This window comes from Molossus molossus, unplaced genomic scaffold (assembly GCF_014108415.1).
Source record: "Molossus molossus isolate mMolMol1 unplaced genomic scaffold, mMolMol1.p scaffold_m16_p_21, whole genome shotgun sequence".
Taxonomy (NCBI): Eukaryota; Metazoa; Chordata; class Mammalia; order Chiroptera; family Molossidae; genus Molossus; species Molossus molossus.
Window position 1 is genome coordinate 15,480,175 of NW_023425357.1, and position 136,100 is coordinate 15,616,274.

The 136,100-nt window shown below is 50.9% G+C and overlaps 8 protein-coding genes, 1 long non-coding RNA gene and 1 pseudogene across 11 annotated transcripts; 5 read left to right on the forward strand and 5 right to left on the reverse strand.

Moving 5' to 3' along the window:
* Positions 1 to 470: 470 nt before the first annotated feature.
* RBM42 (RNA binding motif protein 42) lies at positions 471 to 8,654 on the reverse strand. Of its 2 annotated transcripts, XM_036274683.1 has the most exons (10): positions 8,426 to 8,654; positions 8,057 to 8,192; positions 6,425 to 6,509; positions 6,235 to 6,309; positions 4,370 to 4,435; positions 4,117 to 4,292; positions 3,058 to 3,390; positions 2,663 to 2,780; positions 804 to 998; positions 471 to 716 (listed from the first exon to the last, which is right to left on the reverse strand). In XM_036274683.1, the coding sequence occupies exons 1-10, from the start codon at positions 8,542 to 8,544 to the stop codon at positions 604 to 606; spliced, it is 1,416 nt and encodes a 471-aa protein (XP_036130576.1). In that variant the 5' UTR covers positions 8,545 to 8,654; the 3' UTR covers positions 471 to 603. The 2 variants fall into 2 exon arrangements, with proteins under 2 accessions (XP_036130576.1, XP_036130577.1); XM_036274684.1 differs by lacking the exon at positions 4,370 to 4,435 and having other exon boundaries at positions 4,117 to 4,271.
* A 6,488-nt stretch (positions 8,655 to 15,142) lies between these two features.
* HAUS5 (HAUS augmin like complex subunit 5) lies at positions 15,143 to 24,097 on the reverse strand. Of its 2 annotated transcripts, none has more exons than XM_036274645.1 (19): positions 23,972 to 24,097; positions 23,217 to 23,279; positions 23,091 to 23,123; positions 22,943 to 22,967; positions 22,225 to 22,330; positions 21,987 to 22,146; positions 20,577 to 20,646; positions 20,403 to 20,485; positions 19,833 to 19,890; positions 19,554 to 19,678; positions 19,288 to 19,351; positions 19,047 to 19,177; positions 18,670 to 18,832; positions 18,372 to 18,452; positions 18,127 to 18,272; positions 17,747 to 17,858; positions 17,537 to 17,669; positions 16,556 to 16,688; positions 15,143 to 16,399 (listed from the first exon to the last, which is right to left on the reverse strand). In XM_036274645.1, exons 1-19 carry the CDS (start codon positions 24,067 to 24,069, stop codon positions 16,282 to 16,284), a joined length of 1,902 nt encoding a protein of 633 aa, XP_036130538.1. In that variant the 5' UTR covers positions 24,070 to 24,097; the 3' UTR covers positions 15,143 to 16,281. The 2 variants fall into 2 exon arrangements, with proteins under 2 accessions (XP_036130538.1, XP_036130537.1); XM_036274644.1 differs by having other exon boundaries at positions 19,521 to 19,678.
* Positions 24,098 to 27,312: 3,215 nt separating this feature from the next.
* Positions 27,313 to 28,154, reverse strand: LOC118638958 (annotated as a pseudogene).
* A 25,297-nt stretch (positions 28,155 to 53,451) lies between these two features.
* Positions 53,452 to 67,065, forward strand: ATP4A (ATPase H+/K+ transporting subunit alpha). The gene is made up of 22 exons (XM_036274620.1): positions 53,452 to 53,463; positions 53,564 to 53,704; positions 53,790 to 53,849; positions 54,257 to 54,460; positions 56,226 to 56,339; positions 56,579 to 56,831; positions 57,058 to 57,326; positions 57,916 to 58,114; positions 58,489 to 58,598; positions 58,676 to 58,810; positions 59,214 to 59,406; positions 60,061 to 60,236; positions 61,559 to 61,695; positions 61,783 to 61,933; positions 62,026 to 62,194; positions 62,286 to 62,440; positions 63,643 to 63,766; positions 64,106 to 64,251; positions 65,767 to 65,900; positions 66,289 to 66,390; positions 66,482 to 66,573; positions 66,740 to 67,065. Exons 1-22 carry the CDS (start codon positions 53,452 to 53,454, stop codon positions 66,766 to 66,768), a joined length of 3,105 nt encoding a protein of 1,034 aa, XP_036130513.1. The 3' UTR covers positions 66,769 to 67,065.
* Positions 67,066 to 69,942: 2,877 nt separating this feature from the next.
* TMEM147 (transmembrane protein 147) lies at positions 69,943 to 71,698 on the reverse strand. The gene is made up of 7 exons (XM_036274714.1): positions 71,539 to 71,698; positions 71,401 to 71,470; positions 70,894 to 70,953; positions 70,671 to 70,807; positions 70,449 to 70,533; positions 70,236 to 70,357; positions 69,943 to 70,152 (listed from the first exon to the last, which is right to left on the reverse strand). Exons 1-7 carry the CDS (start codon positions 71,613 to 71,615, stop codon positions 70,029 to 70,031), a joined length of 675 nt encoding a protein of 224 aa, XP_036130607.1. The 5' UTR covers positions 71,616 to 71,698; the 3' UTR covers positions 69,943 to 70,028.
* A 147-nt stretch (positions 71,699 to 71,845) lies between these two features.
* LOC118638678 lies at positions 71,846 to 77,951 on the forward strand. Its single transcript, XR_004961123.1, has 6 exons — positions 71,846 to 71,993; positions 72,211 to 72,326; positions 74,931 to 75,004; positions 76,653 to 76,766; positions 77,119 to 77,238; positions 77,507 to 77,951. It is a non-coding gene; the product is annotated as an uncharacterized LOC118638678 (long non-coding RNA).
* GAPDHS (glyceraldehyde-3-phosphate dehydrogenase, spermatogenic) lies at positions 72,046 to 81,550 on the reverse strand. The gene is made up of 11 exons (XM_036274693.1): positions 81,484 to 81,550; positions 78,655 to 78,829; positions 77,783 to 77,879; positions 77,532 to 77,638; positions 74,386 to 74,476; positions 74,171 to 74,289; positions 73,697 to 73,778; positions 73,234 to 73,385; positions 72,909 to 73,071; positions 72,208 to 72,305; positions 72,046 to 72,118 (listed from the first exon to the last, which is right to left on the reverse strand). Exons 1-11 carry the CDS (start codon positions 81,548 to 81,550, stop codon positions 72,046 to 72,048), a joined length of 1,224 nt encoding a protein of 407 aa, XP_036130586.1.
* A 4,874-nt stretch (positions 81,551 to 86,424) lies between these two features.
* On the forward strand, positions 86,425 to 90,762 carry SBSN (suprabasin). The gene is made up of 5 exons (XM_036274660.1): positions 86,425 to 87,206; positions 87,369 to 88,296; positions 89,642 to 89,707; positions 89,816 to 89,860; positions 90,739 to 90,762. The coding sequence occupies exons 1-5, from the start codon at positions 86,488 to 86,490 to the stop codon at positions 90,760 to 90,762; spliced, it is 1,782 nt and encodes a 593-aa protein (XP_036130553.1). The 5' UTR covers positions 86,425 to 86,487.
* Positions 90,763 to 99,165: 8,403 nt separating this feature from the next.
* On the forward strand, positions 99,166 to 112,179 carry DMKN (dermokine). Its single transcript, XM_036275095.1, has 18 exons — positions 99,166 to 99,567; positions 99,827 to 100,009; positions 100,116 to 100,175; positions 100,442 to 100,492; positions 100,637 to 100,837; positions 101,934 to 102,074; positions 102,306 to 102,356; positions 103,917 to 103,952; positions 104,597 to 104,650; positions 105,503 to 105,553; positions 105,674 to 105,721; positions 105,925 to 105,972; positions 108,333 to 108,389; positions 108,733 to 108,780; positions 110,333 to 110,383; positions 110,856 to 110,927; positions 112,003 to 112,026; positions 112,132 to 112,179. The coding sequence occupies exons 1-18, from the start codon at positions 99,166 to 99,168 to the stop codon at positions 112,177 to 112,179; spliced, it is 1,626 nt and encodes a 541-aa protein (XP_036130988.1).
* An 8,113-nt stretch (positions 112,180 to 120,292) lies between these two features.
* Positions 120,293 to 123,333, forward strand: LOC118638665 (keratinocyte differentiation associated protein). Its single transcript, XM_036274753.1, has 5 exons — positions 120,293 to 120,379; positions 121,765 to 121,803; positions 122,335 to 122,379; positions 122,993 to 123,040; positions 123,295 to 123,333. Exons 1-5 carry the CDS (start codon positions 120,293 to 120,295, stop codon positions 123,331 to 123,333), a joined length of 258 nt encoding a protein of 85 aa, XP_036130646.1.
* The last annotated feature ends 12,767 nt before the right edge of the window (positions 123,334 to 136,100 follow it).

Sequence of the window (136,100 nt, forward strand, 5' to 3'; positions counted from 1 at the left end):
TTACACTCCGAGCCACCCCATCCCAACCCCGACCACTGAGTCATCACTGACCGGCAGTGGGCCTATCTTCTGCCACTGGACCAGGAGCTGACTGTTTCAGTCACCAGTGTGCCTCCAGCACTGCAGGCCCTAGGTGTTTGCTGAGAGGCTAGAAGGCTGTGAGCTCCGGAAGGGCAGGGCCCAGAAGACTCCCTACCATGTGCTGAGAACACTGGCTGGTCAGGAGAGCGTGGGTCTGAGCCTTAGCTTGGCTTCAGCCCTGCCATGAGCCTCAGCTTCCTCTTCTGTGGAACAGGCTGCACTGTGTGCACTTAAGAGGTTTCCAGAAGGTGCCATGGGCACTCAGGAGGAACTGAAAAATCCCCGTCTGCATTTCTGTCTGGGTCAACTTTCAAGGCTCCCCACTATTCCCAGGTGGGGGGGATGCCAAGCTCTGCACCCCAAAGAGTGCTTCAAAGCCCAGCCAGGAATGGAAATGAACAAAAATTTATTGACACTGGTTTTGAGGAGAATGGGTGAGTGGACAGCGGAGGGTTTTCCAAAGAGAACTGCGGGGAGGAGCCAGCGCCCGGCTTGGTGGGAGCGGGTGCCCAGCCACAGACCCTATCTCAGGCCCAGCTTCTTCTTCTCTTTCTGCTTCTTGCGCACCACGTCCAGGTTCCGGTCCTTCCACATGCTCTTGCGCAGCTTGATGGGGCGCGAGCCCACGTACTTCCCTGCGGAGATGGAGGGTTCAAGGTCAGCTTTGGAGTCGGGTTTAGATGCCTGTCACACCCACTGTCCCTAGGAGAGGCCTCACCCACCATTCATCTCACGCATGGCGCGCACATAGTCGCTGGGGTCCTTAAAGCTAACGAAGCCGTAGCCCTTGGTTTTGCCTGTGCGCTTGTCGCGGATCACCTTAGCCTTAAGGAAGGATGGGAAGCGGCTGAAGGCGCGGGCCAAGATGTCATCGTTCACCTCATTGCCCAGATCTCCACAGAAGATCCGGAAGTCATCTGGGGTTGGGAGAGAGAGGTCAGAGGATGCAGATGCCTGACCCAGTGTCTGCCTTATTTAAAGAGCCCCACCTTCTCTGGAGGCACCCACCCCCAGCCATCCTCCCTCAGCATCTCCAGCAGTCTCTGCCCACGGTCCCCTTAGTAATAACAGCCAATACCTGTATGGTATTTATCCCGTATTAAGCTCTGTGCTAAGCACTCACGAGGTTTTAACACACCTGGCACTCCCAACAACCCTTTAACACTGAGGCACAGGGAGGTCAAGTCACCTGCCCAAAGTTACTCAACCAGGAAGTGGCAGAGCTGGGACAAGAACTCAGGCATCTGGCTCTAGAGCTCTTACTTTTAATGAACTGCACTCCTCTTCCTCACCCTACGGCCATCTTACCCATTCCCACAACGAAGCTCCTAATTCTGTCCTGCCTGAGTCCCTGAAACCTGAACACATCGCCCGATCCTTCTCCAAGGCTGACCTGAGAAGCCATTTCCGGGCATATCCCCTGGGCTGGGCCTGAGCCTCAGCTGAGCATACTACACCCAAAAAATCCTTTCCCCACAAAGCACACACTAGTATTATCTTCCCCACAAAGCACACACTAGTATTATCTCCCTGTTGGAGATGAGGGAAATGAGATTGGAAAGGCTAAGTGACTCGCCCAATGTGATAAAACTAGGGTCTACATCCTGTACTGGCCACATCTGGACCCATGATGCCACGGCCCTGGCCTGGGTGGTCGATGCTCCCAGGAGAAGAGGCAGAAATCATGGACTGGGATGGGAGGCAGGTACCTCTCCTCAGCTACAACTGGGGTTGCCCCATGGTTCTTGTGGTAATTAAGGACACTCTGAGGACAAGTTAGGCCAACTTAGGAGAAAATAATCTGACAAACTCAGAGGGTGAGACATTCTACAAGACAACTGGGCACTTCATATAACTATTATACACAAGATAAGGCAGTGGGAGGGAGACCATTATCATTAAAATATAATCTAGAGGCATAAAGCTGCATGTATCCTGATTTGGGGGGAAATGGCTCTAACAGATAGTTTAGGGGAGAACTGAGTAAATGTGAATATAAATGGAACATGAGATACCACAGAATTATTGTTAATTTTCTTAGATGTGTTAATGGTGTTATGACGTGAAAGAGAATGTTGCTTTTCTTAGATGAATACTGAGGTATTTAGGAGCAAAGTGATAATTTATGACTTGTTTCAAATGACTAAGCAACCCCACCCCGAAAACACACACACACACACACACACACACACACACACTCACAGATAAATATAGCAAAATATTAATTGCTAAATCTAGATGGTGGATATATGGCTGTTCACTGTGCAATTCAGTGTTTAACATTTTTCAAAAGAAGTTGGGAGAAAAAAGACTGTTCTTTTACCTTTAGCAAGCCAGGCCCCTCATGAATAAAACAGAGGCCAGAAGGTCCTAGGTGCCAATCACCTCCGCCAAGTTCTGTTCAGTGGCTGGGGAGCCACAGCCTAGTCCTCCATGAGCTGTGCTAACAACAGTGCCTGCCCTACAGAGAGGAGGCAGTTGTGGAGTTACCTGGTTCTCCTTCTGTGTTTCTGCCCCAAGGAACAGAGCCTGGCTTGCCTTTGGCTGAGCAATGCCTGACCTTGGACTTTGGCCCACCTACCTGCATCCCACTCCAGCAGGCTGGGGTCTTCCCAGCTGCTCCCAGCTGCTGTGCGAATGCAGCGTTTCAATTTCTCTGGCTTTCCTTTCTTTTTGTCCTCACCCAGTGGCTCTGGAACCTGCAGAAGAAAGGGGAGCAAAGGCTTGGAGTTGGAGTCTTTTGGACCCATCTGCCCCCCTCCTACCTCTTTTCCCCCAGGTCCTCCTGCCTCCATAATTAAAAGACTAGATGTGCTCGTGGGTGTGGGGTAGTATGTGTGTATGCCACCCTCTCCCCCATGTCTTCCCAGCCCCTCTCACCTCCATCGATAGAGGACTACATGTGTTTCTGTGTGTGGGGGTGCATGTCGGCCCTCCCAGTCCTTTGTATCCCCCACTGGAGTGCTCCTTGCTTACCTCAAGAGCCATGAGGCCAGGGGGTGGCTCCGGCCGTGGGGGCCGGGGTCGTGGACGCAAGGACAGGAGCTCAGGAATGCGTAGTGGGGGCAGCAGGCCTCGTACAACTTCCAGAGGGAGGGGCAGGGGCTCTGGCTCAGGCAAAGGCATGGCCAGGGCCAGCGGTAGGCTGGGCCCAATGACAGCAGGGCCAGCTGGGGCGCCTCCTGCCCCCACAGCTACAGCTGTGCTGGCATCCTCCAGCCCGGCCGCTGCCGCCACCACTGCCTCCTCCTTCTCTTTCAGGCCCAAGCCCAGGCCTAGGCCCAGCTCTCGAGGTGTTGCTGGTTCTTCCTGTGGGAAAAGGGGGGGGGATGAGGGGGTCAGCTCAAGGTTCAGATCCATTCCAATCCTGTAGAACAAAGCAAGGACCTGGGGGCCAGAGAGCAGGCAAGAGATCTCTAGACAGAGAAAGGAATCTCTAGGCAGAGGCAGAGATAGACACAGGGACAGAGAAACACAGTCAGAGACACAGACACAAGGACAAAGAAAGACATCAAGAAAAGAAAAACAGCCCAGCCGGTGTGGCTCAGTGGTTGAGCGTTGACCCATGCACCAAGAGGTCGCTGGTTCAATTCCCGGTCGGAGCACATGCCCAGGTTGTGGGCCCGATTCCCAGTGGGGGGCATGCAGGAGGCCCGATTCCCAGTGGGGGGCATGCAGGAGGCGGCCAATAGATGTTCTCTCTCATTGATGTTTCTCTCTCTCTCCCTCCCCCTTCCTCTCTCTCTAAAATCAATAAAGAAAAAATTATAAAAAAAAGAAAAAAACAGAGAGGGACGACTGAAGGAAAAATGGAGATATAGAGACAGAAATACACTCACGGCCTATGTTTCTCTCTAAACTTTTCTCAAAAAAGGAAGAAAAACAGAGATTTGACCATCGAAACATGAGGAGAGACAGAGAAGGTAGAGACATGAAAAGCCAGGAAAAAGGCAGACTTAAACACAGTCTATCAGGCCGGGATCAAGGATCTCCCCACACACTGCACCTCTGACCATCCGCTCCCTGTCCACTCACCAGGGGAGGCCTCAGAGCAGCCATGGAGCCCAGGGGGGGCCCTGGGGCCCGAGCCATTGGTGGTAGCATCATAGGTGGTCCAGGGGGCCCAGGCAGAGGGGGGCCCACGAGGGCTTGGTGAGGGGGCCGCAGGGCCATAGGGCGAGGACCTCCTGCTGCAGAAGAAAGAGCAGAATCTGTCAGGGTGTTAGTGGGGGAGTTAGAGGGCTTGGGGGGTGTTTATCTGGCAGAGATGACGACCCTTGCCCCTCACCTGCTCTCTGAAGCACATGGGGGACGAAGGCCGGACGCAGGATAGGGGCCCTCTGGGGGGCCACAGCTGTGGGAGAGAGAGATGGGGGTGTGTGTCATGGGGGACCAGGGCACTTGGGGCAAGGTGTGTGTGTGGGTAGGGTATTCTCAGCATCCAAAAAATCCCGGAGAAGAGTGTGGGGGGCCTTCTGGGAGATGCAGGGGTCTTTCCATTTGTTCATTCAGCAGAAACTTATCACTGAGGATCTCCTCTGTGCCTGTCCCTGACCTGGGCGATGGCAGGGACACACCAACAGACCAAGGGCTCTTAGGGAGCTCCTGGTTCAGAGTAGCAGGGAATAAACCCATTACCAGAGAGTGACAGCCCAGAATGATTAGGGCCAGGACGGGGGAAAGTCCGGGCAGGTGATTGGGGCTATGAAGGGGAAGCCCAGAGGAGCCCTCTGACCTATCCAGGGGGACGAGAGGTTTCCTGAAGAAAGGGACCTGGGAGCTGAAACCCAAAGGATAATGAAGAGTGAGGCAAAAGACGAGTGGGAAAAGTACTGGCAAAGGAGAACCTTTTAAAACAAAATCTTTCCCCCTTTTCAGTTTCATATAATTGTAATAGAAGAAGTCGGGGTTGGAGAACATGGAGAGGTCAGAAGGCATCCAATCGCCTTATTGGCTGAGCCATGAATGTCCTCCTGAGGGCACCAAGGAGTCACAGAAGGGTTGGAAGTTGGGCAGGGTCACTAGGTCTAATTTGCATTTTAATCAAAACAATACTAAAGCCCTGGCCAGTTTGGCTCAGCGGTTAGAGCTTCGGCCTGCGGTCCGGAGAGACCCGGGTTCGGTTCCCGCTAAGGGCACGTACTTCGGTTGCAGTTTGTCCCCGGCCCTGGTTGGTCGTGCGGGTGGCAGCCACTCGATGTGTCCCTTCACGTCGATGTTTCTCTCTCTCTTCCCTTCCTCTCTCTCCTTCCCACTCTATCTGTACAAAAAATGGAAAAATATCCTCGGGTGAGGATAAAAAAATAAAAAAAAACAAAACAAAAAAAAACAATACTAAAGAGTAAGAAATGTTAAAATTTCTCAGATACCAGATAAAAAAAGTACAACAGGATTTAAGTAACACGTCTGATCTAATAGAAATTGTACCAGAACTTTAGAGAACACATATCCTTTTCATACACATAAGTAATACCACAAAAACTGACTATGTGTATAATGTTCACCTCAACAACAAAAAGAAAGAATGGTCAGTGAAAAGGAGAGATTTGGTTGACTTTCGTTAGTTTCATTTTGGTTTAGTTGATAGGTTTTAGAAGGTTACAGTTGGGCGTCAGTGAGCAGGGGAGAGAACTTCAACATGAGCATCGCAGGCACATCTCAGCAATATTTAAGGCTTCAGGGGATGAAGTGGGGATGTCTTCCTGCAAGGGGCCAGGAAATGTAGGGTTCTGACTGCCAGGTGAACAGCTTGGTGCTTGTTTGATGGTTTGTTCATCTTATCAACAGATAGCATGTAATGCTTACTATGTGGCAGACACCAAGACTTCTGTCCCTCACAGAGCTTATATTTTAGAGGAAGCAAAAGATAATAAGTAAATTGTACAGGTTGTTATAAGGTGTTATGTGCTATGAAGAAACACAGCAAAGGGTAAGAATTAGGAGTGACAGGAGGTTGGTTTGCAATGATCAAATTAAGCCTTATTAAGGCCAAAATGACTTGAAACACAGAATCAGGTTTGTGTTTTAGGAAGATGACAACATCAAGGTGAGGGTGAAATGAACAGGGTGAGATAAGAGGAATGAATCAGGCAAGAGGCTGAAGTAGCTGGAATAGTGCTTGGTTAAATGTGGGTTTCCTGGCCCCAGACCTACCTGCTCGCCGTAAAAACATGGCTTCTCGAGCCTCTGGACTGTCCAGGTGACTCCGATCACCAGGGCCAAAGCCAACTGTTGCGAGAGAGAGAGAGAGAGAGAAAAGGATGGTAGGAGAAGAGTCCTGGGCATCTTTTCTTACCACCCTGCTTAATCCCTTGGCTCCCTCACCCCATCACTCCTTACTTACCTGGGCCCACAAAAGGAGGGCCACCCACCATGGGAGAAACCACTGTAGCTGCAGCAGCTGCCCGGGCCTCCAGAGTCTGTTGGACCTGTTGGGAAGGAGATTGGGGTAAGGGGCCTGACTCAGTGCTCCCAAACTGCACTGGCTGGCTCAGCCTGAATGCTAAGGGTTTCATTCTTTGCACTGTGTGTGGGGTTGGTTGTCTCTCAACCTTTAGGGCTTAGTTAAAAGGGCACTTTTAACTTAGGGCACTTTTCAGGGAGGTTTTGGGATCACACTAGCTAAAGCTCTCCTTAGCTCATCTTTAGCAGCAACTTTTCTCACTATCATGCTGCTTTATCTGCCCCATAGCACTTAGCACTATCTAAAATTATGTCCAGCCTGTCTTAACCATCTCCAATGTCACCACCCCAGTCCAAGCCACTGCTGTCTCTTGCCTTGATCACTACAGTAGCCTCTTCCTCAGTCTCCTTGATTCTGGTCTTGCCCTACAGTCTGTTCTCCAAACACAGCCAGAGCAACCTGGTTAACATCTAAGTTGGACCATATCACCCCTCTGCTCAAAATCCCTCAGTGGTCCCATCTCAGAGTGAAAAATAAGGACCTTATGGTGGCCCACAAAGCACTACCAAATCTGGTGTCTCTGTCCTCATCTCCTCCTACCCTCTCCAGTGCTCACTCCACTCCAGCCACACTGTTCTCCCTGCTGTTCCTTGAACATGTCAGGTACGCACCTGCTTCACGGCCTTTGCACCAGCAGTTCTCTCTACTGTAAATGCTCTTCCTCCATATATCTGCATGGTTCCCTCCATTATGTCCTTTATATCTTTGCTTAAATGTCACCTCCTCAGCTAGGCCTTCCCTGACTGCACCGATAATCCTCTGTCCTTCTAACTGTACTTTGACTTGTCTCTCCCAAGTAAAATGTAAACTCCAAAAAGGTAGTGATTGTTGTTCTATATTATTCTCTGCTATATATGTCTAATTCCTAGCACAGTGCCTAGCACCCAATAATTATTTGTTGACAGAAAGAAGAAGTTTCATTTAGTTTTCCTTTTTTCATTAATCCTTACCCGAGGATATTTTTCCAATTTTTAGAGACAGTGGGAGGGAGGGAAGGTGAAAGGAAGCTAGAAACACTGATGTGAAAGAGACACATTGATTGGTTGCCTCCAGCACAATCCCAACAAGGGCCAAGATGGAACCTGCAACCCAGGTACCTACCCTTGACTGGGAATCAAACCCGATACACTTCGATCAGCAGGCCAACGCTCTAACCGCGGAGCCAAACTGGCTCAGGCTAATTGTTTTCTTTTTACTTGTCTCTCCAGTAGACACATATTGCTAGCTATTAAGCACTTAAATATGACTAATGAGATTGGGGCACTATTTAACTCATATTTTAAATAGATACATTTCCATCATTGCAAGAAGTTCTATTAAACAATAATGCTCTAGAATATACACTCTCAAAGGGCAGAAATATTGTCTGCCTTAGTCATTACTGTTTCCCTAGTGCCTGGCACATAAAATATTTGTCATGCAAATTAATCAACAAGCAAACATGTCTTTAGTTCTCTGTATACAAACACAGGCATTGTGTTCTCTGGCTTAGATGCCATAGTTCAGACGTACCTGCTGGTATGTGTTGGTCGCGATAATTGGGCGGATCACAGGAGCTGCTGGGACCTGCATCGTTTCTACCGTGGGCACTGCAGGCATTGCAGTTGGGATTCCTGTTACTGGAGCCCCCAGAACTTCCTGCTCAAACCTGGGGGAGCATGACACCACAGCTCAGGACTTTGCATCAATTCTGGAATGCTAGCTATATCAAGACAGCGCCTTCAACCCTACCAACCTCTCCTTACTCTTGCCCCCACAATCCCGAAGGCCCCATTTCCCCATGATAGAACCATATATCGGGTCTATCGTAGCCTGGAGGCTCCAGGGTTCGGCGGCCCTGGCTCTGGGGCAGCTTTTATCCCGCCGTGTCTCGGGCCTTACAGGGCCATCTCCGCCTCCATCTCCTTCAGACGTTCTTCGCCGCTCTTGCCCGGAATGCCGGCGCCAGCGCCCGGGACCACTGCACCCGGGAGTCCCGGGGCCGGCCCCGCCCCAGCCATCGCTGCTGCCTTCGCTGTCGCCGCTACTACCGCTTGGCCTCCACCGGTTTCGCTGTCTACTCTCTGGCGTCGTCAATGTCGGCGCCCGCGGATGACGTGTAAGCGAAAGCAACACGCGCTGGTGCATGACGTCATACGCCAGTCTTTAGAGCGAGGGCCAGTGAGAATCTGGCTACACCCGGAAGACCCAGCCAAGGAAGAGTATGGGCCAATCAGAGTGCTGGGAAACGAGCCAATGGAAGAATCTGAGTATGTGAGAGTGCAGCTAAGAGGGGCGGTGGGGCCTTCCCGGGGACACAGGCAAATGAGATCGCTCGAAAGTGAGTTGGTCTGTCCCTAAAGTGCAAACTGGACTTTTGAGAACTTGGGAAAGTTCGGAGGCCCCTCCGGGGCCGCTGCGAGACCCGTTCCGGAAGTTTTAAAACACTTAAACCCGCATCAGCCTGGGACTGGGCGAGGCTGGAGGCAGCTGGGGACCGTGAGCTCCTAATCTGGGGTAGACAGACAAGGTACCAGACAGTGATTCCCAGAAAGACGAGGGACGTTATGTGGGAAGCTCAGAGGAGACGCTTCCTGGAGGATATGCCAGCTGAAGGCTTTTGCTAGATGAAAACGGGAAGAGATGTTCTGGGTAGGACGAATAGTGCATGTAAAGGCCTAGACGGTAGTCAAGAGCGTCAACTCAGAAGGTCACGTGTGTAAGTTTGGTCTGTGTCCTTCTGACACAGCTGACCCCTCCATTTTTGGTAGCCCTCAAAATGTTTTATTATAAATATTTTAAACAATTTGTAACAGAATAATATAACTTCCCCTACTTCTCCACAATTACTACTATTCCACCTTTCTTGTTTCATTTATATTTCTCTTATTAAAAAAAATTTTTTTTTTGCTGAAGTACATTAAATCAGCCATCTGCCAATTCATGCTTCATGATATTTCGCTAACAGATAAAGACTATTGAAAAAAAATCCAAACCCAAGAAAATTAATTTCTCCCAGACTGTGTTCAATTTTCTCTGCCTCAAAATGTCTTTATACAATAGTATTGTAAAATCAGGATCCAAATAAGACACACACATTGCATTTGGTTGGTTGGTTGGCTGGTCTTTTTTGTTGTTGTTGTTAAAACAATTTTATTGGCTACCTGGTTTCTTGAAGTTTTCAGTCTTGAGTCAGCACAAATAAATGCTTTGTTAAAATACTGGCTTTTGTTTCTGTGCTAGGGATGTGGTAAGAATAGGAAGCCTTTTTAAAACATTGTTATTAGCGAGAGTTCATACTTTATTCATATTTCCTTAGTGTTTACCTAATCTCTCTTTTCTGTTGGAGCATTCTAAACAGGATACCACCTTACATTTAGTTATGTTTTAGTCAGTTTCTCTGCTCTGCACAATTTGTTTTTCATGACTTCAGTAGTTTTGAGGAGTACTGGTTAGGTATTTTGTAGAATCTCCCTCATTTGAGATCTTTCTGACGTTTTTCTCATCATTAGGCTGGGTTTATGTTTTGTTGTTGTTTTGGAAAAGACCATAGAAGTAAAGTGCAATTCTCACCATATCATATCAAGGATACATACTATCAACATGACTGACCACTGTTCATGTTAACTTTGATCTCTTGGCTAAGGTAGCATTCGTCAGGTTTCTTCACTATAATGTTACTTAAAACATAAACAAAAACCCAACTCCCTTTACATGCTCTTTGGAACGAAGTCATTATTCATTCCCAGCCCACACTTAAGGGGTGGGGAGTGGAATATCTGCATAAATTATTTGGGATTCTTCTGTACATGGGATTTGCCTATTCTCTGCCTTTTACTTTTTAAATCATATCAGTATGGACTTATGGATCTATTATATTTTGGGTTGTAATTCAACACTACTTAATTTTGTTGCTCAAATTGTTCCAGCTCTTAAAGTCTTGTCGTTTAAAATCTATACATTTCCTCTCTCCTGCCTTTCCCCCCTCTTTCTCCTCCCCCCTCAATCCCCCGTCTCACTTTTGGCCTTCTATTTGTTAAAGAAATCGAATCAGTTGTCCTACAGGATGTTTCATAATTTGAATTTAACTAATTACAGTACATTGTTTCACTTGTTCTTCAGTGCTCCCTCCCTTTCCCTATAGTAACAGCTAGAAGCTTGATTTGTTAGGTTTAATTTGGTGAAATACTTCTTAGGTAATGCTGTTGCAGTGTATCCCATCAGCACATGTCTGGTTGTCCTTTTTTTGGTGATGCGAAGATTGATTAGCAGTGTCATTCTGTGGCATCTGTTTTATGAAGCCCAATCAACTTTTCCACTAATAGTTTTAGCAACCCTTGACCATCATTATCTATATCTATTACTTCATTAATGTAATGAAAATAGTGGTTCTTGAATTTTATCTTCTCTTTGCAATTATTAGTGATTCTTTCACATAATTTCAAATAAATTTCCTACTCATCAGGAATTTGGTTACTTGTTCATAAAAGAGAACATGCTTGACTCTTTCCCTATTTTATGAAAAAACAAATTCCAAACGAGTTGGTTCCCAGCACATTTCAAAGGTGACCAATGAATGTGTGTATGTGTCCATTTAAACTTACATTTTCAAACATATTTGATGTGCTTCAAATCATTGCAGTCATTCTTATTGCTGCTTAATATCTTTGGCAAGTGGCAGCCCCTTCGGATTGCCTCCTGAGTTCTTTTGACTCAATTCCAGTAGTCTTGGAGGTCTTCCTTGCTTTCTGGAACAGACACCCCATACTTATTTTGTACATTTCCTGGAAATCAGCTATTTCTCCAAGGAACCGGGCTTCCTTCTAGTCAGAAATAGTGTTTAGAGACCAGTCTGGGAACTAGGGTTGCTCACTGTTACTGGGTTGTTATTATATTTAGACCTTTTCTGTGGATTTAGCTAGGAAATATATATATTTCTAGAAAGACTCATGAATGTTCAATCTGATATTTGCAATTCAAATGAAAGATTATGAGGTATTCACTTCTTTGATTTTATATATGTATCTCTTTATTTACATTAAAAATCTTGGTTTCCAGTAACATTAGCAAAGCTACTTATTTGCTTTAGTCTAAATATATAATTTACTTATTTATTTTTAATTTTATTGATTTTAGAAAAAGGAGGGGAGAGAGAGATAGCTGTTTGTTGTTCCACTTATTTGTGTATCCATTGGTTGATTCTTGTATATGCCTTGACCGTGGGTTGGGGGGATTGAACCTGCAATCTCAGTGTATTGGGATGATGCTCTAAACCAAATGAGCTACACGGCCAGCGCTATATAATTTCAAAATAAGATAATGTAGAGTCTAAAAATTTTAAGCCATATATTTTTTCAAAGTAAAAACACCAGTATTATTATGAACAATAAAGGCTATTAAATTTAGTTTTAAATTTCATTGACGTTCTTTTTCTGTTAGGATCTATGTACCACTGGAGGCATCAATTAAAACTACTGTGTTTTAACATCACCTGACAGAATTCTTGTCTGAAACAATTGTGTTACCAACTTGATACAGAATTAGGATCATTTATTTCAGGTTGTTTTGAATTTTTAGGGATTTCTTTCTTTTTCCTTTTTCTCACTTTTTAAAATTATCATACGTTTCCACAGTCAAGTATCAAACAGATGCATTTGAGATCTTGCTTCCTGGCAATTAGCAGTTTTGGGTCAAATACTCTCAAAAAAATTCAAAAGAAAAAAGTATGAAACAAGGTACATTTAGAGATGTTTGGCTTCCATCCATCTCCTTTCTACCTTATTTTCTTCCGGCCTGAATTATTTGAAATAAATTGCACCCAGCCAGTGTGGCTCAGTGGTTGAGTATTGACCCGTGCACCAAGAGGTTGCCAGTTCAATTCCCAGTCAGGACACATGCCCAGGTTGTGGGCCCAATCCCCAGTAGGGGGCATGCAGGAGGCAGCCAATCAATGTTCTCTCTCATTGATGTTTCTCTCTCCCTCTCCCTTCCTCTCTTTCTAAAATCAATAAAGAAAAAAAAGAAAGTTGCAGATAACACCTTTAATACTTTACACACATCCTCTAAGAACATTCTCCCACATAACCACAATACCATTATCTCACCAAAGAAATTTTTGTTTTAAATCCTCACTTGAGCCCTGGCCGGTTTGGCTCAGCGGTTAGAGCGTCGGCCTGCGGTCCTGAGACCCAGGTTCGGTTCCCGCTAAGGGCACGTACCTCGGTTGCAGTTTGTCCCCGGCCCTGGTTGGGTTGTGTGGGTGGCAGCCACTCGATGTGTCCCTTTCACGTCGATGTTTCTCTCTCTCTCTCTCTCTCTCTCTCTCTCTCTCTCTCTGTTTCTCTCTCTCCCTCCCACTCTACCTGAACAAAAAATGGAAAAATGTCCTCGGGTGAGGATAAAAGAATAATAATTAAAAAAAAAAAATCCTCACTTGAGGATATGTTCCTATTGATTCCTAGAGAGAAAGGAAGGGAGGGAGAGAGAGAAAAACATTGATCGGCTGCTTCCCATACACGCCCCAACCTGGGGTTGAACCCACAACTTAGGTATGTGTCCTGACTGGGAAACAAACCCACAACCTTTTGGTGTACAGGACAACGCTCCAACTGAGCATACAAAGAAATTTAACCAAGATACAATATTCTCCAATATACAGATTTCCCCAGTTGTCCCCAAAATGTACTTCAAAACGCTTTTTAAAAATCCATGATTCAGTCAAGATCCCACATTGTTTGGCTATCAATCTGAACCAGTCCCTAGCTTATCTGCAGTGACCTTCTGAAGAATACAGTCTAGCCCTGGCCGGTTTTGCTCAGTGGTTAGAGCGTCGGCCTGTGGTCCAGAGAGACCTGGGTTCGGTTCCCGCTAAGGGCACGTACCTCGGTTGCAGTTTGTCCCCGGCCCTGGTTGGTTGTGTGGGTGGCAGCCACTCGATGTGTCCCTTTCACGTCGATGTTTCTCTCTCTCTCTTCTTCTCTCTCCCTCCCACTCTATCTGAACAAAAAAAAGAATACAGTCTAGTTGTTTAGTGCAAGGTTCCACAACTTGTTTCACATAGAATAGACTTTTTTTTTTTAAATCCTCACCCCAGGATATTTTTCCATTTATCTTCAGATAGAGGGAGAGAGAAACATTGATACGAGACACATAGATTGGTTGCCACCCACATGACTGAACTGCAACAGAGGTATGTGCCCTTGACCAGAATCTAACCCGCGACTCTGGTCCATGGGCCGACTCTCTAACCACTGAGCCAAATGGCCAGGGCCCAGGATAGATTTGTAACAGCAGGACTGTTTGGTCAAAAGAGTGAATTCATATATATATATATTAATCCTCACCGAGGATATTTTTCTATTTCTCTTCAGATAGAGTGGGAGGGAGAGAAAAAGGAGAAACATTGACGTGAAAGGGATACATCGACTGGTTGCTTCCCGCAGGACCCTGACCAGGGCTGGGGATGAACCAGAACCGAGATATGTGCCCTTGGCTGGAATCAAACCTGTGATTCATTGGTCCTCAGGCTGATGCTCTACTGCTGAACCAAACTGGCCAGGGCTCATATTTTGTTTTGGTGGAGATTTTCTCTTAGGTGACTTTACATGATGTATGCCCACCCGTGTATTGGAGTGCAGTTTTCCCATAGTCTTGCGAACAGAGTGAGCTGCCAAAATTTTGGGTTTCCTTTTTCCCAGTCTGAGAGATGGGAAATGTATCAAAGTGTGGTTTCAATTTGTTTTCTGTTATGATTTTGAGCATATTTTCTGAAAATAGTCCATTCATATATTTTCCCCATGGACTTGGAATTTTTCAATTTAGCTTTGATATTACACACACGTGTGCATGCACGCACACACCTCTTTAGGGCAAAGGTTGTACAGTTTATTCCTAGTTTGTCATTTTTTTTTGCCATGCAAGTTTGTTTTTGTTGATATTTCCCTTTATTGCATCTGGGTTTTGAATCATATTTCAGAAAGTTTGCCCAATGAAAGATAAAGTAAAACACAGCTTGTTAGAAGATGTGATATGCTATGGAGAAAAATTAAGCAGGGGGTGGGGAAGGACCCCACATTCAGTAGGACGGTGGGGTTTGGGAGCCCAGATAAAGAAAGGGAGGAGGGGCACATAGGAAAGCAAATGTATCAAGACTGAAGAAGAGTAGTAAGGGATAGGAGATTTGAGAGAGTAGAGTACTCTGGAGGCCAAGAGAGGAGTTGTGAGAAGGAGATGGAAAGCCAGGTTCAAGATCACAAAGATGTCAGATCTGCCTGATTCATAAACTTACTGCAACCCCAATAAACCTCCCATCTGTGTTTGTATTTCTTCTGAAGCCAAGCAAGTTGGGTATAAAGTTCATTTCATTGGGAGTTTCTCTCTCCCCCTCTAAAATCAATAAAGAAAATAAATAAAACACCATGGGGGTGGCACACACAAGTCGGACGGGGGGCTTGGAGAGAACCCAGATACAACCCAATTACTCATGGAAATTTAGTGTCTGAAAGGTGGCATCTCAAATCACAAGTTTTACTTTATAAAGTTTAGGTGGGTAAAGTTTTACTTTATAGATTGAAGAATAATTCACACAGTGAAATGCACAAACCTAAAAAGTACAGCTTGATGAGTTCTGACAAATCTAAACACCTGTGTAACCTTAACCACTCATAAACAGTTGACCTTAGTAAACACAGGTTTGAAAAAATAAGTGGGTCCAATTACATGCAGATTTTTAAAAATAAATACAGTACTATAAATGTATTTTCTCCTATGATTTTCTTAAAACATTCTTTTTTCTAGCACACTTTATTCTTAGAATATAGTATATAACACATAAAACATACAAAATATGAATTGACTGTAAGGCTTCTAGTCAAGAGCAGGCTATTAGTAATTTTGGGGGAGTCTAAAGTAAAAGTTATATGTGGGTTTTCAATTACGCCAGGTGGTTGGCACCCCCAACCCCAGGGTTATTCAAGGGTTAACTAATACATTTCCAACTGCAGAAAGTTCCCTTGTCTCCTGCTTTGTTAATCCCTGCCACCTACCACTCCTTCAGAAGCAACCACTGCTCTATTTTAATAAGTGCTACTGGGATCTATGTAAAGTAAGACAAATATGGGTCCATTTGCATAAATTCCAAATGGCTCAGAGACTTAAATGTAAAAAAAGAAACTGTATAAAAACTAGAAGACAGTCTCATCTCTTAACTCTCCTCGCCCCGGAAGCTGCCTGTCTCCTTGGCAGTTACACTGACCGGTCTGCAGTCAGGTCTCTGCGTGCCTCTCACAACATTTACCATGTGACCTTTGCTGTGTAGCCCTGTATTTAAAACTTCACCTCCCACAGCCTGCTTTATTTTTCTCCATGGCACTTATCTTCCAATATACTCCATATTTATGTTGCCAGTGGTCTGTTTCCTTGTCCTAGAACAACTCCCTGAAAGTGGGGACTTTTGTCCATTTTGTTTAGCGCTGGACCCTCAGTGTTAGAGCAGGTGCTCAGTTACTCTTTGCCAAGGGTGAAAGTGATGAAGGGTTTCAGGGGGACCTGGGGTGGGGTCCAGAGCACCCCATTCTCTTGGCTTTGGTGGGATGAAAGGACAGGGGTAAGGCCGTTGAGAGAAAACAGAACAGCCTGTGAGGGGGAGGGCAGGTGTGGGTAGAGACAATGGGCGACACACCCAGGTGATGCTTTTTTCCATATTGAGAGAGGTGAGGTGAACAAATGCACAGTTCTTGACTCCTGTTGGAGTCCCCTCTTCATCTGCACAGATGCTGCAGGGTTCCCTGGGCCTGGACCCAGCGCAGCCGCCACTGGGGCAGGGACAGGCCCTGGCAGAGTTCCCCTGAGAGGGCGACTTGACCTGGCTGATCCCACCTGGGGAAGGGGATGGTGTCAGAGGCAAGGCCTGGGTCTCCAGCCTCACTGGTTTCCCCACACCATGCCCTGCTGGTCACCAGTCTCCCTGCCCCCACAGTCCTCACCCCCCAGCTCAGCCCTACCCCCCTTACCAGCCCCCACAACCCCTCTCACCAGTCCCCCACAACTCCCTGCAGCTTGGGGATCCGCTCCAGGGCTTGCTCCAGCAGGTTCTCCAGTTGCTTCAGGGCCTGCCCCAGGCTCTCCTTCTGCTCCTTCTCCTGGGATTCACAAGTCTGCAGCAACTCTGCAGATTAAAAGCCCGGGAGACAGCACTGAGTCCTCTGCTTCCTGGTGCCTTGCAGCCAGTGGGTCACCAAGTAAATTTCAGTCACCTAGTCTTGACCTCAGCATCTCTCCCACATCTTTCCCTCCTCCCAGGTCCTTAGCTCCACTGAGGAGGAAACTGAGGCACAGGGAGATCACACAACAAAACATAGTGCTGAGAAGAGAATCCAGGTAGTTTAACTCCACAGCCCAGCTTTTTTTTTTTTTTTTAAATCCTCACCGAGGACATTTTTGCATTTATCTTCAGATAGAGCAGGAGGGAGAGAGGGAGAAAGAAAGAGAAAGAAACATTGATGTGAGAGAGACACATCAAGTGGTTGCCACCCGCACAACCCCAACCGGGGCCGGGGACAAACTGCAACTGAGGTACGTGCCCTTAGCGGGAACTGAACCCAGGACTCAGTGGTCTGTGGGCTGGCGCTCTAACCGCTGAGGCAAACCAGCCAGGGCCCACAGCCCAGCTTTTAACTATTGGATGGTGACAAATGAGTACTTGGCAATTAGATGGGCAGTGTTTCCTAGTGGTTAGGAGCACAGACCCATCAGAAGTCAGACTGCCTGGATTCAAATCCTAGTTCTGCCGTCTGGGCAGCTACCAAGGCCTCTGCATCCAAGTCCCTCCTCTGTAAAAGGGAGAATGGCACTAACCCCCTGGGGCTGCTGTGCAGATGAAACTACTGAACGTGCTTAAAGCACTGTGAGTTCAAAAGGCTCTGTCAGCCATGGGTGTTGTCTGTGATCAGTTCTGGAGGCGGATGGTCCTGGGAATGGGCAGAGATGCTGGCTATAGAAGCAGGGCAGGCCTACTCTGGGTGGATGGTCCTGGCGGTAGGCTGGTCTTCATGTGGAGCAGATGCCGGCACCGGAGGCTCCACTGGTCCTGGAAGAACAGAAGGTCCTGGCGAAGAGAGGCGGCCTTTGGGAGGAGCAGCTCTGGAGCCTAGAAGGAGGGGGAAGGGACAATCACTTCGGGTGGGGGTAGGGTCGGAAAGATAGTCCTAGGGGCCAGGCACTCACCTTCCCTGTGGGCAGCCCCAGCATGTGGCTAAGCACTATGAGGCTAGAGCCCCCTGAGGACGCAGGATGCAGCTGGTGGATTGATGGCAGGACTGTGGGCAGGGGCCTCAATCTGGGGGGAAGTCCAGGTTGGGTGAGGCACTGACAGGGAGGCTTGGGTTGCAGAGGCTCTGGGGGCTGAGAGGTGGGCTTGGGGGGTCCAGGAACTTGGAGGTGGGTCTGGGGACTAGAATTCCAGAGTGAGGCTGAGGATCTGAGGGTGAGGTCTGACAGCCTGGGAACACTGGGGTCTGGGATTGTTTTTTTGGAGTGGGCAGACTATATTTTTGGAGGGGGACAGTCAACCAAGGGAGGGGATTTAAGGGGTGGCCTAGTCTCACTCTCCAGGGCTGTGCCGCAGCAGGGTGCCCAGCAGAAGGTGGGGCAGATGCTGGGCCTCCTTCTCTAGACAGCGAAGTAGCTCCTGGCTCTGTGGCGCCACCGCCTCAGATGTGGGGATCACTTTTCGCTGAATCAGAGCTAGCACCTTTAGGGAAGGAAAGGGATGGGGAGCAGCCTGAGGTCACCCAGCCTCATCCCTAGGAGACCTGGCCCTACCCAGACCTCACTCCACATCCCAACTCACCTCTCCCGGGCTCCGACACAGGCGCGTCTTGCTGGCTGAGTTGCTCTTGATGAGCAGGCGGACCTGTTCTTGTGTTTCCCCCTGGACAACCAGGAGGCCACCAAGACAGGCTGCTTTTCCTTCCCAACTCCCAGTCTCCTGCCCTGCCCTCCCCTTTCCACAGGTCCTGCTTCCTCTTGGGAGACTCACTGTGGGCCTCTCCCCTGACCAAGAGGCCCAGTTTTGGACCCTAAGCCTCCCAGCCCCACTCTGACCCTCCACCGGGCCCAGCCATTTCCCCTGGAATCCTGCTTCTCACCACCAGCTGGCGCCAGTGCAGGATCCGCTGCTGTTTGGCTAGTAGCTCCTGCAGTAGAAGCTGCCGCCGTCCAGCTGCCTCCTCCAGCTCCTGGCTCTGGGCACACAGGGCCTTGAGCTCTGCCAACAGGCCACAGCCCCGAAGCCCCAGCACCAATGCCCGCCTGGAGAACAAGCAGAAGTGAGCGATGGAGAGGGATGTGACTAAGACTCACAGTGGAGGAGGGGAGATAAGATCTGCAAGGATGCACAAGGGGCCACAAACGCAAGGAGAGAAGGGAGGCAGAAATGAGAGCCACAGGGGCAGAAAAAGTCTAATGTCCTGAGACCCCAGGGAGAGAGATGTCCGAGAGGCCTTTGCCCAGGAAGCCCCCTCACCTCTCGCTGGATCCCAGGGTACATTTCTCCACCTCCTTCATCAAGCTCTGCAGGCGCCAGGTCAGGGTTTGATGTTCCTTCAGGAGGGGGCCCCGCTGGCTGACCAGCACACTCACAGCTTGCCAGCCCTCCTGGGGCAGGGGGATAAAGTCAGGGTGGGCATCATCCCCGGGGGTGAGAGGACTGAGTGGGTCTTGGGATGGGAAGGGGACAGAGTCTGGGAAGGGTGGTTAGGGGTCACCTGGATGAGATGCATCACAGACGGCAGGGCCTGGCTGGAGTTTGACTGGTCTGGGACCTGGGACCTGGGGATGGGGAGAAACTGCTGAGGGAGGAGCCCTGTCTCCTTGCTTGGACTCTTGAGGGTAGCCACTGTCAAGCCACTTGAGTTTAGTTTCCAGATTTCAGTTCTGCCCCCATCGGCAGATCACTGTGCCCGATCTCGGCCCTGTCCCAGCTCACCCAGCCACCCACCATGCCTGACGATGGAAGCACTCTCCGGCACACCTGGCTGTCTCTGTATCTTGGAGCTTGTCCGGACTGCACAGGGACCGAATCTCTGCCTCCCGTTCTGCAGCCAGGTGTTCCAAGGCAGCCAAGACGTGGCTGGGAGGGTGGTTTGTCAGCAGTGTCTGGTGTGGAGAGGGGTGAAGTCAGGGCAGGATGGGGGCAGGGCTGTGAGCTGGGACCACATGGGGACGGGGCAGGGATGAAGAATCAGGTCCTGGTACCCTGAGGTTTGATCATGGGGCAGTGGGTGTGGCCTTTCCTGAGAACCCCGCTCACCTCCACTGAGCTAAGCCACTGCTGATAGGAAGTTCCAAAATGGTCATCTTGAGGGTTTCTGTGGGGTTGAGTAGGGGACAGAGAATGTTACAAGACATATCAATTTTTCTTCTAATGATCACCACCATCCTATAAAGTGGGAGCTGTCCCTGTGCCCAGTTTACAGATGAGGAAACCAAGTTCATCCATGCTTGCCAGACTTGACTTCCCCTCTTATACCAACTTGCTGCCCATGGGCCCGTTCACATGTGCTGCTTGCTTGGAGCACCCTCTTGGCCTTTTACCTTTGCTGTCTCCTCACCAGAGAACTGTCCTCCCTGCTTCCTTCGCTGGGTGTCTCCTCTCGGCACTCAGAGCCTATTTGGCTTCCCCACCTCCCAACAGTTCTAACCGCCTGGCTTGTCACTGTCTGCGATGGGTCTGTCTCTACCTCTTCCCAGCCTGGGAGCCCTGTCAGGGCAGGCCCTGGGGCTGACACAGCCCAGAGGTTCAGTGTCTGAGGAATTAACAAGTAACTCTTCCCAAAGCCCAGGTTTTTTGTAGGGTTTCTGGGGGCTGGGTGACACTTACGGAATGCTGCCTCCTTTGGCCTGAGGAATCAGGAGGTTCTGCAGGAACTGGGCTCGGAGGGTGCAGGCTGTTCGGACATCACCCTGGGAACAAGAGGATGCAACATACAGGGGACCCAGGGGTCCATCTGACACCAGACTCCCCACTCCTGCCCCCATGGCCCAGGACTCTTACCAGGACCACAGGCTCCAGGCCCAGGGCTGCTGATGTCAAGGACCCAGAGGTTATATCCACTTTAGCCTTCCTGGAAAGAGGAATGCAGTGGGGGCTGGGGTCCCTGGAAGGAGGGACTTGGGAGAACAGGTGTCTGTGTCCCCTTCTGCTGCCAGCAAAGCTAGTCACAGGGATCACTGAGTCTGAATCTCAGGCCACCTCCAAAATTAGGCCACTGCCATCTCCTGGCTGGATGGCTCCATTAGCCTCCTCTTCCTTACTTTTGCTCTCTGTGGTCTGTTTTCCACCCAGCAGTTAAGTGATCCTATTAAAACCTCAGACAGATCATGTCGCTGTTCTGCTCAAAACCCTTGTAAACAATGTGATGTGTCCTTATCACCTTCAGAATAACAATGTGTAACAGAAATTCTTCTAAGCACTTTGTATGATTTAACTCAATTACCATACCTACTATGTAAAGTAGGTAATATTATCTGCATTCTATAGATCTTAGAAACTGAGGCACAGCCCTGGCCTGTTTGGCTCAGCAGTTAGAGCATCAGCCTGCGGACCAGAGAGTCCCAGGTTTGGTCCCTGCTAAGTGCATGTACCTCAGTTGCAGTTCGCTCTGGTGCCTGTTGGGGTCATGTGGGTGGCAACCAGTTGATGTGTCTCTCTCACATCGATGTTTCTCTCTCTCTCTCTTCCTCCTGCTCTATCTGAAGATAAATGAAAAAAGGTCCTCGAGAGAGGATTAAAAAAAAAAAGAAATTGAGGCACAAACTTCACCCAAGGTCACACAGCTGTAAGTGACCAAGCCAGGGCATGAACTCAGCCTCAGAGAATTCCAGTGCCTTCATGGTACTATGTCCATTTCTCCAACCTCACCTCCTCATGCTGTCCCTCTTGCCTGTGAAACTTAGGCTGAACTGCCCTCCTGGCTGTTCTTTCCCACATGCCAAGAGCAGGGCCTCCGCTCCTGCTGTCCCTCTTCATGGAAATTCCTTCCCCAACGCAAATATTACCTCCTCAGAGATGCCTTCTTGGACCATCCTACCTAGAATAGCATCTCCTTCTCCCCTTCTATCACATCACCTTTCTTCATAGCACTTATCTCTACTTGCAATTACAGGGTTTGTTTGCTTCCTAGTTTACCATCTGTCTCCTCTACATCAGACTATAATCTCTAATGAGGGCAGGGTTGTTCCTTGTTTACTGTTCTTTCCCATCAGCGGTGTTCTAGATATACAGGTGGTACCATTCTAGGCACAATTACAGGTGGCTGAGATGACAAAACTTCCTGGTCTCATGGACTTGAAATCCAGGATTCTGGAACTCAAGAAGGGGTCAGGGCAAGTGTACTGGGGTCTCTAAGGGAAATGTCTCTCCACCCAGCCTGCTGAAGGCTGGTCCCTGGCACCTGAGGCCCACCTCTCTATGTCCTGCAGGCGCCTGAGCTGATTCTGTACCCATTGCAAGGGATGTTGGAGTCCACGCTGCTGTCTTCGCATGGCCCCGGCTTGGGCCCGGAGGAGGAGAGCATGTCGTTGGGTGTCTTGCATGCTCTGCAGTGCCTGCTCCATAGCGATGTCTGTGGGAGGAACAGGGTGGTCATCAGTAGCTCCCTAATACCTGTTCTGCTGCCCATCTGTCCAGCCCCATGAGTCACCCTGAGCCTCAGTCTCTTGATCCATCAGCTCCAAGCTCTGGTCTAACTCCTGGATCTCTGCCCGTAGGTGGGCAACAGCAGCTTCCAGCTCCAACTTCCGACAGGCCTGGTGGGATCAGGTACAGGGTCATATACACGACCTGGCCGCGGTTCAGCCTGGCCTGACTGTCCTTTGTGGAACACCAGTCTCTTCACCTGCCCAGGAGGGTGGCAGAGGGTTTTTCCTAGGCAGTTACTATGTCTGAACCTCTAGAACCAGAGGAACACTAAGGTTCCTGGTCCCCCTCCTTCCTCCTGAAATCATATCACCCTCCCAACTTGTTTCCTGTCTCTGCATTGATGGCAGCATGTTTCCGCCCCAGTCCTCATCTCCTCGTGAGCCCCTCATCTAGGAGTCCGGAGGTCTCCTGGAAGCATCCACCTAACTCACTTGGACCACTGCACATACTGAGTCCCACACTGGCCTGAGCATCTCTCCCAAGCTAGTCCATTTTCCCATCTACCCTCATCAGCTTTGATACCTCATATCTATGTGTTCCCCTTTCCCCTAGCTCATGCCTGTCTCCCCTTGGACTGTAAACCCTATGAGTGCTTGGATCAAGGCTGTTTGGTGATCCAGTGTCCCCATTATCACCCAATATAAGGGTGGGCCTAGAGCAGATGATCTACAAGTCCTCTTTTTTTAACGAAAGAAAATCTTGTAGCACGTGCTTCTCACCTCTGGACTGTACTGGTGGCCATACCTGAGGAAATGAGGCCAGAGTTAGGGGATCACAGGGGCTTCTAGGAGGCGTTAGGCTGTGGGTGGGGACAGGGCTGGATGGGACTGGGGAAAATAGAAAGGGATAGCTTTAAGGACCAGTTACCAGAGGAGGTTTCCCCGGATCTTCTTGACATTCCTACAGTGGAGAGGTAGGAGGAAAGGGAGTTAGTGTGGGACTTGCCTGTGTCCTCCTCCCCTGCCACAGCCTCCCTCATGCAGCCAGGCTTACCTCTGGTTGTGCACATGCCGCAAGACATAGGCCCAGATGTCAGCCCCCTGGCCCAAACACAGCCTGTGGGGACAGCATGTAAGGGTATGCCTGGGACATCACACAGGGTGGAGGATCCTCATTCCCAGGGTGGTGGTGGTGAGGTCTTTACTAGGGAATTCTCACTTCTCAAGGGAAGGGAGGATTTATATTTTGGGGGCTAAGATACTCCTTCCTGGGTGGGTCACTGAGAGGATAGGCCTCTCACTGGGTGTGGGGGTAGTCTTATTCCCTCCCTGGTGGGGTGTTTCCATACTCCTGGGAAAGGGTTACTTCCAGACACTTGCAGAGGTGGGAGTGGGGGATATACTGCCAGGAAGTGCTCTGTCATTACTGGATACGGGCCATCACTCCCATAGATTTAATCTTCCGTGGGATGGTCTTTGCTGACTCGCGTGTCCTCACTGGCTGGCTGGGTGGTGGGTGGCTGAGGTGCTGCAGGGACAGCCTCCCTTACCCAGGGGATCCTCTTTACACACGGGAAGAAGGGCTTCACTAATTCATGGAGGACCCTCACTGGTGCCAAGGAGCCCTGGGCGGCCTCACGGGGTGGGGGTGCAGTGTGAGGGTTACCGCCTGGACGTCCTCACTCAGATCCAGGGTCCTCTTCCCGGATCTACTCAGCGGGTGGGGGACGCGCCCTTAGAGGTTCGGCGCGGAGGAGGAGGAAGGCATCCTCAGTCAAGATGGGGTTCTCACTCCCGAGCGGCCCTCACCTGCGCAGCGTCGCCTCCGGGGCCCGGGCTACCTCGGGCGCCTCCATCTCTTCGGCCGCCCAGCAAACCAGTTTCCGCGCTTCCTGCGCTAACTCCATGACAGCGCCCCGCCGCCGCCTCCCGCGCCCGCTTCAAGAGTGGCGCCCGCCTCTGACGTCACGAGCGCGCCGACGGCGACGGACCACCTTCCGGGCGGAGCGGCCTCCCGCTTTGCAGGGTCCCGCGAAGGTTCGCATCTCTCGCTCCCCCAGGATGGGTCCCGCCGCGTGAAGACGGCAGGGGCGTGGGAAACGGCGGGGCCCGCTGGCTTTCTGCGTCCTCCCTCTCACTATTAGCTGTTCCCTAGCAGGCAAAAGGTCCCTAATGCCTCACTCGATTTTCTTGACAAAATGGGACTTTCATCCTAGGAGGATGAGAGCTAGGCAAGGAGATGCCAAACTTACTGCTCTTTGATTTCAGAAACGGGGTATGTCGGGACTGAGTGAGGGGTAGAGGGCGGATAGCATGGCCCTAATATGGTCCTCGCGTGGTTTCTTCCAGACTCGTGTGCCCTTACCATTCCATAACGTGCATGAGCTTACCCTGTGCTGGGGACACCGCGGTGGCCGAGGCAGCCCCAGTGTCCATGCGACAGAGCTCACAGTTTAGTTGAGGAATAGACGCATCACCAGGTAGGGATGGTAGAAAATAAGCAGCAGGGATGGGTCAGTTTGGAATACGGGGAGTGTCAGAGGTATGTGGGGTGCCCCAGAAAGCACTGGATACTAGGGCTGGAGTTCTGGAAAGCCCACTCAGCCTCAAACAGAGCTCCGAAAAAATGGAAACATTCAGGGACCTTTCATTCAACGTGCTTGCCTAGGTCACCACTCTGTAATTGTTGGGGGCAAAAAAGGGTAGTGGTGGTGGCGGGGGAGGTGGGGTGATACTAAAGCTGGGAACCCAGGGAGGAGGATGGAGCAGATGATGAGTGGGGGCAAGGACAGTGCTGGTGCCCAGTAGGGCCGTGGAGCAGAGAGGAGACTAAGTGGATAGAGTTGATTGGCTGTGGGGGCTGGGGGCATTCAGCATGAGGTCCAGGGCTCTGGGCTGGGGGTAAGGTGGAGCAGACCTTGAAATGGGGATGTGAAAGAAGGGAAGTGCTGATAACAATGTGGGACTCTATCCATATGAGGAGCCAAGGGGAAACCTCTAAGGGCTGGCTGAGTCTGGCCCAGGGACAAGGGGGCCATGGGATCACCATTGAAAAAGCAGATTTTGGGGAGAAGCGTCAAATGCTTCATAAGGACTGAGAAGCAGAAGAGGGTGCTAGGGGCTGATGTAATCCAGGTGGGCTTCCTGGAAGAAAGATTAGCAGCTGCTACTTCATGATGCCTGATTTCTCAACAGTTGTCATTTCTCTCAGATATCTCCACCCTTCTGCCCTTTGTGGAGGGTTTTTCTGTTAAAAAAAAAAAATCAATAGACAGCATGTTTGCCATGGGTTTATGAGCCTTTAAAAAAGTATTGATTGTTAAGAGAATTAAAAGACAAGTATGTATTGGAGGAAAAGTTAAAGCCAGATAAGAGATAAATACTAGTGGTTACCCACCCCCCAACTCTAAAAAGAAAGCCACCCAGTTGTTATTAGACACATCCTGTAAGATACCTAAGAGAGAGCAGAGCTGGTCATGTGACCATCTCCCCAATAGCCACTCACCATCTCACTGCTCTCCTCCAGTCTCTGCGTGGTGGCTTTGTAATCTGTCAGCTTGACTAGGCTGAATGAACTACATCCTGGAGTTGCCCTCTCTGTATGTATCAAATTAGGATGGGCCAAAATATTCTTGGCCAAGATTTGGAGGTCAGAAGTGAAGCAGCTGCCATTTTGTAGATCACACAGGTTGCATTCTACATTTTTGCATAGGGCAGCAGCCAGGCCAGCAATTATTCCTCCTCCTGGATCTTCCTGCAACTTCTCCAATTCCTGGTCCAGGCGTGTGTTTAGCTCCATGATGAAGAATGCCGGCTTCTCCTGTAGGTGTTCATACCACCAAGGGCAGAGGCAAGTCTGTTCTAGCTTGTCCTAGCTTTTCCTCACTGTACACCTGTCTTCTCTTCCTAACTGCCTGCCCTGTGCACTTTGAGGGTGAATATTAGACACTAAGACAATCTTAGGGACTGCTTAACAACTCCACTAATTGCACAGGGTCAAATCCCTGTTATCTTTACGTATGTATGTATGTATGTATGTATGTATGTATATATGTATGTATGTATCATCTATCTGGCTATCATCTATCTGTCATCTAATATATCTCCCCTAGTGGTTCTGCCTCTCTGCCTCTCTGATTGAAACCTGATACACTCTGTAAGCAGAGACTTTTGATGTCTGAGAAGTCACTGTTACATCAAGCTCTTGTTCGTGGACAAGTTGCAGTGGCTTTGCTCCTCCTCTCTCCCATAAGAGGAGGGGTATTCTTCACTCCCCCAAAAAAATCTGATGCAAAAAGGTGAGATTAACATCTTACTCTCAGGACAAAAAACATAAGTAATATTTGTACCTTCTCTGTATTCAGTTTGTTCAATATACTTGGCAAAATGATTTTTGTCTCCAAACTGAGAAGGTGCTCAAGGCCAGCATCTCCAGCATGCCAGGGGGACTTGTTAAAAATGCAGAATCCCTTGCCCCCTAACCTCTGAATTTACTGAATCAAAACTTGAATTTTGACAAAATCTGTTAGTGATTCATGTGCATATTGATGTTTAAGGAGTGCAGTCCGTAGCACACTACTTTTGGGGGATGAAACTTTTTTTATTACCATTAATTGCCAGACATGATCTTATCATTTGTTTCTTGGATATACAGTTTTAAAACATGTGATCAATATCTGGCACCTCTTAGACCATCCTATCTTTAATTTCCTCGTAACAATTGACATTTATATGATCATGTGAATCGACATCAGCTGAGCCAACTGAGAGACCCAGAGTGTGTGGCCTGGAAGATGAAGAGCTGGACGGATTTTGCAGAAGTCACTAAGGACTACTGCACACCCAGAACAGCAACTCTGCTTCATCAAGTGTACCTACACATATTGAGTAAAAGTGCAAAATACACATAGGAGTGATTCACAACAACCTGAGTTCAGTGCTTTCTCCAGGGATGGAGGGAGGGAAGAAGGGAACAGTGGAGAGGGGCCGGGGCTTAATCTGTGTCTATAATATTGTATTTCTAAAGAGAAGAGATCTGATGCAAATACAGGAAAATGTTTACATCTATCAAATCTGGATGTTACATGGTCATCTGTTAGACTCTTTCTGTACAGTCTGTAAGATTTGAAAGCTTTAAAAAAAAAACAGGCTTAATTTATTTTTCTTGTATAAAATTGTGTGATGGCCGCAGCTGGAGTCTGGCTCCTCTGCATAAAAACTCCGATGTGGGTCTTTACAAGATGGTCAGAGAATTCCTGACAGGGACATTTGGTGAACATAGTCTCTTTTGAGAGGTCAGGGGTGAGACAGCTGGAGATCTTGGAGATGGCATCAAAGGTAGCCCAGGGTGGCGGGGCAGCCCCTGGCCAAGGTGTAGCAGTCATCAGTACCGGCCATCAGTAGCAGCTTCTTGGGCACGGGGGCTGAGATGATGTCTGTGCCCATGGTGGCGGGGATGAGGTATACCAGCACAGAGCCACAGCAGCTGGTCACCTTGCAAGGGACAGTGTGGGGCTTGTCAGTCTTGTTCTTCCAGGAGCCTTGCTGCACAGGTCCACTAGAGAACTTGGCCAGGATGGTGGCCCACATGGATGGCAATGGCTACTTCCTTAGAGTACTTGAACCGGGTCCTCTGGCCAACACAGGTCTACTTTTGCACAGGCATCATCTTCAAAACCTCCTCCTTTGGGGATACCCCCAGAAAAATGTCAGTGATCTCAGATTCCTTGATGGGTAGGGAGAAGAGAGACACATCTTTTCCAGAGATGTGGTCTTTATGTCCTTGACCAGGTGGCCCAGCTTGGTGACAGGGATCTACTCCTTGTCCTCAGCCTTGCCTCTGCCAGCTACATGGCCTCAGCCCAGCCTTGACCCCAGCCATGACCTTGGCCCTGGATGCTACTGCCAAATCCTCCATGGAAGCTGCCACAGCCTCCCATTCCAGTGCGCCTAGAACTCCAGGCCTTCCTGCGGCACTGGCATCGTCTGTCATTTGGTGTTTCCTTGGAGAAGAAGCAGATTTATCTAAATAAATTTTAAAAATTAGTTTTTTAAATTGTTGACGATAGTACACATGTCCCTCATGCCCCCTCCCACTTTTTGCCCCTCTCTACCCAACCCCTGCCCCACCCTAGGCCTTCATCACTATTGTCTGTGTCCATGGGCTATGCATATGTTATTTGGTTAATATCTTCCCATCTCTCACCACCTCCATCCCTTCTGAGATCTGTCCATCTGTTCCATGTATCCATGTCTCTGGACTTATTTTGATCCTCAGTTTATTTTGTTAATTAGATTCCACGTATAAGTGAGATCATGTGATATTTGTCTTTCTCTGACTGGTTAATTTTCCTTATAATAATCTCCAGGTTCATCCATGCTATCACAAAAGGTAAGAGATCCATTTTTTTTTTCACAGCCGCACAGTATTCCATTGTGTAAATGTACCACAGCCTTTTTAAAAAAAAAAAAAAAAAAAATGTTTTTATTGATTTTTTGGGGGGGAGAGAGAGAGAGAGACATTGACGTGAGAAACATTAATTGGCTGCTTCCTGCATGCCCTGTACTGGGGATCGAGCCCACAACTTGGGCATGTGCACTGATAGGTAATTGAACCAGGACCTCTCAGTCCATGGGATGATGCTCAATCCACTGAGCCACACCAGCTAGGCTACCGCAGCTTTTAAAAATTGTTATTCCTCACCCGAGGATACTTTTTCGTTTATCATCAGATAGAATGGGAGGGAGGGAGAAAGAGAGAGACAGAGAGAAACATTGATGTGATAGAGCCACATCGCCCTGGCCAGTTTGGCTCAGCGGTTAGAGCGTCAGCCTGTGGTCCAGAGAGACCCGGGTTCGGTTCCCGCTAAGGGCACGTACTTCGGTTGCAGTTTGTCCCCGGCCCTGGTTGGTCGTGTGGGTGGCAGCCACTCGATGTGTCCCTTTCATGTCGATGTTTCTCTCTCTCTCTCTCTCTTCCTCTCTCTCCCTCCCACTCTATCTGTACAAAAATTGGAAAAATGTCCTCGGGTGAGGATTAAAACAAACAAACAAACAGATAGAGCCACATCGACAGGTTGCCTCCCACACAACCCGGGAAGTTTTTTTTTTCCTTCCTTGATCTCATCGGTAACCCATTCATTATTTAATAACATGCTATTTAGCCCCCATGTGTGTCAATGTTTTTGAGTGTTTTTATTGTAGTTGATTTCTAATTTCATGCCATTGTGAATGGAGAAGATGCTTGATATGCTTTTAAAATTCTTGAATTTGTTAAAACTTCTTTTGTGTCCTGTGGTCTTGCTTTGAGAATGTTCCATGGGCACTTGAGAAGAATGTATATTTTGCTGCTTTGGGATGAAATTTTCTATAAATATGAATTAAATTCACTTGATCTAGTGTGTCATTTGAGGTTGCTGTTTTCTTCTTGATTTGTTTTGGGGGGTCTGGAATATCTATCCAGTGATGATAGTGGGGTGTTAAATTCCCCTACTGCGACTGTTACTGTCAATCTCTCCCTTACAGTCCTCCAAGAGTTTTTATTTATTTTTTATTTTTAAAAATCCTCACCTGGGAATATTTTTCATTTATTTTCAGATAGAATGGGAGGGAGGCGGGGAGGGAGAGAAAGAGAAACATGGATGTGAGAGAGACACATTGATTGGCTGGACCCTGACCAGGGCCAGGGACTGAACTACAACTGAGGTACGTGCCCTTGACTAGAATCGAACCTGAGACTCTTTGGTCCATGGGCCGATGCTCTAACCACTGAGAAAACTTGCCAGGGCCTCCAAGAGTTTTAAAAATATATATATTTAGGTGCCCCTATATTGGGTGCATATATGTTTACCAAGGTTATATCCTCTTGTTGGGTTGATCCTTTTAGTATTGTGTAGTGACTGTCTTTGTCTCTTGTTACGGCCTTTGTTTTAAAGTCTGTTTTGTCAGATATAAGTATTGCTACCCCAGCTTTGTCTCTGTATCTTCAAGTAGCCTTTCCTCTGTGCCTTCATAGTCAATCATCTCTTTTCTTGAGGGATATCGCTTGTTTGTACATAGGTAACTCTATTGTCCCATCCTGTAGAATCCCAGAAGTTTTGATAGCCTTCTTGCATTCTGTTCCCCCCACCCCCTTTTTTTTAATTTAAAGGTTTTAAAAGGTGGGAACGAACATTCTGGTTGTTCTGTGGAGGGTAAATAACAGGAGGAGACTGAGGCTTGGGCAGGGAACCAGAGAAAGGGATGACAGGTTGAAGCATAGCAGGGGGCAGGTGGGAGGGATACCAGGGGTCGAGTGGAGGAAACTTATCCCCAGTTTAAGTGGATAATGAAAGAATGCAAGTGTGCATTCTTCCTCACTCTCTCTTTTTCTGACTGGATTCTGAGCTCTTAGGAGATGGTATAATCACTAAGTGGAAGGAGCCTGGATCCCTGACTTAATGTATGGATCACCAGAAATGCCCATATTGGTAGGTTCTGTAAGCGAGAAATAAACTATTTTGTGAGCCACTGATTTGAAGTTTGTTACAGCTGCTAGCAAGACCCTAAACAAAATACCCTGTAGATCTCATTGCTCCCTCTCAGTGCATCTCTAACTATTGTGGTTGTGGCGTAGGACTCATTTCTGTTTATCCTCACCTGAGGACATTTTTGCATTTATCTTCAGATAGAGCAGGAGGGAGAGAAGGAGGAAGAGAGAGAGAGAAACATTGATGTGAGAGAGACACATCGATTGGTTGTCACCCACATGACCACAACTGGGGCCGGGGACAAACTGCAACCAAGGTACATGCCCTTAGTGGGAACTGAACCCAGGACTCTCTGGTCTGTGGGCTGACGCTCTAACTGCTGAGCCAAACCGGCCAGGGCAGGACTCATTTTTTGATACCTCCAATATGTCATGGACTGATTCTTTGGTCTATACCCTATTTGACGAGACAAGTCTCTTGATCATATACTTGGATGCAATGGCAATGTCAAAATACTGGCAATTTCTGCACTTATCTTGTTGCAGACCATTAACAGTGGTGGGCCAGTACTGGCGCTGCCCTTGCTTATGTCCCTTTTTTTTTCTTTCTCTATAGCATTTTCCATTCTCCGCAATTTTCCTGCTTATTTAGAGGTCTATTTGTTTGTAGTTTTCTTCCCCACTAGAATGTAGGCTCCTTCAGAAAGGTGTCTTATTGCCCGGCCAGTGTGGCTCAGTGGTTGAACGTCGACCCATGCACCAAGAGGTCACCGGTGTGATTCCCGGTCAGGGCACATGCCCAGGTTGTGGGCCTGATCCCCAGTGGGGGGCGTGCAGGAGGCCGCCAATAGATATTCTTTCTCATCGATGTTTGTATCTCTCTCTCTAATCAATAAAGAAAAAAAAAATTAAAAAAAAAAGAAAGGTGTCTTATTTATTTTTCTCTGTTGTGTTTCTAGTTCCTAGTGCAGTGCCTGGCACCTTGTTGGTGTTCAGAAAGCATTTGTTGAATGATGAATAAATCACAAACTTGATGGCTGGGGTGGTGGCAGGGGGAGAGGAGGCAATCTATGCCTGTCATAGAAGCTCTCTACAATCAGAACATGAGCCCTGGCCGGTTTGGCTCAGCGGTTGGAGTGTCGGCCTGCGGTACAGAGAGACCCGGGTTCGGTTCCCGCTAAGGGCACGTACCTCAGTTGCAGTTTGTCCCCGGCCCTGGTTGGTCGTGCGGGTGGCAGCCACTCGATGTGTCCCTTCACATCGATGTTTCTCTCTCTCTCTCTTCCTCTCTCTCCCTCCCGCTCTATCTGAACAAAAAATGGAAAAATGTCCTCAGGTGAGGATAAAAAAAAAAAAAAGAACATGAGCCGAATTCTAACCAGTTCCCTGACAGCTGCTTGACTTCCTGGTTTGTCGGTTTGTACCCCCGATTAGGTCTGGCCTTTGCAAACCACCTCCCTTAGTTTCCCCCATTAGAGATTAGATTGCTCTGAACTGTCACTGTCTGGTGATATGTTTATCTTCCACCCTGGTCTACAAGTTCTGTGGGGGTGAGATTGGAGCTTAAGTGATGACGGCTGTGTCCCCAGAGTCAGGCAGCACAGTCAAGGCCCCTGGTTGACATGAATACACTTGTGGTGTGAACGCATGGATGTCGGCAGGAGGGGAGGCTGCCCTGGGGAAACAGTGCCCTACCCTGTCTCCCATGGCCCCTGTCCCAGGGTTGGTCTTGAGCTCTGGTCCACTGGGCTGCCTGAGCTGCCACTTCCTTCCCGTCAACCACCTCAAACTGCAGGCTCAGACTGGCAACAGTTGGCTCTCCAGACATGGAGGAGCAGGAGTCCCATCTGGCCCAACTAATACTTAGAGCCAAGGTCAGTAACACAGTTGTATATATTTGTTACTTCATGAACTTGAAGAGGATGTTACCGAGTAAATAAGTCCATCATAAGTAAAATCAAGATGACGAGTGTGATGAGGCTTCCCATAACAATCCCCAAGACTGCAATGTAGAAGGCTTGGTGGGAGGTGTCAGCTGCCAAGGCTCGTTCATTCCACCTGTTGCTGTGCTTTGTCTGATTTGAGGGGAGAGATAGAACAGGAATAGATGGGCTTAAAAGGATTATTGTATAGGGGTAAACCATGGAACTGTATGGATGTAGGGTGGGGACCTGAACCCACGGGAGAGAAACGGGGAAGAATTTGAGTCAGGTGCTGACCAGGAGGAAGAGGGAGGGAGGGCGAGGATGGTATGACTCAGATTCCCACCTGGAGAGAGAAGATCAAGGCTATGATGCCTATGGGAAAACAGAAGAGGAGGGCACAAATGGACAGGCACAGGTAATCTTCCGGGGGCTCGTCATGCAAAATTTCAAATGTCTGGGGACAGAGAGTGGGTTATGGCTTAGTATCTGTTCTGGACTCTTCCATCCCCTCTGACCTCATCCCTTTTCACACTAACATCTTTCCTTGGCTCCTGTAAATTCCTCATTTAAAACTCTCACTGACTCTATCTAACTCCCACCATATCGTCTCTAACCTTTCCCTTTTCTCTTTTATATCTCCCTGTCCCCTAGAACTCCAAGCACCCACCGGCCCCCACTCCCTAATTGCTCTCTATTCCTTGCAACCCTTTCTGTGTCTCCTATAACCTCCTCCCTGTCTTCATTAAGTTCTTTTCAGACCTCTACAGCATGTCTTTCTTGGCCCCATCCTGTCTGCCCAAATCTCTTTCTGACTGATGACTCTCACTTGTTCTCCCCGAAACCTCAACTAATCCACTGTCACACTTTGTTCTATAACTGCCTCATTGTCCCCCAAGCAGCTGTGTCTTTGCCCCTATAAAACACCCTACTAAGAAGACCCTCACTCAGCACTTTTTTTTAAAATCCTTACTCGAGGACATTTTTGCATTTACCTTCAGGTAGAGCGGGAGGGAGAGAGGGAGGAAGAAGGAAGAGAGAGAAACATCGATGTGAGAGAGACACATCGAGTGGTTGCCACCCACACGACCCCAACTGAGGCCGGGGACAAACCACAACCGAGGTACGTGCCCTTAGCGGGGACCGAACCCGGGACCTCCGGCCGACGCTCTAACCGCTGAGCCAAACCGGCCAGTGCCTCACTCAACACTTTTAACAGTCTCACTTTATCTGTAAAACCTTCGTTGTCCCTTATAAAAACTCTCACCCTGTAAAACTTCAAATGTCATAATAGCTCTCTGCTTGTCCCATTTATAATATTCCTCACTTTGTTCCTATAAATCGGTCTGGTCCAGCTATGATCCATAAACTCTCACTAGGCTCCTCTAAGACCTTCTTTGAGCACCTATGAACTCAGAATCCTTTTCATGCCACTCACAGCCTTTCTCTGCCCCTTTATAGAGGCCTGCCCTTCCTCCCTCTGAGACTTCTACCTTTCCAACTGGCTTTCTGACCTTTGAGCTCCTTCTGCGTCCACTTATTACGGCCTCCCTACTCTCTTAAACCTGTGCTCTCTCTAAATACTTTTAACACCCTCTTTGCCCGCTTATGAAGCCCTCCTTATCTCCTCATTCCCCTCTAACTCGATCTCATCTGTCCCCCCATAAATTCCCTCTCCGCCCCCCTCAAGTACCCCTATTTGGGCATCTGAATCTGGCCACATGCAGCCTCTCCCTCATTCCAACCCGCTGGGGATTGCCATAGAGACCATGCAGGCCCCGCCCCCTGCTTTCTACTGCTATTGGCTGATTGGAGGTTGTCTGTGATACGGGGAAGACAGTAATACTTGCCTGGCTGCTGATTGGTCTGATGGAGCGCGGGTCCTTCCTACTTTCTTGTGTGATTGATTAATCCAGGGAGTTGTTTTTATTACAGGTTAGTTTTGAGGGTCATTTATATATTTTGGATACAGTCCTTTTGTCAGATATGTGGTTTGCAAATATTTTATCTTGGTCTCTATCTTATCTTTTCATTTTCTAACAGTTATTTGCAGAGCAAAAGCCTTTACTATTTTTGGAATCTAAATTATTATTTTTTCTTATAGGGATGTACATTTGGTGTTATGTCTAAGAACTCGTTGCTTAACCCAGGGTCAGGAAGATTTTCTTCTAATTTTTGATAGCTTACTTTGTATATTTATATCTATAATTCACATTGAGTTAATATTTGTATAAAATGTGAGGTTTTAGTAGAGATTTTTTTCTTTTATTGGTATTAGAGAGAGAGGGAGAGGGAGAGAGAGATAGAAACCTTGATGAGAAAGAACATTAACTGGCTGCCTCCTGCATGCCCCCTACTGGGGATTGGACCCACAACCTGGACATGTGCCCTGACCAGGAATCGAACCAGCGACCTCTTGGTGCATGGGTTGACACTCAGCCACTGAGCCACAATGGCTGGGCGAGATTCATTTTTTCATATGGCTTTTCACCAAATTTAACACCATTACAGAAAAAAAATTTTTTTCCCCATAAATTGCTTTTGGACTTCTTTTAAAAATAAATTGGCCATATTTATGCGGGTTTCTTGTTCTTCTGTTCTGTTGGTAAAAGTGTATATCTGTTTGCCAACAACACACTTATTAAAACTTTTTTTTCTTTATTGATTTTAGAGAGAGAGGAAGGGAGAGGGAGAGAGAGAAACATCGATGAGAGAGAACATCAATTGGCCTCTTCCTGCATGCCCCCCACTGGGGATTGGGCCCACAACCTGGGTATGTATGTGCCCTGATTAGGAATCGATCCGGTGACCTACTGGTGCATGGGTCCATGCTCAACCAATGAGCCACATCGCCCAGGTTCATCATTAACTTTTTTTTTTTTTTTTATCCTCACCCGAGGACATTTTTCCATTTTTTGCACAGATAGAGTGGGAGGGAGAGAGAGGAAGAGAGAGAGAGAGAGAGAGAAACATCGACGTGAAAGGGACACATCGAGTGGCTGCCACCCGCACGACCAACCAGGGCTGGGGACAAACTGCAACCGAGGTACATGCCCTTAGCGGGAACCGAACCCGGGTCTCTCCGGACCGCAGGCCGATGCTCTAACCGCTGAGCCAAACCGGCCAGGGCCATCATTAACTTTTGAGGGCTTTAATGTAATGTGCCTTGGAGACTGTTGTTTTTTATCGAGATAATCAGGTGTCTGTTAGTTTCTTGGATCCGAGGGTCTAGCTCTTTCCATAGGTTGGTAAGTTCTCTTGATTATTTGTTCAGATAGGCTCTTCTGTTCCCTTCTGCTCTTCTACTTTTGGTATACCCATTGTTCTTTAGAAAAAAATTTTTTTCTTTACTGATTTTTAGAGAGAGAGGAAGGGAGAGGGAGAGAGAAATAGAAACATCGATGAGAGAGAACATCGATTGGCTACCTCTCGCATGCCCCCCACTGGGGACTGGGCCTGTGTCCTGACTGGGAATCAAACCAGCGACCTCTTGGTGCATGGGTTGACGCTCAGCCACTGAGCCACACCAGCTGGGCCCATTGTTCTTTTTTAAAAATATGTTTTTATTGATTTTTTTAGAGAGAGAGGAAGGGAGAGATAGAAATATTGATGTGAGAGAGATACATCCATCAGCTGCCTCCTGCACGCCCCCTATTGGGGATCAAGTCTTCAATCTGGGCATGGGCCAGACTGGGAATCTAACCAGGCCTTCTCAGTCCATGGGGTGATGCTCAATCCACTGAGCCAAACTGGCATGGCGAAAAAAAGTTTTTTTTTTTGGCAAAAGCAGTCAATTTGTTTTACTTAATTTTTCATTTCATGACACATTTAGGTAAGATCCATCTTCACTATAGCTGCACATGGTAAAATGAACAGGGCCTACTGGAAACGACACACTGGTTGCCAGCCCAGCTCTGCTCTTTCCCGGAGGAGGGTCTTCAAAGGTCACTGAACCTTCCCTAAGCAGCAGTTTCCTTATTGGAATGTTCTCCATGTTTCCATAGTGTTTCAGGCAGGCGGCCAATGACTCTGTGAATAAAATTCTTCTCACACCACTCATCCTGTAGCGCAGACTTGCTCTCTGGCCTTGTTGGAAGGACTGATTTCCAGTCCCAGCTGTAGCTCCAGGTTGATGGAAGGTGACATAGGGGTTCCAAGAGTGGAGCCTGGCTCGGGATGGTCACCGAACTGTGGAGAAGGGGCAACTGTGCCTTCATCTTTCCTGTTTTTTTGGTACTAAAGTGGTGACGTACACGTCTGGTGCTCAATCCATATCCTTGAGTGATGAATTCGTGTTCTCCACTGGGTCCCTCAAATCCCTTTTTGAAGCAGTCTCGATGCGGCTTCTTCTTTAATTTTGTAGTTGTAGGACTTCCATTCAGCTTGATTTCAGGCGGCGTTGAATGATGGTTGTTCTGTCGTTTAGTTGTAACTTTGATGTGGTTGTGGGAGGACACGATACCTCGGTTACCTACGCAGCCATCTCTACCGGAAGTCCAGAAAAAAGCTTTTTTAAAAAAAGTACTGTCTCATAAAGGTTTAGCAGGTGGGTAAGTAGATGTCTTTCTTTTGTTTTCCAGTAGGTGGTAGTATAGCTCAAGTTTTGTTTTGTCTTACCTGCACTACTGGGACTTCGGCCATCTCTGTGGGGTGTTGTCGCCTCAGCTGTGGCAATTGTCCTGTATTGCCTGAGGAGGTGGGCATCCTCTCTACAACTGGACCCGTTGTCTTGATTTTAGGGCACCATCCCTGTGTTGCAATGTGGCGGGCTATAGGTCTCCTGGCCTATTTGTTCTTAGCACCACATTCCTGCAGCCAGAAGCTGCCAGCCACACTGCTCCATCTGAGGTCCCGGTTGCCTTTGCCAGGCTCCTTGGAGAATGGTGGGGTAGGAGTGGATGTAGCTCTGTTCTCTTCAGTGGGTTCAGTTGCAGTGGGTACAGAGCACTCAGTCTAGAAAGTTGCTTCTGCCCCTTATGATCTGCCCAGCAAGAATTGCAATACCAGGTGGGCCACAGGAGGATGGGGCGGATTCCTGTGTATTTGCTTTTTTTTGCCTGGTGATGGTGTTTTGTGGGTTGCTGCCACTCTTTGCACTACTTCTCTGTCCCTGTCCCTGTCCCTGGGCTCAGCCTAGCCTCAGCGTGTGCTGGCCACTCAGGCTGGATTGCTGCATCAGCCCCTCTGGTGTGCTTAGCAGGAATTGCACCTCAACTCCTCACTGCTATCCCATCTGCTGGGACCATCACCAGCCCCAGACTGCATCTGTGAGCTCTCATCTCTGTCCTTTTCCCATCCCACCTCCTCTGTTTGCTTAGATATGCCTACCTTCATGTGTCTCAATGTGCGTATCTCTCAGACATGTTTGTGTGAATGATAGCTGTCCAACTTGTAACTTCAAGGGGAGAGACCTGGAGGTCTCTCACTACCATGATGCTGATGTCACACTGAGACAGTTCTTATTATTTTTTTCTTTTCTTTTTTTTTTTTTATCATCCTCACCCGAGGACATTTTTCCATTTTTTGTTCAGGTAGAGTGGGAGGGAGAGAGAGGAAGAGAGAGAGAGAGAAACATCGATGTGAAAGGGACACATTGAGTGGTTGCCACCCGCACAACCAACCAGGGCCGGGGACAAACTGCAACCGAGGTACGTGTCCTTAGCGGGAACTGAACCCGAGTCTCTCTGGACTGCAGGCCGATGCTCTAACCGCTGAGCCAAACCGGCCAGGGCTTATTTTTTAATATAAGCATTTGAGATTGTTTCCTTCAAAAGACTGAGTTAGCTACATCCCAAATTTTAGTATACTATATACTTCATTTCTGATCAGTTAAAAACATTTTCTGATTTCCCCAAACCATACATTTGTTTGACTTGTATGGTTTAATTCCCAAGTGTTTGGAGATTTTCCTGTTATCTTTCTGTTACTGATTCATAGTTTTCATTTGTTATGTTCAGCACATTAGTTTTCTATATAAGAAATCACCACACATGCCTGGCCAGTGTGGCTCAGTAGTTGAGCATCGACCCATGCACCAAGAGGTCGCTAGTTTGGTTCCCAGTCAGGGTACATGTCCAGGTTGTGGGCCCAATCCCCAGTGGGGGGCATGCTGGAGGCGGCCAATTGATGTTCTCTCTCATCGATGTTTCTATTTCTCTCTCCCTCTCCCTTCCTCTCTCTCTCTCTAATCAATAAAAAGAAATAAAAGAAAGAAATGACCACACAATTAGTGGGCTAAAACAATAGCCATGTATTAGCTCACAATTCTGTGGGTGAGAAGTCCAGGAAGAGGGTGTCTGTGTCTGAGTTCTCTGCTCAGGTTCTCATGAGGCTGAAATCAATGGGTTTATGAAAATGTGTTCTCACGTGGAGCCCTGAATACTCTTCTATACTCACGGTTGTGGTAGAATTAATTTCCTGGTGGTTATGGACTGAGGCCATATTCTCTTTTTCTTGCTGGCTAGCAGCCATGGTCTTTCAGTTCCTAAATTTAAGTCCACCTTCAAAGCCATCAATAGTGAATCTCCCTCGATCAAAATCACTCTCACACTTTGAGTCCCTGCCTTCCTCTGTTTCTGATCTATAGACCTAGATAGGTTAGATCCACCCAGGTAATCTCTCTTTATGAAAGCTAACTACCTAACCTAATCATTGGAGTGATAGCCCATCATATTAATCATCTCAGAGATTACATAGGACTGCACACCATGGAATACAACTTTGGGGGGCGGGCATATTAGAATTCGGCATATCACAGTCAGATAATATGACTTTGTATGATTTGCTTAGCATGATTTTAACTTTTTAACACTTGTTAACGTTTGTTTTATGACCAAGGATATTTTCTATCTTGATGTGCACTTGAAAAGAATGTAAATTTGTTTTTGTTGGATAGAGTGTTCTATAAGTAGCAATTAGATCCAGTGGTTGATGGCATTCAGTTTTTTTTATATCCTTGCTTATTTTCTGTCTACTTGTCAAATTGGATATTGAGAGAGGAATGTTATAGTCTCCAACTATAATTGTGGATTTGTCCATTTCCTTTTTTTGTTTATCAGGTTTTGATTCATGTATTTTGAAGCTCTGTGCTAGGTACTCATATATTTAGAATAGTTATGTCTTCCTGTTGAGTCGTTCCTTTTATCATTATTTAATGGCCCTCTTTATCTGTTAATTATCCTTTCTTGACAGTTACTTTGTCTGATGTTAATATAACCTCCATCTTTGTTTTGTTAGTGATTGTATTGCATATTGTTTTCCCCCAATTCTTTGTTTTTTAATCCTCACCCGAGGACATTTTTTTCTATTTATCTTTAGACAGATTAGGAGGGAGGGAGAGAGAGAGAAACATCAATGTGAGAAAGACACATCGACTGGTTGCCTCCTGTGCGACCCCGACCAGGGCCAGGGACGAATTGTAACCGAGGTACGTGCCCTTGGCTAGAATTGAACCTGGGTTTCATTGATCCGTGGACCGATGCTCTAACCTCTGAGCCACACTGGCCAGAGCCCCAAGTCTCAATTTTAACTCTACATACACCAGTATATTTAACATTGGTTTCTTGTTGACACTATATAGTTGGATCTTACTTTTCTTTTTTCTTTTCTTTTTTTTTTTTTTTTATCCTCACTCAAGGACATTTTTCCATTTTTTTGTACAGACAGAGTGGGAGGGAGAGAGAGGAAGAGAGAGAGAGGGAAACATCGATGTGAAAGGGACACATCGAGTGGCTGCCACCGGCACGACCAACCAGGGCCGGGGACAAACTGCAACCGAGGTACATGCCCTTAGCGGGAACCGAACCCGGGTCTCTCCAGACCACAGGCAGACGCTCTAACCGCTGAGCCAAACCGGCCAGGGCTTACTTTTCTTTTTAAAAATGTTTTTCTTTATTGATTTTAGAGAGAGAGGAAGGGAGAGAGATAGAAACATCGATGAGAGAGAACACCGATTGGCAGCCTCCTGCATGCCCCGAATGGGGATCTGGCCTACAACCTGGGCATGTGCCCTGACCGGGAATTGAACCAGCGACCTCTTGGTGCATGGGTTGATGCCTAACCACTGAGCCACACCGGCCAGTTTAGATCTTACTTTTCTGTCTTCAACTGAGATTGCAACTGGTGTTCTGCTCGATTCCTGTTCATCAGCTTTGAGCTTTCACATTAAAGCCTGTAATTTGCTGCTCACAAGGTGCCCCTGTGGCTCTTGAGCACCAGAAAGGAGGCTGGTCTGAGCTGAGATGTGCTGTAAGTAAAATGCACATCAGATTCAGAGACAGAACAGAAAAATAATGTAAGATATCTCATCATTATTCTATATTAATTACATGTCAAAAGGATAATATTTTACATATATTAGGTTAAATAAAATAAATTATTAAAAAAAAAAGCAGAGAGTGGAGGTGGGGAGAGGAGGGGGACTCCTGCGATAATGTCATTAAAATATATAAAAAGAAAGACAGAAAAAACTTGAAAAAATACCCCAAAACAAAAACAAAATAGCAAGTGTAGACCCCCACGTCCTCCTCAGCAAACTGGGACATATAAGATATTTGACTTGGCTGTCTGAGGTCATTTCTTCCTAGACCTTCATACCATGCAACCGATTTGAGATCTCGGAGTCTCTCTAAAATTTATCTGTAAAGAGGGAGTGCAGATAATATCTAGGGTCTTTGACACTGGCCTCTTCCTGAGATGTAAACTCCAGGGATCTTCCTATGGATATACTTTCATTTAATCTCTCTCTACTTCCCCTATGAGTAGGGGACCGCTGATCTTTCAGGACTCAGAGAGATGGGCTTCATCAGCTCTTTGCTAATTCTATTGCTCATTTCTTCAGGTCTTTCCATTTTTCCCTTAGGAGTTTGACTTTGGATCTCAAAAACTGGAGGAGGTTTTTGTTGTCCTATTTCTTGGTGGTAGCCCGTTAGGGGGTGAACTTGTATCTGAGACAGTAGAATTCCAGCTCGAATCGGGGAAACACCTAGAGAATAGTGATTCAAATTTCTAAGTATCACCCCACATTGGCAATTACTATGTCCATTTTACAGACAAAGGAACGAGACTCAAGAAAATTGCTTTGTTCAAGGATATACAGAGTTTTTTGGGGGGTGGGGAGGAGCGAGAGAGAGAGGGAAAGAGAGAGAGAAACATCGATGTGAAAGGTACACATTGACTGGTTGCCTCCCACACAACCCTGACCAGGGCTGGGAATGAACTGCAACCAAGGTACATGCCCTTGACCACAATCGAACCCATAACTCTTTGGTCTGTGGGCTGATGTTCTAACCACTGAGCAAAACCGGCCAGGGAAAGGATACACAGTTTCGAAGTGTTAAAGGTGAGATGTAAACTCACAATCTACCTGATTTCCATGAACTTCACCATTAGGACATTCTGATTATCATGTGGTCTGGCAAACAGGTAGCACCAGGGAAGCACAGATACTGACTCAGAAACAGACACACGTGCATACACATGAAAAGCTGAAACACTCCCTTCAATTTTATTGGTTTAAATACTTTTCCTGAAAGAGCAGTCCAGTATCAGGGCAGCCAAGAGCACTGAGGGCATGAAACTGAAGACCCCCAAGGTAGGCGAAGACAGCACTGGAGGCCAAGAGGATGAAGTAGTATGGTGTTCCTGGGCTAGTGGATCGCGTGGATGTTGAGTTCGTGGCCTGTGGCTTTCCAGGTTAGAGATGTCTCAGCTGTTGGTTTCTTGCACGGTGGCTGATCTGGCTTGTTAGTGTCTTGGTGATAGTTCCTGTTAGGAGGTGGACTTGTATCCTACTGGGCCTGGCTTTCATACCCATAGACTAGAGTAATAAAATATGCCTAAACCGATGATTATAGCAAATGCATCCAGCCAACCAGTTCGGCCTGAGTTGCGGTAAGCTTCTTCCCAATTGCTGTTCCTGTTAGCCCTGCAGGTCTGTAGGGATGGGAGCTTTAGATGTGGGTTTCTGAATTCAGCTTTGTGACCCCACTGGGGAATGGCTGGAGACCTGCTGTCACTGAGGGAAAACCCCTACCCAGGTCCCAGGACAGAAGCATACGCAAGGGGCGGGTAGAGGACGGGACGGGTCATGGCTTAGGCATTATTTTACCTTGTAACTGAAGATCGCAGCCAGTAATCCCAGGGGAAAGAAACATATCAAGGCCAGGATGGTCAGAGTTATGTAACTAGGTGCATAAAATGCTATTTCTTCAGGTGTTTGTGTAGACTCGTCCGCAGGTGGGGCGGTTGTGGTGGCTGGGGCGGCTGCGGGGGTTGCCGGGGTTGCGGGGGCTGCGGGGGCTGCGGGGGCTGCGGGGGCTGCGGGGGCTTCGGCGGCGTCCTGTTTCCCAGGGGGCATGATCTTTCCACCCAGACAAAGACAGACCCGGAGTGTCTTGAAATCAGAGAGCCAAACCCGCTACGCCTCCCCTTGTTCTAGCCAGAATCCCAAGACCCAAACATCAGAAGCCAGTTCTTCACAATGAAGAAACCAGCACCTCAAGTTCTGATTGGTTGCCCACATAAGGGGGCGTGGTCTTGGGGGTTCTCAGCTCCTCCCAGACTCAAGAGGACAAGCCAGGCTCCATCCTCTATCCGGACATTGACTCTGCCCACCCTAATAGGGATTGGTTGGAAGCCATAAGGTTGGATCCTGGCTCCTCCTCCTTCACCCTCAGACACCTATCTGCAGATAGGGCTGGAAGGGAGTACCAGGGATGGCTCCCAGAGCTGCAGGAGAAAAGTAGACAGGCCCAGCAAGAAAACTAGGAGATTTACAAACAGAGGGAAGGAAAATGAATTATGTCAGCAGATTATAAAATATTAAATTAAAAAAGAATTATTTAGCCCTGGCGGGCTTGGCTCAGCGGTTAGAGCGTCAGCCTGCGGTCCAGAGAGACCTGGGTTGGGTTCCCACTAAGGACGTGTGCCTCAGTTGCGGTTTGTCCCCGGCCCTGGTTGGTCATGTGGGTGGCAGCCATTCAATGTGTCCCTTTCACGTCGACGTTTCTCTCTCTCTCTCTTCCTCTCTCTCCCTCCCACTCTGTCTGAACAAAAAATGGAAAAATGTCCTCGAGTGAGGATAAAAAAAAAAAAAAAAGAATGATTTAGTCTATACTGCCAGAAAGAACAGAGAAGGGTAAAAAAGGGGAAGGTCTTTCTTAAAGTAAAATGTCATCTAGTAAATGTGGATGGAATGATGCAAATGGGTGCCACATGGTGGGAGGCAGAATTCTAAGGTAGCCCCAAGATTTCTGCTCCCTGGTACACATACTTTCTCCCCGTTATCCATTAAGTACTAATTTATGTGTCTCTGTGAAGGGATTTTGCAGACGTAGTTAAGGTTCTCAATCAGCTGACTTTAAGAAAGGGAGAACATACAGAGTGAGCCTAACCAAATCAGGGGAGTTCTTAAAAGGCACTGGATCTTATTGGTGGAAGAAAAAAAAATTTGAAGCATGAGACGGATTGCAGGCAAGAAAGATTCTCTATCGCTGGTTTGAAGATGAATGGGACCATGAGGTAAAGAAAACAGGCAGCCTTTAGCTGAGAGTAGCCACAGCTAACAGCAAGGCCATAGGGACATTAGTTCTACAACAATAAAGATCTGAATCCTGTCATAACAGTATTTGTTTGGAAGAGATCCTGACTCCAAATAAGAATGCAGGCTGGCCAACACCTTGATTTTCACCTTGTCAGATTCTGAGAAAAGAACCCAGCCTTTATGACCTACAGAACTCTGAGTTAATAACTAAGTTAGTGGGAATTTGTTGTGCATCATTAGAAAACTAACATTTCAAACACCATAATAATTACCGAATCAGGCAAGAATCATCAGTGGATGCTAATCCCACGGGGTGTTAGCTGACAGGTCCCTAAGATGGAAGTTTTACGGGAATGGAGGATGTAAGGGGCAAATTTGCAGGGAGTTCTAAGTGGGTAGAAGGTGAAAGATGTTCACAAATATCGACTCCAAGGTGCTTTGTCAAAGATACAATTGTATTCAAGTACAGTCAATGACCTTTTACCCCAGCCCCAACAAGTCCCTCCCCTCCGACAGCGGTCAGTCTCTGTTTTTTTTTTCATCCTCACCTGAGGACATTTTTCCATTTTTTGTACAGATAGAGTGGGAGGGAGAGAGAGGAAGAGAGAGAGAGAGAGAGAAACATCGATGTGAAAGGGACACATCGAATGGCTGCCACCCACATGACCAACCAGGGCCGGGGACAAACTGCAACCGAGGTACATGCCCTTAGTGGGAACCGAACCCGGGTCTCTCTGGACCGCAGGCCGATGCTCTAACCGCTGAGCCAAACCGGCCAGGGCGAGCGGTCAGTCTCTGTATCTATGAATCTGTTCCTATCTTGTTTGTTAGTTTATTTGTCATTAGATCCCACATTTGAGTGAAATCATACAGTACTTGTCTTTCTCTGACTGGGTTATTTCACTTAGCATAATACTCTCCAGGTCCATCCATGCTGTCACAAAGGGTAAGATTTCCTTTTTTTTTTTTTCCTTTTAAAATATTTAAAAAAATAATACTTTTTGTTAATCCTCACCCGAGGATATTTTTCCACTAATTTTTAGATAGAGTGGAAGGCAGGGAGGGAGGGGGGAGAGAGACAGAGAGAGAGACAGAAAGAGAGAGAAAGAGAGAGAGAGAGAGAGAGATTAATGTGAGAAAGACACATTGATTGGATGCCTCCCACACACGACCCAGATGGGTCCGGGGATCGAACCTGAAACCCAGGCAGTTGCCCTTGGTTGAGAATCAAACCTGTAACCCCTTGGTCCTCAGGCCCAATGCTCCACTAGCCAGGACTCTTTTTTCTTTTAAATGTATCTTTATCATTGAAAGTATTACAGATGTCCCCCATTTACCCCCCCTATGCCCCACTCCTGGCCCCCCCAACCCCTGGCCTTTCTTTTTTTTTTTTTTAGAGCTGAGTAGTTAAAATTCTGTTGTGTAAATGTACCACAGCTTTTTTTTTTTTTTTAAATCCTCACCAGAGGATATTTTCCCATTTATCTTCAGATGGGGCGGGGGGGGGGGGGGGGGGACACACACATCAACGTGAGAGGGACACATCAACTGGTTGCCTCCGACATGACCTGACCAGGGCCGGGGACTGAATTGCAACCGAGGTACGTGCCCTTGACCGGAATCGAACCTGAGACTCATTGGTCCTTGGGCCAACACTCTAACCGCTGAGCCAAACCGGCTAGGGCTGTACCATAGCTTTTTTAATCCACTCATCTACTAATGGACACTTAGGCTGCTTTCAAATCTTGGCTCTTGTAAATAGTGCTGCAATGAACATAGGGGTGCAGCCAGGGGCATCTTCCTAAAGCTCAGTCTTGACTATGCCGGTTTTCTGATCAAACCTCAAATGCCTTCAACTGCTCTTAAACTGAAACCCTACCCCCTCACCCTGGCCTACAAGGCCCCACATGAACTCTCGTCCTCAATTTCTGTCACCTTTCCCTCACTAACCTCATTCTAGCCTCTCGATCTCCCTCCTTGCCAACCCTGACACAACTTACTCTGTTCCCACCTCAAGGCTGTTTGTTCCTCCTTCATCCAGATCATTCCCACTGTCGCCTCATCTTTTTTTTTTTAAATATGTTTTTATTGATTTTTATTAATTTTAATTTTTTTTCTTTATTGATTTTTAGAGAGAGAGAAAGCGAGAGGGAGAAAGGGATAGAAACATCGATGAGAGAGAACATCGACTGGCCACCTCCTGCATGCCCCGCACTGGGGATCGGTCCCACCACCTGGGCATGTGCCCTGACCGGGAATTGAACAGGTGACCTCTTGGTCCATGAGTTGATGCTCAACCTCTGAGCCACATCGGTTGGGCTGCATCCTCATCTTTAAAGCCCCAGCTCAAGTGTTCCTTCCTCAGACACCCTTCTCTGATGAAACCCTAGTCTAATTCAGGATCCTCCCCTCTGCCTCTCTCCTTAAGTACCCTGTTACTTTCCTTCATCTTCTCACAATTTGCAATTAAATATTTATCTTTCTGATTACTTAGTAATGCTTGCCTCTCCCCCTAGCATGCAACACTGTGGATAGGACCACCACTGTTTTGTTCACTGCAGATCCCAATGCTTAACAAAAAGCTTGGCACAGCCCTGGCCGATTTGGCTCAGTGGTTGGAGCGTTGGCCTGCGGACCAGAGAGTCCCAGGTTCAGTTCCCGCTGGGGGCACATACCAAAAAAACAACAACAAAACAAAACAACCTTGGCACATAATAGATGCTCAGTAAACATTCAGTAAATAATTAAAGGAAGGAGAGTTTTAATGAGAGACCTGTTTGTCAAATGGCATCTGGTGTGATTCAGTGTATTCAAAGGTCTTTGAGGACTCTCCAGCCAGGCTGCCTTGGTTCCAATCCTGACTCTGCCACTTATTAGCTGTGTGACCTTGGGCAAGTCATTTAATCTCTCTGCACCTCAGTTTCCTCATAGTAGAATAGGAATAAAAACACTACTTTCTCATGAGATTATTGTGAGGATGGAACATGCTTGTACATATAAAGCACGAAGATCTGGTCAGTTTGGCTCAGCAGTTGGAGCGTCGGCCTGCGGTCCAGAGAGACCCGGGTTCGGTTCCCACTAAGGGCATGTACCTCGGTTGCAGTTTGTCCCCGGCCCTGGTTGGTCGTGTGGGTGGCAGCCACTCGATGAGTCCCTTTCACATCGATGTTTCCCCCTCTCTCTCTCCCTCCTACTCTGTCTGAACAACAACAACAAAAAAATGGAAAAATGTCCTCGGGTGAGGATAAAGAAAAAGAAAAAAGCACGGAGACAGGGCTGAGCACAGGGAGTTCTGATGAGTGTTAGCTGTTATCATCGTCTCCTGTCATTGTGTCCAACCCTCTGCTTATGTTGGGGTTGTGTTGGACAAAGGACATCATTCCAAGGCAGGATTCCGTGTCTGTGTTAGCATCTTGGTCATGACGGCTGCAGCATGCTGTTGAGTGTTCCAGAGACCCTGAGATTTATCCAGTCAACAAAAGTTTATGAAGCACCTACTGTTGGCCATTTTAGGTACTAGGGGCATGCCAGTCCAAAAAAACAAAAACAAACCCCTCCAAAAAATAAAATAAAATCGCACAAAATCCCTGTCCTCATGGAGTTCATATTCTATCAGGGATTTAGAAAATACACAAGCAACCCAATAAGAAAAACAATATAGTTTGTCAGAGGGTGATAAGTGCTATGGCGGGGGTGGGGGGGGCGGCGACGAAGGTAATGGAGATGGAGAGAGCCGATGGGACGCTGCGGCCTACAATTTTGATTAGTCAAGGAGGTCTCGCTGGGAAGGTAACATCGGCGTAAAGACCTGATGAAGGGAGAGAAGGAGCCATGACGATATCTGGGGGAAGAACATTCCAAGGAGAGGAAACAGCAAAGGCAAAGGCCAGAAGGCAGAGGCTGTTTGCTGTGTCTGCGGCGTAGCAGGGAGTCAGTGTGGCTGGAGTGGAACAGGTCAGGTGGAGGCTGGGCGCTGAGGTCGGGGAGGCAACCGGGCAGATCACCCAGGGCTTAGGCAGCAATGTGGGGACTTTGCTTTCACCAGGAGTGAGGTGCAGCTGGGGAGGGCCCTGACCTGATCCCGGGTTCACGTGCTCCCTCTCTGTGGGGTTGGGGACCGGAGCAGGAGACCAGGGAGGAGGCAGCCGTGACATCCATGAGGGAGAGGATGGAGGTTGTACCAGAGTGGGAATACAGGAAAGGGGAGAGATGGTCGCTTTCTGGATATAATTTTAAGATCCGAGATCGGGACAGCCTGACGGTTTTCTGAGGATGGTTGACCTTTCCACATCTGGACAAAAGTGGGAGAGGAGCAGAACACAGGCAGCCTGGCTGCCAGCTTCAAGAGGAAGGAGAAGGTCTCTGCCTGTCCACCCCTAGCTTCAGTCTTCCCAGGGTCTGGGGGTGGGGTCAGGGGTGACCTGCCCAGGAGGTGAAGGGCATGGCTAACTCCACTATCTTATCAGAGAGACTAAACACATATCAGAAGTCACGGTCACAATGAGTCCTTTCACTCAGCAAACACTACCCGAGGCCAGCCTGGGCCGGGCAATGCAGGGCACAGTGGGCACCACGTGGGAACGGAGACATCTTGGATCATGTCCTCATGAGATCAGGGGGGAGAGGAAATGTCACCAAATAGTGACAGCCAGAGTGCTCAGGTGTTTGATGGGGAAATGGTGTCTCAGAGTGGCCGGAGCTGGGACAGGGAAGCCGGGGCTCTGTGGCAGCCCAGGGGAGGCACCTGACCCAGCCTGGTGGACGGTTCCAGGTTTCCTAGAGGAAGCAGCATCTGCATCAGAACAGGAGGGACGCGGAGCAGCTGAACACGGGGAGGATGCAGGGGGAGGAAACTGCATGTGCCAAGGTCTTGACATGCTACGATTTTTTGTTATTTAAAAAAAATTTTTTTTCTTTATTGATTTTTTTAGAGAGGAAGGGAGAGGGGGAGAGAGAGAGAGAAACATCGATGAGAGAGAACATTGATTGGCGGCCTCCTGGGGATCGGGCCCACAAGCTGGGCATGTGCCCTGACCAGGAATCAAACCGGCAACCTCCTGGTGCATGGGTCGATGCTTAACCACTGAGCCACACCTGCCAGAGGTTGACATGCTACTTTTGACAAACAGAAGGCGGGGTGTGGGGGAGTGTGTGCACCGAGCCCTACGGCATGAAAGGACACTGTGGCGTCGGGCCTTGTAGGGCTGAATCCCTAAAGTGTTTGATCATGATTCTAGGAGACTCGTTCAAATTCCCCTTAAAACCCACACCATATTCACCATTTAATAGTATGTCCTCTGCCCTGTCTTCCTCAGGAAAAAAATTCAAAAGAAAATTCTGGCTGTTTGTTGTTCTCAAAAGTCCCCAATGATCCATGTGCTCAGGCTCAGAGAAACCTTGCAGTACTGTGCTAATGGATCATGTCACACCCACAACATTCTTGTGAGAAGCCTCTGATCCGGTCAAGAGTTGCCCATCAGCCCGGCCGGTGTGGCTCAGTGGTTGAGCGTTGACCCATGCACCAAGAGGTCGCCGGTTCGATTCCCGGTCAGGGCACGTGCCCATGTTGTGGGCCCGATCCCCAGTTTGGGACGTACAGGGGGCAGCTAATCGATGTTCTCTCTCATCGATGTTTTTATCTCTCTCTTCCTTTCCCTTCCTCTCTCTCTAAAATCAATAAAGAAAAAAAAAAAGAGTTGCCCATCAGCCTGAAATGGCGTGACAGTCTACCAGGCTCCGCTTCAGGGTGCCAAAGGTGTTGCCCCCCCCCCCCCAGATTCTGCTGTGGACAACAGCCTGTGTCCACGCCCAGACACAGCTTAGGATTGCTCAGACACACAATGAAAGAATAAATGCTCAAGCAGAGAACACCCCCCTACCCCAGATACACAGAACTTGAGTAGCATTGAAAGGCTGTGCAGTCAAAGGGGCTGGTAAAAATATTTAACCGTCGACAGGGCTGGGTGCTAGCCAGTCAACGTGGACGAGGCCATGGGGCTGGAGCAGGGTCGGGCTGGGCCAGCAGCGCTGTGAGGTGGTCGGGGTGGGAGGTCTGGGGGCTCAGGCAGTGTCTGTTTCTGTTACTTCAGTCATCAGTCCAGCTGAGCGCCAGCGTGGCTGTGACAATGTTTTCAGTAGACGGGTAAGCGATCACAGACTAGCCCTCTGCCCACTCCCCAAGCCTCTTGATATCCCCAAATGTCTGCCTTCTTCCAGAGTCAAAAATGAGGTTTGTCCTGACAAGATGTGCTGTGCAGGGCATTCATCACGCTATGTTCTGGCCCAAAGTGCGCAGCCTGAATCCCACCAGCAAACCCATTTGAAGGGAATTCTCCATAATGGTGGATACTCTTTCCCACTGTCTAGGTCATCAAAGACAGGAAAGACTGATGTCACAGATTGGAGGAGACTCTGGAGACGGGACAAGTCAATGCAGAGGGTGAACCTGGATTAGATCCTGGACCAAGAAAAGGACATGAGAAAACTGGGGAAATTCAATTACATTCTCTAGATTAGTTCATAATATCATATCAATAATGAATTTAGTCGTTGGACTGTGGTTATATAAGAGAGTGTCCTTATTCTTAGGAGACACATGCCTGAGTATTTATGGATAAACATTCTGTCTCCAAGTTACTCTCAAATGATTTAGTCAAAACTTAAAAAAAAATAAAACACTCTCATCTATATATCTATCATCTATCTATCTATCTATCTATCTATCTATCTATCTACTAGTACAAATGTGGTAACATCATTAAATTTAGTTGAAGGGTAGGCAGGTGGTCATTTTACTAGTCCTATAACTTGTAGGTTTGAAATATTTAAAATCAAAAGTTGGAAATTGACATAAAAGAATAAAACTAAGAAATGAGATGCCCTGGCCAGTTTGGCTCAGCGGTTAGAGCCCGTGCACCAATGAGTCACAGGTTTGATTCCAGTCAAGGGCATGTACCTTGGTTGTGGTTGGTCCCGGGTCTGGTCGGGTCGTGCGGGAGGCAACCAGTCAACGTGGCTCTATCACGTCGATATTTCTCTCTGTCTCTCTCTCTCTTCCTCCCTCCCATTCTATCTGATGATAAATAGAAAAGTATCCTCGGGTGAGGAATAAAAAAACAAGTAGACAAACAAACAAAAAAGCTAAGAAATGAGAACTAAATGAGGCAGAGACCAGAGGACAATCCCTGAGTTTTGACAAAGGTCTGCTGCCAGTCACAGTGCCCCAGTCTCTGCATCTGTGACGTAGGTTGTGGGGTTCCCTAATCAGTGCAGATACAACCCCATATCTGCCTCAGGCCCTGGATACTTTGGAGGGTAGTGAGCTGGTGCCAGGGTGGGAGGGCTGGAGACAGGAAGGGATACTTGAGGAGTCCCAGGCCCGCCCAGTGCACCAGGCTTGGTGAACGTGCCCAACCACCGGATGAGATGGATCCTGTCCAACATTGAGGAATATCTATGGAGCATCTACTGTGTGTCCGGGGCACTGTTCTGGGTGTTATGTGGACATCAGCAAACACAACCTAGTCCCAGTCTTCCTTCTAGTACAACAAGATTCTCACCAAACAAATAAAAATAAAATACATCACATTGGGATAAGGGTGGGTGGATGGAGCCTGATGGGAGTGCAATCTACAAGTGAGGACTCTCCGAAGAAGTCACATTTGAGCTGAGATGTGGAGGTGAGAAAGAGCCATGCAGATATCTAAGGAAGAGTACCAGGCAGAAAAGCTGCAAGTGCAAAGGCCCTGGGGCAGGAATGACCATGGTCTCTAAAAAGTGCAGCAAGGAGGCCAGTGCCAGTGGAACCATATAGAGGAGCCAGGAGAGGTAAGCTGGAGCCCGATCTCGTAGGAATGATCGTGGCGTTTATTCCGAGAGAAAAGGGAGGCCCCTGGAGGGTTGTAGGCAGGGGAGTGACGCAAGTTGTTTTACATGTGTGGCCCGAGAGATGAAATCCCAGTAAGCAAGTAGACACATGGTGAGGATAGTCAATGTGACTGTGGCCCCACCTGCCTCTCTTTTGCGGCTTCCTGTAGCAGGCTGGGATCACCAGCTGGGTGGGGGTGGGAAGGAGCTGGGACTGCTCAGTAGCTTTGACTTTCTCAGGTGACCTGCCCCAGAGGAGAAGGACATCGCCAAGGCAATTATCTTATCGGCTATACCACACTTGCCTCTGCAGACAGGTCCACCCCTGAGGCCCCAGCATGAGATACCAAGGACCCACCATTCGACCAGTCCAACAGAGGGACCTCTGCTGTCCTCAGTCTCATTGCTGTCCACAGAGGTCCCTGCCTGGGGGATTGGGAGGAGGTCCTCAGACCTCAAACCTGGCACCAAGCACCAAGTCCAAGATCAAGCCAGGACCCTTGGACACACCTTTTCCCTACTTTGCAGCTTGGTTTCCCCATCTGGGCAGGTTGGGGTGGAGACAGGGGAATGATTGACAGCTGTGATGGCTATAGCTGGATGTGTGCAGTACCTCTAGGGATCCTCCTTGAACCTCTCGGAGCCTCAGTTTCCCCCTCTGCACAACGGGAATAATAGTGTCACCTTCACAGGGGTTTGTTGCAAGGATCCATGAGGTTACACATGTGTGGCACTGCAGTTGTGACGTTTTGGTTTTTTCATTGGTGATTTCTTATGAGAACCAGCCTCTTGGGTCCCCTGTGGGCTGGAATCCTGTTCCTGATACTCGTTACAACCTCTCTGTCCCTCAGTTTCCTCAATTGTACAGGGGAACATAACTCCATAGGGCTGCTATGAGGAGCTAGTGAAACATTTGCACAGAGCACACGGGGAAAGCCCAGCACGTGGTAAGTACCCCGAAGCGACAGCCATTATGGTGACTGCTGGGAGCATGCGCCCCTCCAGGTGTGGCACCAGCAGTATGTCCTAACCTCAGACACTCTGTGACCAACCTATCTGTTCTGAGTTCTGACCCTTTCACACCCTATCTCGGGGACCGTGGGAAAGTGGTTTCACCTCTTCGTGCCTCAGTTTCCCCCCCTGTAAGGCAGGGTGAAAGCAGTCCTCACTTCACAGGGTTGTTGTGAGGGTGACACGTGAAAGGCCTCGGCACAGTGCCTGGCACCTGTGTTTGCTGTTTTTCTCGTTGCTATGGATATACCCACTGATTTCCTGGTCTCAGTGGCAGGGGGCAGTGGGTTCTGGGCAGGTTGGGCTGCCCAGTAAGAATTGCCTGAGCTGCCCAAGCCTAGAGGTCACCCCAAGGAGCCCCGTAATCAGCTGTAATCAGGCCGGTCCTGCCCCACCTCCTCCTCCTCCCTCCCTGGGTATATCAGGGCTGGTCCGAACCCGGGCTCTGTCCTGGCAAAGGAGTGTGGCTGCACCGGCAACCATGGGGAAGGCAGTGAGTGTGGCCTTGGGCCAGGAGTGTGGGGGGAGAGGTTGGAGGTTGGAGGCAGGGGTCCCAGTGGTATCTGATGCCTCTCCTTTCCCCCCGTGCCCAGGAGAATTACGAGCTGTACTCAGTAGAGCTGGGTCCTGGCCCCGGTGGGGACATGGCCGCCAAGCTGAGCAAGAAGAAGGCAGGCAGTGGAGGGGGCAAGAGAAAGGATAAGCTGGAGAACATGAAGAAGGAGATGGAGATCGTGAGCGTGGGGCCGAGGGGCTGGGTGGGGGCTGGGCTCGGGCCAGTGAGAGCTGGACAGCGAATGTCCTGTCCCCGCCACACAGAATGACCACCAGTTGTCAGTAGCGGAGCTGGAACAGAAATACCAGACCAGTGCGACCAAGGTGAGCTGGGGGCAGAGGGAGGAGTGGGTGCAGAGGAGGGGAAAGGTGGAGAGGGAGAGAGAGAGGGAGAAAAAGGGGAAATGCATGAGAGAGAGGGAAGGGAGGAAGAGAAGCAGATAAAGAGACAGAGAGGCAGAGAAATGGGCAAGAAAGAGAAACAGGCAGAGACAACAGGAAGACAGAGACAGAAAGATGAGGCGGGAGAGATACAGAGACATAAAGGATGGAAGAGGAAAGGGACAGCAACAGAGACAAACAGGGAGAAAGAAACAAGGAGGCACAAGACATGGGAGGAGCAGAGAGAAGGAAGCAGAGGAAGGAGAGACAGGAGAGCCACCCCCTGAAGGGTGTATGGGGAGAGAAAAGCCCTTAGCAGCCACTGCCACCCCACCGCACCCCGTCCCCAGGGCCTGTCTGCCAGCTTGGCCGCGGAGCTGCTGCTGCGGGATGGGCCCAATGCGCTTCGGCCACCGAAGGGCACCCCGGAGTACGTCAAGTTCGCGCGGCAGCTGGCCGGCGGTCTGCAGTGCCTCATGTGGGTAGCTGCTGGCATCTGCCTCATTGCCTTTGGCATCCAGGCCAGTGAAGGTGACCTCACCACTGACGACAATGTGAGTGTTGGGTGCTGGGGGGCGGGCACTGGACACAGGGACATGGAGGACAGAGAATTTTAAGCATGGGACTCAGGACAGTAGGGCATAGGGTGGGGATACAGAGACACAGAAATGCAGTTCCAAGACATTGTCGTGGGGGTGGGGATGAAGGACAGACCCAAGGTCACAGGAGACGGCAGAGAATGTGTCTCAGATAGGGAGGACATAGGTGGGGTTACAAAGACAAAGAAACGAGGTACTCCAAAGCTGTTTTGTTGGCTTTTAAGCTTCTTTAAAACATAGAGAGTTAGTGAGCATCTCAAGCTTCTTTTTTGTTTTTTAAAAAAATCCTCAACAGAGGATATTTTTTCCATTGATTTTCAGATAGAGTGGAAGGGAGAGAGGGAGAGAGAGAGAGAGAGAGAGACATCGACGTGAGAGGGACACATTGATGGTTGCCTCCTGCAGGACCTGGTCCAGGGCCGGGGATTGAATTGCAAGTGAGGTACGTGCCCTTGACCAGAATCGAACCTGCGACTCTTTGGTCTGTGGGCCGACGCTCTAACTGCTGAGTCAAACCAGCCAGGGCTTTTTTCTTTCTTTTTGATGATGTCACTCTAGTGGTCTCTCTTTGTTTGGCACATAATCATGCCCGACCTTTTATTTCTTTGAAGTGGGAATATATTTTTATTTCCTAAATGCCCTACTGTAAAGATCAAATTCTTATGTGTCTGTGCAGTTCGAAAATGAAGATATATCAAGGAGAAAAAGAAAAACAAACACTGGTCTAGCTGTGAGGCATGCTTAAAGCAAGTTTTACTTCTGGTTGCATTTTCTGTGTACATTATAAACGTTTCTTTAACTTGGAGTTTGAAGTAAAACATTTCCAAAATGTGTGCTCAATAATAATCATTAAAATGTTTGCAGCATAGTAAAAATAAAGATATGGGGCTTGGGAAATGGAGGACATGGGACAGATTGGGCACAGAGGGCACAGGGGACATTGGGGCTCAGACATAGGACACAAGGCCATAGGGACATAAAGGACAAAAGACTCAGGACACAGTACGTGGGGAGACATGAAACATAGACATGGGAGCACAAACACAGAGAATATCACGATGCAGGACAAGAGGACATTAGATATACGACAGGGGTCCGAACAAGAGACATGGGACTTAGGGACATGTGACATTGAATGTGACATAGGATGGGGACTCAGAAGTCCATAGACATGGAAGACGCTGGACACAGGGACTTGGACTTTGGAACCAGAGACACTGAGTGTGGCGTTCGCAGACTATGAAGCATAATAAGACGGACAGCACGCAGACGCATGGGGACGGGGACGCGAGGGCACAGGGATTATGAAAACAGAATAGGAAACTCGGAGCACAGGAAATACGGACGTGGGACCATAAGGAGACAATGGGCAGTGGACATGTGGAATGCAAGACTTTCAGGACACAGGCAAAGGGAATACATGTGACCGTGGTACTTGGTGACATGGGGTACAAGTCATAGGATATGGGGACATAGGAGACCTAGGATTGGGGGGCCAGAGACTATGGGACACAGGGACATATGACACTGAGAGTGCAGGGCAGCTGATATGAAGAATATGAGGACAGGAGGCAAAGGCCACAGGGAACAGTGCATGAGGGTTCCTAAGAGTGGGGAAAACCATGGCCTAAGTGACCCTGAACACCAGGGGACCAGGGAGCAGGCAGGTGACCTTGTTCTGCTCCTACTCACACGCTGGCTCTCTCCCTACCTCCCCCAGCTGTACCTGGCACTCGCCCTCATTGCTGTGGTTGTGGTCACCGGCTGCTTTGGCTACTACCAGGAATTCAAGAGCACCAACATCATAGCCAGCTTCAAGAACCTCGTGCCCCAGGTGGGTCCCCCACCCTTCACCACTTCAGATTCCAGAGACTCCACACGGGCTCCGGCAGGCTCCTGGCATCTGTGTGGCCCCCTCCCATCAGGCCCAGCCTGCCCTTTGTCCTTGGCCTCCATCTCTCCCCACAGGTCCTCAACTCACCCCCTGGTTCATTACCCCACATCCCCATTTTACTCAGCGACTTCCCTCCCCCACCCGCTGCTCACCACAACTCTGGTGCCCCCGCCCCATAGCAAGCAACTGTGATCCGAGATGGGGACAAGTTCCAGATCAACGCAGACCAGCTTGTGGTAGGCGACCTGGTGGAGATGAAAGGTGGGGATCGAGTGCCAGCCGACATCCGCATCCTCCAGGCCCAGGGCTGCAAGGTGGACAATTCCTCGCTGACTGGAGAGTCTGAGCCACAGACCCGCTCCCCCGAATGTACACACGAGAGCCCACTGGAGACCCGCAACATCGCCTTCTTCTCCACCATGTGCCTTGAGGGTGTGTGAGGCCCCCACACTCCCCTTGGCTGCCGCTGCACTTGGAGACACACTGCCTCCCGTTTCACATGACTGCCACCTCTTTAGGTCGTCCTGTCTCTCTAGCCCCATTATTGCTACCCTCTTCCCGGCTCCCACTGCCTTAGGTCACTGCTCCTCCTTTAGTGTACACTGCTGTGCACGCCTCACTGCTGTCCCCCCACGTCACCCTCTTGGCCCCACTGCAGGCACAGCACAGGGTCTGGTGGTGAACACGGGTGACCGCACCATCATCGGGCGCATCGCATCACTGGCATCGGGAGTAGAAAATGAGAAAACGCCCATCGCTATTGAGATCGAACATTTTGTGGACATCATCGCGGGCTTGGCCATCCTCTTTGGTGCCACCTTTTTTGTGGTGGCCATGTGCATCGGCTACACCTTCCTGCGGGCCATGGTCTTCTTCATGGCCATTGTGGTAGCCTATGTGCCTGAGGGGCTGCTGGCCACTGTCACGGTGAGTTGGGGAGGCAGAAGAGAGCTGAGAGGGCTGTCCATCTGTCCATTCGTCCAGGCTCCCTCCACCATCTCCCCATTTGTCCATCAATTCATTCACCTCCCATCCTCCCACCCACCTTCTCATCATCCATCTTCCCTCCCACCCCCGGTCTCTCCACCTATCCATCCACTCAGCAAATGTTCGCTGAGGCTACTGTGGGCCATGTCCTGCACCACATGCTGAGGACTCAGATGAATGGGCAGGGTCCTTGACGGGAGGAGGCTGAGGCTTGAGGGTGTGGACAGCCTTCAACAGAGGAGGCTGAGGGAATGTTTGTTTTTTCCTTTTAATTGTGTTGATAAGGGAACTCAGAGAACCTCAGCTAGGGCAGCTTAGAGGGGCCTGGCTACGTTTATCTGGGCGAATTGGGAAAGCACAGATTGGACAAAAGGGTGGAGGCAAGACAAAGCCGGGGTTTTGTGGAGAAATGCTGTTTTATCAGTACTGTGGCTGGGGAGAAGGATCCCAGTGCTGAGAGGAGGGGGATGGGACTGGAAGCAAAGACGGTCCCCGGTCCCCACGTAGGCTTTTCTCGCCCTTCGCCCAGGTCTGCCTGTCTCTGACAGCCAAGAGGCTGGCCAGCAAGAACTGTGTAGTCAAGAACCTGGAAGCAGTGGAGACACTGGGCTCCACGTCGGTGATCTGCTCTGACAAGACCGGCACCCTCACCCAGAACCGCATGACGGTGTCTCATCTGTGGTTCGACAACCACATCCACTCAGCGGACACTACGGAAGATCAGTCAGGTTTGGGAGTGGGCAGAGACTGGAGGGGCTGCAGCGGAATCTGGTGGGGGCTCAGAGGGAGCTCTGAGGTTACTGGAGGGAACCTGGGGAGAGCTTTGCATTGATGGAGAGGAATTCCATCCCGGTGGGTCCAGAGTCTAGGGAGAGGCTTGGTATGGGGTCTCATAGGACACTCATAGGAGGCTCCATACTGGGTCTGGAGAGAAGGCTTTGGGTGTTGAAGGAAGGGTTTGGTCGCACACGGGTCTGGGGAGGGGAATCCTGTCCTAAACCTAGGGGGAGGGGCTCGGTTCTGAAGCGGGAGCGCGCCGCTCTGGGTCCGGTGCAGTCTGGTGTAGTCTCCCCGCGGCCCCAGCTGGACGTCTGTCCTCCAGGGCAGACGTTTGACCAGTCCTCGGAGACGTGGCGGGCACTGTGCCGCGTGCTCACCCTGTGCAACCGAGCTGCCTTCAAGTCAGGCCAGGACGCGGTGCCCGTGCCAAAGGTGAGGGCCGGGGGACTCGGGGGATAACGGGAGCCTGGTGCAGCCTGGCCCCATCTGACAGCGGCCCCCGCTCCCAGCGCATCGTGATCGGGGACGCGTCTGAGACCGCGCTGCTAAAATTCTCGGAGCTGACGCTGGGCAACGCCATGGGCTACCGCGAGCGCTTCCCCAAAGTCTGCGAGATCCCCTTCAACTCCACCAACAAGTTCCAGGTGTGCGCCCGCCGGGCCGGCCCCGCCCGCAGGAGCCCGCTCCCTGGGGCCCCGGCGCACTCAGGGCTGGCCGCGGCGGGGCTGCGCTCTGCCCCCTCCCGCCGCCCCCCGGTCCCGCCCGCCGCAGCCCCTCCGCGCGGGCTCTCCGCTGCTCTCTGCTGGCGGGCCTCGGGTGGGTGGGCGGTACTCGCAATCCAGATCCGGCCCGCCCCACTCCGACGCTAATTCAGTCTATTCCGGGGGCCCAGGCCGCCAACTACAGCCCCCCAAACCGCGGCCTCCAGGAAGGACCTGCCCCGCCCCCCCTCACCGCCCCCCCGCCCCAGCCGCAGCGCGTCCGCGCCGTCAGCCCCGCCCCCTCTCCCTTGACCCCGCCCCCAACGCTGTCCGCCGATCCGCACAGCTGTCCATCCACACGCTGGAGGACCCGCGGGACCCGCGGCACGTGTTGGTGATGAAGGGCGCCCCCGAGCGCGTGCTGGAGCGCTGTAGCTCCATCCTCATCAAGGGCCAGGAGCTGCCGCTGGACGAGCAGTGGCGTGAGGCCTTCCAGACCGCCTACCTCAGCCTGGGCGGCCTGGGCGAACGCGTGCTGGGTGAGACCCCCAGAGCGGGTGGGGAGGGGTAAACCGGTGTGCGAGGAGCGAGCACAGACCGAGGCCCGTCTTCCCGGGACAGCCCTGCCCCTGCCCTTTCCCATCCCTGGCTGGCGGCTGACCTGCCCGGCTACACACCCACCTCTGTTTTTCCCTGTCTCACTCCTGACCCCTGTCTATCCTCAGTTCCTACCTCTGACCCGTTGGTTTTCCCAGCTCTTGCCCCAACTGATGACCCGCCTTTGTTTTCCCCTCCACCTTTCAAAGTCCTCTTTTGACCCTTGGACCTTCCCCCAATTCTTACCTCAACTCAAGACTTTCCCCAACCCTAACTTCTTAAACGTCCCTAAGCCTTGTCTCTAGCCTGGAAGGCACACACCTGTGGTCCAGTTCTGTTGTTTTCATTGTACTTGCTGTGTGACCACTGGCAAGAATTGTCTCCTCTCTGTTTTTTCATCTGCAAAATGAGAACACTAGTAGGCTCATAGAGTGGGAGTGAGGAAGGACTCAGGTAATGTGAATGAAGGAGTCAGCACAGGGTCAGGCATCCATGGGTGCTTGGTGCCAGGGGCCTGGTTATTTTGCTCATCACCTGGTCTTGCTTGCGAAGGGTCCCCCCAGGGCCCTTCTCTGACTTCCCTGTTTTCTGATCAGGCTTCTGCCAGCTCTACCTGAGTGAGAAGGACTACCCGCCCGGCTATGCCTTTGACGTGGATGCCATGAACTTTCCAACTAGTGGCCTGTGCTTTGCGGGACTTGTATCCATGATAGACCCACCCCGGGCCACGGTCCCTGATGCTGTACTCAAGTGCCGCACAGCAGGCATCCGGGTATGCCACTTGGGAAAGGACCATGCAGGGGCGAGAACAGAGGATGGCAGTATTGGGGGATGAGGAACCCTGTGGTATCTGAAAATAGCTTGAACCAAAAAGGGAATATATTGGTTCATGAACCTAAAAAGTTCTGGGGCATGAAGCTGGATAGAGCTGGATCCAAGTGTTCAGTGTCATTAGGAATTTGCCTTCATGTGTCAGCTCTGCTGGCTTTATCCTCAAGCAGTCCCTCCGTTGTGGTAGACAAAGGTGAGTGTCCCCCAGCAGCTCCAACTTACCTGTTTAGCCACCCAGTCTTTCTGTGCTTCTTGCATTTGCACTAGACTGGGTCACATGTTCATCCCTGAGCCAGTCACTGTGGCTGGGCGATGGAATACCTTGTTTGGCCAGATCAGGGCTTACTTGCCCATTTTGACCAGAGACCTCAACTTGAAACTGAGGGGAGGGGTGGTTCCCCAAAGACAAATCAAGGGTGGAGGAGCCAGTGCTGAGCAAGCATCATCCAAATCTTTCCCATGGTCTGTAAGACCCTATAAAATCTGGGCACTGGTACTTTTTTTATTCCTCACTTGAGGATATTTTTCTATTACCAGATAGAGTGGGAGGGAGGGAGGAAGGGAGAGAGACAGAGAGAAACATCGATGTGATAGAGCCACTTCAACTGGTTGCATCCTGCACAACCCCATCAGGGCCAGGGACAAACTGAAACTGAGATACACATGTGCCCATGACCGGAATTGAACCCGTGACTCATTGGTCCATGGACTGACGCTCTAACCTCTGAGCCAAACTGGCCATGGCTGGGCACTGGTACTTTTCTAAGCTCAGTCCTTAGCCCTCTACCTCTTGTTCACTCATCTCCAGTCATGTTGGCCTGCCTGTTATTCCTCCCATAGTTCAGGTATGTTCTCACCTCTCATTTGCATTGGCTATTTCCTCTGCCCAGAACACTTTTCCCCAATTTCCATGTGGCCAACTCTCACCTCTTTTAGGTGTCTGCTCAAATGTCACCCTAACGAGGCTTTTCCTGGACACACTTATTATTATTATTTTTTACCCAAAGCTTGCCATTCCCTTTACCCAGTTAAAAATTTCCTTTTCTTCTAACATGCTATATCATTCATTTATAATTAAAATTTTTTCTGTCTCCCACACCAGAATGTCAGCTCCATGAGGACAGGAATTTTTGTCTGTTTTATCCCTGCTACTTCCAAGGCACATAGCAGGTGGTAACAGTTGGTTGAATAAAGGAATGAGTATATCACCAGAGAGATTGGGCTGATCTGAAGGAGTCAAGGGTCTGCTGGTCCTTCCCACAGGTGATCATGGTGACAGGTGACCACCCCATCACGGCCAAGGCCATTGCGGCCAGCGTGGGCATCATCTCGGAAGGCAGCGAGACAGTGGAGGACATCGCTGCCCGCCTCCGTGTGCCTGTGGACCAGGTTAATCGGAAGTAAGCCCCTTTGAGCCCTCCCCATGGTTCTTCCCATACCCTATATAGACTGAGGCCCCAGTGATGCCCTCCCATCTTTCTCCCCAGGGATGCCCGTGCCTGTGTGATCAATGGCATGCAGCTGAAGGACATGGACCCGTCAGAGCTGGTCGAGGTGCTGCGCACCCACCCTGAGATGGTGTTTGCTCGCACCAGTCCTCAGCAGAAGCTAGTGATTGTGGAGAGCTGCCAGCGACTGGTGCGACTCTGCTGATGGAGGTGGGCAGATGCGCTGGGCTGGCCTGGCCCTTGGATGGCCTTTCACTGCCCACTTCCACCCACTCCCTACAGGGTGCAATCGTGGCTGTGACCGGGGATGGTGTGAATGACTCCCCAGCCCTGAAGAAGGCAGACATTGGTGTGGCCATGGGCATTGCCGGCTCGGATGCTGCCAAAAATGCAGCTGACATGATCCTGCTGGACGACAACTTCGCCTCCATTGTGACAGGCGTGGAGCAGGGTCTGGACTGGGTCAGAGAGAGGGGCAGGCAGTGGGGGCACCGGAAGAAGTGGGCTGTGAGGAGGCTGAGGTGCCTGCTGTACTCCCATAGGCCGACTGATCTTTGACAACCTGAAGAAGTCGATCGCCTACACACTGACCAAGAACATCCCTGAACTGACGCCATACCTCATTTACATCACTGTCAGCGTGCCCTTGCCCCTCGGATGCATCACCATCCTCTTCATAGAACTGTGCACTGACATTGTGAGTTTGCAGCCCTAATGCCCCCACCCACACATGCCCGTAGACATATGCCTGTCAACAGACACGATGGGCAGAGATAACCATGGACACTCTTGGACACGGATCAACACATATCATGTGTGTACAACAGCCAGATGTGGAGACACAGGCAGGGAGGTAGACACAGACAGAACTAGACCTGGATACACAGGTGGACACTCAGGTGGGCATGGACAAAACCCATGGACACACATGGACTCAGATACGGACACTCAGATAAACAAGATATTAACAGATACAGATGTCTGGCTAAACTTGGATCATAAATATACATCTCTCAGTAGGTATGAGAAATAAATACCATCAGATAGACCCCAAGGGCAGACAGATGTACAAGAGCCATAGATACAGCCACAAATGTAGCCAGAGGCTGGCCATGCTGACATGTTTATCCAACAAGATACATAATGCCTAGCCTGGACCAGACACACATTAATTTAATTTTGTCCTTATAACTACTCTATGACACAGGCTTTATTTATCATCCTTATTTTACTGATGAGCTCACTGAGGCATAGGTAGGTAGAGTAGCTTGCCCCAGGTCACACAGATAATTAGAGGTACAGCTGGGATTTGAGGCCAGGCAGTCAAGATGCCCCAGAGCCTGTGCTCTTGATCAGCATACTTTGCTGCCACTCTGTAGTCACACACATGGGGTGGAGGATGGGGAGGAGGATACAGAGAGACTGAAGGGATAGAGAGACAGATAGTGATAGACATAGAGACAGGGACAGAGAGACATAGTCACAGAGAAAGACCAGAGACAGGGACAAAGAAACAAAGTAAGGGAGAGAAAAAGAGGGGCTAAGACTAAAGTACCCCACAGAAAAAGCACAGACAGAGAGAGGAGGAGGAGGGAGAGAAGGAGGCGGCGGCAGCAAGGGAGGAGACAAAGAAAGACAGGGAGAGAACATCAGTGATGTAGATAAATGCTGATGTTCTGATGGAGATGGACACCAGGACATATGTGGACACAGATGTGGAGTAGACATACCAGTCCTTCTGACAGGGGCCAGCTGGGTCTAGGCTGTCCAGGCAGGTGGGGCTGTGTGGTCACTGCGTCCTGCCTCCTCACCTCAGTCCTATCCCTGCGGGGAGCTCCAGAGAGTAGGGGACAGGGGCCCAGGCAACCCTTAACCCAGGTTCCTTCCACTTCTGGCCAGTTCCCTTCTGTGTCCCTGGCATATGAGAAGGCTGAGAGTGACATCATGCATCTTCGTCCACGGAACCCGAAGCGTGACCGATTAGTCAACGAGCCCCTGGCTGCCTACTCCTACTTCCAGATCGGTGAGTACCCATGGGGCTTGGAAGCCTGGGGCTCTCCTGCAGGGCTGCTCACCTCCCTTGGGGTCTCTGACTGGGGCTCTGGCTTGTTCTGGATCTTGGTGTCTGCATTTGATCCTGGGTCTCTGTCATTCTGAGTCCTTATCTATACATAATGGTCTATGATCCTGTGTCCCTGGCCATGTTCTCTATGATCCTGTCTCTGGGGTGTTGCCTTCTGGCATTTTTGAGTTCTCCAGGTGACTCTGCCACTCTCTGTGCCCTGTCTTTAGTGTCCTTATCAATCTCTCTTGGGGCCCTTGTCTCTTTGTGTCTCCATCTCTGTCTCTCTGCCTCTCCCAGGTGCCATCCAGTCGTTTGCTGGCTTCACTGATTACTTCACGGCCATGGCCCAGGAGGGCTGGTTTCCGCTGCTGTGTGTGGGGCTGCGGCCACAATGGGAGAACCACCACCTACAGGATCTGCAGGACAGCTATGGCCAGGAGTGGGTGAGTCCCATCACCGCCTTATTTCCAATGGCATCTTTCTAATGTGTGATACACACGCAAACTGAGCTTAGTTAGCCACAGCATCCCAGACACCCAGACACCCCGCCGGTTCTGGGGTAGGGGGCCTTTCTTTTTTCTTTTTTTTTTGTTCAGGTAGAGCGGGAGGGAGAGAGAGGAAGAGAGAGAGAGAGAGAGAAACATCGATGTGAAAGGAACACATCGAGTGGCTGCCACCCGCACGACCGACCAGGGCCGGGGACAAACTGCAACCGAGGTACATGCCCTTAGCGGGAACCGAACCCGGGTCTCTCAGGACCGCAGGCCGACACTCTAACCGCTGAGCCAAACCGGCCAGGGCTAGGGGGCCTTTCTTATTACTGTATTGAGCTCCAAACTCAGGCTTCTGATGATCCCAGCAGCACATGGGCCCTCTCCCTGCCCTGACAGTAACACATCATCTCAGGCGTGGAACCAGGCCCCTATTCCGTTATTTCCCCTGCATCACAAACAAAGAGCATATGCATTTGTGGCCAACTTTATTGAAGGTTTGGAGCACAGAGAGGCCAGACCTGATTGGCAGGTGTATTTAGCTTGCCCTGTAGAGTTCAGATCAGGATATTCCCCTTAAATCTTTACTACCATGGTTAAGAATGTAGACCTTGGAGCCAGACTGCCTTGGATTCATGGTATGCCATTGTTCCTCACTGCTGCATAACCCTGGGTGAGGGGCTTTGCCTGTGCCTGTCTTCTCACCTATAAAGTGGAGAGAACATTGATGTCTACCTCAGTGATGTTCAGTGTGGCCCCCAGACAAGCAGCATCAGCATCACACAGGAAGTTATTTGAAATGCAAATTATCAGCTCCCATCCCAGACCTCTGGGGTCAGAAACTCTGGGGGTGGGGCCTGGAATTGGGGTTTTAACCAGCCCTTCAGGGGTTCTGATGCACACTAAAATTTGGGTACCTCTTGAGAATATAGGATTAAATGAGATAAAACATGTGAAACAGTTGGTACCTGGAGCATAGGAAGTGTTCCCTACAGAATTAGCTGGTCTTAAAAATAGTTATATTCAGAAATGAGTTGAATAGTGACTGCCTCTTTAAGTGCCCTGTTCCCTGTAGGCCCACCTGGTCCACTTCACTTATTTTTACTGTCTGCTTGGGCCCTGGATTCACTGGACTTTGCAAATCCTGCCTTGAGATTCCAGTTCCTTTTCCCCAGGTCCCTTCTTTCAGGCGCCCAGGAAACTCTACCTACCTCCTTTCATTAGAAAGCAGTTGGCCTGACCTGCCACCTACCATGCGTTGACACCCAAGCTCTGCCAGACCCTTTCTGGGCCTCACACTGTGGGGTCCTGCAAACCTGGCAGACCCTGTGCCTCTCCTTTCCCCCCGCCTAGGCTCTGATGCAGGGCAAGAGCAGTTAGGGGTTCCTGGCCCCAGGCTCTGGGAGCCCGGCTGGCTGCAGAAGCTCTCCGTCTGGGCTCAGGCTGCTTTTGTTCCCCGTCCCACAGACATTTGGGCAGCGTCTGTACCAGCAGTATACTTGCTACACCGTGTTCTTCATCAGCATCGAGATGTGCCAGATCGCCGACGTTCTCATTAGAAAGACACGCCGCCTCTCTGCCTTCCAGCAGGGTTTCTTCAGGTGTCCCCAGCCCTGCCCAGCCCTGCCCTGCCCCCTAGTCCCAGCTTCCATCAGGTCCTGACCAGGGCTTACTGTAGCCAGCAAACAGCACCGAATATACAGATGTGCTGGTGCCAGGTGCTATTATTCCTTATTGATAGCTGGTCAGTAGCTCCCACCATGTGCCTTTCAACCGGCCCCTCCGTTTCATCCACTAAAAAGATGCTGCTGACAGGGCCAGCATCCACTCTTGCAGAGGAGCGGGCCACTCCCGTGTTAAATGTTTAGAACATCTCCCTGCTGCTAATGACATCTGACCTCCTCTGACCTAGTACCTTATTTCTATCTGGCCCCCAATTCCTGATGGCTGTCTTTGTCCTAAGCCTGTTCCACCCTGTGCCACCTGCAGGAACAAGATACTGGTGCTCGCCATCGTGTTCCAGGTCTGCATCGGCTGCTTCCTGTGCTACTGCCCTGGAATGCCCAACATCTTCAACTTCATGCCCATTCGGTGAGGGGTCATGAGCTGAGAGTAGAGGGTTGGGCATACGGGACACAGACCCGGGGATAACTTCACCTTGTCATCTCCCCTGTGTCTTAAGGTTCCAGTGGTGGCTGGTCCCCATGCCCTTTGGCCTCCTCATCTTTGTCTATGATGAGCTTCGGAAACTTGGAGTTCGCTGTTGCCCAGGGAGTGAGTGTGGAGACTGGGGACCTGGGGATCAGGGACTGAAATGTTTCAGAGTAGCTGTCCCGACCTTTGATCTTCAACACTTGACCTCCAAATCAAATTGCCATAACCTCTGAGACCTTGGCCCTACCCTTCCCCCAGCACTGAGTCTTTGCTTTCTCTCTCCCAGGCTGGTGGGACCAGGAACTCTACTATTAGAAGGGCCGCTGCCTTCAAGTCATCCCTGCCTCCACCACAGCCCGGTGGGGGCAAGACTCATGGAACTAACTGGACAGCCACCAAAACATCTGAGCAATCAAGAGTCCTAGCCTGTCTGTCTGTTCCTGTAGCCCATGGCACCCCAACCTTGGAGGGACCCTCCCTACTCCCTTTCCTCATCCAAAGGGGCCCAACATCCTGAAGAAAGTCCCGGGGCCCAGTCCTCTGAGCTGGCCTGGGGAAGCCCCCATCTGAGGGGTGGGGGTTGATAGGGAGGAGCTAGTAGCTCCTGTGAGGTGGGGGTGCCTGAGGGCTCTTCTTTAAAAACATGTGTGTGTCTGCCTAATAGTAATAAACCAGCTCACTGTGGTTTTTAATTTGGTGTGGCACCGTCTTAAGTGGTTTACATGAGCCCCTGGTACCTCACAATCCTACAGCTTAGGGGCTAATTTGTTCAGGGCTGTGTCTCCAGTTCCTAAAACACAGCCCGGCACATTAGGTACTCAATAACCCTTCCTGGGGAAATGAATTACCGTTTCTTTGCCTAGGGTTACAGCATTTAAAAATTTTAATTCTCACCCAAGGATATTTTTCCATTTTATCTTCAGGTAGAGTGGGAGGGAGGGAGCGATTGGGAGGAACATCATTGACTGGTTGTCTCTTGCATGACCCAGACCAGGGCTGACCAGGGCTGGGGATGAAACACAACTGAGGTATCCTTGACCGGAATCGAACCCGCCACTCATTGGTCTGTGGGCCAACGCTCTAACCACTGAGCCAAACGGGCCAGGGCCTAGGGTTATAGCATTTAAGGCTGAGATGGCTCACAGGCACTCTCCAGAGCACTCTAACCACTCCACTAACCTAAACACTGCCTCTGGGCTCTCTCCTTTCTCAGCACCCATTCTCCCTCTGGGGAAGCTCCTTGGGTGTCAAAATCTTTTCCACCTCAGGCAAACCCTGCCCCGCAACCTTTACAGATGTCTTCACTCTGATTCTACTTCTTTACTCCTTTGCGGAAGCAACGGGCATCCCAACCTACTCCTGGCCGTGAAAGTCACAGGCTCCTTACACCCTCTCACCTGAAAAGTTAAGCTTCCAACTGCCAGAAACTCCCGTCCTGGGCCCTCCACCTCCCTCTGGCCACACCTTTTCTTGCCTCCTTTCCCTTTTCTTTTCTGTCTCTGGCTGGTCCCCTGGCTTCTCCCTCCTCTTCACCCCAGCACCTCCTACCCTAATCTCAGTTGTCTCTGCAGTGATACCCATGTCTCTAGCTTCCCTAGGCATGTCTGAGGGGACCCACACTGGTCTGTCTCATCCTCCAAACCTGCTCCCATCCACTGTCCCATCAGTGGGTTCCTTCTCCTTGGAAAATGTGATGAGTCCTGGGGAAGATCTCTTCACTCCTTCCTCACCGGTCATCTCCCCTATTCCCCACCCCCACCCCCCCATGGAAAAACACACACAGCCTATTGGTCACCACCACCTCTGCTCTGCTTATTGCGACTCTCTTCCTACTTCTGCCATCCCTGTCCTGGTCCAGTCCCGGTTTTCCGGCCTGTTTCCCCACCAACAGTGGCCAAAGAGATCTTCCCAAAGCCAAATCTGACCCTGTCTTCCTCCTACCTAGAACCCTCTGTGGCTCCCCATTGCCCATGGTCAACTCCTCAAAGCCTTCTGGGATCTGGACCCTGCTGACTTCTGTCTCACAAGCCCCCATGAACTTGTTCCAACCAGTTGTTTTGCTGGAAAGGGAACCTGACACCTGCTTTCCTCCTTTTTGCCCCACTAACTCATCTTTCAGGTCTCGGCTCGTACCTTTCTTCCAAGGAGCTCAGCCTGCCCCCTAGTCTGGGTCAGCTGGCTCCTCTGGGACATCACAGCCCTAATCATTGTAGTTTAAGCCCATCAGACCCATCAGAGCCCTGATCCCTCTGGCCTGTGCTCCACCCCAGCCCCAACCACTCTGGTGTCTGTAACCTATGAAAGCTGGGACTAGTTCACAGACAGTTGGCCACCAGAAGGGGCCTGGATCAGAGTCCCTGCTCAGCAAATAGCTGTAGAATAATTTCTGCAAACTTCACTTGTCCCAATATGTGTCAAAAGCTAGGTGGTGCATGGATAAAGGTATGAAAGAGACCCCATTACATATCCACTTACCTGGGCTGGGGGAGTGCCTGCTCTAATCCCTTTTCAAGTCAAAGTCAGGAGGACCAGTCAGTCATTTCCCCAGGCCTCTCCCAAGACACCTGTGGACCTTGTCCTGACTAGGGGCAAGCGGGATGGGACTAGATAGTGGTGGTAGGTTCCCTCTGAAAACACCAAGATAGCCATAGCAGAACTGGACAGAGTGTGCACGGTGCTTTCCTAGGCCCAGGGTTAAATAACATTATGGCAAGACCTCCATGGTCTGGTATAGTGAGGGAGGGGCAACTGCCCTCTCCCATGCCCTGGGGGATCCGACTGGGAACTCCAGGACTGGAGAGCATTTTCCTGGGTGGGCAGGATTTGCATCAAGGCGGAGCTTAGACATGAGATTCAAAGCCCTGTTTCTGACATCCCTCTCAGGGAGGGGGAAGAAATGGGGCAGGGAGCTGACCCCACTGGACCAAGGAAGGGTTAGGGTGGGGAGGGTGGCTCAAATGCTCTGTTTGGCTGCAGCTATCTCTGAACTCCACAATAAGAAGACTCAGGCCAGGATTTGATCTGAAGGCATAGAACTGAGGAGCTCAGAATCACAGAAGTCTGCCCCAAAGGTCCAGTGTGCAATGGGGAGCCCTAGATGGTTGTAAGGAGAGTGAATTCGTAAGACTGGGGTTTCAGTTAGATCCCCTTGGCTGTCATATAAAGGGTAGATCAAAGGAGATTAGGGACAGGATCCTAAGAGGTGACCAGTGAGGGAAGAGCCCATGTGGGAGAGGGCCAGGTTAAGGTGGCGAGAAGTCCCCAAGAACCATCTCTTGGATTCTAGCTCTTCTCTATTGCCTGTTCTCTGATTTGCCACTGCTCAAAGATTTTATACTTCAAGCCCTCAGTCTACCCTGGGAAAATAAGGAGCGGCTCCAAGAACACAAAACATATCAGGGCCAGGTTGTCCACCTGGCTCCAAAGCCAGAACAAGGGCCTCTGGTTCGCAGGTGAGTGCGGTATTGGTAGACAGTTCCAGAGAGAGATGTAGGCGGAAACAACTTTCCAAATACTGTTTACTTCACTAAAACCTGGAGACAAAAAAAGGTATGTGAATGCCTGGGACACCAAGCCTAGGAGTGCGCGTTGACAACGGCGACATACAAGGCCAGGGTGCTGAGGGCCAGCAGCCCCGTCACTACTGCTCGGGCCAGGAGTGCCGTCCAGCTGCCCAGGGAACAAAGGTGGACGAAGGTCCTGTGGGGAAACATTACAATGAAAGAAGTGAAAGAGATAACCCACCCCCATTTGGGCCTGGCCCTGAACCCCACCCAGCTCACTCCATGACAAAGGCCTTATAGACGCTCAGGAACATCAGCAGGAGGACAGCTGGCCGGAAAGTGTGGTACAGGTCGTAGCGTGTTATCATCCACACCTGGGCAGATGCAACGATGTAATGGACCTGAAGGGAGGCAGGAAGTTAGGGCCATGTTCTGGAGAGAAGTACTGCCACCAGCGAAAAAAGGTGTGTATGAGAGAGTAGGACTGCATACCAGACTGATGTTGGAGTCAATACTCATCTGGATGTATTTCCAGTCAAACTCAATGCCCCGGGCTCCAACCCAGAGGGGCATGCAACTGAAAAAGGCAAATGGAAGGATTTTCCAGTACCCAGAAACCGTCAGCACCCAGAATTTGAGCCCCCACCCTCCAGAACCTCCCTGAAACCCAGGTGTCCTTTCTCAGGAATCTGGGCTTCAGGTTGCTGCACACACCGGGACATAATGAGCTCCGCAGTGGCCCAGCCCAGGGCAGCAACCATGATCTTGTACTCCCCTTTGCCGGCATTCCGAGACATAACAAGGTTTAGGCCTACTAGGTCTGCCACATCCACGCTGGCCTTCATGAACTCCTGTGGGTCAGGTTGAGGCTTGAGTAAGCACAGACGCCCGGGGGCCTCACTTCTGCACTCCTTCCTCCCTCCCTTGCCCTACTCACCCCAATGAAGTCATAGATGCCACCTTCCCAGGTGGGAAAGAAAGTGGCCAGGAACAACATCTGGGAACGGAAAACAGAGGTCACCTCAAGGTAAAGAAGATAAACTACGTGGGTTTTGTGGGAAGTTAGTGTGTACATGGGTCTGGGGTTCCCACGTGGAGAGGGATTACCAGATGGGGGCAAGATTACAGGACCAGGGGAGAAGACAGGTAGAGGCCTGGAAGTTTTCTGTGGTCATCACATGGGATCAGGGTAAGACCTGGAGGAGCCGGAGCAGGCTGCCCCTGGCAGCATTTGCAGCACCGTGTGGTGGTCAGTGGTTCTGAACCATGTCAAATCCCTCCGAACTGAGTTTTCTCAATTGTACAATAGCTATGCAAAAGCTGCCTGGAGGCCCCTCCTCTCTGCGCAGTGTTGAGGACCATCCCACACGGCGATGTCTGGGCAGGGGGGAGCCCTGGGTCTGGCGAGCCTGGGGGCCAGACGCGCGGCTGCAGGCGCCCTCACCTTGCACAGCTGCACGAAGAGGTAGGTGACCCCAGCCTGGACGCATTTCCAGAAGGCGTTGTACTCGGACCTGCAGGAGTGGGCGGTGAGGGCTCGTCTGGGCCCGTGCCCCCCGCCCCCCGGCCGTCCCGCACTCACAGGCCGCTGCACTTGTAGGTGATGAAGTAGGGGAAGTAGGCCAGGGCGAAGCAGTTACCGAAGTGAAACAAGGTCATGGCGCCGCCCCCGGCCCTCCGGAGCGCAGGTCTCTACCTCGCCCGCCTGGCGCCTGAGCCCGAGCCTGGCGCCCCGGCCTCCGCCGCGGCCCGCGCGGCCTTCTGGGAGCGGAGTCCACGGCGTTGGCGCGCTGACGTCACGAGCTCTGGAGGCGCGGGGCGTGGCCGACTGAGCCTGCGCGGGCCAGTCTCCCCGCGGGGAGTTGTGCTGCGCACCGCCCGCCGCCGCCGGAGGAAGTGCGCCCTGACCCCACCACGAACGGCGCAGAGACACGGGGCGCAGCTGTGAGCACTTTTTATTTCACAGGTGGCCCAGCGGCCCCGGCCTCCTGAGCAGGGCGCCCTCCTCCCCCGGGGCAGCCGAAGGCGGAACGAGAGGTAGAGGTTCAGGACTGGGAGCGCTGGGAGGCAGAGGAGGGGCTGTCCCACTTCACTTGTCTTGGCTGAACATGTAACAGAGGAGGTCCACCACCCGGTGACTATAGGCGTATTCGTTGTCGTACCTGGAGAGGGCGGTAGAGGGGTCAGGGGATCCCTCCCCACCACCCCCTGCTCCCCCTACCTTCTCCGACCCCGTCCCCTTCCCCCTTACCAGGAAATGAGCTTCACGAAGTTGTCGTTGAGCGCGATGCCAGCTTTAGCATCGAAGATGGAAGAGTGGGTATTACCGATAAAGTCGGTAGAGACAACCTGGGTGTGAGAATTTCGAAGGTAAGTTGGGGTCACAGAGCCAAGACCTCCAGGAGCTAAAGCAGGGAGACAGCACCAGAAGTGGCACTGCTGGGAGCAAAGGGACAGTGACGTCTGTTCCTCGCAGGGAAGGCATCTGCCCATGGCCTGCCCTGGGCAAGTGTTGAACAATGGGATGTTTTGTCTTGTTCACGAAGCATGTATTTATTGAGCACCTGTGTGCCAGGCCCTGGGAGGATGGCTGGAAGTATGGAAGAGAGTGAAAGGATAGCCCCCCAAATCCTTGCCTTTTTGGGGTGCACGTGCTAGCAGGACCAACATTGACTATGAAATGGCATTTCAGATGAGGAGAAGGGCCACTAAAAGAACATCTTGCTGAGGAGAGGGGCGAAGTAAAGAATTGGAGGACAGATATATATGGCCACCTAGGGGAAAAGCTTTCCAGACCAAAGGAGCAGCAAGTACACAGATTCTGAGGCAGGGAGATCTGACCTTCCCAGCCCTGCAGTTCCTATCTTGATACATTGTAAGCAGCTCCTTGGCAAGTGGGAAGTCATGCTCTCTCCCCAGAGGTTCTCCCCAGGGTCTCTTCTCAGTTCCTACCTCATCCTCGGTGTAGGCTAGGATGCCAACCATGGGCCCCTTGGCTGCTGCTTTTATGGCATCCTTAATGGCTGAGTATGGAGTAGGGCGGGCCAGGCGGCAGGTCAAGTCCACAACAGACACATCTGGGGTTGGCACCCGGAACGCCATTCCTGTCAGCTTCCTGGAGAAACCCACATCGAGGTGGAAGTCAGAACCTACCGACTTCTCTGTCCATCCACCCTCACCTCCACCTTCCTTTCATTAGACACCTCTAGGATTGAGGCCAGTCTGGTTTTCCCAGGGTGTGCCCCCCACCCTGGTTGCAGCTTCCTGCCCCTCATACCCTTTGAGGTCTGGGATGACTTTGCCCACGGCCCTGGCAGCCCCTGTAGAGGCTGGGATGATGTTCTGGTGGGCTCCTCGTCCGTCTCGCCAGGCCTTCTTTGATGGCCCATCCACTGTCTTCTGGGTAGCCGTGTAGGAATGGACTGTGGTCTTGGGGAACAAGAGGGCTGAGGTGAGGCCTTCCTGCTCCTAAGCTCCTGTGCCTTTTATCCAGGCCTGGGGTGATGAGCCAGGAGTGCAGGTTGGTGGGGTCACCACTACAGACCACAGGAGGGGCTCCTGTAAGCCAGGGTCCAGCCTTGCCTGAGCGTTACACAGGGTTTAAAAAGACCTCACCACTGGCAGGCCTTTCCTCTTGAAACCGGTCTCTTCTCGTTAACTTCACACGCTAAGCAAGTCTTGAGAGGAAGAGAGAGAGTTTCCCTGCCATCCATCCTGCCCCAGCCCTCTCCCCAACTTACCATCAGTCCTTCCACAATCCCAAATCGCTCATGAATGACCTTGGCAAGGGGGGCCAGGCAGTTGGTGGTGCAGGATGCATTGCTGAAACAGCCCAGTATGCAAGGGCACTGTGAGGTGGGTGTCCCAGCCACCCTGCCACCCTTACCTCATTCGGGGGGTATGCTCATAGGCTTGGTTTTGTGAAAAGTCAGGATGGGGACAAGAAAGGTCATTGAGGGTGCTTTCAGACTGAAGGAGGCACCAGAGGTGCAGCTGGAGGAAGCTCCCCAAGCGTGTTCTCCGGAAACCATGCATTTCTAACAGTTTTAGGGGATTGTTAAGAGTGGCTGTTAAGGCTTTGGGGAGGAGAAGCAGATGGATGTGAAAGAAGCACCCGTGGGAGTGGGGATAGGGAGGCTGAGTCTGATCCCTTCCCCGCACAGGCTGGCGTGTCCTCTGGGCACCACCCACACACTTCATGTTATTGCTGTTACCTGACAACTTTCATGGAGGCAGGGTTATACTCCTTTTCATTCACCCCCATGACAAACATAGGTGCATCTGGTGACGGTGCGCTGATGACCACACGTGAGGCACCTGCCTCGATGTGGCTCTAGGGAAGGAGGAAGGAACACTGATGTCACGAATTTATGAGACGCTTTGAGTATCACATCCCCTGGCCAGCCCTGGGCACCTCTCCCCCACTTACGGAAGCGTCCTCCAAGGACAGGTACACGCCAGTGGACTCCACCACAAAGGGGCGCCCGACAGACTTCCAGGGGATTTCTCTGGGCAGCTTGCTGTGGAGGAGTGGCAGCACTCTGTGTCAGTGGCCCTTGCATGGCCCTGCATTCGTAGTCCATGGCCTTTACTGTTTGAAAGGCTGACCGGGACACCTTCCCACCTGACCTGCAGCCATCTTTTCTCCCACCCCACACATACCTAGCCGTCCCAGATGGATTTGACCCTGCTGGTCTTGCCTCTCACCCTCACACCCCTTTGTGGGCTACTTTCCTTAGCTGCCTCATCCCTGCTATGCCTGGGTATGTACAAGCTGCCCCCTCCCTTACTCAAGCCTCATTCACCTCCTGCCCCCAGGGGGCCATCCCTGACTACTACCAACCAGGCCAGGCACTTTCTACATGTGTTGCCTTGAATGTAGACCCCAGGAGGGCGATTCCTGCCACACTGCTTCTGGTTCTCTGCGCTGGCAACCTCACCATGGCCCTTGTCTCTCTTGTCTTTACCACTCAGTTTCTACAATAGGGGTTAACTGAAGCTCGAGGCCACCCTGAGGTCAGCAGTGGTTAGTGGTTTACATCAGAAAGGTAAGGATGTTTTCAGTTTCCTATTTTATGAATTTATATTTTTACTTGATAGTATATCAAACATTTGCATTAGAAACATTAAACACTGCTGTTTTCTACTGGGCTTGTGTACAAACTTTCTTCCTCACAGGGCTTATCACAACCGCAGTATTTGCTTTTGTGAGTTTTTTGTTCCCATCTGTCTCATCCTTTAGACCACTCTGTGGCAACAGGGCTGGGTCCGTTCCCTTTGTCACTGAGCCTGTTCCTCCCACAGCGGTTCAGACAGTATTTGTGGGGTTATTTTTTATTAGCCGTCCTACACATGTTCACTGAACGCCTGCCACGTGCCCATGTTCGGAGTGCTTCACCTTTACTGAATCATTTAACCCTCACAATCTGAGGGCTAAATGCTCTACTGACATTCTTCAGAGAAGCCAGGGCAGAGGGGAAGGGTAGGAGGCAGAGCTGGCTGGGAGTACCATCAGGCTGGCCCTAGGATCTGTACTGGCTGCATGTCAAAGTGAATGAATGAATGAGTCGCTCCCTCTCTTCCCCTGGGCCACCACACCTGGTTCTTCTCTTTCCCTGGTCATCTGCTCTGTCAAGTGACACTTTTCATCATCTGGCTCAACTAGCTCTTCCCTGAGGCCCCCCATTTCCTGCCTTCTAAGTTGGGGAGGAGGGCTACTCAACAAACTCCTCTGCAACAATTGTTAAGTTGGCATGGGGCAGAGTTGGTACCTCAGGAGACCTCAGCCCTTTCCCCTAGGCTGTCAGACCCTGCCTTCCTACCAGGGTCCTGTCATTCATTCTTCAGGGAAGTACTGAGTCTGCCCAGAGCCAGGGCCTGCACTGTAGGTGCCAGAGCAACAGTAGTGACACACACTGACAGGGCTCTTCCTGCCAGGAGGCCGGAGCCTGGTGGGAAAATGCCTTCCTAGTGCTACCCACACACCTGTTCACCTTGGCGGTGCTACCTGCTGTGGATGTGGTGGATATGATCACCGTCCCCTTCAGCTACATGAAGAAACAGGCTCAAGGAACTCCAGTTCCTTTGCCCAAGGTCACCTGACCCGAAAGGGTGGAGCAGGGTAAAGTACACACAGAAGCAACATCACCGCAATGCAGCCACAGTGCAGTGGCAGAGAGTGGGGCGGAGGAGGGAGCTGCAGTGGCCTGGCAAGGCAGCACCCGCGTAGGGGTGAACGTTGAGGGGGGGAATGCTGCAAGTGGCGGGCATGACGGTGCTCAGGTCGGGGAAGGAAAGGATGTGGTGTGTGTGCGTAATGACCTTGGTGCTGGAATTGTTTTCCGTGCGATTTCAGTCTTGGGTCAAGCAGCTTCTCCCATTCTCCCTGATGCTCCAGTCCCCACCTCCAGCCCCTGCACCCAACCCTGACCACCTCACTACCAGCCTTCCTTGCCCCTCTTTGATTTGCACCCTGCTACCCCCCCAGCAAATAAAAGGCGAGGGGCTGAGAGGTCCTGCTGGGAGGAGTGCTGGGAAGGCTCGTGAGCATGCAGCACAGGTGGACGTAAATCTGCCGCAGCGGCTACTTTACACTGGAAATACAGTTAGGTTTTCTTTTTCCCATTTCATAAATGTTTAGGTTTTTTTGATGTCTTTGAAGCATATTAAATATCGAATGTTGCTTTCGACTTACAGATTCTGAACATATCCATAAATGGAAGAGGAAAATGAATACCAGTGAGAACCATGTGAATGGGTACTAAGAAGCATTGCTCAGGTGTAAGAGGTGCTGGATCGGGGTCCCAGGAGGTGGGTGGCCAGTGTGGCTGAGGTTACCCGAGAAGGCTTAGGCATAGGGCTCAGTGCTTGTGGGGCCCTACCAGGAGCTGGAATTTTATTCGTGGGGTGATGGGAGGGTTTAAGTAGGGAGGTAACGAGGCCCAGTTGATGTTTGAAAAAGCCCCTGTGGCCTGGCCAGTGTGGCTCAGTGTTTGAGCGTCGACCCATTCACCACGAGGTTGCTGGTTCAGTTCCCGGTCAGGGCACACACCCTGGTTGTGGGCCAGATCCCCAGTGGAGGGTGGGGGGTGTGTGGCTGGACATTGTTCTCTCTCATCGATGTTTCTATCTCTCTATCCCTCTTTCGCTAAAATCAATAAAGGAAAAAAAAAAGCCCCCGTGGCTGCTGTGTAGGAACTGGGTAGAAGTGCTTGGCCAGGTGGCGTTGCTGTTTCCTGGGAAGGGAGATGAACATGTTTGGGGATTGAAGGAAAATCAAGAGGTGAGTTCTAGACATGTTGAATGGATATGCCTATGAAAACACTTGCAGATGTGTGTTAAATAAAAATTATTCTTAAGTACAGTGGAGTATCTTTCTAGGTTAGTGCTTAAACACTGTAGCAGTCAGGGACTTCTCTGAGAACCCCTCTTCAAACCAGTACTGAGAGACATGTGCACACACAATCTGGGGGTTATGAACCCTGAGTGAGAGGCAGTAATCCCATTCTTGTCATCTTTAAACCCCCCCCCCCCCCATTAATGTGTTGCAGGCGTGCATCAGACAGCTGCCCTTACCACTGGAAGACACTGATCTCTTGGTTATTCACAACCAGCCGTCCGTTTTTGTATTCCACAGTCCCCTTGTATCGGCCATGGGTGGAGTCATACTTAAACATGTACGCCTGCGGGAGACAGAATGGTTCCTCATCTTGGGGGTGGCAGGGGTGGGGGAGCGAGCGTCCCTGAGGAATCCCTGCCTTGGTGAAGGTTCCACATTGCACTTGGGAGCCTCCCCACCCTGATCCTACCCTCTGTCAGCTGCTCACCATGTACTCTGGGTCAATGAATGGATCATTCACTGCCACCACCTTAATGCCTTTGTCCATGCAGGCACGCATCACCAGGCGACCGATACGTCCAAATCTGTCCAGGGACAAGGGTTGTGGGATTGTCTTCAGAATCCTCGGCCAGCAGGCAGAGGAAGGGATAGGAAAGAAGGGGGTAACAGGAGGCTCCTCAAGGGGAGTGGGTGGGACTCCTCGGTCTAGGGGAAGAAGGCAAACAGCTCTGTGTGGGCCACTGTCATCTTGCTCAGATGACCTCGCCAGCCTAACTGATTTACCTTCTTCCTCAACCATCCATCCTCTACTCCATTCCCAACCGTGGAGCTGGATGGATCTTGTAGAACTTCAGGTCTGATTAAGTTTCTTGGCCTGAAAACCTCTACAACTCTATCAGTAAAACCAGATCCAAACTCCTTACCGTGGCCTACCAGGCCCGTCTGCTTTCCACCGCACTCCTTCCTCTTCTGCCTTGCTTGCCGCACGCCAGCACACCGCATTCCTGCCTGTCCTCTGCCCACTGAACTGCCACCTCTGCCCAGAGCCATTGCTTGCTGCATAGCTGCCACTTGGGCCTCACTCCAGTGCCACCTCCCAGAGGTCTTCCCTGACACCCCGGCTAAAACTGGCCTCTCCAGTTTACCATACTCCATACTGTTCATACATCACCAAACCAGATGGTCCTAATTGTTTTCCCAACAGAATGTGAGCTCTCTGGGGGCAAAGCCCTGTCCACCTGTTCCCTTTTCTCCAGGGGGGACAGAAGGGAAGCATTGACAGAGACGTGGAGATGCCCCACGCAGGAGGAAAGCCTGGGCCGTAGGCTCGGGAAGGTTCAGGGGCCAGGGCTGACTCACCCGTTGATGCCAACAGTCAGTTCTCGAGTCATAAGAACCTTTGGAGGTGGAGGAGGTGGAGGGGGTGGAGGAGGTGGGATGTCTTCCTTGATTGGCTGTGGCTGTGGTGGTGGTGGTGGTGGTGGTGGTGGTGGCGGCTCAACTTTGGGCGCTGGTGGGGGTGGTGCTCTAGTCACTGTTAGAAGGAGTGGGGGTGGCAGTGAATTGCACCATCACAGTGAGAGAGAATGAACCATTTTTGTCCCCCAGGACCTGTTGCTGGCTTCTGGCCTCTGGTGACCAACCATCTAGCCCAGTGTTGCCCAAACCTACCTGATTCACAGAATGAGCAGGGGATGGGCTTATTTAAAAATATCAGTGCCAGCCTGGCCGGTGTGGCTCAGTGGGTTGATTGTCCCATGGACTGAGAGGTCCCTGTTCAATTCCCAGTCAGGGCACATGCCTGGGTTGCAGGCTTGATCCCCAGTAGGGGGCGTGCAGGAGGCAGCCAATCGATGTTTCTCACATCAATGTTTCTATTTCTCTCTCCCTTCCAGTCTCTAAAAAAAATAAAAAACATACATATTAAAAAATATATCAATGCCTGGGCCCCTTCCCTGGAGATTCTAATTCAGTATATTTTTAACAGTTGCTTGGGGTGACACTGTGACTCAGTGTCCTCCTAAAATTGAGATAAAGTACTCTCAGAAGTCACTGTGAGGATTAAATGAGGTAATAATATATGTAGTGCTATGACAAGAGTCTGTGAACATTCCGCATACATTAGTTATTTCAAAGATCTTTTCCTGAATGGTCTGATAATTCATGTAGCTCAGTGGACCCCAAACTGTTGTGATAAGCATCATCCAGGAAGCATCTCTCAAGGAAATCTGACTCAGTAGGTCTGTTCTGAAGCCCAAATGTTTCTAACAAGCACTTCAGATGATTCTAATCCTCAGAGAAGTTTAGGAAATATCGGTGTACCAGAACATGACACAGATGGAGACCTTTATCAGCTTCTGCCTCCCTAAACACATACCCCCACTCCCATACTGCATATTAAAACACCTGTGCTCGGAAATGTGCTGCCTGAGCTGCAGGTGAATTCCTGAGAGGAGGGGAGATGTGGAGACCATCAGGGGCCTGCCTGGCAGAGGGTTTCACAGTGGGGATCAGGCCTGGTTGTCAGCCCTGGCTCAGCTGTGTGGCCATGGGCAAGTTAATGAACCTCTCTGGCTTGTTTCCTGTCATCACATCTGACCCACCACTTGGGGGCTTCTGTGAGGACTCTGAGATCTCAAGGCTCAGTAGGTGCTGATTTTAATAGAGGGGAGGAAGTCTGATACTAAGTATTCCTGAGGAAAGGGAGAGAAGGTTGGAGAGAGGCCTGAGGATGAAGATGGAAGTTGGGTTTGGCACTAGAATCAAAGGCACCCAGAAAGAGATGGGGCTAGGAGCCAGGGGCCAGAGGGCCTGTTGTCTCCCAGAACCTCTGGGCTGTCACAGACCTTGTGGCCTGAGGCTGGGCTGTGGGTGTTTACTGTAGAAGTACAAGTTCATAAAAGTATTAGTTTATTGGTTGCAGAGACCCTGTGATTAGCGACCTTAAGGGTGTTGGCATTCCTTGGGGTTCTGTTCTGGCTGTAACAAAAGGAGACTTGTCCATCTGGGTTAAAAGTAGGGATGAGTCCACTCCCAGACGGAAACTGAGAACTCAGGTAGTCTTCCTCTCCTAACTTCCCTCAGCCTTCCCCTCTAGGGGTGGGGTCCATGGGCTGGAGAAAAGCTACCGCGCTGGGGAGGAGGAGCCCGGGGAAACTGCATGTATGAGGCATCACCTGGTAGGTGAAACACGGGCACAGTTGCGCTCTTCCAATTACAATGACCCTCCCATTTCCTGGGTTCTACCAAGGACCAGGTGCGGTGCTGAGCCCCACGTGGATGGGCTCACAGGCTCCGGGGGCAGTGCGCTACAAATCCACTTCACAGAGGGAAACCTGAGGCCCGAGGTCACGGAGCGAGTGCCGAGCGGGGAAGGGGTTTAAGGCCCATAGCCATTATCTTGTCTGCAGCAGCACCGCGTGCGGGACGGTCTCCCCGACCCTGGAGCCGAGCCTGAGCCTCGGCCCGCCCAGCCACGCGGGGTCGGAGCTTCCTGGCTGTCCCCTGCCCCTGGCTGTCAATGAGGAGGCCAGGAGGGGATGGGGTTGCCCTCCCGAAGACCTAGGTCCGGCTGGAGTGTGTGCGCGCGCGTGCGCACCTGACCTCCGGCTGGATGAGAGAGAGCCGCCTCGCGGTTGCAAGGACCTTCCCGGTGTGGGGGACCTAAGGAAAGTGGTTCGCACTCTGGGAAGGGGGCAGTGAATACACTGACCTCACTAGGTGGTCGTGAGGCTTCAGTGAGTGCACGCTTGTAAAGCGCAGGCAAAGCCCTGGAAGGTTGCGATACAGGGAGGGACAAAGCCCATCCACTCAGGCGGTTCCACCCTGGTCCACGGAGCATCGACTTTACGTGAACCCTGCTCGCCCGGCTGAACGCCGGCGACTGTCCTCAGAGATGCCCCCTCGAAAACTCGCCTCCAGCCTGGGTCCCGCCCCGCTCCTGTCCTTCCACGGGCGAGGGGCGCACAGTCCACCCTCAAGGTGGGGTCCCCGCCCCTTCCACCCTCGCTAGAGAAACTACTTTGCCAGCAAACTCGGGTGGCCGTCGGGGGAGGAGGGCTGGGGGGCGGCTCGGGATGGAAGAGCCCCGCAGCCCGCGCCGCCTCCTCCCGTCCCTCTCTCGCTCGAGGAAGGGGGCTTCCCGACGCCCGTCCTTCCCTCCGCGGGCCTCTCCGCCTCCTCCCTCACCAGGACATGGTTGTCGCAGCAGCTGGACGACGGTGACATTGGTGAGGACGACGTCACGTTTCGACATGGCCTCCTAAAGTTTCATGGCCTAGTGGCCCAAGAATTCGCCTGGATGTTACTGCGACTCGGGGCGTCGGAGCTAGTGGGGCATGAGCTTCCTGCTGTGATGCCACAGCTGACAGTCCAGTGACGTCACAGAGGCCATGGGGCGAAGGGCCCGTCCCGTCCCAGTGGGGGCGTGGGCCGTTTCCACACTGCCCCCGCGTTCCAAGGCCCCCGTTCGCGTCCAGAAGGGAATCCCACTTCTTACACCGGTCCTCAAAGCCATGCTCCTCTCTCTCCCTAAGCACACTGGCTCCGCGCTGGTCCTTGACACAGCCCGTGCCCGAGTGACCCCAGCTGCTGTGTCAGCCCGGAAGCCCCTGGAGGCCTTCCCTCTTGTGTTACCCTTCATTTAATTTTTTAAAAATAGGTTTTTATTGGTTTTAGAGAGAGGGGAAGGGAGACAGAAACATTGATTGAATGGCTCACAGGGACCCCTACAGGGGATCAAGCCCACAACCTGGGTATGTACCCTGGTGAATAATCAAACCAGTGACCTTTTGGTGCTTGGGATGAAGCTCAGCCAGCTGAGCCACGCTGGCCAGGCAGGTGTTAACCCTTGAAAAGAGATCCTCCTGACTCTCCATCTAAAGTTCTCTCCTTTAAAAACAATTTTTTCCTCATTTGTTTATTTTTTTAGAGAGAGAGGAAGGAAAGAAGGTAGAGAAAGAGAGAAGCATCGATGTGTCTGATTGGCTGCCTCTCACACAGCCCTGGTCAGGGCCAGGGAAACCTGCAACCCAGGCACGTGCCCTTGGCTGGAAGTGAACCCTCAGCCCAGGCACGTGCCCTTGACTGGAAGCAAATCCTTGGCCTTGGGGTCTGAGGGCCGATGCTCTAACCACTGAGAAAACTGGCCAGGGCTAAAGTCCTCTTCTTTCTCAGTCACCAGCTGCCATCAGCCTTACTCCCTCAACGTACTCACCTTTCAGGAAACCTCGTCTGACTTCCTGTCCTGGGTTAGATGTCCCAGTGTGCAAGACTCCTCCAGGGTTCCGCTCTGTTACTTTTATTTTTCTCACAACCTGTCTGTCTCTAAAAAATCATCCTGTACATTTGTTTTCTTACCAATGGTCTCTGCCCACTAGACCAAGCTCTGTGAGGGCAGATTACTTGTCTACCCCATCACTTTTATAGCCCATTGACTACATGAATGTTTGGCATTCAAAAGGGCTCACTTGATAAATAATACCAGAATGAATAAATAAATGTCACCTCAGGTTTCTTCTGATCCCCAATCTTTAAAAAAAATGTTTTTATTAATTTTTTAGAGATAGGAAGGGAGAGAGAGATAGAAACATTGATGTGAGAGACATCCATTAGCTGCCTCCTGCACGCCCCCTACTGGGGATTGAGCCCACAACCCAGGCATGTGCCCTGACTGGGAATCGAACCTGGACCTCTCAGTCCATGGGAGGACATTCAATCCACTGAGCCACACTGGCTGGCCTGATCGCCAATCTTAAAGCAACCTCCAAGCCATATCCTCCCATAAGATCCCACAGGATCCCATTCTTCCCCTTGTGGCTTTCCACACAGTTTGTCACAATCTAGTTAAGATTTACTTGTTCATTGTCTCTCCCACAGGGCATGCGTTCTTGTCTGTTTTATTCACCACTGGGCCTCCAGCACCCAGAACCGTGCCTGGCACAAAGCAGGCTTCTACAGATGTTTTGGGGAAGAACAAATGGACGAATGGCTCCCTTCCCCTAAAACACTTCGGGTGGGGGCTTGCTTGCACATCTGTGACTCACAGGCAAGGACCTTCACCTGCAGGGCCAATTGGCACATAGCTGTGACCAAGATTTAGGGGTGTGGGGACTTGTGCCAGGAAGGAGTCACCATCCTGTGGAGAGATGTGGAAGCAAGAAGGGGCACAATGACATAACCTTGTCCACACACCTCCATGGGAACTCAGTCTGCTAAAGCAACTGCCATGGGACAGGGTGGGGGTGAGGCCTTCCTGCTTGGATGACCCACGAGAGGTGGAACTGAAACCGAACTGGGTGTACATACAGATAGGGAGATGTCAATCAACCAAGACCAAGAAGAGATAGTAATTAAACAAAGGGGGACAAACTTCACATGTATGATCAAGGAGGGGGGCGGTGGTGGAAAGACCGTACCAATAAAACCACGACTGAAGAGAGGCCTAATTGTACAACTTGACAATAATACATATGAAAAGCTCGATGGCATTAAAAGATTTCTTAGAGACTATAAAGGATCAAAACTGGTACAAAAAGAAATGGCAAACCTGAGTAGGCCAATGACGAGAGACCAAGAGATGAGATCTATCCTCCCAGAGGCTGGTTCAGATCCCGATCTTATGACGAGATCTGCCAGAGCTTGGGGAGCAAATGTTGCCAGTCCCTGCGGAGTGCTGCGATCCTAAGCAGAGCTGGAAAGCCCGCGGCACCTCCTGAGCAGAGAGGCTCCGGGCAGGGCGCATGCTCAGAGGCTCCGTGGATCGGCAGGCACACTGTGTGTACTTTCGTGGCAAACCTCCTGGGAGGCCTTCAGGGGAGCGGTGATGGCTCAGTGACTGAAAGCATCTCCACTCACTCCAGGAGAGCAGCATGGCCATGTTACCCAAACCAGCAGAGGATGGCAGGCCAACCTCACAGAGACAGCTGCCCAAGTCCTGAACCGGACAGCGGCCAATGGGAAAGGAGCACTGAGGAGGGGTACTGAGGCTGACAGAAGATGGTAGGGTGGGGGAGAGAGAGAGGTGGGAAACCCCACCTGTCAATCTCAAGGAGGAATAGGATTCTGGAACTCCCTACCCAGCATCTCTTGGCACTGGCCAGGGCAGAAAAGCCACACCCGAGGTTGCCCAGGGACTTGGTTTTATCCCTGGAGCATGAAACTGGGAAACACATTTGATGAGCTCAAGCATGGAGAGATGGTACAATTAGTCACTCTCTCCAGGCAGCGCACAGAGAAGGCAGAAGCTCCTGGGCCTCGGTCTGGGGAGCCTGGTTCTGGGTCCAGCCAAGTGTTCGGGATCTGGGGTGGAGCCCTGGGTCTGCCGAGGGGAGTGGGCCTCGTTGCCCTGGTTTGAGCAAAGCCTGAAAACACGTGCAGATTCTCACCACACCTGGGTACCCACACACATAGCTCTGCCACCCCCACGTGCTCACACCCTGCACATTCCTTCCTGCCTGGCCTTCCCACTAGCAATCCCACCTCCACCCCCTCTCGCAGTCTCTCCCCTTGGCACCAAAACCCAAATATCTTTCACCCCTGCGCCCAAATGTACCCACCCACTGGCTCCTGTCCTTCTGGTGTCTGCCTCCCTCTAAACTAGCTCCAGACAGATATTCTGCCACAGATCTACCAGCCACCTCCTGCCCTTCCTCCTGATGCCCCTCTTCACACCCAGGCCAGACTCTCAGCTGTTCCCCTCTCCAACCCTTGCTGCCGTGTCAACACTTGGGGTTTCAGGTTGGGACTTTCGAGTCTCCAGAGGGAGGAGGTCAGGAAGAATGAGCTCCTGGCCCCCAGCCCAGGTTCTGGCTGACAGTCACCTGCTGCTCCGGGTCTGCAGCCCCTCCCCATGGCTGCCTCAACCGGCTTTTCAGGAGACACTGCATCCTGTCCGGGCGCATGGCAATCAGCCCCCTGCCCTTGCCCGAGGGCTGGGAGGCAGGAGGCTAGGGTTCTATGATGAGAATGTGATCCTGGCTCTAAAATCTGCAACCCTCCCCAAGGGACCCTAGACTGCTCTGGGGACCCGGGGACCCTCTGAGACTTAGGCTGAGGCCTAGCCTTTCTTCCCTTGGTTTCTTCTAATCCATCCATTTCTTCAACGTATAAATACTCACCGAACTCCAGGCAACGTTCTAGAAGTTGGGGATATAGCAGTAACCAACACAGACAAAGACCCTGTCTTCTGGACGTTTATAATCTCGTAGGCGAGACAGACAATTAAAAAAAAAGTAATTTTGGATTGTAGTAGTAAGTGCTATAAAAACCATAGGATGATATTACAAAGTATAACTGGGGGGTGGGGGTGGCCAGGGAAGGTTTTTTTGAGAAGGTGACATTTGAGCCAAAAACAGCATGAGGAGGAACCTGCCAGGTGAAGACCTGAGTTCTGCATACCAGATAGAACAGCCCGTGCAAAGGCCATGAGGCAGGAATGAGCTTGGTGTGTTTGAGGACCAGATAGAACAGCCAGTGCAAAGGCCATGAGGCAGGAATGAGCTTGGTGTGTTTGAGGACCAGATAGAACAGCCAGTGCAAAGGCCATGAGGCAGGAATGAGCTTGGTGTGTTTGAGGACCAGACAGAATGGCCCGTGCAAAGGCCATGAGGCAGGAATGAGCTTGGTGTGTTTGAGGACCAGTGAGAAGGCCTGGATGGCTGAAGCATTGTAAGTGTGTATGTATGTGGGGGTTGGGGGAGTCAACAAGAACAATAAAAACAAGGTCTGATGATTCTCTCAACTCCCTGACAGTGTTCCTCTCCTCCTGACTGCACCTCCCATCTTTCTAGAATCTCATTGCTGGGAAGCTAGATCCTTGATTCCCTGAGAGGAATGAAGATGCTGAGAACCAGGGATTTAAGGTGGGTTTGGGAGCGAGGAGGCCTGGCTAGTGGGTGAGGAATGAAAAGAGGAGGTAGTTGGAAGGACAGTCTCGGGTGGAGGACCTGAGCTGGGGCAAGGAGCAAAGATGCCACGTGAGTGTTCTCCATTTATGACTCACCTTCTCTTCCTCCTCCTCTTCGTTGCTCAACCTCAAAACTCCCTGGGAAATACCTCCTTGACTAGGGATCCAGTCAGTGCCTCACGGGGGTAATTGAGTCATGAGGGGTGGAGAAGAGGGAGGGAGGCAGAGGATAAATAGCAGCTTGGCTTCGCTGGTTCCTCTCTGCATCTTTCCACCCTCCCAACAATATGCGTCTTGCCAGTTTGGTCAGTTCCTGCTCCCTCCTACTGCTACTGGGGGCCCTGCCTGGATGGGCGGCCAATGATGACCCCCTTGAGAAGGTCATTGAAGGGATCAACCGAGGGCTGAGCACTGCAGAGAGAGAGGTGGGCAAGGCCCTGGAAGGCATCAATAATGGAATCACTCAAGCTGGAAGGGAAGTGGAAAAAGTTTTTAATGGACTTAGCAACATGGGAAGCCAGGCCGGCAAGGAGCTGGACAAGGGCGCCCAGGGGCTCAACCACGGCTTGGACAAAGTAGCCCATGGGATCAACAATGGCGTCGGACAAGCAGGAAAGGAAGCAGAGAAGTTTGCCCATGGGGTCAACAACGCTGCTGGACAGGTTGGGAAGGAGGCAGAAAAAGTGCTTCAGGGGGTCCATCATGGGGTCAACCAAGCAGGAAGTGAGGCAGGAAGGTTTGGCCAGGGCATCCACCATGCTGCTGGGCAGGCCGGGAAGGAGGTAGAAAAGTTTGGTCAGGGGGTCCACCATGCTATTGGGCAGGCCGGCAACGAGGCAGAGAAGTTTGGTCAGGGGATCCACCATGCTGCTGGGCAGGCCGGGAAGGAGGTAGACAAATTTGGTCAGGGGGTCCACCATGCTATTGGGCAGGCCGGGAAGGAGGTAGACAAGTTTGGTCAGGGGATCCACCATGCTGCTGGGCAGGCCGGGAAGGAGGTAGACAAGTTTGGCCAGGGGGTCCACCATGCTATTGGGCAGGCCGGCAACGAGGCAGAGAAGTTTGGTCAGGGGATCCACCATGCTGCTGGGCAGGCCGGGAACGAGGCAGGGAGGTTTGGTCAGGGGATCCACCATGCTGCTGGGCAGGCCGGGAACGAGGCAGGAAGGTTTGGCCAGGGGGTCCACCATGCTGTTGGGCAGGCCGGGAATGAGGCAGAAAAGTTTGGCCACGGGGTTCACCATGGGATTAATGAGGCCTGGAAGGAAGCTGAGAAGTTTGGTCAGGGGGTCCACCATGCTGCTGGACAGGCTGGGAACGAGGCAGGGAGGTTTGGTCAGGGGGTCCACCATGCTGCTGGGCAGGCTGGGAACGAGGCAGGGAGGTTTGGCCAGGGGGTCCACCATGCTGTTGGGCAGGCTGGGAACGAGGCAGAAAAGTTTGGCCACGGGGTTCACCATGGGATTAATGAGGCCTGGAAGGAAGCTGAGAAGTTTGGTCAGGGGGTCCACCATGCTGCTGGGCAGGCTGGGAACGAAGCAGAGAAGTTTGGCCATGGGGTTCACCATGGGATTAATGAGGCCTGGAAGGAGGCAGAGAAGTTTGGTCAGGGGGTCCACCATGCTGTTGGGCAGGCTGGGAAAGATGGAGACAAAATAGTCCAAGGGGTTCGTCCTGGGGTCAACCAGGTTGGGAAGGAGGCGGAGCGGCTCGGCCAGGATGTTCATTATGCCGCAGGACAGGCTGGAAAAGAAGCAGACAAAATAGTCCAAGGGGTCCATCCTGGGGTCAACCAGGCTGGGAAGGAGGAGGAGCATTTTATCCAGGGAGTTCACCATACTGCTGAACAGGCCGGAAAGGAGGCAGACAAAGTAGCCCAAGGGTTCTATGATGGGGTCCGCCAGACCGGGAAGGAGGCAGAGAAATTTGGCCAAGGGGTCAACCACGCTGCTGGCCAGGCTGGAAAGGAAGCGGAGAAACTTGGCCAAGGTGTCCACCAAGCTGCTGGCCAGGCCGGGAAGGAGGTGGACAGGTGGCAACAGAATGTTCATAATGGGGTCAACCAAGACGGCAAGGAGGCCAACCAGCTGCTGAATGTAGGTGAACAAGGGAGGGGAAATGGGGGTAAGGGGGGGTGGGGGAGGGAGAGGTGGAACCCTTGAGACATTTGGGGAGCCCATGGAGCCTTCACGTGGTGAAAGAAGCTTCGGCAGCTACATCACCGTGTCCTCCTTCCTCTCCTTCTTCACAAAGGAGCGGGGTCAAGCCATCTTATCTGCAGAGCCTTATGCCAGACAGTGTGAATGTGACGCAGCCCCCCCTTCAGGGAGCCGCCCTCCTAGTTGAGGAGGCCTGGAGGGAGGACCATGGAGCCTTTCCTGGGGAACAGGGAACAGTTACTGAGCCCAGATCTAGTCCAGTGGGAGCAGAATGAGTGCTGAGAAAAAGCAGGACCTCAGAGTGTGAACCTGAGGAAGAGCTTTGGAGATACGCCCTTTTCTGTTTAATCTTCATAATGAGACTCTGAGGTAGGCAGACAGGAGGCTGGCATGACTCCCCGATTCTCAGATAAAGAAACCGGAGCTCAGTGAGGTGGAAGGGGCTTTGCCAAGGGCATGCGGCTGGCACATCTTTGGCAAATCACAGGTCCAGGTTCTTTCTCTTCCTTCACACTGCCCCATCGGAGCAGGTCCCCTGGAGGAGATTTCTGATCCCCATTTATTAGAGGGAACAGATACGAGAGGACAGGAGAGGCCAAACAGGCACCAGGGCGAGGACTTGGCAATAGAAGGCTGGCTCCTGCCCGCCTAGTTCTCCGCTCTCCAGACTCCATGGGGAGTCTCTGGGGCACCATCTTGAGGACTGGCCCAGGTCTCAAAGCCCGTAGCCACACTGGAGCCAGGGTGGTGGGAGGGGAGGAAGGGACTAGGTAGACAGTGTGTCCGGTAGGAGAAAGGGCTCTGAGACAGATGGCAGGATTCACCACGAAGAGGCAGGAGAGGAGGTCTGTGATAGGACTCCAAGCTGGCTGCCGCCGCTGAGTCTCTGGGGATAGCATTAAAGATGAGGATCAACCCGAGTTAGGGATCAGGCTCCAGTGTGTGTCAAAGAGGCAGAGTTGAGGTCAGGGCTGAGGTTAATTGTGTGGGTCCTCTGGGTTCCTTTCTAGTCAGACCCCTTCTCGGTGACTGAGAGCATCTCCTTAACTAAAATAAGAGGGAATTGGGGGAAGACTAGTCAGTAGGGGTAGATGTCCTTACTGGCTTTTCTCCCCATCCCCCATAGAATTACCACAGCAACATGGCCTTTGGGTTTCTTTCTAGACAGTGAGGGGGGGAGGAAGTTAGTCACCCTAGAGGACAGCAGGTAACTGGGGAGAAGGAACTTGGGAGACCCTCAAGGGCTGAGGGGTTGTAATGCTGGTCTGCGCTTTGTCCACAGAATGGTCACTCAGGCGGATCCACCGGCCATCACGCAGGGGGCGCAACCACTACATTAACATCTGGAGTAAGTCTCACAAGCAGAGCGTAGACTCGGAGGCGGGGGAGCAGGGGCCCTCCCAGGATGATGGTGGGATGGATGCTGGGCGCTGACCCTCTTGTCCTTGAATTCCAGGCTTCGGTCAACAAGCCCTTCATCAACTTTCCAGCTCTGTGGAGGGTAAGTGCCCACACGGTTCCCGATTTCTGCTCTTTTCCTTGGGAGATATTCACACACTGCCCTCCCCAGTGCCTGTTCATGGGCAACTTCACTGTGGACAGACTCTCAGCCCTTCAGAGACCATCCAGCCCATTTCCCGGCTCCACTTGCCCCTTGCCCTTCGCATTCTGCCTTCATCTTCTGGGCTCTATTCATTCCCACTGAAATGAACACGAGCTGGTAGAGAACTCCAGGGGCGCATGTGTATCTGAACCAGGGAGAGAGGTGGCGGAAACGCCCCTCCATCTGCCCACCATCTCTCCCCATCATCTCCCCTGCAACTCCCTCCCTCCTTCCCTCTCTCCCTCAACTCACTGTAGACACCCCTGCTGCCCTGGTGAGAACCTGGAGCTCTGTCCTCTTCCGGGTTGATCCCCGCCCCCCTCCCCACCACACACACCTGCAGTATAAAGGCTCCTGTGGGACCCTGGTCCAAAGTCAAGTCCTGGCTCTGCTCTCTGGATTGAGGTCCTCAGCTGCCTGAGGCTGGGCAGAAGGGTCAGGGATTAACAGCTCTGTAGACTGCTCCTGGAACCCGAGGCACACCTCGTTTATTCCTGGGCTGGGGGGTGGCAGGGGATTCTCCGAGGCTTCTCAGTTCCGATAGCGCACCCCCCATGGCCCCTGACACCTCTGCCTGGGGGTTCTGGCTCCTTCTACTTTCTCAGTCTCTGTGCTACCTTCCTGAGGGTATTCCCCAGAACACAGGTCACTCCTGGGCCACAGTCCTGTCTCCTTCTCCTTTCTCTAGGGGGTTTGAGGGCAGAGATCTTGGTGCCCCCATGACTGCATGCCCTGCATTCATTCACTCCCTCTCTCTTCCTCTCTCTCTCTTCCAGAGCATCGCCAACATCATTCCCTGAACTGACGCACGGGCCTTGCTGAGCAGACTCGCTTTCCTGTTGTTGTATCAGCTGGAATGACTCGGAGGAACTGGGGATGGGGCGGTAGATTCCGGGAGTCCCTTAAGTGAACTGTACGGAGATTTGTGAATAAATATGACACAACATACCCTCATCATGGCCCACATGCTCCCTTAGTGGGGAGGTTGGTCTCTTCTTGCTTTTTTGAAGGAGCTGGGGGTCTGAGGTTCAGTATGGTTGAGCTGGAGATTTCAGGCTGATCGGATCCAAGAAGGCGGTGACAGGGACAAACCGAGTTTCATTAGTGTGCAAGGTCTGTGGTCAGCACCGGGAGGAGCAGCGTGCAGGGAAAGCCACTTCAGGCCAGTAGCGGGGGCCGAAACACCGGGCGCTGTTGCACCAAAGGAATAACAATGATGACTTGGATTTATTATGCAATTTCGGCTGCTAGCCTCCCTGACAGGTGCTTTACATGCATGACATCACTGAAGCCTTCCAACCACTCGGTTAGGTAAGAGGTACTGTTATTGCCATATTTTATTGAGAAGCATGTAGAGGCTCGCACAGGTTAAGAAACAAGACCAAGGTCACATAGTATGTGGAGGGAGAAGCAGCCTAAGAGCTACAAGGGATATTCTGAGAACAAAGAGGCCTTTCCTTGTTTGGCATCAGCAGCTATGGGAATCAGTGAGCAAGGAGAGAAGAAAGAGAGACATTCAGGACATCCTCTCTCCAGAAGGCTGGGGGTGTGTGGGGGGCGGGGCACACGGATGACAAGAGAGAGAGCTTCTTTACAAAGACAGGGATGGTGGCTCAGGAGGTCCAGGTTTCAGATCTGTGGATGACTCACAGCCCCGGGGAATCACCATAGCAACTACTATACACTGAGCCTTACTAGGTTCCAGGTGCTGTGTGCAAAGTCCGTGCTCTGTAACCATTTAAACCTCCCCCAACCCAAAGGCAGGCCTATGACCCCACTGCATGGATGAGGAAACGGAGGCTCAGAGGAGCCAGGGCACTTGCCCGGGGAACCCATGAGAAAGCAGCAGGCCTTCCTATCCCCAGAACCTGCTGGGGGGCCTGCATTCCCACCAGGACCACGTGCCTGTGGGCACTGCTTCCCCTGAAGGGGCCACACTTTCCTCCTACATAAAGCAGGGATGCGTGTCTGCGGGAAAGGACCAGAAACATGGCTTCCAGCTTCAAAATTCCATCAATCAAGGGACAGAGAGAGAGAGAGAGAGAGAGAGAGAGAGAGATAGAGAGAGAGAGAGAGACAGTGTTCTTGCCTTGGGGCATTTACAGGCTTCCTGAGGAGACAAGGCATGTAAACAGAATATGAAAACAAATACGAGGATGTACCAGTGAGAACTAAATGACACACCAGGGAGGGTGTGCGTGATAAGGGGGATGTTCTTGACACTTTATATTCATTGTATCTTTCCTTACTCATAGAATGTCATCCTTTTTATCACTTATGTTCCTTCTCTCCCCCTGCAATACTTTACCTTGAAAATATTTCAGCCCTGGCTGGTTTGGCTCAGCGGTTAGAGCCTCGGCCTGCGGTCCAGAGAGACCCGGGTTCGGTTCCCGCTAAGGGCACGTACCTCGGTTGCAGTTTGTCCCCGGCCCTGGTTGGTCGTGCGGGTGGCAACCACTCGATGGGTCCCTTTCACGTCGATGTTTCTCTCTCTCTCTCTCTTCCCCTCTCTCTCCCTCCTGCTCTATCTGAACAAAAAAATGGAAAAAAAGTCCTCGGGTGAGGATAAAAAATAAATAAATAAATAAATAAATAAGAAAATATTTCAAACTTAGCACAACGATGAAGAACTTCAGAGTGGATACCTGCATACCCGCTGTTTAGATTCTACCACTAACGTTTGACTATGCTTGATCACACACCAGTCCATCACACACATCTCTCCGTCTAGCCACATAGCAATACATTTTTATGCATTTCAAATATCCATTTCCTGCATTAAAAAAAAAAAAAAGGAGCATTCATCATAGCACACATTACCGAAAGTCTCTTCTGTGCTGGCCGCGGTTTCCTAGGGACTGGAGGACTCCCTTCTGAAAAGGGACTACGCAAAGGAGTCGTTCTTGCATAAAGTAAAAGCTTTCATTGTTTTTACCTGTATGCACGCTTTCTTGCTGGGTTTTGTTTGCCAACGAGATATGGGATAAACCAATATGTACTGGGAGTCAGTCCTGGGAGGCTTCTGGAAAACAAGAGCTTAGCGGGTTTTGAAGAGTAAAAGAGGCGCCTTCTGGCCTCCAGGCCTTGCGTGCTATTCCCTCAGCCAAGAATACTCTCTATACGCTCCCCTTTTCTTACTACAGTATAGCGGACTGTTTGTAACAACACGAATGGGCCTACAGGGTATTAGGCTAAGTGACATGGTCGGAGAAAAACAAATGCCATAGGATTTCACGACAGGTAGAATCTAAAAAGCAAAACAAACGAACAAGCAAAACAGAAACACACATAGATACAAAGAACAAACTGATAGTTGCTAGAGGGGAGAGGGGTGGGGGGTCAGGTGAAAAAGGTGAAGGGGAGGTAGAGGTACAGACCCCCCTTTGTCCCCCATGTTGGCTCCTCCTCACCCTTCATGTCTCAGCTCCCTTGACCACCCAGTCTGAACAAAGGCCACCTCGGTTATTCTTTCTCATGGTACACTGATTTTTTTCCTCATAGTGCTTATGACAATTTGTAGTTACATATTTACTTACCTCGTATCCATTTCCCCTCTAGACTAGAGGTTCAAAAGGAGAGGTCGAGGCTAGGAGAGGTGGAGGGAAGGCTTTGCAGACTTGGAAAGGCCTTGGAATAAATGTGAGCAAGAGTGAGGTACCTGCCCGGCCGGTGTGGCTCAGTGGTTGAGCGTCGACCCACGCACTAAGAGGTCGCCAGTTCGATTCCTGGTCAGGGCACGTGCTGAGGTTGTGGGCCTGATCCCCAATGGGGGGCCTGCGGGAGGCGGCCAACTGATGTTCTCTCTCATCGATGTTTCTCTCTCTCTCCCTCTTTCTTCCTCTCTCTCTCAAAATCAATAAAGAAAAAAAAAAAGAATGAGGCACCTGAGACAGGTAGGTGGAACCAGGCGCGGAGCAACAGAGACAGGAGGGGCCAGTTTCTGCAGTTGCAGAAGAACAGGGAGAAAAGGGGAAATTGGGTGGGACCGCACAGCCATCTTTATTGGGCACGGCGCTAAGCACTTACAGACATGATTCATTCCATCCTCACAACCACCCAGGAGCAGGTACCATGATTATCCCCTTTACAGATGATAACCCTGAGGTTCTGGGAAGGGACAGAATTGCCTGAGGCCACCCAGCTAGGAAGTGGTGCTGGCCGGGCTCTATTCAAGAGCTCGTCCCTGCTTGGGGATCTCTGCTAGCGAGGTGGCTTCCCTGGGACCCTGGGGGAGCGGGCAGCTTCCAAGTAAGTCCTCTTTAAAGATACGTTTCCACATTTGGCCCTTTCAGGAGGTCATGTGGATGTCTCCAAATTAAGCAACTGCCGAGAAAGCATTCCAGCAGCATGAACGTACCTGACATCAGCAAGAACATATACTGGGTGCTCCTGTGCGCCAGCTCTTTGCATTGTCACCTCATTTAACCCTCACATCCGCCCCTCTTAAGACAAGGAAACTGCTGTACAGATGGATTCAGATCACGGCTAGGCAGTGGCGGAGATAGGATTTCCACCTGGACTCCAGGACAGGCACTGTGGGAGAGATGAGCCAGAAGATGCCAGTTGGAGGCCCAGGACCCCATAGGAGGGAGCAGAGACACTGCCCAGACCCAAGGCCTCATCTCCTCTCCATACCCCACTCCCTGCCAAGCCTCCTCCCTGACCTCTGTGCCCCAGAGGAACCCTGTTAACACCCAAGTCAGATCACAGCCTTCCTCAGTTCCAAGCCCTCGGCCTGTTCTACCTCATTCAGAGTAAAAGCAAAGTCTTCACAATGCTTACCTCTTTCCAAAATAGATAAGGAACTCGTACAACTCAACAGCCAACACACAAACAATCCACTAAGAAGTGGGCAGAGGACTTGAACAGACACTTCTCCCAAGGAGACATACAAATGCCCTGCAGATATAGGAAAAGATGTTCAGCCTCACTAGCTATTAGAAAAACGCAAATCAAAACTACAATGAGATACCTCCTCACACCTGTTAGAATGGCTGTTATCAATAAGACAGGTAATAACAAGTGTGGAGAAAAAGGAACCCTCATTCACTGCTGGTGGGAATGCAAACTGGTACAGCCACTATGGAAAACAGTATGGAGTTCCTTGAAAAATTAAGAATAGAGTTACCATATGACCCAGCAAGCCTTCCTCTGGGTATCTTCCTGAAAAACTTGAAAACATTCATGTGTAAAGATATATACACACCTATGTTCATTGCAGCATTATTCACAGTGGCCAAGACATGGAGACAACCAAAGTGTCCTTCAAGAGAGAATTGAATAAAAAAGATGTGGTACATGTATACTATGGAGTACTACTCAGCCATAAAAAAGATAAAATACTGACATTTGAGACAACATGGATGGACCTTGAGAATATTATGCTCAGTAAAATAAGTCAGTCAGAAAAAGCTAAGAACCATATGATTTCACTCCTATGTGGGATGTAAAACTGAAACTCATAGACACAGACAACAGAATGGTGGTTACCAGAGGAAAGAGGGCGGGGCTAGTAAAGGGCAAAGGAGGCCAAAAATATGGTGACAGAAGATGCTTTGGGTGAGAGGCACACAATGCATTATATAGATTATGTATCATAGAAATGTACACTTGAAAACTATATGATCTTATTAAGCATGGTCACCTCAATACATTTAATTTTTAAAAAATGGTTACCTCTTTGATTTCAACTCCTCTTATTTCCCCCCTCTCCAGCCTCAGAGCCTTTGCCCTACTGTTCCCTCGCTTGGAATACTCTGTCCCCAGATATCCTCATGGCTCAGTCTCTCTCTTCCTTAGGGCCTCAGTTCATAGGTCACATCTCAAAGAGCCCTTTCCTGACCATCCTATATAAAACACCCACTCTGCCCTGGCCAGTTTGGCTCAGCGGTTAAAGCGTCGGCCTGCGGTCCGGAGAGACCCAGGTTCGGTTCCCGCTAAGGGCACGAACTTCGGTTGCAGTTTGTCCCCGGCCCTGGTTGGTCGTGCGGGTGGCAGCCACTCGATGTGTCCCTTCACGTCGATGTTTCTCTCTCTCTCTCCCTTCCTCTCTCTCCCTCCCACTCTATCTGTACAAAAAATGGAAAAATATCCTCGGGTGAGGATAAAAAAAAATAAAAATAAAAATAAAATAAAACACCCACTCTGCCCTGGCCGGTTTTCTCAGTGGTTAGAGTGTTGGCCCGTGGACCAATGAGTCACGGGTTTGATTCCCGTCAAAGGCATGTACATTGGTTGTGGTTCATCCCTGGCCCTGGTTGGGGTCGTGTAGGAGGCAACCAGTCGACGTGTCCCTCTCACATCAATGTTTCTCCCTCCCTCTCTCCCTTCCTCCCTCCATCCCTCCCTCCCACTCTATCTGAAGATAAAGAGAAAAATATCCTCGGGGGAGGATTGAAAAAATAAAATAAAATACCCACTCTGTCTTCTCTATTCCCTCACTCCACTGTATTTTTCTTCATAGTGCTCATCACTACCTGATATGTTTATTGTTCAACTTTCCCCACAATGAGTGTGAGCTCTCTAAGGAGAGAGGTTCTGATGAACTTGTCGCAGGTGGTCTTCCCAGTGCCTGGAACAGTCATGGCACAGGGCAGGTGCTCAATAAATATGTGTTGAATGAATCAAGTAGTGAAAGAGAGAGATGAGCTGAAATCAGAGGGTCTTGAACAGGACGTGAGCGTGTCAGATCTGTGGATGTTATCACGTGCCAGACAAGGGAGGCGTGGTGATGGAGGGAAAAAGCTGTTTGGAGTCAGACAGATTTGGGTCAAATTCTGACGACTTCATTTTACCATAATCTTTTCACATATGATCTTGTGTATGTATTTAACACTCTTAAGCCTCAGTTACCCCAACTGTCAAATGAGAATAATACCTGCCTCTTGAGGTTACAGCGGGGATTAAATGAGGTCATGCCTGTGAAAGCACCCCATCTTCTCCTGGGTGGGTATATAATAACGATGCCTCAAGATGGATTTGAGGCGACTCCCCAGGCCCAGGGATGTCTGACGGTTTTTCTCGGAAGGCAGAGCACCAGCCTGCTGGTGGCAGGGGGGAATCCCGGTGGTCTGTGAATGTGGCTTTCTGACCATGTTCCAGAGGAAGACGCCAGTTCTGGGCCGACGTGCCCCCACCTCGCACACTTGCTCATCTCCCCACTGCGCGAGGAGCACACGGGAAGGACAGCCGCCCACAGCGTGGTCCCAGCGGCTTCTCGGGTGCTTCCCTGCTTTCTGTGTATGGGCGCCATCTGGCTCTCCCCTTTCAGCAGCGATATCAAGCATTCTTCAAATAGATTACGAAAGCGAGCTAGCTCTAAGGACGATATTAGTAGCAGAGAAGGGAGAGGGCAGAGGTGTGGCACTGGGAAGGAGGGTCCCGTGAGGGAAGTGTGGGAGGGCTCGGGGAGCCTCCTGCCTGAGGTCCTGTCCCGGGAAGTGAGGGGCAGCGCGCTCAGGGCCGGGGTCTCCATCGTCAGTCCTGGAGGCCTCGGCTCTCCTGGTTCCCTGGGTGAAACGAAAACCACTTCTCTGCAGGGAAGAATGAGGGCTTTGAAAACAGGGGGAGGTCTGAGACACTGAGGTGACCGGAAATGCTCGGGGTTGGGGCTTAGGGGTGAGGCAGGCTGGGCTTGGGCTTGGGCTCCACCGCACCTGTCCTCTCTGAACCCCAAGTTCTCCGTCTCTAGACGGGCAAGAAGAAGACCGATCTCCAGGGCCGTCTGAGCCTTCAAGTACTTAGTCCAGTGCTGGACACATAGAAAGCTCTTGATAGACTGGAGCTGCAATCATCATCATTATTATTACCTCCACCATTTATTATCATCATTAAAGAGTCAGCGATGGAATAACAGGGAGGTCGGAACTGCCCAGGACAGACAGGGATTGTTTTTACATGGTAAGAGGTGTTGAATGTTACAACTTGGGGTGTGGGTGCTGGGGTGGGGAGAGAGACTGACTGGGAGGCATTGAGAAAGGCAGATGGAAACTGGCCCCTCCTGCCTGGGCGATGAATCCAGGTGATACCAGTGGCCGGTGGGAGGGCCCGGGCTCCTGCAGCACAGAGGCAGCCGTGCTCGCTAAGCAGGGATGAGACCTGGGGAGGATGCTGTTCTGCATCCCGAGCTGGGACCCCGAGAGTGTCACGCTGCTGACCTCGGGCTCCTACCCTTGCGCTAACCCCTCCTCCCTTGCTCCTGGGAGAGGCTGGGGGGTGGGGTGGGGTGAGCTGGTGCAGCGCTAGCCCTCCCAGGAGGCCGTGAACTCATACACGTGTCCCCTCCATGACAGGTAAACAGGATGGGTGCCTGGGTCAGCCGCTCCCTCCCAAGGGCTTTCCCTCCCACTCACTCCCTGGGGGTGGCTGGCCCGCCCAGCTCCGCTGCTCCACACCCAGCTCTCTCAGCCAAGAGCCACCAGGATGCTAACTGAGACCCTGATGACCACCCTCAGGGTTGTGGTCACATCCTTCCCAGAGGCCTGGGGTCCCGACTGAGACCTGAGGCCAGCCTCACAGCTCCCAGGCTCTCTGGGCTGGACGGTGTGGAGGAGGGTGAGGCCAGTCACCTCCAAGGGACAGCACGGGGGAGGAGAGAAACAGGCGAGGCAAAGACCGACGGAAGCTGAGAGAACCTCTGAGAAAGGGCACCAACCCCCATTCTGGTGCCCAAGACCCAGGTTGGCTTACTCCTAGGGTGGGTCCTGCCCCACTGGTGGGGCCTTCCCCTCCGCCTGTCACCTCGAGGAGACACCCACAGACTCTCTCCTCAGATGCCCCCATTCCCACCCTGCGCCCCAAATTCCTGGGGTTGGGAAACTGGAACATTTTTGCAGCCATCTCATTCCATTTCTCCCTCCCTCCCTGATGCACCGGCTCCCTCTCTGTTTCAACACAGACTCTCAGACTCCCAATTACAGCTCATTACCCTATCGGTGGCCGGCCTGAGTCACTGGGGGGAGGGACTCAGGGCTGCCCAGCCCTGTCACCTTCTCCCAACCTACAGTATAAGGAGTAGGGGCAGGGAGGAGGACTCTGGGAAGTCAGGGGAGTCTGGGAAAGGAGAGAGAAGGCTGCAGACTTAGACGGAGGGAAGGACTCCAGAGGAAGAGAGAACGGAGGAGGCACACAGACATAGAAAGAGAAGGGCCAGCAGACACTTGGTGGGAAGAAGACACTCAGGACAGAGAGGGAGCGAGGCAGAGATGAAGTTCCAGGGGTCCCTGGCCTGCCTCCTGCTGGCCCTGTGCCTGGGCAGTGGGGAGGCTGGCCCACTGCTCAGTGAGGGAGCAGGCGTTGAAGCAGGTGTTGGGGAAGCCATTGGACACGGGGTGGAAGAAGCCATTAGTCATAGCATCGGGGAGGCCGTGGGCGAAGGGGTTTCAGAGGCAGTTAGCTCTGGGATCAGGCATGCTTTTGGCCCAGGGGTGAGTGAGGCCCTCAGCCACAAGGTGGGAGAGGCCATCTACCAGGGGGCTGGGGAAGCAGCCCATGCTATTGGGAACTCGGGCAGTGAGGCCGGCAGACAGGCTGAGACTGTTATTCGACATGGACTAGATGCTGCCCACAGCGCCTGGCAGGGGAATCCTGGCGGCCACGGTGCTTGGGTGAGTGGCTGGAAGGAAGCTAGGTGTGGAAACGGGAGCCTGTGGGCAGCCGGGTGCAGGATCTTGGGGACCAGCTGAGAGGATCGAGGGGCCTCTTACTTGTGGTGGTCTCATCTTGGGGTCTCCACCTGCCTCTCTCCATGCCCTGTTCTGGCTCCTCTCTGGCTTAGTAGCTCTGCCTGCCCTGCCCCATCACAGGGTGATAAGGTCACTGGCACTAACTGCACACCTGTTGTCCCTGTAGGGGATCAACGGCCAGCCTTCATCTGGAGGCCAGGGCAGCTTTGGTTCTCAGGGTCACCTCGGACCCCAAGGCCAGGGCAGTCCCTGGGACCTCGGACACACTGGAGGCTCAGATGGCAGCTTTGGAGCGAACTCTCAGGGGAGCTCCTGGGGCCAAGGAGGCAGCGGAGGACCGTACAACGCGAGGACCAACCCTGAGGTAAAGTGAGCGCCCCTGCCCGGACCTTGCGGCCTCCTCTCTCGAGCCCCCCCTCCAGGTCTCCCTCAGCCTTCAGATCCCACCCCCAGTCTCGCCTTCCCTGCAGGGAGCTGTGGCCCAACCTGGTTACGGCTCAGTGAGGGGCAACAGCAACCCAAGCGCGGAGGTAAGAGGAAGAGTTGAGGGAAGAAGAGGGTGTCCCGGTGCATGTGACAGAAAGCAGGACAGACAAGAAGGGGGAGGGCAGGGCTTACGGTAAGAGGCAGATGGGCCCAGGAGGAGATGGCGTGGGGAGGAGGCAAGGGAGAGGGGCTGTCGCCGAGAAGGCAGGGAACGACGCACGTCGGGAAAGAAAGCCGGGCTGCAAGGAGAAGGAGCATCTGGCCTGTCGAGGGCCCTGAGTGTGACTCACCTGTCCCCTCTCCTCTGCAGTGCACCAACGCGCCGCCCTCTGGCTCAAGCGGAAGCTCTAGCAACTCCTGGGTAGGAGGACGGGCACTGGGGTGCTGGCACTGGGCGGTCACGGGGACTGCTCCCTGGGACTGGGTGGGCGGCCTGAGCAAGGAGGAGGGGGTGGGGGAAAGCGACCTTGGGTGCTCACCTCTGGTCCTTGCTCTGGGCCCTCAGGGAAGCAGCAGCGGCAGCAGTGGCGGCGGAAGTGGCGGCAATGGTGGCAGCAGTGGTGGCAATGGTGGCAGCAGCGGCGGCGGCAATGGTGGCAGCAGCGGCGGCGGCAATGGTGGCAGCAGCGGCGGCAATGGTGGCAGCAGCGGTGACAACGGTGGCAGCAGCGGCGGCAGCCGTGGAGGCAGTTCTGGAAGCAACTGGGTGAGTTCTGCCCCTACGCTGAAGGCAGCGATGGGGCCGAGCCGGGTCCCTGCTGAGGAGAGGCACTCCAAGGTCCTTCTGGACACTGCCAGCCTCAGGGAGGGGGCATCACCGACAACTGTCGTCCTGTGGCTCCTTCCGCTTCTGCTCCCACCTCCCCAGCCCGGCCACGCGGGCTTCCTCAGAGAGTCACTCCTGAGTCCCCAGAGGAGGTGCCCTCCCGCCTTCTGCTCACTCTGTCCCCGGCTCTGCTCCATGGTGGCCGGGCTGTTCCATCTCCTGTCTACCCTGATTCCTGCAGTCGTGGCCACTTGGCAAGTCTGACTGCAGCTGGGGGTGACACGTGGGAGAAGCGAGGTGGGCACAGAAAAGCATCACACTTGTCAGGGAAGCTCCCAGGGGAAGGGGCAAGCCGGCACATGGGGGCGCTTGGGGGCATTTACAGAGCTGTGGTACCGCCCAACTGAGACATGGGGTGCACACATGCAGCCCTGCCCCCAGGGGTGCAAGGGCCAGGAAGGGGCCTCCACCCGGCAGCCAGCTGGATTAGGGGGTTTTCCAAGAGCGGGACCCGCAGAGAGAGCACAGCTGGTCTCCTTGGGAATCCGGAGGGCAGGAGGAGGGCAGCAACCAGGACAAACCAGACGACGGAGCTGCTTTAGTGGGCTGCTCCCTGACTAAGGCTTTTACCCCATCGAAGAGCGACCCTTGCGAAAGTCTGGGAATTTGGATCAGGCTCCGACCAGGGGTTCTGGGTTCCAGGAGAGGGCGAGGGGAACGGAGAGACAGGGGCAGGGCCGAAGGAGCCCCAGCCCGCCCTCGGGTGTCAGGGGGCTTTTGTGAAGTCGGGCTCCAGGGGCCTTTTCACCCCTGGCGTGTGGTGGGAGTTGGGAAGCAACAGGTCAGAACCCCCAGTTACCCCACATTTCCAAGTACACTGGGCCACCTTGGTCTTCCCTCTGCTCTGGATAACTTCCTCAGGGAACGGCGGCTGAAGTCGGGAAGGATAGAGGGTGGGGAGAGGGGGTGAACATGGCTGGGAATTACCCCCTCCACGTCCTTTTAAGATGCCACATCCTCTTGCTCTCCCCTGTAGGGATACAACTCCGGCTCCTCCGGCTCTTCCTCGGGAAACAGCGGGAGCAGCGGGGGCAGCAGCGGGGGCAGCAGCGGGGGCAGCAGCGGGGGCAGCAGCGGGGGCAACAGCGGGGGCAGTGGAGGTTGGAACAGACCCGAGGTGAGTGCCTGGAGTTCACACCTGCACCGAGTTCACACCTGCACCGATCTCCCTGAAATCGTGGGCAGGGAAAGAAGAGGCCCCTTGGGTGATGGGAGAGTGACAGCTGGGGCTGGGGGTGGGGGTGGGGCTGCTGTGGGCGAGCCTCGGGTTCAAAAGCTGCAATTTGAGGGCTAGGATTGGTGTCTGGGTGGAGACCAAGCACAAATCTTCTCTTTCTCTCTCCCTCAGTGTGACAACCCAGGGAACGATGTCCGAGTGTCCGGAGGATCCAGGGGTCAGGTGAGAGCCAAACGTGTGGTTACTCCAGTTCGTCACCGCATCTGTGCCCACTCCCGGTCACTCAGCTCTGCTCAGCCCCACTCCCAGGGCTAATCTCCACGCCAGCCCTGTCTGTGGGGCATCTGCAATTTAGGGGACGAAACCAGGAGCGTGACATTACTAACCATCTCCAAAGGAACAATTAATTGCAAATCTTTATGTGACACACCCCACTTGACACCACAGATGGGACCGTGAAAAATCGTAGGAAAGCCGGTCCTTTTAGAAACATAATCGTTTCAGGGGTCCTACACCTGGCTCGTGAACATCATTTGGCGACCCCTTTGATAGTTGTGAATCGGCGTTTTGAGAACGTACATTCCCCTCCTAGTTATTCCAGAAACGCGGGCTTTCTCTCGGCACCTGCGATGCCGGCCGAGGCGGTGTTACGCAGTTTCCACACGAGTCACCTAGAGGTCTTGTGAAAATGTGGGTTCTGATTCAGCAGCTTGGGGTGCGGCTGAGATTCTGGTTTCTCACAGGCACTGGGTGAGGCTGGTACTCCTGCTCTGTGCCCGGGTGTGCGCAGTTAACAAGGCTCTCTGGAGAGCTCCTAAAATATCGGGGATGCTAGCCTTTTAGGAGGAGGCAGGTTTGAAGACAGCTTCTCCCCCCAGTTTGTAACTCTTTTCCTAATCTTTTGCATACCGAAGTTTCTTTTTCTATAGTTTCTGCTCTTGATAACAAAGGTCTTTATTTTCTTCTTAGCATTAGTGACACTTCTTCAGTGTCATTGTTAACTTTAACTCTTGAATCCACCTGGGGGTCATTTTGCTCTATACTGTGTGGTCCAGTGAGGCAGACCCTCCAGTTTGGATCCGATCTGTGTGCTCCCCCAGGAGGAGACGGCCAGATAAAAAGAGAAGAGAGGAAACTGGTAATGCATAGAAAAGTTCCCCCCCCCCAAATTGAACTGGTATTCCCAGCCCTGTGAATTGGCACATTTCCACCACTGATTCAAAACATCACTTATAAATACCTTAATATTTGGGGGGCGCTTCTGGAGTTCTGTTTGGTTACATCGATGTATCCGCGGTCTTTATTTAGGGTAGCTTTATAGTAGTGATGTCTCCAGTGCCAGTGCCCCCTGGCTGCTCATCTTTTTCAGGGTTTCTTACCTATTCTTAGACATTTATTCTTCCAAATGAACTTCAAGATGATCTTTTTTTAAATCCTCACCTGAGGAGGTTTTTCTATTTACCTTCAGATAAAGCGGGAGGGAGGAAGGGAGGGAGAGAGAGACATACATGTGAGAGGGACACATCGACCGGTTGCCTCCTGTACGGCCCCGACCAGGCCTGGGGACAAACCACAACCGAGATACACGCCCTTGACCGGAATCGAACCTGTGAGCTCTTTGGTCCACGGACCGACGCTCTAACCGCTGAGCCAAGCCGGCCAGGGCTTCCGGATGATTTTGACAAGTTCCAAGGAGAAGTCCATGAGGATGTTCTGAGAAATTGTATTAAATCATGTGTAACTTTAAAACAATAACCTGTGTTTCACTGTCTTGTCCCTCAGGGCTTCAGAGGTCCCGGCGGCTCTGGTGACATCAGGGTAAGGAGACACCGGTCTTGAGAGAAGGGACTGGGGTGGCAGTCAGGGGTGGGGGCAACGCTGCAGCAGCAGTTCTAACCGGGCAGAGTCCCACCTCCCGGCCGGGTTTAGACTGCAGCTCCGGGAAGGAAGAGGTGCCGATGGTCAGGGATCCATACAGACAGCGAAAGCAGAACCCCAAAGGGGCTGACGTCTAACGTAGGAGGAGACTAGACAGTCTAGTGCCACCTCAGCTCCCACGGGCTCCAGCTGGCATCACCTTCTGACCAACGCAAAACATCAGCCCAGACTGGTCCTGCCGTTTGAATGGATTCAGTACAACCGCCTGGCTGGTTCCTGCTTTAACACTGGGGGCAAATTCTTTGGTGGCAAAGGCCCTTCTTATTAAATTGTGGACATGAATAGAAACAGGTGGTTACGGTACCCAAGAGCATCATCAGTGAGCAATAGCCCCATCCACAGGGGGTGAGCCAAGGTTCACCAGGGAGGATGGAGCTCCCCAGAGAGAAGAGACTCTCTCAGGGTCGTGGGAAATCCTCAGTCATGCTCCCCCCTCAGTCCCTGGATTCAGGAGGCCTTCGCTGACCCCTCACCCCACATCCTGCCCACCTCCCCACCAATCCGTCTCCATTTTCTCTCCTCAGGAAATAAGCAAGGAAGGTAGTCGCCTGGTTGGCGGCTCCCAAGGCAATTATCAGGTGAGCAGGGATGGGCTTTAAGAGGAGGGATGGGGAGTGTGGGCCTGGGAGAGGGAAGAGAAACATGTTCTTGCCAGCTGCTCTGAATCTGTGTCGGGTGACTACCAGGAGACCCAGCAGGGGTCCGGGATCCCCATTGTCCTCCTTGACTCACCCGTTCTCTCCCTCCTTCCAACTGCAACCACAGTATTACCTCCGTGAGGGGGAAAAGCAGGTGGACATAGCAGAATGGCCAAGGGGACATTTTAAAAATCATACTTAAGATGGCAGTGTTGAGAAGTAGAAAGAGGGTGAACTTGGAGTTAGAACTGGGAGGCCAGACATCAGCTGGGTCACTTGTCATCTGCGACTCTTCAGGCCAGTCAGGTGACCTCTGTGGGCCTGGCTTCCCTCCGGGGGAAAACGGGGACAGTGAAGCTCACTGTCTCACCCCCACAGTGACCGCAGACTTTTCTGCATCATAACCTGACCCAGGGGGCTCAGGTCCAGACACTGAAGTCTGACTTGGAGGCCGAGCCTGAGGCCCGACAGCTCTAGTTTGTTTCCTCATCTGTAAAATGGATTCATGTCCACAAGGGAACACGGCAGGACAAGGCACAGTGAGTGCCTGGCGCATAGTAAGACTACGCATTAGGGGGTGGGCAGGGTTATTCTAGGAAGCGGATAATGAGTCAGTCCAGGAAGACTTCCTGGAGGTGGGGTTCTTAGGTGCTGTGTGAAGAGAGGTGGCTTTACGGAGGGTATACAGGAGTTGAGCAAAGGCAAAGATGAGTGGGCCAGGAGGAGGCTGATGGGTGGTGTGCATGACGAGATACATAAGCCTTGAACAATAGTCCCCCTTTCCCCACCCAGGGGCAAGGGTCCAGTGGGGGAGGTGAAGCTGTCGGTGGAATCAATAACTTGGTGAGTGGAGGCATCACCCCACCTTGGGCCAGGACCTTCCAGACACCCATAGCTCCTGCCCCTGCCTCTTGTGCGCATAGCGGGTTCTTGCCTTCATCCCACTTCTCATTGGCTCCTTAGAACTCTCCGACATCTTCGGGACAATTCAACTTTGACAATTTCTGGAAGGTGAGTTCAGCAAGACTGCTCTGCCCATCCATTCCCAGTTAAAAAACCAAAACTCTGTCCCCCGATCCCTCGGGATGAAGCCCCCTTTCTGTAATAACCATCAGTGTAATAACCAATAACCCCTTGACCTCTCTCGCCCTGAGCCAATGACATTGGTAGGATCCAATTTGGCCAGTCTCCTTTTTTTCTCTCTCTCTCTGCAGAACTTTAAGTCCAAGCTGGGTTTCATTAACTGGGATGCCATCAACAAGGTAAGGGCTGGAAGGCCATGCCGTTCGATGTTTGTGGGAGAGGGAGACAGAGAAGAAAGCCACACCTCTGAGCTGGGGAAATAAGGGTGATGGCCATGAAGAGCATTCTGGCTAGTGCTAAACAAACAAACAAACAAACAAACAAAAGGATGAAAACAAGAGGAAGGACAGCAGAGATCTGAAAAGAGAGGCAGCTTTTGCAAACAGCTGGGCGTTGGGGATGAGAAACGAATAGGCCTCTTTCATATCCTAACATGTAGACCTGAACAGGTCAGAACCTCAGTTTCCCCTTCAAGACCTGGAGGTTAACGGGAGAGGAAGTAGGTGTGATCCTCAGGGAACCAGAGAGGCACAGAGGCCTCGGCCGGCCGGAGGGTGGACTGAATAGTCAGGTGGAGCTACAAGGCCACGTGAGGACTGACAGAGAGAGGGGGAGGGAGGAAGCCCGCATCTGCTGCAGGCATGATAGGGGCCCTACACATACATAACCTCAGGGGATGCCTGGGGCTCAGGACCCCTTCCTTCTTCCTCCCTGCCCACCCCCTCCTCTGGCAGGGGAACCCCTGGCCAGGCCAGCGTGACACCAGCATAGTAGAGAGAGGAGACTGGAAGGAGAGGATGAGGGCAGACAAGCCAAACAAACCCCAAAGGCGACTGACCGGCAGCCAACTATGTGCATTGTTTGATACATAAAACAAACAAACAAACAAACAAACAATGCCAAAGTTGAAAAATGGTTAGACTTCACAACGTGACTTGGATTTCTGATGTCTCTTGAATAATTTGTCAACACGGGGCCCCTTTCCACAGACTGCAGTCAACTGAGGCTGAGATGCTGTGGCTTCTTGCGGGGGGCGCTCACTCTGCTGCGGCCGGGCTCCCCGCCCGTCACAGTCACTCTGGCTGCCTGACTGGCCCGCCTCCAGTTGCGTTTCTAACCCTTAACTTAAAAGAATGAAGACTAGCCCTGGCTGGTTTGGCTCAGCGGTTGAGCCTCGGCCTGCGGACCACAGAGTCCCGGGTTCGGTTCCTGCTAGGGGCATGTGCCAAAAAATAAAAAAATAAAAAAAAGAAGAATGAAGACTAGGATCCTGCCCCCCAAAACTTGTGGGGGAAGGAGCTGGTGGTAGGGGGGAGGCAAAGAGGCAGCCCAAACCTCAGGGAAGGCAAAGTCTGCCCTCTGGGGATGAGGGGGAGTGGAAGAAACAGACACAGATGTTCCCAGAGGCAGCAAGTCTGGTTGGCATGAACTAAATGAACAAAGCAGACGGTTTCTGTTTTAGAGAAAACAGTCTCTGGCAGGGCACAGCTGCTTACTGTGAACTGTGGGGAGGCCAGGCCCCTGAGCACGGGGCACTTCGGGGCTGCTGGGAGAACCGGGGCACATACAGACGCCTCCCAGAGGGCCGGACAGACATCCAGGGGGGCAGGAAAGTGAGTGCCTGCAGTTAGGCGGGATTCATTCGGGGTGACTTCCTGGAGGAGCAGATCTCAGAAGAGGGGCAAGACGGAACTGGGTGAAGAAGAGAAGGGGGAGCCCAGCTCCTTGACGGTGGGGGTGAGGGGCTGAGGACTTCCTCCAGAGTAGTGAAGGCAGGGGGACTATACATGACATTTCAGGCAAGGTGGGGGGGCAGCTTCCCACCCGAGCTGGAATATCTGGATCTGACTGGCTCACAGCCTTGGTTCAAAGAGTTCCCCGCAGATTTCTAGAGCAGGGCGTCTAATCTACCCTTGACTCTGTCCATTGCTCCCTGAAGTTCTATTCCTTAAGCTCCCTCTTAGAACCTATTTCTTTGCCCAGGATGAGAGCAGTGTTTGACCCCGTGACCTCCAGACAAGGAGCTACCGGATGGATGGGAGCCCCCTACCCGTTCTTAACACGGCACTATCTCACCACTAATCTCACCCCTCGCCCTTGAAATAAACCTTAGCTGCCCCCCACTCCTGGTCTCTGCTCCTTTCTTACGTCTCAACTGTTAACCCAGGGGGCTTGGAAGGGGTGTCTCAGCTGTGGGAGGTGAGCTGGGGGTGGGATGGCCCGTGACGAGGCAGGAGTTGCGGGCAGGGCTCGGTCCTGAGGCTTTGCAGCAGTTACGTGCAGTCGAAGGGGAGAGTGGGACCCAGGGGAACACGGTGTCTGTGCCAGGGAAGGATGGTTGACGGCTCCAGAGAGCTAGCTTCCCTCTTCCTCTGTCTGCAAGAATAGTTTTCTGATCCCTAAAGACACCCCGCTTCCCCCCAAACCGTGGTCACAATGCCAAGTGTGAAGGCTGAGACATGGTGGGAGCAGGACCGCAGGGGTTTAGGTGACCCGGGGTCCAGCTCTCTGCTAACCTGCCCCCCACTTTCATCCACAGGGCCAAGTCCCATCCCCCAGCACTCGCGCCCTCCTGTACTTCAGTCGACTCTGGGAGGTAGGACAAGTCTCACTTTCTTAAGAGCTGGGCTCCTGGTCATCCTGTCCCTCTTTCCACCTCCCCCAAGGCAGCCAACCCCAAGTGGCAGCCTATACCCGGCACAAAACTCCCCCTCTGTTTCTTTCGGAGATGGGTGCTCTCACCCAAACCTTATCACGAATACCATCAGAAATTCTGACACCCTCGATGAGCTTATCTTCATCTAACCCCAGCCGCACCCAGGCTCCAAAACCCATTCTTCTGTGTGGTCATGAAACTTTCCCAACGAGCCACCACGCCCCAGCCTCTGCCTTGTGCCTCCCTGTGGCCCACGCCCCCTGCTCTCTCCTTCTTCCTCCAGGATTTCAAACACAACACTCCTTTCCTGAACTGGAAAGCCATTATTGAGGTAAGGGCAGCAGAAACTCTCGTTTTGGGGTCAGGAAGCTCAGCCCTGGGGGGGTGGGGTTCTGGGTCCCCGGGAATGGCTTGCAGCTTGTCCGGGTTCCCTGTCCTCTCTGCGGAGGGAGAGCACACCCCTTCCTTCCCACCTTCCCTGACGGGACACCGCGAGTAGGGGAGGGTGGGGGAGAGGAGCTGAGAGTCACCGAAGCACAGCGGGGTGGCAGGTCCTCCTTAGGATAAAAGCCCAGGCTGAGGGCTCTCACAGGCCCAGGAACACGAGGCTGGTCACTGTCTCGGCTCCGCTGCTGCTCTTGCTGAGCATGGCCTGGTCAGGGGAGCCAGCACTGGGTGGGTACTGCAGGGTGGGGACCATGAGGTGGGGAGGGGGGAATCCAGGACTGGAAAGGGGGGCACTAGGAAGGAAAGCAGAAGGGAAACAGCAGGTATGGGGGGAGGGGGCAGGTCATTGTCAACTGCAGGCAGGTGCGCAGGGTCTAACTATGTGGGTTCTGGGAAGGATGGGCAGGACTTCTGGGTCTCCAGAAAGCCACACCTCGATTCTGCATGGCTAGTGGCTGATCCCCTAGGCGCTGAGGCAAGGGCTGCCCACTCACTCGTCCACGGGCCGGGCACGTGAGGCTGGACAGGTGGGAACCTGCAAGGGAGGGAGGGGCCGAGGCCTTCCAGCCACGCGTGGCCACGGATCCAGGCAGCGCCGGTGTGACCACGCCGCCGGATTCTTCACAAAAAGTTCGAAATCTGATTTTTAATTGCTCGCAACTAAATTCACTTTAAAACATGCAAACTAAGTGAAAGATGTCTGGAGGCCGGTGGTCAACCAGTTTGGGACCTCAGTGTTCGGGCTCACAGGGTGGTTGAAACTCGGTGTCAGGTGCAGAGTGAAGCCAGAGCTAAGAACAGACTAGCCCTGTGTGACAGCGGTGCTCTAGGAGGGACCTGTTGACGGAAGGAACTAAACTTCTCTCCCCTGCTTAGAAGCTTCCCGGCCTCTACTGGGAGGGGTGCCGGGCATTCGCGTGCTCACTAGTTTCATCTGCTCCCTGTGCTTCTCCCCTGTGACCCAGGGCTAGCGTCACACACTTCCTTCTGCCTCTGGGGGAACAGCGTTTGTGAACTGGGATAAAAGGGCCTAGGAGGGGAGCCGGGTTTGGTGTCAGCAAACTCTGGGGCTGGGGGGCCCGGGGCTGCCGCCATGGGAACCTGTGTGGGCACCAGGCATCTGTCATTCTAGCTTGGTCTCGGGCCAGCCTGCCCGTGTTCTAGGTGCCTGGGCGGGGATGGTGTTGCTAAACGCAGTTCTCTACCCCACTCCCCGGCCCTGCGTGTGGAAACCCGCCCGTATCTTTCTGGGCCATCACTTTCCTGCAGGCTCACTGGCCACTCTGCGGGCAGCTCTGTGGACCCCTGAGCGGGGTGGCGGGTGGGGGGATGCTGGTGCTCCAAAGAAGGGCAGAGCCCGGGGAGCAGGATGCGGGAGTCCCACAGATCGGAAAGACCCTGGAGACGCCCTAAGTTTGGCGCCCTCTTTCTTCCAGGGTGACTACCCGTCATCATCGCTGCAGAAGAGAGCAGGCGGTGCTGACCAGGTAAGTCTCTGCCCGCGGACCGACCTGGGAGACCCTTGGTCCCGCCCTCTCAGTCTTTTGTTCCTGGGTCTGGCCAATCTGAAATCCTCCTCCTTTGCTCCTCGTTCGGTAGTTTTCTCAGCCTGGTGCGGGATGGCAGGAGGTAGCAGCTGAAACTTCTAAGGTAAGATACCTGCCGCGTGACCGCCCAATGTGGACCTCACTTCCTTCCTTGGTCTCCTTCCCCCGCTTCCCAAGTAACACTTGAGCTGGGAGGGGGAAGGAGGCAGAGCCATTTGGGCTATAGGACCATAAAGAGGTGAGCAGGTGGACTGTGGATGGTTGAAGAAGGTTCTAGAAAAGAAACCACATGACACTCAGAGAGACGAGAAGGCAGGGGCTTTGAGAAAGGCCCAGACAAGGCAGAGAGGTGGGGTGTTCATTCCAGAGGGAAATGCCTTCATCCCGCCCCGCCCCCTGCTTTGTTTTGCAGAACCACAATTACAACCAGCAGGTGTACCCTACTGCTTCTAGCGGGCAGTACGCAGCCAAGGCCCCAGCCAAGGTAAGACGTGCACTTACCCTGTGTTCCCACTGGGGTCTCTGCGTGGAGGTGAGGCGGGGAGCTCTCACCGCCAGGGTTCTCTGCATGGGTTAGCGGGGGCCAAAGGTCATGTCTCTCCACACCTCCTATCTTCCCCAAGAGCAGTTTGGAAGTGGAGAGAAGAAGGTTCAGGCTTTTTATACCACACTCAAGTAAGGTTACAGGGGAGCAGTGGCTACATCATGGGGAAACCCGGGAACTTCTCTCCTGTCGAAGAGAAATCTGTGCTCCTCACAAAGGTCCCAGAAACCTGGCGAGCAAACAGTCCTCTGTAGCAGGCTCTCTACCTCTAACTGCTGACCTTGCGGTGGGCGGGAGGAGAGCCAACCCAGGAACTCTTGGTTGGTGGGAAATGGATGCTTCATTCCACAAAGGAAATAAACAAAGATCGCTTGAGAATGTTGTTGCAGTCAGTTGCAAACAAGGCGGTCTGATAAATTCCGTAAACGAAGGTGCTACATACTGATTGGGCGTAAATGAAGGTGCTACATACTGATTGGGCGTAAATGAAGGTGCTACATACTGATTGGGCGTAAATGAAGGTGCTACATACTGATTGGGCGTAAATGAAGGTGCTACATACTGATTGGGCGGGTGAGGCAAAAACCAGTGGCATTTTCCTCCACCTCTCAGAACAACGAAGCTCTGTCCTCACGGAGAGGCCTTGCACTGAGGTTAGAAACCCTCTGCTGGCAGAGAGGCAAAGAGGCAGCCATAGTGCCCATCACTGGTGGCCAATCTCCAGCCACCACTTGAAGGTGGAGGGAGACCTCCCTATTCCCGGTCACTCCCCGTGGGCAGCGTGTGCGAAGGGACCACATTCAGCATCATCTTGGGGAACATGTACTTTGAATAATAAATTCTGCTGTGAAAAATATTCCGTGGGCTGAAGGTCCACAGTTAGACCAAAGGACCTTTGAGACAAACTGGTGTGAGCCTGCCCCTTCCATGGGGCCCCGCCTGAACCCCAAGAACATGACAGAGTCGAGAGGCCACTGTAGCCCCCACATCACCCACTCTGATCTTCTCTTTCCAGGGGGGAGTCTCGGTTTCTTCCTCGGTAAGTACTGAGCAAAGGAAATCCGGTTTGTGAGAGAAGGGGTCTGAGGCCAGAGGTTGTGCAGGGGACCTGCGCTGTCACTCAGACACTCTCCCTGTCCTGCAGGCGTCCCGGGTGCAACCTGGCCTGCTGAAGTGGGTGAAGTTCTGGTAGGTGAGTGTTAGAGGGAGCCACGCTCAGCTGCATCCAGGAGCTAAGGCTCCATCACCCAGGGGCAGGGCTGGGATCATGGCATTTGCTTAGCTCTGGGTGGATACTCTAAAGGTACTGAGGAGGTAAGCTCCTAAGCTATGATCTACTCAGAAAGCACCTCTGAGAGCTGAGTGAAGGCCTGATGGAAGTGGGAGCATGCAGGGACAGGTACAAGAAGAAGAAAAATGGTACACAGGTTAAGGAGAGGGATGGGATGGGAACTGTAGAGAGGTGAGCCTTTCAGGTGTAAAGGGTCAGAGGCAGGAGGAAGAAGTGAGTCCCCAGGTGGGGAGAAGTCATAGTTAACTTGGCAGAACCACACAACCTGTTATAGGGGATGGCGGGTGAAACAGGTAAGACACAAAGGAACCGTGGGCGTGCAGAAGCTGGAGGAAAGGACACCTGGTTTCGACCAGTTTGGGAGTAGTCACGTTCTAGCATTTGCTCTCTTCTTTTCTTCTAGAAAACTACTCCCAATGACACCCGAGGCCCTGAAAAGCATCAGTCATCAAGGAGCCCAACTGCGCCCCTCCCCCAGCCCTCCCTCTGTGCCAGGCCTGGTCTGGGTGTTGACACCTGCTCTTTCTAGGTTGGGGACCTGGTCTGTCTGCCTCTTGTTTCCTCCCATCCCATGTGGTCTCCTTGACCACGAGCCTCAACGAATAAACCAGCCGCTTTCTCTACCGACTCCATTTGTGACCTGAAGTCACTGACAATCTTTCAGGAGGAGCTTCCCACTTTGAGTTTCTCTGTGGAAATAAAACATAAACCTTGTTTCTCTAACACTTTTGCAAATTTTATTCTTCAAACACTATATTGATGGCCTGGATCAAGGAACAGGGAAAAATGTTTAGGGACAGATTATCTGCCTTCCTCCTGAGACTGATATACAAAATGCTGGTTTGAGCCCTGGCTGGTTTGGCTCAGCGGTTAGAGCATCGGCCCGCGGACCAGAGAGACCTGGGTTTGGTTCCTGCTAAGGGCACGTTCCTCAGTTGTAGTTTGTACCCGGCCCCGGATGGGGTCGTGTGAGTGGCAACTAGTCGATGTGTCTCTCTCACGTGGGTGTTTCTCTCTCTCTCTTCCTCCTGCTCTATCTGAAGATAAATGCAAAAAAAAAAAAAAAAGTCCTTGGGTGAGGATTTAAAAAAAGAACCAAAATGCTGGGTTGAGAGAGATAAGACCTGGGTAGACCTGACAAGAAGTAGCTAGCTGCTCTCACCAGGCCTCAGTTTCCCCATCTGTAAAAAAAGAATCTTTGCCCAACCTATATCTGAATACAATGCTTACTGCCCTGGAAACGGCTGAAAAAACTACAAGGGGGTATTCACATCAGAAGGCGGGAGTAAAGAGCCTGTTCAAAGAGAGACCAGTCCCAGAGGGTCAGGGAGAAGGCAAGAACAAGACTGAGGGTTGGGTACAGAATATGTCTTGGGCCCTGGACGGTTTGGCTCAGCAGTTAGAGCATCAGCCTGCGGTCCAGAGAGACCTGGGTTCGGTTCCCACTAAGGGCACGTACCTTGGTTGCAGTTTGTCCCCAGCCCTGGTTGGTCGTGTGGGTGGCAGCCACTCGATGTGTCCCTTTCACATCGATGTTTCTCTCTCTCTCTCTTCCTCTCTCTCCCTCCCACTCTATCTGAACAAAAAATGGGAAAATGTCCTTGGGTGAGGATAAAAATAAATAAATAAATAAATAAAAATATGTCTTGGCCTCGTAAATGCACTGAAGGGGATGAGGGGGCGCTTGGGTTGACATTGAGAGAGAAGGGGGGAGCAGCTCCTATCTAGCATCTTCTCACAAGCAGCAGCCTGTGTCTCCAGGACACAGACGGGCAGCAAAACTCTTCTACTCTAGTAATGTACCAGTGAGACAGGCAGAGGGCACAGGCTGATTCCAGGCTTATCAAAATCCCAGCATTGCCCAGCTGGTATGACTCAGTGGTTGAGCATTGACCCATGCACCAAGGGGTCGCCGGTTCGATTCCTGGTCAGGGCACATGCCCAGGTTGTGGGCCCAATCCCCACTGGGGGCATGCAGGAGGCAACTGATCGATGTTCTCTCTCATTGATGTTTCTATATCTTTCTCCCTTCTTCTCTCTCTCTAAAATCAATAAAGAAAAGAAATTAAAAAACAACAACAACAAAAAAACCAGCATCCCTGAGGACAGGGCCGGAGAGTCTCCAGTTAGAGTCACTGAGCCAAAGTCCCATCAAGGCCACAATGTGTATCCAAATTAAGGAGCCCCCATTACTCACCCCTGACATCCCTGCAGGAACCCAGGAAGTAAAAGGAGGACCCGAGACACCCTGCTAGCCCGAGAGACTCTCCCTGAGACTGCGCGTTTTCTGAGGGCATGACCTGTCTGCCTGGGTGGCTGCTCCAACTCCAGTGCTTAGCACAGGGCCTGGCAGGGGGTAGGGTCGGCCTCGAACATTGACTAAATGAAAGAATCCATGCCCCAAATGGACTTGGGAAACCGACTTCATCAAATCCACCTGCCTGGGAGAAGGAGAACTACTCCTTCCCTCTTCTTTTTTTTTTTTTTTTTTATCCTCACCCGAGGATATTTTTCCATTTTTTGTACAGATAGAGTGGGAGGGAGAGAGAGGGAAACATCGACGTGAAGGGACACATCGAGTGACGGCCACCCGCACGACCAACCAGGGCCGGGGACAAACTGCAACCGAAATACGCACCCTTAGCGGGAACTGAACCCGGGTCTCTCCAGACCGCAGGCCGACGCTCTAACCGCTGAGCCAAACTGGCCAGGGCTCCTTCCTTCTTCTTGCTTACGTCCCTGAATTGGGCCTACTGCTCTGGGTTGGTCTTGGGTTTCAACTGTAGAGGGACAGCCATGCAGTACCTCCTTGTGGCCACAAGGGGGGAGAACACAGCTGTCTCAGGGCCCACACTCAATCCTGGCTGGCTGACAGGAGGTCCTGGAGTGTGGGTGAGACTTCAGGAGTAGCCGAATGCAGGTCTCCTGGAGCCAGTCCCAGAGGGATTGAGGGAGAAGCTGAGGTGGTCAACATGGTCCCGGACTCTAGGGCTTAAAGCAGCTCTTTGGCTCAGTGGTTAGAAGGTTGCCAGTTCGATTCCCGGTCAAGGGCATGTGCCGGGGTTGCAGGTTTGATCCCCAGGCCCCGGCCAAGGTCTTGCGGGAGACATCGATCTCCCCCTTCCTCCCTTCCACTCTGTCTAAAAATTAATGGAGCCCGGCCGGTGTGGCTCAGTGGTTGAGCATAGACCCATGCACCAAGCGGTCGCCAGTTCAATTCCTGGTCAGGACACATGCCCAGGTTGTGGGCCAAATCCCCAGTGGGGGGCATGCGGGAGATGGCCAATTGATAATCTCTCTCATTGATGTTTCTATCTCTCTCTCCCTCTCCCTTCCTCTGTCTCTCGGGAATCAATAAAGAAAAAAAAAATTAATGAAAAAATATCCTTGAGTGAGGATTAACGACAACAACAACTTGAAGTACCTGCTGAAGCAGGCCAAGGCCCTCTGGTGTGAAGGGCTACAGTGAAGGGCAGCCACCCTTCCTCCTGTCTGGATCCCTGAAGCACCTGTCCCATGTCCTTTCATTCCCCCCTAAAAGCCATTCTCTCATGACAGCCAGGGAGGATCTCCTGCTCAGAATCCTCCGCAAGCTTTTCATCAGCCCTGGGATGAAATCCCCACTCCGCCCCACGGCTCAGGGTGCTCTGGCTCTAGCCTTTCTCCCCCACGTCGCCCCCGACCTGCCGGAAGGGCCTTTGGGGAACAGGGCTGTTATCTGCCCTAGAACCCGGGATCTTCAGAAGTTTGCAGCTTTAGGTCTAAATTCAAATGTCCGTCCCCAAGCCAGCTTAGCCAACGATACCTACATAACCCTCTCACACCGCCCTACTTTAGCTTCTCCACAGCACGTGTCATTCTCTGAGATGATCTGTTTCCTCATTTGGGGGGGTTAGATTCTGATCTGTTTCCTCCATCAGAACATCAGCTCCGCAGAACAGGTACCATGTCCATCTTCAAGTCCCAGCACCCAGAGCCACAGTGGCTGCTCAGTAAATATTCATGAATTAGGGAATAAAAGAGGATAAATATTCATGAATTAAGGGATAAATTAGGGAATAAAAAGAGGGATCAGAATGAAGTTAGATCCATCCACGAAGTCTTTCTGAGAGAAGTTTAAGCAAAAGGGACAGAGGGTGGGCAGCAAGGGGAAAAACCAGACCTGCTGGGCAGTGCGGCTACTTTTTGGGTGTGATGATAAACCCTGGCAGAGGGAGGAAAGGGCGGGACAGGGATGCCCTGAGCTCTGCCTCCCAATCCTCCACATACCCCCATACCCACACCCAGCCCCCTCTCTCTGCGAGGCTGGCCACCTGGGTATTCAGCAAGGCCCCAGGACCCCGGTGTGCAGCCCTGCAAGTCTCACACTCGTTCCCTGAACCCAGGAGGTCAGCTTCCAGCTCCTAGGTGTGCCCGTCATGTGGCAATCAGGGCTGGGCCTCACCTCCTACCCACACTCAAGTTCTGGCAGATCTGAGGTAGGGTGGGGGCAGGCCTGTGGGAAAACAGGGGTTTGCTGGTATGCTCAGAGAGGGAACTAGGAGATCGACCAGCATTGGAAACAGTTGACGCAGAGCCAGCTTCCTGGCTCTGCCTGACCATTAACCTGCTGTGACGTAGCCAAAGCAATGCAGAACCCAGGCCAGTTCTCCTGCCAGCCATTACCTGAACTGCTGGGCCCTCCCAGAGAGAACCCCCACCTGCCAACCACTGGACACTGGACATTCAGGAAACACACTCACAGTATAGACGGGGGCGGGCCAGGAGCTCGGGCAGAGCCACTGGTGAGCACTTACCCCATAAGTCCCATCAGCTGAAACCGTCCTTGAAGTTCCATCAGGAAGGCACCAAATGGAAACATATCGTATGTCTAGTACAACCAGTATTTTCTCCAGCACAAGAACAGAATTTCTCTGGTTGTGCACGTGAAGCGGCTGGCTTGTGTTTAGAGGCATTATTAAAAAGTACCTATCTTTGCCCTGGCTGGTTTGGCTCAGCAGTTAGAGTGTCAGCCTGCAGACCAAAGAGTCACGGGTTCGATTCCGGTCAAGGGCCTGTACCTGGGTTGCAGGTTCAATCTCTGGCCCTGGTCAGTGTCGGGATGGAGGCAACCAATCGATGTGTCTTTCTCACATCGATGTTTCTCTCTCTCTCTCCCTCCCTCCCACTCTGTCTGAAAACAAATGGAAAAATATCCCCGGATGAGGCTTAAAAAAAAAAGTACCTATTTTTTTTTGTTTCATTAATTAATTAATTTTTGTTACAGATGTTTCTTTCTCCCCCCCCCAGACACCCTCCTCCCTATCCTGCCCCATCCCCCAAGCATTGTTGTCTATGTCCATCGGTTATGCATACATGCATATAAGTTCTTTGGTTTATCTCATCCCTCTTCCCACACCCCTCCTCCGAGGTTTGTCAGTCTAAACCGTACTCCAATTTATGTCTTCAGGTCTGTTTTGTTCATCAGCTTAAAAGCACCCATCTTTAAACGCTAGAACTTTAGACACTCGAGCCAGAACTAGAACTAGCTTTACATACATACTTGGTGTGGCAAGATGCTCAGACCACGTGGGCACCTGGAAAGCACGGCGACTGCAGATTCATCCTGGGACAGGTGCTCACTGAGCGCCGCTAACCTCTTAGCTCTCTGTGTCCGTTTTGCCAGGAGAGTACAGTTAATTCACTGAGATCGACACAGGCACGCGCTCCAGTGCCGCCGGTGGCCGTGTGGGCTGCGCCACAGAGGACGCCTGGTCAAAGGGCTGATGGGGACTAAAGGCAGCCTGCCCCCAGCTCTCAGGGCACAGGTCTAGTTCACACGAGGCGGTGCGTGGGCTGGCTGGGGCCCTTCGAAGGCCATGGCTCCACAGGGCAATAAAGAGGCAAAACCGATCCAGGCTCTGGAATCCTGGGGTTTGAACACTGGCCTTGCCACACTGTCTGTGTGACCCTGGGTACATTGCTTAACCTCTGTATGCTGTGGTTTCCTTATGCAAAGAATGTGGATAATTATAGTACCTACCTCACCAGACCACTGTGATATTTTGATGAGACCGGGCATCTAGAGCACTTAGCGCAAGACTTGCCACGTGGGGAGACATCAATAAGCCGGCTAACATTATCAGCAGCGTTAGTATTAGGAAGACAGGGAAGTCGATTGGTTGCTAAAAAACCCTAGAGCCCGATGGATGATGGTGTTCGGAGGTGTCCGGATCGTCTGTTGCTGTAGAGGCCAAAGTATTCCCGCTTTAGCATGTCTGGCCAGAGTGGACCTGACCACAGCCATTCTCATTTGTCAGTTCTTCATTCCTTTTGCTCCCGGAGTTGACTCTATGCTGACAGAATGGCAGTTAATGAGCTCCTTCAGTCACTGTTTATTAATTAGTAAGAATTCATTACACACGAAAACTTGTGTCCTCCAGAAAACCTCCTGGGAGGTGCTCCGCCCACCGCAGTCAGTTTTTCACGTGGCCCCTCCAGTAGCACCAAGTGCACGTGGCATCCCTGTCCCAGGCCATCTGTGCTTAGTGTGTGTCCCTCAAGCTTCATCTCCTCCGGTAGCTCTATGAACACAGAGGAGGCTTCCTCCGGCCAGAGAGGGACAGGATGTCCAGGACTGGCGTGTGGGGGCAGCATGACCATTGAACTGAAGTGCTTCTGGGGTTCATAAAAATTGCTCGTGAATGACTGTAGCCCTCCCACTCTACGCCTGCCGCCTGTGTGCATTGCATCAGGTTGGGTGAAGAGGCTCTTAAATAAGGTCTTGCTTTGTCTTGGCAGCGCTAGTCCGTGTTTTAGAACCACCCTATTACACCAGGAACTGGTTGGGCCACCTGAACCTCATTGTGGAGAAGGTTGCTTGATTAGGATGTTTTGTTACTCTGAAGTGATCAATTCCTAGGCTGGGGGAGTGGAGAGGGGGTGGGATAAGTCAATGAAATGGAGTAGGCACTCAAAATTCAGTACCTTGGCCCCATCTCCAACTGGTTAGCTCTAAGACCTGCTTTGCATTTATTCTCTGTTCCGTGTCTTAGCTCAAAACAGTCCTCTCTCTATAGACCCAATAGTAAAAGATGAGCAGGTGGATAATGGGAGGGCTCCTTCCCCGAAGGAGGAAAGTGTACACCTTGGTGGAAGGATGCTTGAATTCCAATCTAACAAATGTTGGCTGCACCTGTACTCTGTGTAAGGCACAGTGCTTGGGGGGTAGAAAGGTGGTTCAGATATAGTTCTGACCTCAAAGAACTTAATATTCTGAGGGGAAAATAAGAAAACAACATGAGTCACTCTAGGCGCAATGTCAGAGAGCTACAAATGAATCGATATGGCAATTCTGAGAAGGGCGAAATGTATGGGGGAGGGGGCAGGAGGACGATGGGAGAAATCAGAGAAGCTTCGTCCAAGATAGCTGTTGGGTACTGAGAATCAGAGATGAGAGAAGGGCATTTGGGGAATAAGGAACAGCATGGGAAGATGCTTAGAGGAGGAAAAAGAAGAGTATATTTGCTACAGAGTCTGGTTTGGCCAGAATGTAAGGAACGTGTGAAGTCAGCGTAAGAAGAAAAAGTTAGAAAGGCAGGTTGAGACCAGAGCATGGAAGGTCTTCAAAGCCAGTCTAAGGAGTGGAGATAGAATTGGGTAGGGTGGAAAAGAGCCTGAATTATAGGAGAGGATGAAGGATACAAGGAAAAGAGACAGACAAAAGGAGAAAGATTGGGTGCCACTGCCAATCCCTTGGAAGGACAGGTCCAACCTGTCTCCATCCCAGCTTCATCTGCATGAAGAACCGCATTGCCATCTCACCTTGCGATTGCCCGAGGCAGGGTGTGAATTGAGAAATCCGAGGTAAATGGGGAACCGTCCACACCTCCCCTCCCAGAGCCCCAAGGATGAGCGACAGGATCTGGGGGTGAGTCAGTGGGGTGGGGACCCCATTTCTGCTCGCATCTGCCTCCCTGGAAATATAAAGGACAAGCGGTGAGGCCCCGCCTCAGAGCACCACAACCTTGACACCATGAAGATCCCGGTTCTTCCTGCTGTGGTTCTTCTTTCTCTTCTGGCGCTCTACTCTGCCCAGGGTGTTCCCCTGGCTGGCTCGGAGGTGAGCACCTCGCCCGGACTCTCTTTTTCTGATGCCGGTGACCTCACTTACTCTCCCATGTCTTTACCTTCTGTCCATTCCTGGATAAGTGCTTCTTATTTCTGACTATTATCAGGGGCTGAATGAGAAGCTGGGGCTCCGAGGAAGGGAAGGGAGGGGGAAGGAAACAAAGCATTCCTGGGAAGACCTGTAGGAATGGAGATGCTTGTATTTCTGGAAGGGATGGTGAAGTATAGGGTGGAGACTGGGCGGCTGAACTCTGGGAGGAGACGGGCTGAGGCTGGTGGTCTGGGTTCAGCTTCACCTTTGTTTCATTCATATCCCTGGGAATGGTTTCCAGGCGCCTGCAAGTTCCTTTCCTGCCCCTGGAGCCTAGGCCATAGCAAAGATCCTGGCGAGCCAGTGTCTAGAGCCAGGATGAATCCTGAGGCCCCTCTCTCTCCGTCCTGTCTCGAGGTGGAGGGAGAATGTGCACGCTGAATTGAAAAGCCTATGAGAGGGCTCACAAACTCAACCGCTTAGGATCCACGCAGGCGACGTTGATGAGCAGAAGGGCTGGCGGGGCCTCCGGGGAGGTGGGGTGAACTTGCCCCGTCTAAAAGGGGACAGTCTGTATCCCATCTGCCTGCTGCTAAGAGGAAAAATGTACCCAGTGTGGCCAGAGTTTTAAAATGTTCAGGAGAAACTGGAAAGCTGATTTATGAATTCTTACTAATTAAAAATGTTTAATTAAAAAAAACAAAAAACGGCCAATCTACTATGAGATCTAAACATTTGGGTTTTGCCTGTAGGCAACTTGTTTGCAACCTCTATTGTGGGAAGGAAGGAATAAGAGACCGTAAGATGGGCACGCCGGGAGAGCAATAGGATGGGCCGCAGGGAGGTCTGGGGGAGTTACCAAATGCAGGACAGAGATAGAGACGGGGATTTTGGTGGCAATAAAGTCACAAAGCAAACCAACCTTAATCAGTTCAGGGCAGGTAGGGCACTTCAGCAGCTTGGCTTCCGCCAGCATGATAATGTCCCCCGCCCAGCTCTCTGGGCTAAGTGTCCCTGTCTCAGGAACACCCCGAGTCAACTGCAGAACAACTGGAGCTCGTTTTTCCGGGGAGGAGTCCTCTTTCTCCACCCGTTCCACCTGATGCAGCTCTGGGGTTTTGACTTCTGTTACGCATGCCCTTCTCTTCACATTGTGCATCTATCTGTCTGCCATCCGCCTGTGGGAACAAACGTTTAACGGAGGCCCCGTGGTGGAGAACGGGCTCTATGCTCTGGACTGGCGGGGGGTGGGGGTGGGGAGGAAGGCAGAGCTAGTTGAGAGCATTTGGGACGGGGGATTTGCTGTCACGTGATCATTTGACTCCTTTCTTCCCTTCACTTTCCAGGAAGAAACCACCATTGGTAATTATGCCGCAGGACCCGAGGTAAATCCCCACTTCCCACCCTGCAGCCATGAGTTTGTCCCCCACCCTCTTTTGTTATTAATTTACTTTTGTTACAGATATTTTTCCTTTTTCCCCCATTGACACCCTCCTCTCGACCCCCTGCCCCCACCCCATCCCCAGCATTGTTGTCTAAATCCATGGTTACACATACATGCATATATGTTCTGTGATTTATCTCTTCCCTCCCCTGACCCCCCACCCCGATCCCCTCTTCTGAGGTTTGTCAGGCTGTACCCTAGTCTCCATCTCTTCATCTTCGGGCTCCTTAGCAATTTTTCTAACACCCGCTTCTTTTCCTAGGCCGTCAGCACTCAGTTCCTGAACATCGACAAGTTGCGATCTGTAAGTACAATTCCCTGGTGTTGCCCCCACGAATATCCGTGTCAGAAAGGAGACCTGGGCAGCGAGCTTGCAAAGCTGTCACGGTCCCTTCACCTTTTCCGGAGACCTAAGGGCTAAGCTTTGTCCTCTCCTGGAACCAACTCTCTTCTGGTCTCTCTCTCCCCACAGGCTTTTAAGACCGACGAGTTCCTGAACTGGCATGCCCTCTTCGAGGTCAGTGCCCGGTGCTTTTTATTGCCCTTGACTGCTTGCAGCCTGCCCAGGGTAGTGGCAACACATGCTAGCTCTGGCCCCTGGGTTCCTTCCTGAGTTCTAGGACACAACAGCTGCCCTGCTTGGATCCGCCCAGTGAAGAAAGTTTCCCCAGGAGGCTAGCCCTTATTTTCCCAACGTGGCAGGGGGGGAGCAGGGGCACAAAGACAAATGCAGAAAAGGAAGACCTCGAGTAGTCAAGAGTTTATTTGAATCCCCCCATCCTCTATGGAGAAACTAAGGTCCAGAGTTGGGCGGCTTACCCCAACTGAGAAGGCGGATTCGGTGACAATGCCGGGACATGCTTGCTATGTGCCCTCATGCGAATGTCTTCAGTTCTCTGAGCCTCAGTTTCCTCACTGTGACGTGGGAGATAACAGTACCTACCTGAGAAGGTTGCCATGAAATCATGCCTGTACAGCAGTGAGTACGTGGCAGACACAGGACATGTTAGTTCTTACCAATTACACAACAGTAACACCATCGCCGCGCCAGAGAGCTCATTCAGTGGGTGCTTGCTGATCCGTGCTCAGCTCACCTGTGGCCCGTCTCTCATGCTCTTTTTCTGTTTCAGATGATCAAAAAGAAGCTTCCTTTCCTCAACTGGGATGCCTTTCCCAAGGTAAGAGGCAGCAAGCTTTGGGAGGGTAAGGAGGCTGGAGTTGGGGGAGAGCAGAGGATCTGGAGGGGGAGTGGGGAGAGTGAGCAGAAGATAAACCTTCTCACCAGAGGGAACGCTCAGCTCAGTGGTTAGAGAATGGGGCTTAGACTGGGCAGAGGGTCCCAGTGCCCCGCCCTGTCATGGGCTCGCTTATGGAGAACTGCAGCTTCCTGCACACAGGGGTCCCGAGTCTGACCGTCCCTCTCTCCCTCCAGCTGAAAGGATTGAGGAGCGCAACTCCTGATTCCCAGTGATCACTCCCTGCAAGACCCAGCACCGGAAGACAGGGCTAATGTGGGATCTGATCACCAGTCTACAGTCACTGTGTCCTGGCTCAGTAGCTCCAATAAAATGTTCTCCAACCAAATAGCTCCTGCATCTGCGTCTCTGTCCTTATCCTACCGGGGTCTAGGAAGGGATTCAGATAGAGTGGGCTCCAAGGCTGGTAGGCAAACAGTCCTGAGTTCTGAGAAGGTAGTAAGTAGTAAGATGGGAGGAGGTGGGAAGGGCATTTCAGGATGGCAAGACACCCCTTGTGTCTTAGCTCCTTAGCACTGGCTGACATCCTTGAGGAGCGTGAAGCTGTGAGTTGCTTGGTAAGATGCCTAAGGAATCAAACCTGCTCCCAAACTACTGGCACCCTTCCCCTCCTGCCCTTTGAGAACCACATTCCTTCGGTGGTGGCAATTTGGTATAACAGAGCTATCTGGAGTCCAAGGCTGAGGACCCAGCGTAAATCATATGAGACCATCTGAAATTCTTTTTCTTATTTTTTATTAGGTAGGTTATATATAAAGAAAATGAGTGGTATGATCTTGAGTGGTGTGATCCTGGGCCTTTCTAAGCAACCATTTCTTTATCTATGGAAATAAACAAGAATGATAATAATGACCTTGTGGTGTTGTGATGAGATAAGGTATGTGAAGTCCCTTGCACAAGGCCAAGTATGTAGTAGATACTCAACAATAGCTTGTTCCCTCCACTCCCCCAAAGAGCTGCCGCGTGACCCAGGTTCATTATTTACTCATCCATCCATCCATCCATCCATCCATCCATCCATCATTGCAAAGGTCTTGAAACATGAAATGGATTCAGTTTCAGTTCCTGCAGATGTATTTGGCATGGAATCTCTGTGTATTCTGCGTGCCTACTCTGTCTCTTAAAATGTTGAATTAGTTGGAATCATTGTTGGTTTCTCTTGAAAACTGGGAAAATCAGAGAATAGACCTGTGATTGGCTTAAATCGAAGTCACAGGTGCCCTCCTCACACGGACATGGCTTCCAGATGAGTCAAGTCCACCTGGCAGGCCTCACTTGTTTACATCGCCTTTTGGCCTCTGTCTGCGGCCGAGTTTGCAAACTGTGGCCTGGAGCTAACTTGGGGAAGTGGACTACCAAGGGAAATTAAATTTGCGTGGAGGCATGAAAAACTTCTTACTCTCTTAAATTCTGTGGTTGGCTTAAGAAGAAAATGGACATAAGACAGATTAACAGGAGAAAAGCATACAAACTTATTTAATATTTCTTTTACATGTACAATGGAGTCTTCAGAAGAAAAATAAAGACTCAAGGAAGCCATTAGGCCCAAAAGCTTATCTACCTTTTTATTTAAAAAAAATTTTTTTCTTTATTGATTTTAGAGAGAGAGGAATGGAGAGGGAGAGAGAGAGAGAAATATCGATGAGAGAGAACATTGATTGGCTGCTTCCTGCACACCCACTGGAGATCCGGCCCACAACCTGGGTATGTGCCCTGATTGGGAATTGAACCGGTGACCTCTTGGTGCATGGGTCGACGCTCAACCACTGATCCACACCAGCTGGGCTTATATACTTTTTTAGACAAAGAACAACAAATTGTGAGGATGTGACAACACAAAGGGGCTTGGACTAGGGCAATCAACTGTGGGACAGTGAATAGGAAATGAGGGGGAAAACTAACAGAAGACCAGGGTTAGTTTAGTAGGTTTGTTTGTACAGACTGGAGCCAACTCCCAGACTCTGGTGATAAATATTGTTCTTCTTGGTACAGGGAGGGCACTTTTCTTTCTTATTTTTTTGTGTGGTATGTGCCCCTAGCAGGAACCGAACCCAGGACTCTTTGGTCTGCAGGCCTATGCTCAACCACTGAACCAAACTGGCCAGGGCGGGAGGGCACTTTTCTCAAGGAAAATGTTATAACTGCTTTTAGGTAGAAAAGGGGAGGACAGAGAGCCCTTCCTGCATCCTCTCTGTCTCAAGGGTCTTCAGCCCCAAATCATCAATGTACCAAAGTGGCACACTTTGGGGTGGCCTATTCTGAACCCCTTCACTTGGTTCCTGCTTTCAAAGAGCTTACAGACTAGATGCCTAAGACATGTAAGTGTGGCTCATACCTTTCCTTCTGGCTCACTAACAATAATAGACACACACATGCACATGTGAGAAGCAACTTGTAAGTGGGATCATCAACAGAAAAGCAAAAAAATGGAGACTGGTGAAATGCCAAAATCCATTAAAATATTAATCAAAGATTGAATGCTCACGAATTGGGTGATAGAAAAGGGAGTAGAGGGAACATGAAGGGAGATCGCAAGACACATTTTTTCAAGTGACTAGGTTTTAGGGAAGGACAAGAGTCATCACACAGAAGTCAAGACTATCTTTGAGGTAGATAGTCTACCTTTGCTCTCCAAGCACAGTCCTGGGATCGGCAGCAGCACAGAAACTTACAAGACCAACTAAAGCAGAAACTGCAGGGCTCAACCCTCTGTGTTTCAACAAGCCCGCTAGGCGATTCTGATGCACGATACTCATGGGGCAGGGTGGGGGGGGGGGAGGGTAGGGGGCCATGAAGCCCAATAAATCAATACCAGCTCACATCACACGTCTCACCAAATTAGCTTGACCAAATATAGCAGGCACATTTTTAAGTTGCTAATTTTGTACGGCCTGTGAATGATGTTATAAATATCCAAATGGCCCTTGGCAGAGAAACCGTTCCCCACCCCTGCCGGAGCCCAAGAACCACTGAGAAAAGGAAAACTAGAAGATGACTAATGCAAAATTCAGGGTAGGAGTTCCCCTGCTGGGGAAAGTGGAGGAGGAAGTGGGTGACAGGAGGCTTCCACTCTTAGTGTTTTCATTTTTTCCTTAAATATATTGCAGGAGAGGAAAAAGTCTATTTCCCTCTACCCTTCCAGGTCCTTGGCTGGTTCTCTGCAACAAAAGACAGATTAATAAGAAAAAAGGATACATATTTTTTTTCTTTATTGATTTTAGAGAGAGAGGAAGGGAGAGGGAGAGAGATAGAAACATTGATGAGAGAGAACATTGATTGGCCGCCTCCTGCATGCCCCCCACTGGGGATCAGGTCTACAACCCGGGCTTGTGTCCTGACTGGGAATCGAACTGGCGACCTCTTGGCGCATGGGTTGATGCTCAACCACTGAGCCACACTGACCAGGCCAGATTTATTTAATATAAGTTTTATGGGACATGGGAGCCTTCATAAGAAAATGAAGACCTGGAGAAGAGAGGTTAGACCTGTATGTTTTTGTGCTCAGTTTGATGAAGAGTGGGAAGTCATGGGAAATGTGATAGGACAGCCATGTGGTAAACCGTGGGAAACTTAGTAGATTCCCCTTGGGCGTCCCTCGGTCTCAGAGATAAAGCCACACGGGCCGGACTGAGGGCACTTCTCACATGAGGGTCTTAGGACCTGCTTCGGGGGAAAGTCATTCCTGCATCTATTTTCTCAAACTCCTTCAGCTTGGAATATTGAATATGCGGAGATATCCTATTTTGAGGTAGTGTGTCCTGTACTCTGTCAGTATACATTTTATACATACTTATGTGTCTTCACAATAATATGTTATTAAAACAAAAGAATGTCTTTGAGTAACTTGCGAGCACTAAGGGAATACAGAGCAAAGAAACAATTTGAGTCTGGGGAGGGACTAGAACCTAAAAAAAAAAGTGTAGACATGCTTTTGTATAGGAGTGATGGATGGATTCTAGAGCCAATGAAACTGACGAAAACGTACCAACATGAGCTAGGTAACTCAGAGAACTGGAAGAATGGAAGACAAGACACGTGGTCTCTCTGGGGAATGTGTAGGATGAGGATGAATCCAAGAAGTGGTCACACTTTACTGTATACTTCATAAATATACCCAATACACCTGTGTGGACACCATGCCACCCACCAAGCAAGGCGTAGAGATGTGTGTTGAGATATAGAACAATCTCTAAGATATAGTAAAAAGAAAATGACAGAGCAGTGTGAATAATATGTTTAAAGAAGAGAGAGGGTACAAATATATGCTCTTCTATGTATAAAAATGTTTCTAGAATAAAGCTCAAGAAGTAACAGTGATCACCTCTGGGTGTTTTTTTAATTTTTTTATTTTATGAAAAGAAAATTTTTTTTTACCATGTATACTATTACATATTCAAAAGAATAAATTTAAAAACTAAAACTCTGCACCTGAAACTAATGTAACTAATATAATATTGTATACCAACTATACTTAAAAAATAAAAGTAAAAAATAAAACTCTCGCCCTGGCCAGTGTGGCTCAGTTGGTTGGGCGTCATCCCATGCACTAAGGGGTTACTGGTTCAATTCCTGGTCAGGGCACATGCCTGGGTTACGGGCTCAGTCCCCTGTGGGATCGTGCAGGAAGCAGCTGATGGATGTTACGTTCTCACATCGATGTTTCTCTCTCTCTCTCTCCCTTCCTCTCTCTCTCAAAATAAATGAACTATTCTTTAAAATAAAACTCTCTTATAACACACACACACACACACACACACACACACTCACACATGCATACATACAAACTTTGTATTTTAAAGTGTGGTCCTTGAACCAGCAATATCAGCATCACCTGGGCTTGTGTGAAGTGCAGAATCTCAGCCCGCCTTAGAGACAATACATCAGAATATGAATTTTAATTAGACGTCCCCCACCCCACCTCGCCAGGATTCATGCGCACAGTGAAGTTTGAGAAGCACTGCTTGAGACATGATGTCAAGCACTGTACCGATGGCCTTCAAGGAGCTTATGACCCAGCTGGAGATCAAGGACGTGCACAGGTAGATAGTGCTGGATATCACTAGAAAAGATGTGTTTAAATTAAATTCAGGAGAAAGGAGAATGTCCTTTAGAATCAGGGTAAGAAAACTAAGAGAAGTCGTTTTTGAGCTGGGTACTGAAGAATTCATCATGGTACTAAAAAAACACCAAACTCTTTGGTTACCTTTAGAGGCTGCTGGGAACCAATTCATCATTTTGAAATTTGGCACACAAAAAGTTTTTCTTTATAGAAGGATTTGCAGCTAATAAATGTAGGTGGAATAATACAATTAAAATATTATCATCTTTGCACAACGTTGTAAAATGGTGGGTCTAGGCTAGCATGAATGACTACTGAGACTGTCAGGTAAGACACAACAAGGAACTTCTGAATGGTGGGCCAGGTTGACGGTCTGTGGGCCCATGGACCCATCCAACATGAAGAGAGAGATGAGACCTGCCTCTGCATATCTGAGCAAAGACAAGGCTCAGGTCACCACCTATGAAGGATTCTTGCCAAATGTCAACCCCAAATCTGATTAAACCTCTAGAATCTAGATCTAACTACCAGTTTCCAAAGGTGGTGGCGGGAGGCGGGTACAGAGGAACCTGGTAAAAGGTCCAGGGAGAAGAAATAAACAAAATCCTCTTGGTATTTCCCATGGGAAATTCTAGGGGCCCAATGGCTCCGTTTCTTCAACAACAACAAATTGCAGGAGCAAAGGCGAAGGGGGTAGGAATGAAAGATAAAAACAAATTTAAGGTTCATATCACCTCAATGCAACATGTAGATTTTGCCTGTATCCTGATTCGAACACATCAACTAATAAAAGATGTACGAGGTGATGAAGAGAATTGAACAATGACAGTTTGACATGAAAAGAGTATTCATTCTGTGAGATGTGAAAATGCTACTGTAGTTCTGCGTTTACAAGAGCACAGATGAGTTTACAGAAGAAATGACCAACTGGGATTTGCTTCAAAATAGTCTAGTGGGTTGAGTAGCTCGGGGTACATATAGGAAATAATGTCAGTGATGACTAAGCTAGGTCATAGAGATATGAGAGTTCTTTATATTAGCCTTTTACTTTGGTATGTTTTGAAATTTTCCCTCATGAAAGCTTTAAATACGACTTTTTAAAAAAACCTACATTCATAGTTTCGGAGCCAAGAGAGAGAGGACAGAGGGGGTCCTCCCAGCGGGCGGGGCAGGACACAGACCTGAAAGTGCAGGGCAGGGGATCGGCGACCTAATTCAAAAAATTGCAGGAGCAATTTTTTATCAACTATAATGGGGGCGGCGAAGGCTAGAAATGCTGGTTTGGTCAGATGGTAGAAGGCCGTGCATCCAAGGCTGAGAAATTTCCACTCCATCCCGTGGTCAGTGAAGAGAGTCCTGAAGTCATTAACAACCACAGCCGCTCTTATCACGAGCCAGGCTTTGCGCCAAGTGCCTTGCATGGATTATCTCCATTGATCCGCATAACAATGCTGTGAGGTTGGCATCATTATCTTCATCTTACAAAAGAAGAAACTGACTCTCAGCGAGATGAAGCAATTTGTTTGGGCTCAGACAGCCAGTTCCTGGCAGAGCCAGGATTAGACCTGCACACACCTAGGCTGCTACCCCCGCTTTAACTGGGGTGACTCTAACTTCATTTGCTTTATAAACAGGGGTTCCATATAAGATTGTGCTGGGCAAAATTTTCCCTGCCTTCCAAAAATATTTGGAAACCACTGCTGAGAATGGTGGGCAGCTGCTGAAGTTGCTGAAGGCAGTAGAACCTAGTAGTTAGAACAGCCGTTTGTTTTTGGTACGTGCCCTTAGCGGGAACTGAACCCAGGACTCTGGTCTGCAGGCTGATGCTCCAACCACTGAGTCAAACTGGCCAGGGCTTTTTTCTTTTTTCTTTTTTTAGAACACCTGTTTTAAATCAGCCCAGACCGAGTTTCAAATTCTGTTCCTACCATTTTATTAACTATGTGACCTCCGGGTGGCCACTCTGTGCGGGTCTCAGTTTCATCATTTGTAAAGTGACAACCATACTGATACTTCATAGGAGTTAGGAAACAACACACTTTAGCTTACTTTTATTCCTATTCACAAATGGTGGCTGTTACGATTCTGCTGTACAACTCCAGTCAGATCATGACCCAGACAGATTTTTTGTTTGTTTGTTTGTTTGTTTGTTTTTGTTTGTTTTTTTATCCTCACCCGAGGATATTTTTCCATTTTTTGTACAGATAGAATGGGAGGGAGAGAGAGGAAGGGAGAGAGAGTGAGAAACATCGACGTGAAGGGACACATCGAGTGGCTGCCACCCGCACAACCAACCAGGGCCGGGGACAAACTGCAACCGAAGTACGTGCCCTTAGCGGGAACCGAACCCGGGTCTCTCTGGACCGCAGGTCGACACTCTAACCGCTGAGCCAAACTGGCCAGGGCCAGACAGATTTTTAAAGAACAGATATTCACAACTGCACTCCGTGGCCCCTTTTATAACGGACGAGGAAACTAAAGCTCAGGACAGCGAAGCGACTTTCCCAGGGGCACCCACAGAGGAAGGAGCAGAGCTGAGTTTTACACCCAGGTTCTGTATGCTCCAAAGTCCGAGTTTTAACCTTTTCACTTTCCTATCTACACAACACAGAAAAGCTCCCAGGTATTGAGCATCTTGCATATATACACAAAAAGGTAGATATAGCGGCTGGTGTGGCTCAGTGGTTGAGCGTCGACCCATGCACCAAGAGGTCGCCGGTTCTATTCCCGGTCAGGGCACATGCCCAGGTTGTGGGCCCGATCCCAGTGTAGGAGGCGGTCAATCGATCTTCTTTCTGATCAGTGTTTCTATCTCTCTCTAAAATCAATAAAGAAAAAAAATTTTTTTAAAAAAGAGGTAGATATAATGGTTTTCACAGCAGCAGTGCTTGCCATGGTTCAAAGGTGGAAACCACCTACATGTCCGTCAATCAGAGAGTAGAAAAATAAAATATGCTGCATCCACTCAGTGGAATGGCAGCTATCAAACGGTGGAAATGAGGTCGAGTTACATGTATCAACCAGATGGAGTCTGAAAAACAGAACGTTAAGTCAAAAAACAGCCACCAAGTCACAGTCTCACCTATGGTGTGAAACCATTTCCTCACAGCTGAAAAACACGCAAAGCAATACTAGAAGTTTGTGGGTCCATCCATTTGCAGGGAAGATGTAAAAATACGGATGGGAAAAGAGTCCTTCACTGACTTGAGGATTGTGCTACTTCTGGAGGGAAGAAAATAAGACCAAGAAAGGGATGACTAGGGCTTCCCTAGTTTCCAGCGCTTAAAACAAGTCTGAAATGAACAGGTCAACATGTTCAGGTGAATGAAATTGGGGGATGTATACACTGGGCATCGTTAGTATGGTTTCTCTTATGTTTGAAATGCTTCATAATCAAATATTTTCAAGCAATGATAATAGAGACACCTCCACTTAAACCTGCCCAAAGCCATTCAGCCTGAGGGATCCTGGCAGGGAGCTCCTCGCTCGCTCCTAAACCCAGCCCTCCCACAGGCCTGCTGCGCTTCATTACAGAGGAGGCCACTGTGGAGGCCGGCCCAGGAACTTCGGCAGATAAAATACCCTCAGCCCGTGAACACAGCACGCTGTCCTTGATGACTATCCTCTTATTAAAACCTCCCCCGGCATTGCCTGACACCCAACAGATGAACCTACGGCATTCCTGGGTGCTCCTCCCCAAACCAATGACAACCCAAACAAATGAAAAGCCCTCAGCCCGCTCCTGCTAACAGACCCCGCACGTTCCTCTGCTCCTCCCGGGAACCTGCGTCTCCCCACTATCTGGTGACTTGAGGTGATGTTCCTCCGTGCCCCCTGCTGCGACCCTCCCAGTGGACCCTCCCTCACCTCCCAGGAGCCCCGAAAGCCCCTTTTAATGTTAAACCAGATTGTCCCATCTTTCTACTCTCGAACCTTCAAAGATTTCCGATTGCTTCCAGAATAAAACCATGTAGACTTTACCATAGGCCTCAATCTCCCTCCTCCCTCAACTACTTTGCCTACTTTGGTTCCTCCTTGGGGCTCCTCCAGCAGGCCGAGCTTGCCCTCTGCCTGCGTGATTCATTCCCTCCTTCCTTGCTCCCTCGCTTCCTTCGGGTCTCTTGACATGACACCTCCTCAGGAAGGCCTTCCTGGTCTGACCACCCGACCAAAAGCATCACTTGCCCTTTGGATCTTCTAACCCTGCTTTATTTTGTTATAGCATCTATCACCACCAGAAACATCTCTATTAATGTGTCATCTTTATAGCCCTCCGAAGCTGCACTGTCCAGGAGAGTAGCCACAAGCCACGTGTGGCTGTTGGGCACCTGAAATGTGACCAATCATAACTGAGCTATGGGGCAAGTGTAAACACACACACACACACACACACTGCATTTTATTTATTTTTAGTTAATTTCTTTTTGTCACAGATGTTTCTCCTTTTTCTCCCATTGACACCCTCCTCCCCGCTCCTGCCCCCTCTTCACAGTGTGGTTGTCTATGTCCACTGATTATGCATACATGCATATACATTCTTTGGTTGATCTCTTCCCTCCCTTGTCCCCACAATCGCCCCTTTGAGGTTTGTCAGTCTGATCCCTACTTCCCCTTTGAGGTTTGCCAGTCTGATCCCTCCTTCTATGTCTCTGGGCCTATTTTGTTCCTCAGCTTATTTTGTTCATTATATTCCACAAATAAGTGAGATCATGTGATATTTGTCTTTCTCTGATTGGCTTATTTCACCCAACATAATACTTTCCAGATCCCTCCATGTCGTCTCAAAGGGTAAGAGATCTCTCTTTCTTACAGCTGCATAGTACTCCTTTGTATATATGTACCACAGCTTTTTTATCCACTCATCTACTTATTAGCACTGGGGCTGTTTCCAGATCTTGGCGATTGTAAATAGTGCTGCTATGAACATAGGGGTACATACATTCTTTCTGATTGCTGTTTCAGGCTTCTTAGGATATATTCCTAGAAGTGGGATCACTGGGTCAAATGGCAGTTCCATTTTTTATTTTTTGAGGAAACACCATACTGTTTTCCATAGTGGCTGCACCAGTCTGCATTCCCACCAGCAGTGTACTAGAGTCCCCTTTTCTCCACACCCTTGCCAACACTTGTGGGATGATTTGTTGATGGCGGCCATTCTGACAGGACACACTGCATTTTAAAGACATTGAAAACAAACAAAAAACAAAAACAAAAAGGGTATAAACATCTCACTAACATCTTTACATTACACATTGAGAAATACTTTGGCTATATTGGGTTAAAGAAAATGGATTAAATTTTAAATTAATTTCACCTGTTTCTTCTTTCTTTTTAAAAAATTGGCTGTTGGGAAATTTAAAATTATAAATGGGGCTCCCATGCTATTTCTAGTAGATACAGCTGGTCAGTCCTCTGAAGATGGGAACTCTCGTGTTTCCCACTGTGTCCCTGGCACATAGCGCCTGACACAGAGCAGATGCTCGGTAAACATCTGAGAACTGACGGAAGGACCAGCCCTTGGCCATGCCTAAGCCTACACTCCTCACACAGCACCCTTCTTTACTAATTCCCTGTGTGGCATCGGGGATCAGTGTCCCTGCAGTACTGGGGACCTGGTGAAAGATCTCTCAGGACCTCCGTTTATCACAGATCCCCCTTCCAGCTTCTTCTCAGGACAGCCCCCCTCACTAATTCCCAACAGAACATCTGGGATCTCTCCCTATGGAAGCAGGAACCAGGAAAACTAACTTTTATCCCCTTAAATGACCTCCAATTGGGTTTTTTCAGAGAGTTACATAGGCAGGGTGACTGGCTTGAGAAATCAAGGTCTCATTCACGCACAGCTTAAAAACAGTGTCCCACTGCCAGCCACCTCGGTATTTCTTTTCTTTTTTATCCTCACTCGAGGACATTTTTCCATTTTTTGTTCAGATAGAGTGGGAGGGAGGGAGAGGAAGAGAGAGAGAGAGAGAAACATTGACGTGAAAGGGACACATCGAGTGGCTGCCACCCACACGACCAACCAGGGCCGGGGACAAACTGCAACCGAGGTACGTGCCCTTAGCGAGAACCGAACCCGGGTCTCTCTGGACCGCAGGCTGATGCTCTAACCGCTGAGCCAAACCGGCCAGGGCCTCGGTATTTCTTATCAATCAAATTGCCTGCAGAACCATGTTGCCCTGGAGATGTTTTTGTACCATTCGTTCAATGGAAACCTTTAAAACATAGCACAATTTTTGTAGCACGTTTTACTTTAACATTTTTCAGTCCACCTCAAAGAAGCTTCTCAAGGTCTCTCTTGAGCTCAGGGAAGCCCTGTCCCAGCAGAGACTGGCCAGGAAGAAGTCCTCCTCCCCTGGAAGCTCAGACGTAACAGTTCTTACATCCTCAGTGAGAAGTCAATTTCCAGTTCCAGTTTGGCTTCCAACACCAGCGCCAACGCCTCCTTCTAGCTCCCTCACCTTGATGGCCAGGGCAGAACCTCAAGCACGGAGCTGCGTGATCTGGGTCCATTGGCTTCTTTTCAGGAGGGTCATCTCTGCCTCCAACGGTGGTGGCACATGTCATTTACCATGTTTCCTCATGCGCTTTGGGTCAGCGCTAACCTGCCATGCTCCCTGGTTCTGGAGTCCCTTCTTGGCTGTTTTCTACCCACTTTGGTTAAGATCCCTGCCAAGTCGCCACTTATCACATCTGTTTTAACTGATTTACACAGGAAGGCCTCCCGCTTTCTTGCGAGGCAGCTCTGACCCGTGTACACACGCTGGGAAACGTACAGAAAAGGCAGGAAAGCTAAACTGCACCTTGGAGCGCTTGAGGCTTGGGACTTAGTGAGAGCCTGTGAATTTCCACAGCAGTGAGCTCCTCAGGACCTAGAAGGCAGACAGGAAGCCGGGTAGCTCAGTTGGTTTGAGCGTTTTCCTGATACGCCAAGGTTGTGAGTTCGATCCCTGGTCAGAGCACGTACAAGACAACCAAAGGCCCTGGCCGGCGTGGCTTCGTTGGCTGAGTCGTTTGGTGCACAGAAAGGTCGCTGTTGATTCTGGTCAGGGCACGTGCCCCGATTTCGGGTTTGATCCCCAGTCCGGGTGCGTGGAGTCGATGTTTCTTTCTCACATGGATTTTCTCTTTTCTCGCTCTCTCTCTCCCTTCCTCTCTCTCTCTCTCAAAAAATCAATAAAAACTTATTTAAATAAAGCAATCAATGAATGCATCCATAAATGGAACAACAAATCGATGTCTCCTTCTTTCTCTCTCAAATCAATCAATAAAAATTCATAAAATTTATCTTTTTAAATCAATTGACAAGAAGGTCATACTTTGAACATGTTGGAGGTAAATAAAATATGTTATTAATGTGAATTTAATCTGCTTCTTTTACTTCTTTTAATGTGGCTATTAGCTATTATTAAAAGTGGCTTATATGGACAATGCCGGGGTGACAGAGCACTTAGCCCAGTGTCTGGTACATTCTCCAATACACTTTGACAGATTGCTTCCCTATGCAAACCTTTCTGCCAGTTATGGAGAATTCAGCTGTGAATAAAATAGAACTGCCCTGTGGCCCTCAGCTGTGCTTGGGAAGACACTCGATAAGTAAGTGAACACTGCCCTGGCCTGTTTGGCTCAATGGTTGGAGTGTTGGCCCTTGCACCGAAGAGTCACGGTCTCCATTCTGGTCAAGGGCACCTACCTTGTTGCCTTTGGTGTCCGGCCCTGGTCGGGTTCGTGTTGGAGGCAACCAACTGATGTGTCTCTCTCACATCAATGTTTCTCTCTCTCTCCCCCTCCCACTTTATCTGAAGATAAATGGAAAAATATCCTCCGGTGAGGATTAAATAAATAAACACAGAAGGCATTTTCAGATCATGGTACATAAGTGCTATAAAATAAATAAACAGGCAGTGGAACAGCAGGTATTGG

Excerpts from the sequence above, each read along its gene's own strand:
- RBM42 (XM_036274683.1), bottom strand. The coding sequence starts at position 8,544 with ATGGCTGGGGCGGGGCCGGCCCCGGGACTCCCGGGTGCAGTGGTCCCG. Across the intron at positions 4,436-6,234 it reads CATGTTTTTACGGCGAGCAG|CTGTGGCCCCCCAGAGGGCC; the intron begins GTAGGTCTGGGG and ends TCTCTCCCACAG. Across the intron at positions 717-803 it reads CGCCATGCGTGAGATGAATG|GGAAGTACGTGGGCTCGCGC; the intron begins GTGGGTGAGGCC and ends CCATCTCCGCAG.
- HAUS5 (XM_036274644.1), bottom strand. The coding sequence starts at position 24,069 with ATGGAGTTAGCGCAGGAAGCGCGGAAACTGGTTTGCTGGGCGGCCGAA. Across the intron at positions 17,859-18,126 it reads CTGCGGCACAGCCCTGGAGA|ATTGAGGCCCCTGCCCACAG; the intron begins GTGAGACTAGGC and ends ACTTCCCCCCAG. Across the intron at positions 17,670-17,746 it reads TGGGGCTGCCCACAGGGAAG|GCTCCAGAGCTGCTCCTCCC; the intron begins GTGAGTGCCTGG and ends CCCTCCTTCTAG.
- ATP4A (XM_036274620.1), top strand. Across the intron at positions 61,696-61,782 it reads GTGGACCAGGTTAATCGGAA|GGATGCCCGTGCCTGTGTGA; the intron begins GTAAGCCCCTTT and ends CTTTCTCCCCAG. Across the intron at positions 66,574-66,739 it reads AGTTCGCTGTTGCCCAGGGA|GCTGGTGGGACCAGGAACTC; the intron begins GTGAGTGTGGAG and ends TCTCTCTCCCAG.
- TMEM147 (XM_036274714.1), bottom strand. The coding sequence starts at position 71,615 with ATGACCTTGTTTCACTTCGGTAACTGCTTCGCCCTGGCCTACTTCCCC. Across the intron at positions 71,471-71,538 it reads ACCTACAAGTGCAGCGGCCT|GTCCGAGTACAACGCCTTCT; the intron begins GTGAGTGCGGGA and ends CCACTCCTGCAG. Across the intron at positions 70,808-70,893 it reads GCATCTATGACTTCATTGGG|GAGTTCATGAAGGCCAGCGT; the intron begins GTGAGTAGGGCA and ends CCTGACCCACAG.
- GAPDHS (XM_036274693.1), bottom strand. The coding sequence starts at position 81,550 with ATGTCGAAACGTGACGTCGTCCTCACCAATGTCACCGTCGTCCAGCTG. Across the intron at positions 77,639-77,782 it reads TCATTGACCCAGAGTACATG|GCGTACATGTTTAAGTATGA; the intron begins GTGAGCAGCTGA and ends TGTCTCCCGCAG. Across the intron at positions 73,779-74,170 it reads GCCTCCATGAAAGTTGTCAG|CAATGCATCCTGCACCACCA; the intron begins GTAACAGCAATA and ends GGGCTGTTTCAG.
- SBSN (XM_036274660.1), top strand. The coding sequence starts at position 86,488 with ATGCGTCTTGCCAGTTTGGTCAGTTCCTGCTCCCTCCTACTGCTACTG. Across the intron at positions 87,207-87,368 it reads GCCGGGAAGGAGGTAGACAA|GTTTGGCCAGGGGGTCCACC; the intron begins GTTTGGCCAGGG and ends CGAGGCAGGAAG. Across the intron at positions 89,861-90,738 it reads ACTTTCCAGCTCTGTGGAGG|AGCATCGCCAACATCATTCC; the intron begins GTAAGTGCCCAC and ends TCTCTCTTCCAG.
- DMKN (XM_036275095.1), top strand. The coding sequence starts at position 99,166 with ATGAAGTTCCAGGGGTCCCTGGCCTGCCTCCTGCTGGCCCTGTGCCTG. Across the intron at positions 99,568-99,826 it reads CTGGCGGCCACGGTGCTTGG|CCTTCATCTGGAGGCCAGGG; the intron begins GTGAGTGGCTGG and ends ATCAACGGCCAG. Across the intron at positions 102,075-102,305 it reads GAGGTTGGAACAGACCCGAG|TGTGACAACCCAGGGAACGA; the intron begins GTGAGTGCCTGG and ends TCTCTCCCTCAG.
- LOC118638665 (XM_036274753.1), top strand. The coding sequence starts at position 120,293 with ATGAAGATCCCGGTTCTTCCTGCTGTGGTTCTTCTTTCTCTTCTGGCG. Across the intron at positions 122,380-122,992 it reads ACTGGCATGCCCTCTTCGAG|ATGATCAAAAAGAAGCTTCC; the intron begins GTCAGTGCCCGG and ends TTTCTGTTTCAG. Across the intron at positions 123,041-123,294 it reads ACTGGGATGCCTTTCCCAAG|CTGAAAGGATTGAGGAGCGC; the intron begins GTAAGAGGCAGC and ends CTCTCCCTCCAG.